General features: G+C 46.5%; 2 protein-coding genes across 6 annotated transcripts in view; both read right to left on the bottom strand.

Moving 5' to 3' along the window:
• Nucleotides 1-17,304: 17,304 nt before the first annotated feature.
• slc16a4 (solute carrier family 16 member 4) lies at nucleotides 17,305-117,439 on the bottom strand. 4 transcript variants are annotated; one of them, XM_078420526.1, is made up of 10 exons: nucleotides 117,376-117,439; nucleotides 77,266-77,417; nucleotides 74,242-74,392; nucleotides 61,953-62,085; nucleotides 56,840-56,983; nucleotides 54,791-54,952; nucleotides 52,213-52,824; nucleotides 34,699-34,910; nucleotides 31,723-31,816; nucleotides 17,305-22,958 (listed from the first exon to the last, which is right to left on the bottom strand). In XM_078420526.1, the coding sequence occupies exons 3-10, from the start codon at nucleotides 74,344-74,346 to the stop codon at nucleotides 22,705-22,707; spliced, it is 1,716 nt and encodes a 571-aa protein (XP_078276652.1). In that variant the 5' UTR covers nucleotides 74,347-74,392; nucleotides 77,266-77,417; nucleotides 117,376-117,439; the 3' UTR covers nucleotides 17,305-22,704. The 4 variants fall into 4 exon arrangements, with proteins under 4 accessions (XP_078276652.1, XP_078276650.1, XP_078276649.1 ...); XM_078420524.1 differs by lacking the exon at nucleotides 117,376-117,439 and adding an exon at nucleotides 106,577-106,728; XM_078420523.1 differs by lacking the exon at nucleotides 117,376-117,439 and adding an exon at nucleotides 106,369-106,716.
• Nucleotides 117,440-139,810: 22,371 nt separating this feature from the next.
• lamtor5 (late endosomal/lysosomal adaptor, MAPK and MTOR activator 5) overlaps nucleotides 139,811-144,179 on the bottom strand; it is an 8,511-nt gene continuing 4,142 nt past the window's right edge. For both annotated transcript variants that reach the window (XM_078420287.1, XM_078420288.1), the window contains exons 2-4: nucleotides 143,055-143,116; nucleotides 140,768-140,885; nucleotides 139,811-139,985 (exon numbers count right to left, since the gene is read on the bottom strand). In XM_078420287.1, coding sequence (XP_078276413.1) covers nucleotides 139,925-139,985; nucleotides 140,768-140,885; nucleotides 143,055-143,116 — 241 coding nt within the window. In that variant the 3' untranslated portion in view covers nucleotides 139,811-139,924. The remainder of the gene's footprint in view (nucleotides 139,986-140,767; nucleotides 140,886-143,054; nucleotides 143,117-144,179) is intronic.

Here is a 144,179-nt window from a genome sequence, read left to right on the forward strand (position 1 = left end):
GACAGGGTGTCGGCCACCCTGTTGTTTTTGCCCTCCACGAAACGAATTGAGGTGGTGTACTCAGACACATACGCCAATTGCCTTTGTTGCCGCGCAGACCACGGATCCGAAACCTTGGCGAACGCAAAGGTGAGTGGCTTGTGGTCTGTGAATGCGGTGAAGGGTCTCCCCTCCAGAAAGTACCGAAAGTGGCGTACCGCGAGGTAGAGGGCGAGGAGCTCATGGTCGAACGCGCTGTAACGCCGTGGGGCCCCGCTGAGGTGTTTACACAGCTGGCGGAGGTGGGTGCAGTGCTCCTGCATCAAGCGGCTGGCCACGAGTACGTCGTCCAAGTAAACAAAGACGAATTCTAGGCCACGGCACACACAGTCCATAAGCCGTTGGAAGGCCTGTGCGGCGTTCTTCAACCCGAACTGCATCCGTGGGGATGTCGTCGGGGTGGACCGGGATTTGATTATACCCACGCACCAGGTCCACCTTGGAGAACACGGATGTTCCGGCCAGGTGGGCATTAAAGTCCTGGATGTGCGGAACCGGGTACCTGTCGGGAACGGTCGCGTCATTCAAGCGCCGATAGTCCCCGCATGGTCGCCAGCCCCCGTCCACCTTAGGGACCAAGTGGAGTGGTGACGCCCACGGGCTATCGGAGGGGCGCACGATTCCCATTGACTCCATCCGATGAAACTCCTCTCGAGCTAGACAGAGCTTGTCTGGAGCGAGACGCCGTGCTCGGGCGTGCACGGGTGGCCCGGTGGTGGGGATGTGATGCTGCACCCCGTGCTTGGGAGCGGAGGAGCAGAAGTGAGTTTGAACAATGTCCGGGAAATCCGGCAGGATGCGCGCGTACGTCGCATCCACGGACGACGGGTCCGACGTTGGGGGAGACCGGCCTCAGCATGCTGGAGTGCACCAGGCGCTGCCGCCTGACATCCACGAGCATGGAATGCGCCCGCAGGAAGTCGGCGCCGGTGATAATAGCACCAGCCCCCTCTGCTGGTGTCCGGTGGTGGTGCAGACTGGGATGCCCACCAGCGACCTCCGTTGGCCTCCAGCGGTATTGGAGGTGGTGCTGCTTGGGCCGACCACCAGCGACCTCTGGTGGCGTCTGGCTGAACTGCCGGCGGGCCGTGCGAAAAGGACGTTGGAGGTCGCCGTGGAGGTCGCCCTGAAACAGGGTCGACGGCGGTCCCAGCTTGCTGTGCGCCTTCCGACGCCACGGAAAAGACGGCCAGCACTTCCAGGTCCTCCCGACGGGACATCCAGATCTGGTCAGCGCGCTCGCCCAGCCCCTGCGTGTCGGTGAAGGGGTCCCCAGCGAGCTGAGAGCGGAGGCCGACTGAGAGCTGCCGAAGGTAGGCTTGCTTAAATAGGAAACAGGGCGGGTGGTCGCCCATAAGGGCGAGCATGTCCTCCAGAAGGGCCGACAGCCGTCGGTCCCCGAGGCCCCCCTTGCTCATAATTCGAGTTGCCCTCTCGGCCTCGCTGAGGCCGAACCTCCTGATAAGGAGGTCTTTGAGGCCCGCATATTTGTTAGCCGCGGGGGGGTCGTTCAGGTAGGGCTTAATTCGCCTTGCTGTCTCCTGGTCCAGGGCGCCGACGACATAGAAATACTTTGTTAGGTCAACGGTCACCCCTCGCACAGCAAACTGTGCCTTTGCCTGCTGGAACCAGACCTCAGGCTCTTCGGTCCACAGGGTCGGGAGTTTGAGGGAGACGGCATCGAGGTCGGCAGGACCAGGTTGCGCATTACTGCGAGACATCACGATGCGTGATGTATGTCGAGGTCACCAGTGTAGTGGCGTGGCGGAGGCCAGAGAAAAGGCAAGACGCCAGGCAGTTTAAGGTAAGGTTCTTTATTAGGCTGTGAGATCCTGCTCACAGCGTAGTCCACCTAGGGATGAGCCAACGGGCTGGCTGTTAACCCCTTACGCCTGTCCGTCACGTAACGAGGGGGCTGACCCAAGGAGTGGCCTGATCCCCCGGGACCGCCACAAGAGTACCATTGAAATAAAAGACCCCAAAAGTTGTGATGTTTTGGACAAGTCCAAAAGTGGTGAGCGAGTGTGCCCTCAGCGGTCTTGCATCTATTACACAAAGGTGAGAGATCAGGAAAGATTTTATGCAGCTTAACCTTAGAGTAGTGTAATCTGTGTGTAACCTTGAATTGAATCAGTTGTAGCCTAGAATTAATAGAACAGGATGTCATACTTTTCAGTACTACCTTCCAGACATCGTCATCAACTTCAATGTTAAGGTCTTCTTCCCAGGTTTGTTTTATTTTTAAAGTAGATTTATCTAGTTTGTTTGAAAAGATACCTACAAAAGATGAGATTAGGTTCTTTGCTTCCGGGGGGCCCAGCAAAATTTTGGACAATGAGTCGTCTTTGGGCAGGGACTCAAAAGGCGAATTTTTTTGTCGAACATAATTTCTCAGCTGTAAGTACCTGAAGAATTGAGTTTTGGGCAATGAGAACTTGGCTGATCAAATGATGCAAAGTGTCTATTTATGTAAAGATCTTTTATTGTAACTATCCCTTTGCAGCTCCATTCTCTGAACGCTGTGTCTGTAAATGATGGGGCGAAAGCGTGGTTATGCCAGATTGGGGCGTGCATTGACGTATTCGGAAGCTCACAAGCTTTCCTAATTTGGTGCCATATTCTCTGAGCATTGGACAGAGTGAAGTGATCCTCTCTAAGAGAGGTGAGAGATCTGGGTAATGAAAAAAGGAGAGCAGGGAGAGAAGTTTTTGGGGTTAAGCTTTTTTCAATCGCCAGCCAGGGGGGCAAGTCATATCCAACTCCCCGTTCATATGCATACTGCCAGTATACCATGACTCTAACATTGGTCGCCCAATAGTAATATAAAAAGCACGGTAACCCCAGTCCCCCATGTTCCCTCGTCTTTTGAAGATAAGCTCCTGTGTGCTTCATATCTCCAAATAAATGGCATAATGATAGAATCGATTAACTTAAAGTAGGATTTGGGGATAAAAATAGGGACATTCTGAAATAAATACAGAAATCTTGGCAGGGAGACCATCTTTACTGCGTTCACACGGCCAATCAAGGAAATAGGCAACGTTCTCCATTTCTCTATGTTCTCCTTTAGCTTGTTCAACCTTTTGGTAAAGTTAATTTTAAAAAGGGTCTTGGGGTTTTTAGATATTTTAATGCTCAGATATTTTATACTGTCCGGATTTGTTTTAAACTGCATATTGGCTAAGAATACAGGGTCTAATTCTGCTGTTAACGATATAAGTTCACCCTTCTGTCAGTTTATAGTGTAACCTGAGACCTCGCCAAAGGAATTAATAAGCTGGAATAGGTAAGGGACAGAATGTTCAGGGTCAGATACAAAGATGGCAATATCATCCGCATAAAGCGAAATCTTATGTTCCACCCCACCCAGTATTATCGGTTTTATAAGCGCATGCCCTCTTATGCCGATTGCCAGCGGCTCAATGGCTAATGCAAAGAGGAGCGGCGAGAGGGGGCAGCCCTGTTGCGTACCCCTCTGAAGGGCAAAGGGGGGTGACCTATCCTGGTTTGTGAGTATGGAAGTGGTGGGATGAGCATATATAAGACGGACCCAGGAAATAAAAGAGGCCCCAAGACCAAACTCTTCCAGCACTCTGAGTAAATCATATCATATCATATCATATATATACAGCCGGAAACAGGCCTTTTCGGCCCTCCAAGTCCGTGCCGCCCAGTGATCCCCGTACATTAACACTATCCTACACCCACTAGGGACAATTTTTACATTTACCCAGCCAATTAACCTACATACCTGTACGTCTTTGGAGTGTGGGAGGAAACCGAAGATCTCGGAGAAAACCCACGCAGGTCACGGGGAGAACGTACAAACTCCTTACAGTGCAGCACCCGTAGTCAGGATCGAACCTGAGTCTCCGGCGCTGCATTCGCTGTAAAGCAGCAACTCTACCGCTGCGCTACCGTGCCGCCCAAAGTGAGGGTCCCGACCCGAAATGCTGCCGATGCATTCCCTCCACAGATGCTGCCTGGCCTGCTGAGCTACTCCAGCACTTTGTGTTTTTCTCAAGATTCCAGCATCTGCAGATCCTTGTGTCTCCGGGGTCTCAGATATTCTACATGTAAACCCTGTATTAAGAATAAAACTGTTACATATGGTCCAAATGACATCCCTTAATTGCAGCTTTTCAGTAAGGGTATAGTGCGTGACTAAGGCTGGACACCCACCTTCAAGTGGGAGAAGGTTGGTCGTGGAACTGCCTTTGAACTGATACCTTGTAAATTTTCACTAGAGTAGCACAAGGGGTAGTTCTAAGGAGGTGACCATAACACATCGGAACAGAATTAGGCCATTCAGCCCATCGAGTCTACTCTGTACACCACTGTAGGAGCTAACCCAAGAGGAGATTCACTGTGAATCTAAACATGCAGTATCCCATCGGAAAGGGTAGTGCTGAGGCTGTGAGTCAGTAGAGAATGCTTTCTTTTCATCATTAAAGTACTCCCTCCCAACAAAGAACATTTCTTTTCTAAAGCAAAGCTATTTTTCAATACTAGATTTATAATTTATTTTTCTAAAAATATTTGCAATCTTTCATTGTTGTGTATTTACTTTCACAGCTGGTTTCATGTTATGCTGATCCAAGGGAAATGCCTGGAGCAGGATTGTGAATTGGGGTTTCCATCCATTGGAGAGTCCAGCCTGAGATATGTAGTTGTCCTCTTTAAATTGTAGGCTATGATACCAATGCTTGTGGTAAGTGAAACTTGCATCTTTCATCCTTCCTCGGATGATCTCACCAACTCTTCAGGACTACCTGTAAGTAAGAAAAAGAAGCATTGAACATTTTCATCCTTTGTTCCATCCAGTTTCTTCGTTTAGTTTATTATTGCCGCATGTATCAAGGTGAAGTAAAAAGCTTTTTCTTTCGTTCTATCCTTTCAAGGAAAAGAATATACATGATACATGATCTCCAGAGATGCTGCCTGTCCCGCTGAGTTGCTCCAGCATTTTGCATCTATCTTCAGTTGAAAACAGCATCTGCACTTGCTTCCTACATATGATTATAATTAAGCCGTCCATATAATACAGATAAAGGAGAAAGGGCACTTTTAAACTTAAAAGGATTTTTAGCTTTGAATTGTTGGTTGGAATACAAGCTTGCAAACTCAACAGAAGATGTCCCACAGAGGAATGATTTAACAGAATTTGTCACTGGGCCAGAGTTCAATGGATTATTTAATTTGATCGAAATGGTGATCTTTTGGGAGGAAGTGGAGCTTATGGAGGCAATTCGAGGGCGAGAAATTCTGAGGATATTGGTGAAGGGGAATTGAAAGCAAAAGAGGAAGGAAGAGTTCGGAGAAGGTTGGGGGGAGGCAGCTGGGAAAAAGTTGACAAAGACAGTGTAGACAAAGGCAGTGAAGGGGTTTTGCAATATTAAGTTTAAATTGGGAGTGGGAATGTGAACCTGTCTGCTTGAATCATCATCCTGCATCTCTTTTAAATCAGTGATTTGTAGAATGGAATTTGTCCAATGTCTGTTAATTTGTAACCAACAGATCCTTTGGTTTTATTTTGATTACATTCAGATAACAGTTGCAGCAGAGTGTGTTTCCTGCTACATCCAGTCCCGTGATTCTACTTCCCCACTTGAAGCGCCTTCACTAATCATTGCATTTGTTTTCACAAACTAGCATTCTCGTGTTTTGTAGAGAGAGTTATACTGCAACCTGGAACATTGATTTTGTTTCTCTTCCCACAGATGCACGTGACCTGCTGAACATTGCCAATGTTCTTTTATTTTTTAGTATATTTTTATGCATCAACAAAACATATTTTTAAAAATCCATTCTTTGTTTACTCACTTCTGTATCCATTTTATTGTCGTTAAACCAATGCGCACATGTACTGATTGCTCTCCCTTAGCAACTGTACCCCAGGTGCTTTTGGCTCTGATTATTATTTTGCAGTGCTACATGTAGGATGAAATGTGACGAATTTGTAATGAAGGAGTCTCCAAGAGGCCTTGAAGGAAAGCCTGGATACTGTGGCTGGAGCCTGCATATCGTCAGCATGGAGAGCAGCAGTCTGCAGGCGGCTAACAGCATGGGCCATGAGCGCTAATGCAGGCATGATCTTCCATTTCCAAATCTATGCTGGTGCTCCATGTTTTTAAATATATATTGTTGGCACTGCAAGTGAAAATGGATGTGTTTTTTACTGCATTTACAGGGTGTCGGAAAGGAACAGAAGATTGGGGATCCCAAAGAAACTTGGATTGGGTTTTGCCCAACCATCTTTAGCTGCTTCTATAATAACACTTTGTTTACCATCTTAAGGTCAGAAGTGGGAATGTTTACTTATAATTGCACAGTGTTCAATTCCATTAACGGCCTTGGGAATGAGGCAAGATCTGGATAACGTTCAGTGATGGGCTGATAAGTATTGAGTAACATCTGCGCCACACAAATGCTGAGCATGATCTCTCCAGCACAGTCTGACTACTTACTTTGCATTCACTAACGTTATCGGCAATAGAGTAAATGGCGATGTGTAGAGTAAGTGAAATGTGAATAACTCAGGCATGGGTGTGCAAAGATAATTAAAGTATCCTGAACAGGCTGTAGAAAATATTCAAGGGTAGAATATTAGCTCCTCTAGAGAATGGGAAAACATTGAGGTGGAAGTTCCAAGTGTTACACCACAAGTGGAGGACCAAGAGCACATCTGTGAGGGTCCTTTGAGAGGAGTATAATTTTATCAGAATGACAATGCCAAGAGCTAAATGCCAATTGTACAAACTGAAGTTGTGTCCCCCAGAATGTGGAGATTTCATCATGTTTCAACATTTCATGGAGAATTAAGAAGCTACATAGAGCAGTGTCATTGCTTGGAGAATCTAGAATTGGAGAAGTGGAGAGAACTTGGTTTGTTTTAAAGAAAACTCTCTGCATTGATAAATACTGGAGGGTGATGGGTAAAGCTATAATTTTGTGCTCTTCTGCAAATTACACTTTGCAAAAGATTTACTTATTTGTTTAAAATCTGAAATTGATAGTTTTAATAACCAGGAGTATTAAGAGACTGAAACAAAATGGCTATGCCGAGTTAGGATAAGAAATTCAGCCGTAGCTTGTGACAGTTAGTGCAAAATCATTACCTGCAAGTCTCCTTAGTGCTGGCACTGTTGTCAACAGTGGAGCTGAGTGTGGAGAGATGAAAACAGGCAGGGGGCAATGCATGCATGTTTAGAATGAGAAGTCAGAAATTAATATCCTTCCCTAGCTATGATCTCACACAGTTGTGGGACAGATCCGAGCAGCTGGGTGAATGTTCCTGTCCCTGGGCTCATGTTTCCTTCCTTCAACAGCAGGAAAAACACTTGGACTGCTTCTTCATTCTCTGCATGATTATCTTAGAGAAACGTGAACTGGGTGTCACCAAATGACTCTTTACTTATCATGTTATTACACTGAACCATTCTCAGTGTTGTGCCAAGGTGTTAATATGAATGTTTTTTTATAATCCATGTAGTGATGCACTAGAAGGGAGTGATTGTGTTTATATTTTGGACTTGCATTATATTTTTCATTTTATTTTGTAAGTTCATTACTTTGAAGAAGTTGTAGTGTTTTTATAACCTCTCGAAGGTTAAGAAGTGTCCACAATAAAAATCTTTGATCTTGGTATGAATCAGAGTAAAAGAAGAGACACCTGTTGTTTATCTGATCACACCTATTGACATGTATAATGTGCTTAAAATGTGGAGTGAATTTCTTTTCCATGCATTTTCTGTTACATCCACAAAAAACGACAGCAATTTCACACCCATCAAGAATGAAGGGATATCTACTTCAAAGACGGCACAGAGAGAATAAGACATTACACTTTGGTTCCCTGATCTTAATTTGAATAGACAATAGACAATAAGTGCAGGAGTAGGCCATTCGGCCCTTCGAGCCAGCACCACCATTCAATGTGATCATGGCTGATCATTCTCAATCAGTACCCCGTTCCTGCCTTCTCCCCATACCCCTTGACTCCGCTATCCTTAAGAGCTCTATCTAGCTCTCTCTTGAATGCATTCAGAGACTTGGCCTCCACTGCCTTCTGAGGCAGTGAATTCCACAGATTTACAACTCAGACTGAAAAACTTTTTCCTCATCTCCGTTCTAAATGGCCTACCCCTTATTCTTAAACTGGCCCCTGGTTCTGGATTCTCCCAACAATGGGAACATGTTTCCTGTCTCTAACGTGTCCAACCCCTTAATAATCTTATATGTTTTGATAAGATCCCCTCTCAACCTTCTAAATTCCAGTGTACACAACCCTAGCCGTTCCAGTCTTTCAACATACCACAGTCCCGCCATTCCGGGAATTATCCTAGTAAACCTACGCTGCACGCCCTCAATAGCAAGAATATCCTCCCTCAAATTTGGAGACCAAAACTGCACACAGTACTCCAGGTGCGTTCTCACTAGGGGCCTATTCAACTGCAGAAGGACCTCTTTGCTCCTGTACTGAACTCCTCTTGTTATGAAGGCCAACATTCCATTGGCTTTCTTCACTGCCTGCTGTACCTGCATACTTCCTTTCAGTGACTGATGCACTAGGACACCAAGATCTCGTTGTACGTCCCCTTTTCCTAACTTGACACCATTCAGATAATAATCTGCCTTCTTATTCTTACCACCAAAGTGGATAACCTCACACTTATCCACATTAAACTGCATCTGCCATGCATCTGCCCACTCACACAACCTGTCCAAATCACCATGCAACCTCATAGCATCTTCCTCACAGCTCACACTACCACCCAGCTTTGTATCATCTGCAAATTTGTTAATGTTACTTTTAATCCCTTCATCCAAGTCATTAATGTATATTGTAAATAGCTGCGGTCCTAGCACCGAGCCTTGCGGTACCCCACTAGTCACTGCCTGCCATTCTGAAAGGGACGCATTTATCCCCACTCTTTGCTTTCTGTCTGTCAACCAATTTTCTATCCATGTCAGTACCCTACCTCCAATACCATGTGCTCTAATTTTGCCCACTAATCTCCTATGTGGGACCTTGTCGAAGGCTTTCCGAAAGTCGAGGTACACCACATCCACTGGCTCTCCATTGTCAATTTTCCTAGTTACATCCTCAAAAAATTCCAGAAGATTAGTCAAGCATGATTTCCCCTTCGTAAATCCATGCTGACTCGGAACGATCCTGTTACTGCTATCCAAATGCTCCGCAATTTTGTCTTTTATAATTGACTCCAGCATCTTCCCCAACACTGATGTCAGACTAACTGGTCTATAATTTCCCGTTTTCTATCTCCCTCCTTTCTTAAAAAGTGGGATAACATTAGCTACCCTCCAATCTACAGGAACTGATCCTGAATCTATAGAACATTGGAAAATGATCACCAATGTGTCCACAATTTCTAGAGCCACCTCCTTAAGTACCCTGGGATGCAGACCATCAGGGCCTGGGGATTTATCAGCCTTCAGTCCCATCAGTCTACCCAACACCATTTCCTGCCTAATGTGAATCTCCTTCAGTTCCTCCGTCACCCTCTGACCACTAGAACATCTGGGAGATTGTTTGTATCTTCCTTAGTGAAGACAGATCCAAAGTACCGGTTCAACTCATCTGCCATTTCCTTGTTCCCCATAATAAATTCCCCTGCTTCTGACTTCAAGGGACCCACATTTGCCTAGACTATTTTTTTCATCTTCACATACCTAAAAAATGTTAGATTTAAGATTTATAGTTCACCGAGTTAAACTATTGCTTTTAGAAATGAGCGATAATGTAAATAGGCATTGTTCCCAAGGTAGGAAAATGTCGCCTGGGGATGGAGTAAGTTTGGTATTGACATCTAATCCCTGAATTAGACTGGATACTGTGGCTATCAATCACTAAATTTAGGTGGAAGTGGACTACATCTACTACCACCCTATTTGTGTAAGGAGAACATCCCTTTCTCATGGTTTCTCTGTCTCCGCTCCATCTGCTCAAGATGAAACTTTCCACTCTAGGATATCTGAGATAACCACGTTTCCTGGGGAAATAGCACTTCTTTCCACAGTGGTTGGATCCTACACCCACGTCTCCTCCATTTCCTTGCAGTTCTCAAACCATACCAAACAGGGTTTTCTGCTCCTGCCTTTCACCTCACCAGCCTCCGAAAGAACACATCATTCTCCAACATTTTTGCCATCTTCAACATGATCCCATCATCAGTCACCTCTTCCCTTCCCCACCCCTTCTGCTTTCTGCAGAGACCACTCTCTCAGTGACTTCCTGTTTGCACATATCACCCTCTCCCTCACCACGCACTTTCCCCAGCAATTGCAGGAGGTTCAAGCCCTGTCTTCCTCCCTCACTGCTGTCCAGGGACCTAAACTACCTCCCAGGTGAAGCAGAGGTTTACATGCACCTCCACCAACCTCATTATTGCATTTGGTGCTCTCCATGTGGCCTCCGCTACATCGGTGAGACCAAGTGCAGTAGGAAAGCAAATTGCAGATGCTGGTTTAAATCGAAGGTAGACACAAAATGCTGGAGTAACTCAGCGGGTAAGGCAGCATCTCTGGAGAGAAGGAATGGGTGAAATTTCGGGTCGAGACCCTTCAGACTGAAGATCATCAGTGTGAAGAAGAGTCTCAATCCGAAACATCACCCATTCCTTCACTCCAGAGATGCTGCCTAACCCGCTGAGTTACTCAAGCATTTTGTGTCTACCTTCGAGACCAAGTGCGATCTAGGCAACTGTTCGCTGAACACTTGCACTCTATCCGCCAGGATCAGTGGGAGCTCCTGGTTACAGGTCACTTCATTTCACCTTCATATTTTACCCAGGTCCTCTCGCACACATCTTTCTTTCCTCTCTGCCATCTGTTTTTTCCCCCCCTCCTCCACCTCTACTCATCACCCATCCTTGTTTACCCACTATCACTCCCTCTGGTTCTACATTCCTTTCTTACCACACTCCACCATATGCAGCCCTGTTTGTTTTCTCCACATCACCTCCAGCCTTTGACTTTCTCCACCCTTTTCCCTCCCACTTACCTGGATGCACCCTCCACTTGCTGGCTGTTGCCCCCTCCCCTTCACCTCTTTCTAGTGGCTATCTCCCCTCCAGTTTTGAAGAAGGACCCTGATTTAAAACGTCATCTGTCCCTTTCCTCCTCGGATGCTGCCTAACCTGTTCCTCCATCACTCCTGTTTTTGTTTTTGCACTAGAATGAGTCATGGACCAGCTGTGGGCATTGGCAGAGTCCAGCCAGAAGTGCACATAAGAGCAAAAATAAATGAATGTCTTTGGTTTTTCAGACTTTGTGCGTGAAATTTAGACCAAGAGCTGTTGGGCAAATGGAAGGAACTGGAAGAGAGACCATTGAGCTCGGGTGCTGTCCATGTAGGTATGAGATGGAAAAGATATGTACATAAGAGTGTAAAGGTTTTTTTGTGTGGCTGTTGTAAACTGACAGCCTAATTGAAGTTGGATGAAGGGAGCATTACCTGATTTAAAAATATATATTTTGGCTGAATTTTTTTTCAGGCATTTCCTATCAGTGGCTTAAATTACATAGTTTGGAAAGCTAATTATCCAACAAGATTAAAATGAGTTTGTCACGAAAATCGCATCATTAATATTGCATAAATCCAAACCTGTGTGTTTACAAGGAGCCTGCTCTGTCTGGCTGGAGCTCATTGCTTTATTAAAATTCATAGCATAATACTCAGAGTTCTGGAACTTTTCCAATTTTAATGTAATTAATGTTTACTACTAATTTTCTATTCCGTGTTGATGGAATTAGGATGATGTAACTCAATAATTTGACTGCTTAATAAAGATTTTATTTTGCACTAGTGTTATTTCCATACTCCTGCTGTACTTGGATAGGAGGTCAGATTATATAAGAAAAACACGGGTTACTGGCTACGTTTGCATGAAGCAAATCTTTTATCAATTAGATGTTGTATAAATTGTTTCTTTTGACGGCTGATCTTTTGCTCTTGAGATAACGGCATAGCTGGCAAGCTTGTTACTGTCACATAGAACCCCACCGATAGAAGAGATTTGCAGGCTCTGCGGAATCTCTAAGTTTGCCTTCTTTGAAGAATTTCTCCTCCCTCCAGTGGGAGTTCTGCGTGACCCTCTCTCTCTGCTCTCCCTGCTGCTCTTTAACCATGGACCGACCCAGATTTACCCATTTGCCAATCAAGCCCTCCCTCACCTGTATCCACCTATCACTTGTGTAGGAAGGAACCGCAGATGCTGGTTTCAACCGAAGATAGACACACAAAGCTGGAGTAACTCAGCGGGCCAGGCAGCCTCTCGGGAGAGAAAGAATGGGTGACGTTTCGGGTCAAGACCCTTCTTTAGACTGGTTAGGGATAAGAGAAACGAGACATATAGACAGTGATGTGGAGAGATAAAGAACAATGAATAATAATAATAATAATAATATATTTATTTTATATAGCGCCTTAACACATACACAAAGCGCTTTACAAATACAATTAACATAGAAACAAACAGACAAACTATCCTGACGGAAAAGCGGCGAATACTCAACGCCAGCGTCCTCTCACGTCAGGGTCCGGCAGTAGACATTAAAGAACACAAGACACACAGATACAATTTTTTACACAAAACAGCCATCACAGTGATTGCTCTAGGCATACCCTCACTGTGATGGAAGGCAAAGTCTTATCTCCTCCTCGTTCTTCTCCCGTGGTGCCACGAGGCAGTCGAGGCTCCCAACCCCTTGAAGCCCCCACCTGGCGATGGAAAGTCCCAGGGTCGAGCCGAGCAGGCCGATGAAAGTCCTGAGCCCCCACCGGGCGATGGAAAATGCCGTGGCCGAGCCACGCAGGGCGATGAAAGTCCTGAGCCCCCACCGGGCGATGTAAAGTGCTGCGGCCGAGCCACACAGGGCGATGAAGGGCCTGCGGGCGGGTTGATCGTGCCTCGTGCTTCGGGGCGGTCGAAGCTGCTACGGCTGGAGCTCCCAAAAGCCGGTCGCCAGCCAGGGACCTGCGAGCTCCTGATGTTGCGGTCTGCAGGGCCCACGGCCGAAGCCTCCGAGATGGTAAGTCCAGGCCCTGCGACCGGAGTCTTCGAGGTCGATCCCAGCTGGAGGCCGCCGACTCCACGATGTTAGGCCGTTGCGCGAACGGAGATACGACACGGTAAAGGTCGCATCTCCGTTGAGGAGGAGATTTAAAAAAAGGTTTCCCCCAACCCCCCCACCACCCCCCTACATACACAGAATTAAAAATAAAACAAAACGTACATTTAACATCAACAATGACAACAATGAAAGATTACCCATTCTTTCTCTCCAGAGATGCTGCCTGTCCCGCTGAGTTACTCCAGCTTTTTGTAGGTTTGTGCATCCCCCCTGTTTTTTCCAGCTTTCTCCCCCCCCCACCCCACCCCACTCACTCCATCAGTCTGAAGAAGGATCCCGACTTGATGTTGTCTCTCCATTCCCTCCACAGATGCTACCTGACCCACTGAGTTCCACCAGCACCTTGTCCACTCAACGAGGTTTGAAGGGGCATTGGAGATCAGCCTGTGTAGATTTTTTTTTTCTTTAAAGTTGAAAACATTTTCAGATGTCAATTCCCCATTTGTCAGTTTTGATGAATTTATTTTCAGGACTTGGCTGGGTGAGGTTTGACCAATGTGTCGAGAAGTAGCATTGATTGATTGGTCCCTATCTGTAAAGCTGTTTGTTGGACAGTCAAGGAAATATCACAGCCAGCAAAATCTTAAATACACAGGTGTGACAGTCATGAAGAAGGGTCTAAACCTGAAACATCACCTCTCCATGTTTTCCAGATGTGTTGCCCTGATCTGCTGAGTTACTCCAGCACTTTGTCTTTGTCTTTTTTTTGCAAACCAGCATCTGCAGTTCCTTGTTTCTCTTTTCAGAATTTCAAGTTTGCCTCATGTCCACTTTTTTGACAGCATTGTAAAACCATTTCCACTGAAAGTAATTTACTGATTATTTGCAAATATTTCTGAGAAGTGATTTTATTTATAAAAGAAGATTTATTCAACCCTTTGAGGTTTGTGTTTTTAAACTTTACGATGTTTCTGGTCTCAGCCCTATTTAGACCAGAATTAAAAGTAGTTTTGTGACTATGAAGAGCTTGTTGTGTTCTCTGCACATTCAGCTTGACTGCAACACTGCGCTGGCAGAGAGAGGTACCATCCTGGTGCATTTCCTTGGGCATTGTAGCAGCAGATTAAATACAATCAATATTGATTACCTGAAGTATTTAAATGTGAATGAATACCTCGAGGGAATAAACATCTATTGTCAAAATACATCAATGTTCCGGCTAACGCCTGTCAGGTTACTAACTATGCACCAGACCATCTTCCCAACACGGTTTCACCAGGCACTGTCCCAACTCCCCGATGGAGAATAGTTAAACATAGGCTGTGTATAATACGTTTCCATCCTGTGGTCTAAGGATTTCCACACACAAACAGCTGTGCATTTGACTCAACCGTTCAGTTTGGACTTTAGACTTACAGTGTGGAAACAGGCCCTTTGTCCCTCCGAGTCTGCGCCGCCAATCGATCACCTGTTCACACTCGTTCAATGTTATTCCATTTTTGCCTTCTGCACACTCGGGGCAATTTACAGAGGCCAATTAACCTACAATCCTGCACGTCTTTGGAAGGTGGGAGAAAATTGGAGCATCCGGAGAAAACGCAGGCGGTCATAGGGAAGACGTGCAAACTCCAGAGACAGCAGCCCGGGTCAGGATTGAATCCAGGTCTCTGGGCTGTAAGGCAGCAATTTTACTGCTAGGTCACTGTACCGCCCTTTCTTACTTCATGCAACTTATCAAATATGTCTTTCAATATGTCAGTCACACAAATTTTTAAAGAAAACTAAATAATTTTACCTTATTTATGTACTGTAGTGGTGGTTTCCTTAAAGAATGGCATTCTAGTTTGAATAATTCTGATGTGCACTATTTATAGACTATTATCCATGATCACATTGAATGGCGGTGCTGGCTCGAAGGGCCAAATGGCCTACTCCTGCACCTATTGTCTATTATGATAGAGCCGCTAAAACTGTCCGGAAGGGAGCTTGGGACACATCTGTAAACTCGGTTATTAAATTCTGGTGCAGTTTTTTAAAACCCATCCAGCTAGAAGATGGAAAGCAAGTGAAAGTGTATTACCTCTCTGAGCCAATTAAATTTGGGCTACTATTCTACTGGCCACATGATCAAAGAGCATCGAACTTTTCAGCGCAATAGATCCCGCTGGCTTGAGAGCGCTGAGACTCTGTTATATATACCCCTTTCAATATTACTTTCCAGTAAAATTGGAGGTAAGACTTCTATTTATATATGTGTCTGTCACAGCCTCAGGAGCTACCAAAGTTGTTGGCTATCAGTGAAGTGTGGTCACCGTGCTTGGAAATTTGACAGGCAATATCCCCCCTTCCCATAAATAGCACCGTGAAAGTGGCAGCATAACCTATTAGGAGATTATTCTTGGTCGGGACACTGTGTACCCATTCTTCAAAATAATAGCATTAAATCTGAAATGATCATCTAATGGAACAGATTTTACATTTTCATCAAAAAGATAACCCACACCGTGGAATTCCTATGTGCTTAAGCTAGTATCTCCATGGGTTTTACCAAATCTCTGGAGTATGACACAAATGCATGTCTGATTTGGGGCCGGGTTATCATTGGTACAGCACAGCAAAAAACAGAGGCAAGTAGAAGGAGGTTTGTTCTACCTAATTCCCTGGATTTTCTTCTCCACAAACAGGAAGGATATGAAGGCTTGCAGAGGGTGTAGAAGAGGTCTACCTGGAATGCTGCCTGGATTGGAGGGTAGTTCAGTTTAGTTTATCGTCACGTGTACCGAGGTACAATGAAAGCCCTTTACAGTGAAAAGGATATCAGCTATAAAGAGAGGTTGGACAAGCTCTGGACTGTATAATTCTAAATACGTCCATCAGGACTCTTGAAGGGCGGCACGGTGGCACAGCGGTAGAGTTGCTGCCTTACAGCACTTGCAGCGCTGGAGACCTGGGTTCGATCCCAACTATGGCTGCTGTTTGTACGGAGTTTGTACGTTCTCCCCGTGACCCCGTGGGTTTTCTCTGAGATCTTCAGTTTCCTCCCACGCTCCAAAGAGGTACAGGTTTGTAGGTTAATTGGCTTGGTATGAGTGTAAATTGTCCCCAGTGTGTATAGGATAGTGTTAATATGTGGGGATCGCTAGTCGCGGCAGACTCAGTGGGTCAAAGGGCCTATTTCCACGCTGTATCTCTAAACTAAACTAGACTCAAGGGGAAGTATATAAAATTGTGAGAGGCATAGATAGGATAGACCAAAACCTTTTCACCCCATGGTGGAATTGGCAAAGACTAAGAGGGCACAGCCTTAAGCTGTGAAGGACAAAGTTTAAAGGAGATAGAGCACGTGGAATTGGGGGTAGGGTATTAGAGCACATGGTATTGGTAGGGTATTGACAATGGATAGAGAATTGGTTGGCAGACAGGAAGCAAAGAGTAGGAATAAACGGGTTCTTTTCAGAATGGCAGGCAGTGGCGAGTGGAGTGCCGCAAAGCTCGGTGCTGGGGCCGCAACTATTTACAATATATACTAATGATTTGAATGATGGAATTAGAAGTAACACTAGCAAGTTTGCAGATGACACAGCTGAGTGGCAGTGTGAACTGCGAAGAAGATGTTAGGAGGTTGCAGGGTGACTTGGACAGGTTGAGTGAGTGGGCAGATGCATGCCAGATGCAGTATAATGTAGATAAATGTGAGGTTACCCACTTTGGTGACAAAAACAAGGAGGCAGATTATTATCTCAATGGTGTAAGATTAGGTAAAGGTGAAGTGCAACGAGACCTGGGTGTCCTTGTACACCAATCACTGAAAGTATGCATGCAGGTACAGCAGGCAGTGAAGAAAGCTAATGGCATGTTGGCCTTCATAACGAGAGGAGTTTAGGAGCAAAGAGGTCCTTCTGCAGTTGTATAGGGCCCTGGTGAAACTACATCTGGAGTATTGTGTGCAGTTTTGGTCTAATTTGAGGAAGGACATCCTTGCTATTGTGGCAATGCATCGTAGGTTTATAAGGTTAATCCCTGGGATGGCGGGACTGTCATATGAGGAAAGATTGGAAAGACTGGGCTTGGAGTTCACTGGAGTTTAGAAGGATGAGAGAAGATGTTATAGTCAAGTCAAGTCAAGTCAATTCAATTTTATTTGTATAGCACATTTAAAAACAACCCACGTTGACCAAAGTGCTGTACATCTGATTAGGTTCCAATGGAAAAAAAAAGAAACATACAGTAGCACGCAAACAGTTCACAGCGCCTCCTCAATGAGCCTCAAACGCTAGGGAGTAGAAATAGGTTTTGAGCCTGGACTTAAAGGAGTCGATGGAGGGGGCAGTTCTGATGGGGAGAGGGATGCTGTTCCACAGTCTAGGAGCTGCAACCGCAAAAGCACGGTCACCCCTGAGCTTAAGCCTAGACCGCGGGATAGTGAGTAGCCCCAAGTCGGCCGACCTGAGGGACCTGGAGTTAGAGAGGGGGGTTAGAAGATTTTTGATGTAGGGGGGGAGTGTCCATTTAGGGCTTTATACGTGAATAGGAGGAGCTTGAAGTTGATTCTGTACCGTACAGGGAGCCAGTGGAGAGAGGCCAGAATCGGGGTGATGTGGTCCCTTTTACGGGTACCCGTCAGGAGTCTCGCTGCGGCGTTTTATAGAGACGTATAAAATTATAAAAGGGCTGGACAAGCTCGATGCAGGAAAAATATTCCCAATGTTGGGGGAGTCCAGAACCAGGGGCCACAATCTAAGAATAAAGGGGAGGCCATTTAAAACTGAGGCGAGAAGAAACTTTTTCACCCAGAGTTGTGAATTTGTGGAATTCTCTGCCACAGAGGGCAGTGGAGGCCAATTCACTGGGTGAATTTAAAAGAGAGTTAGGTAGAGCTCTAGTGGAATCAAGAGATATGGGGAGAAGGCAGGCACATGTTACTGATTGTGGATGATCAGCCATGATCACCATGAATGGTGGTGCTGGCACGAAGGGCCAAATGGCCTCCTGCACCTATTTTCTCTGTTTCCATGTTTCTATGCATAGATTGGATCGACCAAAACTTTTCTCCCCCCAGGGTGGAATTGGCAAAGACCAAGAGGGCACAGCCTTAAGCTGTGAAGGACAAAGTTTAAAGGAGATGACCGTGGATTTTTTTTTACACAGTGGTCGTTGCCTGTATTGTGCTGCCTGGGGTGGTGGTGGAGGCAGATACTACAGTGGCATTTAAAAGGCTTTTAGAATGGCACATGGATTTGCAGGGAATGGAGGGATATTAAGGCAAAGGAGATTAACCTGACATCATATTCTGCATGCACATTGTGGGCTGAAGGGTCTGTTCCTGTAGTATTCTATGTTTTAAAGTCAGCCTATGGTTTGTGACAAGTGTACAATGAACAATGTGGTCGGAAGAAAATTGGACTGAAGACGGGGTGATATTTTGCTGCACCTTGCGTCTCTCGACTGTTTCATTCAATATGTTGTTCCAGTGTACCAACAAATATATCAACTGCACAGATTCTGCCAAGGAATAATCAGACCATTTGTGGATCCGGGCTCTGACCAGGACACCCTCTGTGAGAAAGAGTACTTTGCAGAGAGCTGCAGTGCTTCAAGTATTTGCACAAATGGTGCCTCATGTCCAACATCAACAGAATAACTGAAGCCACAGCATTTTAACATGTTCTTGGGTCTGAGACATCCCAGGAAAAGAAGAAATTTATTATATTTGTTTTATATACAATAAAATCTAAAATCTTTTTTAACCACAGTTTAAAAAGTATAAATCCATTCAACAGAGAAAAGATGATTGTTCATTAATAAAGATTTTCTTGGAAAACGAATGTCTGTTCAACTCCAGAGAGTGTAAATAGACCTGACAGTTTGTGATGTATGTGATGGGCTGCTGTTCTATACATATCATTGGAATAGTACTGCTTGCAGAATTGGGTTTCATATGTTAGCGTGGTTCCCAGTGGAAAATAACTACATACGAAGTGTAGTAATTTGAGAAGTCGAACCAGGGCAGGACTTCTGCAGTTGTACAGGGCCCTAGTGAGACCGTACCTGGAGTGCTGTGTGCAGTTTTGGTCTCCCAATTTGAGGAAGGATATTCTTGCTATTGAGTAGGTTTACTAGGTTAATTCCCGGAATGGCGGGACTGTCCTATGTTGAAAGATTGGAGTGGCTAAGCTTGTATACACTGGAATTTAGAAGCATGAGAGGGGATCTTATCGAAACATATAAGATTATTAAGGGGTTAGAGGCAGGAAACTTGTTCCCAATGTTGGGGAGTCCAGAACCAGGGGCCACAGTTTAAGAGTAAGGGGTAGGCCATTTAGAACGGAGATGAGGAAAAACGTTTTCAGTCAGAGAGTTGTAAATCGGTGGAATTCTCTGCCTCAGAAGGCAGTGGAGGCCAATTCTCTGAATGTATTCAAGAGAGAGACTAGATAGAGCTCTTAAGGATCGCGGAGTCAGGGGGTATGGGGAGAAGGCAGGAACGGGGTACTGATTGAGAATGATCAGCCATGATCACATTGAATGGTGGTGCTGGCTCGAGGGGCCGAATGGTGTACTCCTATTGTCTATTGACTTTCACTGTAAATGGTAGGGCCCTGGGAAGTGTGGAGAAGAGGGAATATAGTTCCCTGAAAGTGGCGTCACAGGTAGAAAGGATGGCCAAGAAGGCGTTTGGTACATTGACCTGCATCAGTCAGGGTATGGAGCACAGAATAACATTATGTTACAGCTGTACAAGGTATTGTTGAGGCCACATTTGGTGTATTGGGTTCAATTTTGATTATCCTGCTATTGGAAGGATATTGTTAAGCTGGAAAGGGTGCAGAGAAAATTTATGAAGATGGTGTGAGGACTCAAGGGCCTGAGCTACATGGAAAGGTTGGGCAAGTAGGACTTTATTCATAGGGAGCAAAAGGCTGAGGGGTGATCTTATAAAGGTGTGTAAAATCATGAGGGGAATTGATCAGGTGAATGCACACAGTCTTTTCCCAGACAGGGGAATGAAGGAACCAGAGGATATAGGTTTATGGTGAGGGGGAAAGATTTAATCGGAACCTGAGATGCAATTTTTTTCACACAGGGTGGTGGGTATATGGAATGAGCTGCCAGAAGTAGTTGAAGCAGGTAGAATCATAGAGTTACACAGCATAGATACAGACCCTTTGGCACATCTTGCCCATGACAACATTAGTCCCACCTGTCTGCCCATATCCCACTAAACCTTTCCTATCCATGTACCTGTCCAAATGTCTTTTAAATGTTGTTATAGCACCTGCCTCAACTACCTCCTCTGGCTGCACGTACCATACACCCACCGATGCAATAACAACATTTAAAAGACAGGTTAATAGGTAAGGTTTAGAGGAATATGTGGGCAAATGGGACTAGCCCAGAAGTGGCACCTTGGTCAGCATAGGCGAGTTGGACCAAAGATCCAGCTTCTGTTCTGTATGACTACACAACCAAAGACGTGCTCAGGATTTAAAGTCTTCCAGTGCTGCAGCTCTAAAGAATACATGGCAAATCATTGTTGGTAATGTAGACGTCTAGCCACACTGATAAAGCCCATGTAGCCCCAGAAATCCACACTAAAGTAGTTGAGATGTTCAGCTAATGCAAGCGTGTAGCAGATCCATGCCCAGGCTGTCTAAAAAATATCTCAATAAGTAAAAGAAAAGGTGCAAAGGGCTGGAGTATCTCAGCGGGTCAGGCAGCATCTCAAGTGAGCATGGATAAGTGATGTTTCACCGAGTGCTGGAGTAACTCAGCGGGTCAGGCAGCATCTCAAGTGAGCATGGATAAGTGATGTTTCTCGTCAGGACCTTTCTTCACAGGTCTTGACCAGAAATGTCACCTATCCATGTTTTCTGCAGATGCTGCCTGACCAGCTGAGTTACTCCAGCACTTTGAGTCTTTTTTTTATAAACCAGCAGCTGCAGTTTCTTGTATCTATCCTAATAAGTTATTTACTAATTCTCGGCCTACATAAATTTCAAAAGTTGTTTAAAATCCTGTCATCCAAGTCTCTGACCTGCGTAACAATCAATGGTTCCCATTCCCCAATAAAACGAACACAAAATCTTTGTACCAGTATATGGATTTAGTCTTTGGAGATACAGCATGGAATCAGGCCCTTCGACTCACCGAGTCTGCACAGATCAGCGATCCCTGTACACTACACTCTAGGGACAACTTATAATTTTACCGAAGCCAATTAACCTACAACCCTGCACAACTTTGGAATGTGTGAGGAAACTGGTGCACTTGGGGAAAACCCACAGTCACAGGGAGAATGTACAAACTCCATACAGCCAGCACTTGTAGTCAGGATCGAACTCGGATCTCTGGCCCTGTAAGGCAACAACTCTACCATCATGCCACCTAAGGATCTACATTTTCTGCAGACTAAATGATACATGCCAATTGCAGTCCCTCCCACAGAATGACTTAATTGAAAATATGAACTTGTAAGTGAATAATTAGTTCAGGATAACTCTTTGGTACTGTGCATCCACTAACCTACCCCAGCATTACTATTCTTGTAGCCAGCCTATCTGGGAACTACCTAGATGGTGAAACTTGAGCAACAAAAGGAACTGTTGAGTGAAGGTAGTGACTAAAGTAGCATGTCATAACATTAACTCCCCCTGCACAATCTGCCCAGGGCCCCAGGTTAAGCCCCATGCATGATTTCTGTTGGGTTTTTTTACACAGAGAGTGGCAGGTGTCTGGAATCAGGGGTGGTAGTATTAGCAGATACGATAGAAGAGACTTTTGGGTAGGCAATGGATATGGAGGGATATGGATCACGCGCAGGCTGTTAAGAGTTGGTCTGGCATTGCGTTTGGCACAGTCATGGTGGGCCTTTGGGTCTGTGCTCTACTGTTCTATGCTCATATGTGAAGGAGTGGTGCTGAGTGGGATATGGGCAGTTTGTTGATCTTCTCTTGAGTTTGATAGGGCCTGGTACCCTCGTACCACATGTAGAGTTGGTGTGACTGATGGGGCGCTCATTTCACCTGCTGCAACTCTGAGATATGTTATGGAAGCAGAGTTATGTTTGGAGAGATGGCACGCTGGGTCTCTGTGCAAAATGGTTCATTTTGGTTCCTGCAGGTAGAACCAAAATACAAAAGTGACTTTAGTTTAACATAAAAGTTTTTTTTCTATCTGCTGCTGCCCTTTGATAACAAAGATGAGGAACGATGTGTGTTGCTGGCTCTGAGGAGGCTCTCTGTGTCAGGTGAAAGCCCATTGACTGTGTGAGTGTTTGCACGTGTCTCCTTGTTTCTTTTCCCAGAAACACCTTTATCTCACATCGAAGCTGTGCAAAAAATTGAAGAATTTTCTTGTTTTATCATACCTTGTGATGACCAAAACAATTCACAACAATTTCTTTTTCTGAAGAATTGCATCAAAAAAAAAAAAAAACATTTTTATTTTGATGCAAAATAACTGGCCCTCCACAATCTGCTCAGAACTCTGGCACTTGGATATCCATCAGACAAGATATCACTGTGGTGTTTTAAATAGTTTTAGATTCCTTGTTGGGTAAGACAGTCTTCTTTATATAGAGCTGATATGCTGCAACTTCTCAGACCTCACATCAGATGGAATAATAACTTGTCCATTTTGGCGTTCTGCTACACAGGCTACATTGGTGATAGTGTCCGTCTTCACTGTCTGAGTCTTGGCTAATTTCTTTGCCTTGTATCTGCGTGCTGTGGGCTCCAGGAAGAGAGGCACAGCGGACAGGATGTAGCAGATGCCAGCCAGATAAAAGGAACAGTCGTACGTCCGAGTGTAGTCATACAGCCAACCTGGAACAGTTAAGAGAGGCATACAGTTAGACAGATACACAATCGAGAAGGGATTGTAAATCCTTTGTGATTTCCTCCATGAAGACCATGGCTGCCTCGTCAAAATCCTCCTGCTGCTGAAGATCTTAATACTTATTGAAAACAGGATTATTTCTTTTAATAGAAAAATTCAGCAGGTCAGGCAGCATCTGTGGAGGGGATGGACAGACAACCTTTCTTTGGACTTGATGAATTAGGGAGGAGAAAGCTGGAAACGAGAGGACAATGCCTGGCAATTGAGATGTAGTGACAAAGGCAAGAGATGAAAAGGTTTCAGATAATCAGAAAGGAGGAGTGAAATGTTTCTTTCAATACCACTTTCATCATCCACCCAACAGAACATAAATGCACCCCATTGCTGGAAAAGCATTGAAACCCTGGAGAGATTAAATGCTGATTCATCAATTTAGAAAGCTATTGCAAACCAATTTATACACTAGAACATGACAACTGGGAAGGGTTTTGAACAGAAATAACCATTTTGTCTGCATAGGGACCATGAATTTAATGTTGCCACAAGGTGAGCAAGAATTTTGGGGAAAATTATTCAGGCAGATGGTTCTAGGAGCTAAGAAAGATAGGCAATGGGGAGTAGTTACAACAAAGCCTGGTTACATAAAGGATGATGAATGCAGGACGAGGAAGAGCCTGGTTACATAAAGGATGATGAATGCAGACAAAGAAGTTGAACACTGACTGGTCCCACCCACCATGGCACTTGTTTGGTGAGTATTTGAATGAATGATGGAAACTTGAACACTAGAGGGCAGATGTTATGAACAAACAATACTGTAGTGCTGGAGTAACTCAACAGCATCCTATGTCAAGCAGCATCCCTGAAGAACATGGATAGGTGATATTTTGGCTCTGGACTCTTCCTCAGTCACTATAACCACATGTTTGAATGCTCCTGACTTGTAATAACCCAATGAAAAATTATTCCTACGTACACTTTCATTAGACCCTCAATCAACTTTAATTTACTGTGGTGGTCTGCAATACAACCATTTTTAGAGATGCTTCTTTTAAATATTTATCAACAGCAAGAAAAAGATACCAATTGAAGCAGTGGGCTCATTTACTATCTGATCACTGCACAACATAAGATATGACACAAAGTGCTGGAGTAACTCAGCAGGTCAGGCAGCATTCTGGAGAACATGGATAGGTGACGTTGTGGGTTGGGACCTTTCTTCAGAGATGCTGCCTGACCCGCAGGAATACCTGGCTTTTGGCTTCTGCACTGTTCACATCTCTCTCCCATTTATGTTAGATAATTTTGTAATCACAATTATCTTTTGTCATTGTTTCTTTGGCTCTGCAACATTTTGATGAGTTGGAATCTCTGCAACTATATGGCCGTGTTTTTGACTGCACGCTTAGACTTGGAGAGGTGTAATAGTTACATGGTTTTGGATCCATTATTACTTAGTTTAATAAAAAGCTCCTTCATGATCTACTGGTGATGGTTTATTAGTGTCACGTATATGAGATACAGTGATAAGCTTTGCTGTCCAGGCAAATCATATACACAAGTATATCATGATGGGGCAGCACTGGTAGAGTTGCTGCCTTACAGCGCCGGAGACCCAGGTTTGATCCTGACTATGGGTGCTGTCTGTACGGAGTTTGTACGTTCTCACATGTGACTGCGTGGGTTTTCTCTGGGTGCTCTGGTTTCCTTCCACACTCCAAAACCGTACACGTTTGCAGGTTAATTAGCTTAGGTGAAATTGTTCCTAGTGTACAGGATAGTGCTAGTGGTTGCTGGTTGGCACGGACTTGGTGGGCTGAAGGGCCTGTTTCCACGCTATATCTCTAAAGTCTAAAGTAAACTTAGTTGGTTGGCAGACAGGAAGCAAAGAGTAGGAGTAAACGGGTCCTTTTCAGAATGGCAGGCAGTGGCGAGTGGAGTGCCGCAAGGCTCGGTGTTGGGGCCGCAACTGTTTACCATATATATTAATGATTTGGATGAAGGAATTAGAAGTAATACTAGCAAGTTTGTGGATGATACAAACCTGGGTGGCAGTGTGAACAGCGAAGAGGATGTTAGGAAGTTGCAGGGTGACCTGGACAGGTTGAGTGAGTGGGCAGATGCGTGGCAGATGCAGTATAATATAGATAAATGTGAGGTTATCCACTTTGGCAGCAAAAACAAGGAGGCAGATTATTATCTCAATGATGTCAGGTTAGGTTAGGGGGAAGTACAGCGAGACCTGGGTGTCCTTGTACACCAGTCACTGAAAGTTGGCATGCAGGTACAGCAGGCAGTGAAGAAAGCTAATGGAATGTTGGCCTTCATAACGAGAGGATTTCAGTATAGGAGTAAAGAGGTCCTTCTGCAGTTGTATAGGGCCCTGGTAAGACCACATCTGGAGTATTGTGTACAGTTTTGGTCTCCTAATTTGAGGAAGGACATCCTTGTAATTGAGGCAGTGCAGCATAGTTTCACGAGATTGATTCCAGGGATGGCGGGACTGTCATATGAGGAAAGATTGAAAAGACTTGGCTTATATTCACGGGAGTTTAGAAGGATGAGAGAGTATCTTATAGAGACATATAAAATTATAAAAGGACTGGACAAGCTAGATGCAGGAAAAATGTTCCCAATGTTGGGGGAGTCCAGAACCAGGGGGCACAGTCTTAAAATAAAGGGGAGGCCATTTAAAACTGAGGTGAGAAGGAACCTTTTTACACATAGAGTTGTGAATTTGTGAAATTCTCTGCCACAGAAGGTCACTGGATGGATTTAAGAGAGTTAGATAGAGCCTAGGGGCTAGTGGAACCGAGGTATATGGGGAGAAGGGAGGCACGGGTTATTGATTGTGGATGATCAGCCATGACCACAAGCTGGCTCGAAGGGCCGAATGGCCTCCTCCTGCACCTATTTTCTATGTTTCTATTAAAGGCTAAATCAGGCTGTGCAAAAGAGAAAAGGAAACAGGATGGAATATAGTATTACAGCTACAGAGAAAGTGCAGTTTCTATAAAGAAGTCCAGGGACTGCAATGATGTACATCGGTGGATTGGTTGTACATCCTGAGCTTATGAGAGGCATGTTTAAAAATCAGATGACAGCAGGGAAGAACCCGTTCCATCTGGTGGTACGTGTTTTCAAGCTTTTGTATCTTCTGCTCGACAGGAGAGGGTAGAAGAGGGAATTTCCTGGGTGTGAGTGTCATAGAGTTATGCAGTATTGAAATAGGTCATTCGGCCCAACTTGTCTGTGTCGCCCAGGCTTCCATTCTGAGCTAGTCCCGTTTGCTTGCATTTGACCCACATCCTTCTAAACCCTTCCAATCCATATATCTGCCCAAATGTCTTTTGGAAGTCATAATTGTATCCAGTTCTGCAGCTTCCTCTGGCAGCTTGTTCCAGATACGGATTACCCTTCGAGTAGAAAAAGGTGCTCCTCAGGTCCTGTTTACATCTCCCCTCTCCCAACTTAAGCCTATGCACTCTAGTTTTAGAATCCTCAACCCTGGGATAAGGACAGTGAGCATTTACATTATCCATCATTGCTGATGTGGGCTGCTTTCCTGTACAGTGTGAGTTGCAGATTAGAGTTGATGGGTAGAGGGGTTGTGGTGGGATGCATCCGATAATGGGCGGCATGGTGGCGCAGCGGTAGAGTTGCTGCCTTACAGTGAATGCAGCGCCGGAGACCCGGGTTCCATCCCGACTACGGGTGCTGTCAGTACGGAGTTTGTACATTCTCCCCGTGACCTGCGTGGGTTTTCTCCGAGATCTTCGGTTTCCTCCCACACTCCAAAGACATACAGGTTTGTACGTTACTTTGCTTGGTAAATGTAAAAATTGTCCCTAGTGGGTATAGGATAGTGTTAATGTGCGGGGATCACTGGTCGGCGTGGACCCGGTGGGCTGAAAGGGCCTGTTTCCGTGCTGTATCTCTAAACTAAAGATAATGACATAGAAATATAACTTAATCATGAAGCTGTTTCATCTCATGTTTCAGCACATCACTGTGAGTGGTAAATATTACTATTAAAGGTAACACGCTGCCTTTGGAATTACACATGCTGATGGAAGGCTGGGGAATTATTTTATAGAAGTTAACATCTATTTGCGTTTGGTGGATTACAAGGAAGGGGAAGTAAGGGCATTGGGGCTTCCATGAAACTTGGAGATTGTGCAGCCTGTTCCTTCAGGCCAGAGAGGCAGGGGAGGGAGGGAGGGAGGGGAGGGAGGGAGGGGAGGGAGGGAGGGAGGGAGGGAGGCAGGGGAGGGAGGGAGGGGAGGGAGGGAGGGAGGGAGGGAGGGAGGGAGGCAGGGGAGGGAGGGAGGGGAGGGAGGGAGGGAGGGAGGCAGGGGAGGGAGGGAGGGAGGGAGGGAGGCAGGGGAGGGAGGGAGGGGAGGGAGGGAGGGAGGGAGGGAGGGAGGGAGGGAGGGAGGGAGGGAGGGAGGGAGGGAGGGAGGGAGGGAGGGAGGGAGGGAGGGAGGGAGGGAGGGAGGGAGGGAGGGAGGGAGGGAGGGAGGGAGGCAGGGGAGGGAGGGAGGGAGGGAGTCTGCAAGAGGGGAAGGAATGAGACAGAACCTGTTTCTACATGTCATTTCACTCCTACAATTGGGAATAAGGTACAGGAGTCTGAAAACCATGACCTTCAGGTTCAAGAACAGCTTCTTCCCAACAACCATCAGGCTCTTGAACTCTTCAAGCACCAGCAAAACTATGAACTCCTGATTGCACCAAGGACACGGCTTTTGGTTTTGAATTTATTCATTTTCTTTGTGTACAGTATATACAGGCCTGTTATACTGCCGCAGGTAGAATTACATACTTCTGTTTTCGATACATATGATATTTAAACACTTTTGACTTGGCTGTCTTATAGCCTTGCCCTGACTCCACTGAGTGGAGAGAGATTAGATGTAGACGATGGAGGCAACTGCAGATGCTGGAACCTTGAACAAAACACAAAGTGTTGGAGCACTCAGCAGGCCATGCAGCAACTGTGGAGGGGATGGAGAGATGTGGTTTGGGTCAGGACCTTTCTTCAGACTGATTGCTTAACAGATTAACCAGAGTACCTGATTCCTGACCCCGAGTCCAAGAGTCTATTTCCCATCTCCAATATTTGTAATTACTAACAGAGTCAATGAAAACATTAATAATCTAAACTATAAGTGGAAATGCTCCACCCTTCTGCAGATGCAACACAGAAAGCAAACAGTCAGTTTGCATCACAACTTGGTTTGGAAACAGCTCTATCGAAGACCGCAAGGAAATGCAGAGTGTTGTGGATCACAGAGACCAGCCTCCCCACCATTGCCTCCATCTACACCATCTTCCCTTTAGTTCTACCTATGCACTTGGGTGTGATTGGGAATATATATGGATATTTGATCTGATAGCTTGGCATGCAAAGCAAAGCACAGTACCTCAGTACACTTGACAATAATAAACCTAAACGTGATCTTAACCTCAGAGTAATCTGTGCTTTGTAGGGCATTAGAAGCAGTGGTGAGTCGATGGAACAGGAAGAACTTCATCTGCGCTGATTATTGCAAATGGACCAAGTGGCACAGCAGGTAGTGCTGCTGCATCACAGACCAAGTACAATCCTGACCTCAGATGCTGTCTGTGTGGAGTTTGCACATTCTTGCTATGATTGCAGGGGCTTTCTCCTATGTGCCAGAGGTGTGCAGGTTGGTAAGTGGACTGGTAGAATCTCAAGGGAATCGAGGGAAATATGGTGGCAATAAAATGGGATTAATATGTTTAGTGAAAATGGGTGCTGATGGTTGGCATGATCTTGATGGGCTGAATGGTCTGTTTCCGTAGTGTATGATTTTAATTATCAACAGCACCATTTCATCAGTGTGATCTCCCTACTTGTCTCACTCTTATAATGACAGAATTGCATGTCACAAAGTGCTGGAGTAAATCAGTGGATCAAGCAGTATCCCTGGAGAACATGGATAGGTGACGTTTCGGGTCAGGACCCTCCTTCAGACAAGAATCACCTTCTAATTGGGGTGGCACTGTGGTGCAGCAGCAGAGTTCCTGCCTTACAGAGACCTGGGTTCGATCCTGACTATTGGTGCTGTGAGTGCAGAGTTTGTACATTTTCCCTGTAACTGCTGGGTTTCCTCTGGAATGTTGCTGGTTTCCTCCCACATTCCAAAGACGTGCAGGTTTGTAGATTAATTGGCTTCGGTAAAAATTCTAAATTGTTCTAGTGTGTAGGATACTGCTAGTGTACGGGTGATAGCTTGCAAAATGGCGGCACTGCCCTAGCAGCTGCCGCTCACCTGCGGTCCATTTGTCTTTGTGTTTTTGTTGGTTTTTTTTGGTCTTAATTGTAGTTGTGATGTGTTGTTTTTGTGTTCGTGTACTATGTGTGTATGTGGGGGGGAGGGGGAAACTGTAACACTGTAAATATGTGTCCCTTCAGAACGGAGACCCGACCTTTGTTTTCTGGGCCGTGTCTCCGTTCCTGCTGCGGCCTACCATCGGCCCAACTCCTGGAGCTGTCAGCCTCCATCGGACTTACCATCCAAGTCCGTGGATCGGACTTACCATCACCGGAGCCGGCCGTCTTCGGAGGCTGCGGGAGCGGCTGCGACTCGCCTTAGGCTCGGGCCGCGTGGATTCCGACATCGGGAGCTCCAGCAGCGGCAGCATGTTCGCCCGCCCCGGATCGCGGGGCATGGGGCGCGGACATTTCACCGTCCGGCGCGGCCTAGGATGGCCGCGGGATATTTCTCTGCTGGGCGGGGGTTTCAATGTCGGGAGCCACGACCGCCCCGACGTGCAACAACAGCGGCAGCGACAGCGTGTTCGCCCGCCCCGGATCGGACTTATCATCAGCGGAGCCGGCCGTTTTCGGAGGCTGCGGGAGCGGCTGCGACGCGACGCGCCTTGGGCTTGGCCCGCTGTGGACCGTCCGGTGCGGCCTGCAACCACAACAACCTGACTGCGGGCGAGGACAGCAGGAGAAGGGAAAGACATTGTGGCCTTCCATCACAGTGAGGAGAGGACTGGAGGAGACTCACTGTGATGGATGTTTCTTTGATGGATGTTTCTTTTTTGTGTGTTTTTGGGGTTGGGTGGTTTGAGTGCCTGTTTGATGCTTTTATTGTTGGACTGTGTTTTTGGGGGTTTTGGGGGGTGTGATTTGAATGCCTATTTAATGCTTCTATTGTTGGACTGTGTTTTGGGGGTTTTTTGGGGTTGGGTAATTTGGGTGCCTGTTTAGTGCTTTTATTGTTGGACTGTGGGTGATTGAATTAACATTTTGTTCAAGATGGCCGCGTCGTTGTGTTTGGCTGCCTGCCACTGTATGTTTCTTTTTTTTTTCCTAGTCAGATGTGCAGCACTTTGGTCAACGTGGGTTGTTTTTAAATGTGCTATACAAATAAATTGACTTGACTTGACTTGGTCAGCACGGACTCGGTGGGCTGAAGGACCTGTTTCCGTGCTGTATCTCTAAGCTGTATGTCGATTTGAGATCTTTGACTGCCCAATCCGTTATCTTTTCATTGTCTCCTCGTTCCAGCACTTTGCACAACAGTGTTACACCTAATCTGAGGAGTGTGTGAATTATCACACATCACCGTCTCACACGCACAGGGGAGCAGTCTTGGACACATAAACACAAACAAAACCCTGTGCCCTCTTTGCCATGTAGCCAGCACTGGGCCATGGAGGACAACACAACATTACCAGGAGTGAGAGAGGATATTTCCTGCTTTAAATACATTGGCTTTAAGACTGAGGTGACACAACATAATGACAAGAAAATCAAATGTCTAACTTCAAAAGAAAACCTGTTCAACCACCTAAACACCTCCTGTGTTTCCCTGTTCTTGCCTATCTGTCCCAATTGCTGCTGTCATCCACAGTGTTTCTCTTCTGCCTCCCTCAATGTCAAGTATATCCACATTATTTTTGTTGATCATTGTGTTCCCATGTTAATCGTGCACAATCACATGCAAGGTTAGTTTTTTCTCTGCAGTTCAGGTATAGACAGTAAGTGGCTCTCCACATCTACCAGTGAACTGCAGTTGCTGGAATCTTGAATAAAGCATAAAGTACTGGAGGAACTCAGCAGGTCAGGCAGCACCTGTGGAAGATTCCTATAAAGACCATCCCAACCCAAAATGTCATCTGCCCATTCCCTCCAAAGATGTTGCCTGATCCAATGAATAATGGCAGATTTATTGGTATTTTGAATATAATCAGGCACTGTATACGATAATGGTCAAAAGATGTAATGCTCTGGTGTGTAGGGGGGAAACTACAGATGCTTGTTTACACCGAAGATACTTGCAAAATGCTGGAGTAACTCAGCGGGTCAGGCAGCATCTGTGGAGAAAAGTCAGTCTGAAATAGGGTCTTGACTGGAAATGACACCTATTCCTTTCCTCCTGACCTGCTAAGTTACTCCAGCATTTTGTGTCTATCTCAAATAGCGAAGATTCATTGAAACGTCACGTCACCAGCAGTCCCGGTGATTTATTGTCCATCAGGAAGGCAGCAAAGGGGAACATTCTGCATTTGCTGATCACTTATCCCAGGAAACAAAGATGACACCACAACATTGTGGCACTTCAGATCCTGGTTACACAGGAAGATCTTGTACTTAAGAAACATAGACAGAGGAGAACAATGCACATTTGCCAAACTTTGAGTATAGGGGGCCATTGTGTGCTGAGGAACGCTGAACTAAGGAAGACCTAGGAACCATTGCCATGTCTTTACCTGCTGCTGGAGGTCCTGTAAGGCAACCAATCCCAGCGAAAAACATTGAAAAGCCCAGTGAGATTCTCACTTTTGTCACTCCGACCAGATCAACCTGTGAACACAAGGAAGGCAAAGATGAACATCAGTGCATTGGAATCCAATTCTGCATTAATATCATCACACCAAAATCTGACCCAGTATTTTGTGCAGTACACTCTCCCTTGGTACAATGTTCAGTCGAAGGTATCCAAACCTTCCTGTTACTAATATAACTAATTCATAAGACCAATAGGCATTGGAACAGAATTAGGCCATTTGGCCCATCGAGTCCACTGCGCCATTCGATCATGGCTGATCTATTTTTCCCTCTCAACCCCGTTCTCCTGTATTCTCCCAATAACCTTTGACACCCTTACTAATCAAGAACCTAATGATCTCAGCGTTAAAAATATCCAATGACTTAGCTTCAATCGCCATCTGTGGCAATCAATTCCACAGATTCATCAATCTCCAGCTAAAGAAATCCCTCCTCATCTCTCTTCAAAAGATGTATCCTTTTATTCTAAGGCAGCGTCCTCTGGTCCTAGACTCTCCCATTCAATTGAAAAAAATGTTAAAACGGTGGACCTCCTGAAAACTCTTTCCATACAGGGATAGTTTCCCCCGAGATTGGACTTACTGATTGCACTATAATGCTGAGAACTAAGAACTTCTGAAACTTTGTCGGCACCAAAAACATGGCGACTCTGTGTACTGCCTAGGTGTGGTCTGCTGCATGATTTTACTAGATTGTATGCAAAACAAACCCCCCCCCCCCCCCACCTGAGACCTCGGTACATGCGACAATAATTGAATCATTGAATCTTCCCCGTAGCTCTGTATCTTCCCCTTTGATCTGTCTATTTGTATTAAAGTTTGAAGTCATTGAATTTATGCAGAGTTGTATCTGATCTGTTTGGAGAGCATGCAAAACAAACCTTTTCACTATACTTAAGAGCTCTATCCAGCTCTCTCTTGAATGCATTCAGAGAATTGGCCTCCACTGCCTTCTGAGGCAGAGAATTCCACAAATGAACCTAAGCTTAAAACTAAATATGTAGGAAGGAACTGCAGATGCTGGTTTACACCAAAGATAGACAAAAGACAGTAGCTCAGCATGACAGGCAGCATCTCTGGAGAGAAGGAATGGGTGACATTTCGGGTAGAGATCCTTCTTCAGACCAAACTTAAACCTAAATATCACTAGCATGGCTGTGGCTTATAATCCTGCCCTCAATTTGTTGGCAATTGGATAACTTTGCATGACCTCTTGCACAAACTTGTTGTAGATTGTGACGTAAGGGGTTTTATGTTGCAGCTTCACCAGCTGGGACCTCACCTTCGGCCACTCCTGAATCAATGGTATCTCTGTGGCCAGGCTTAAGGTGAGAGTCAAACCAGAACGTGAGATTGTGGATTATGATGGAATAGAATTCTGCTGCTGTTGGTGACAAGCACATGAGCTTATGGTTTTATGGTGAGATACATATGTAGTAGGAATGTACAAGAGTAAGGTGTTCACCGCATAGTTCTCAGCGGGTCAGGCAGCATCTCTGGAGAAGAGTCCCGACACAAAACGTCACATATGATGCTGCCCCACCGGTTGTGTCACCCAGCAATTGGTGTCTATTTTTGGTATAAACGAGCATCTGCAACTCCTTGTTATTACAGTCTACACGTTGATTCTATTTCTTCAACTTTTCCAATACAGGTCACCAATAATTAAACCCATAAACCTGGAGAGACATCCATTCATAGAGTCACACAGCATGGAAACAGGCCCTTTGGCCCAACTGGTCTATGCTGGCCAAGATGCCCCATCTACACTAGTCCCATGTGCCCACATCCCACAAAACCTTTCCTATCCATGTATCTGTCCAAGTGTCTTCTAAATGTTATCATAGTACAATGCCTCAACTACCTCCTCTGGTATCCTCACTTCTTCAATCCCTTAATCTTCTTATGCCTTGAAATATTCCTTTGGTTCTTTACCTTACAGTGTGTGCTGATAGGTCTTCAATGCATCGTTCATGGGGCCCTTATTCACTGAAGCTTTTCAGACAAGTTGACAAGTTGATCCAGCCCTAATTTAATCCTAGTGTCAGCTTGGGACACTCTGTGATGGACATCACTGTCCAGAGACCCAAATACAAAAACCGCACCAGGCAATCCAGGGCAATCAGGGAGCACTGGGCTTCTACCCTGCACACCTGATGTCAATGTGATGTCCTCTATGCTTTCTTGTTTGGTTACAGAACACTCAATGAAAATCAGGGTGTCACTTCTGGTTGGGAGACATGGGTGCACAAATGGGTATCTTTGCTTTCTGCGCCCTGGGTGTCAAACGTACACCCATGTTGTAATGCCCTCTGACGCGGAAAACACTACACGAATGCAAGGCTCCCACTGGCCATGACTAAGGCTTTTCCAATGAGTCACGAGAAGAATTTATAAACAAGGAACTGCAGATGCCGGTTTACACAAAATGACACAAAGTGCTGGAGTAACTCAGTGGGTCAGGCAGCATCTGTGAAGAACATGGATAGGTGATATTTTGTGTCAGGATCCTTCAGAATGGGTGAGGTAGAGAGATTGTGAAGGAATCACAACAGGGAAATGTCTGATTTTATATCTCTTAAATATCCAGTCCTCAGTGAAATTGGTTCAGTAAAGGGGGCGGCCTCAAGGATGTGTCTCCACCACACTGTCCATCAACCCCAGAAATCGCCCTAAATCCTATCACTCCTGCAGTAAGACTTCAGACATACAGTTTGGAAACGGGCCCTTTGGTCCACGGAGTCCGGGCCGACCAGCGATCCCCACACACTAACACTGTCCTACACACTCGCAATCATTTATAAATTTACCAAGGTGTCTGGCGCTGTACCGTTGCGCCACCATGCTGTCCATTGAGGAGTAATGAGGAGAGTCAGTAAGGAGAAGGTGCTGATTTACCAGGACTGGGAGCAGCAGAGCCATGTATCCGCCACAGAACACGGCAAAGAACACCACATAGACCATCAGCTGGGCATAGGTGGTCGCCATTGGAGCCAGCAGGTTGGACAGGCCACACAGGAGAAGGTAGGCTTTGTGATAATGGAACTTGTTGGCGTAGTTTTGGTCAGCTATCCATCCTGAAGCCAGCTGGGCCACAGTCTCCGTTATACCTGCAACCACACAGACGCAGCAGCATTCTTACAACACTATCAACAGCTTGCATTTATACAGCACGGTGAATGCACTCAGTCACCCCAGGGCACTGTGTGCTTCCCTTAGTGCTCAGTGAGCCGACGGTTTCAACAGACAGAATAAGTAAGTAACATGGTCTAAGAATCAGCTTTAAGTTCCATCTTTCAGCAGAGAGGGATTTCGGAGGTTTGAAGGCATAATTGAGTTTGTTTTCTTCTTAACTGACCACCTCTGATGGTGTGACAGATTCTCACTGGGAAACAAGTTGCCTGCATTGTGGTACCTGGTCTGTCCCCTGGAGAGCACCTTTGTCTCGTTAAATCCACCCAGCAAGCTCCAGTCACAGGAAGGTTGTAAGGGTTGGATAAAGTAAGGGGCAGGAACATAGAGTGGGGAGTTCAGAAAGGATGAGGAACAATTTTTGGTGGCGGCACAGTGGTGCAGCGGTAGAGTTGCTGCCTTACAGCGCCAGAGACCCAGGTTCAGTCCTGACTAAAGGTGCTGTCTGTACAGAGTTTGCACGTTCTCCCTGTGACCAAGTGAGTTTTCTCCGGGTGCCCCTGTTTCTTCCCACACACCAAAGACGTACAGGTTTGTAGAATAATTAGCTTCATCAAAATTGGAAATTATCCAATGTTTGTAGGATAGTGTTAGTGTGCAGGGTGACCGCTGGTCGGCACGGACTGGGTGGGCCGAAGGGCCTGATTCCGGAAAGTATCTCTAAAGTCAAAAGAACGATTGTGTGCAGCTCTGGTCATGTCATTGCAGGAAGGATGTGGAGGCTTTGGAGAGGGTGCAGAGGAGGTTTACCAGAACGCTGCCTGGATTAAAGGGTGGGGGAGGAAGGGTGGGGGGAGACAAAGTGGGAAGTGATGAAGTGGGGGGGATGAAGAAGAGGAGAGGTGGGAGTAGGAGGGGAAAGTGCTTCAGAAGGGTGCAGCAGGGTGGTGGGCATGAGGGGGTGGGATCGGGCAAGATGGGTGGAGAGAGGAAGTGGAGTGGGGAACATAAGAGAGGGGGAGAATAAGCAAGTGTGAAGCAGGGTACGTGATTATGGTTACAAGTGCAGGAAAAGGCCTTTGAGCAAGCCAGTGCCTGTAAATTTGGCTACAGACCAAAGGTTAGTGGGTTCTTTTGGCTGGAGCAGGGAACATAAATCCATGTGCTAAGAATAGAAAGAATCTCAGCTATGAAACAAATTCTCAACAGCAATGCTGCTCGTAATGACTGAGTGTGTGAACCCTGAAAAAATACAAGGATGCAGGAAGAGTGGGTGACGTATGAGCTAGTGGATTCGCCTCTGGATCGCGATTGACCCAAGCATCAGCAGAGTGCTGGCGGAGACTGTACAATGTGTAGGAAGCGACTGCAAACGCGGGACAGGCAGCATCTCTGGATCTTCAGAAGGGTCTTGACCCGAAACGTCACCCATCCCTTCTCTCCAGAGATGCTGTCTGCCCGCAGAGCTACTCCAGATTTTTGTGTTACTGGGCGATGGGATGTCGGACTGGTACTCGTGTCGGGGAGTACTCTACCCCAGCTGCCTTAATATCAAAACCTCAAACAAATACTCTTTGACCTCCTAATTCCAGGCCATAAGCACCATCTTGTTCGCGGTCCCTTCGGCTTATTGTCCCTTGGTGTGAGGCATCATCTCTCCATAATCCTTCTTAAGACTTGGTCCCAAGGATCTGAGATGCAAGTAACAAACCCATGGAAAAGAAACGTTCAATTGAGGAAAATGGGTGAGAGGTTGAGCGAAGGATTTATAAGGTATTATATGTTGTAATGAGATTACCTCTCAGGCTTATATATTCCAGACAACATAGAATCATACAGCACAGAATCAGGCCCTTTCAGTCCAACTCGTCCATGCCAACCAAGGAGGCCCATTTACATTAGATGTTGGCCCCATATCCCTCTAAACCTTGCCTGTCCATGCAGCTGTCCAAATGTCTTTTAAATTTGTTTTAGTACCTGCCTCAACTACTTCCTATGGCACCACATTCCATACATCTACCACCCACTGTGAAAAGGTTGCCCCTCAGATTCCTATTAAATCTTTCAGGTGTCAGAGGTTGTGGGGAGAAGGCAGAAGAATGGGGTTAGGAGGGAGAGATAGATCAGCCATGATTGAATGGCGGAGTAGACTTGTTGGGCCGAATGGCCTAATTCTGCTCCTATCACTTCTGATATGATTTTATGATCTCTCACCTTAAACCTGTATCCTCTGGTTCTTGATTTGCCTGCCCTGGGTAAAAGACTGTGCATTCACTCTATCTACAATATTCCCCTCATGATTTTATACATCTCTGTAAGATCACCCCTCAGCTTCCTGGACTCTCAGGAGAACGGTCCCAGCCTGAAACATCATCTATCCAAGTTCTCTAGAGATGCTGTGAAACCCGCTGTGTTTAGCTTTTAGTTTAGAGATACAACATAGAAACATGCCCTTGGGCCCATCGAGTCCATGCCAATCAGCTGTCCCTAGCCCTATCCTGCACACCAGGGACAACTTACAATTTATTTTAACCGAAGCCAATTAACATTGGAGTATGGGAGGAATCGGGAGAACCCGGATAAAACCCACGCTGTCACGGGACAATGTACAAACTCTGTACAGATACCACCAGCAGTCAGGATCGAACCCAGGGTCTTGTGCTGTGAGATAGCTGCTCTACCACTACACTACTGTGAGTTACTCAGCATTTTGTGGCCTACCCAATCTCTCCCATATCTCACACCTGGCAACATCCTTGTAAATCTTCTCGACACTCTTTACAGCTTAACAACATCTGTCCTGTAGCAGGGTGACCAGAACTGAACGTAATACTCCAAGCGCAGCCGCACCAATGTCTTGTACGACTGTAACATAATGTCACAACTTTAACAAAACATCCCACTCTGCCCAACCTTTCCTGATGAGGCTGCAGCAGATCCTGGACACAAACCTGTGCTGTAGAGTATCCAGCTGCTCATGTCTGGATTCTGTAAACGGTGATATTCCAGAGAAGCCACTAAAACACAGAAATCGCTCTTCACACAAGTATTACCCCAAGGGGTGCCGTTTGTTCAGGACTCACCTCACGAGTTCAGCAGTGAATCCAGGTTGGACCTACGGCAGGAATACTGAGAAGCCACTGCACTGTGGAGAGAGTGGCACTGGGGAAGGGGTGAACTGCCCGCTGGATAATCCTTACGCACTGCTGCGCTAACAAAGCTGCCGTCTTTTGGACGAGGCATTAGAGCAAGGCCCTGTCAGCCTTCAGAGGTGCTGGCTTAACTTCCCATGGCACTATCCTGAAGATGAGAGGGGGATCTTTCTTCAGTATCCTGATTGAAACACCACCGCTAAAAACTGATGAACTGGTTGCTCATCTGCCTGTGGATCTTTCTGTGCACAGAAATCACTCTCTTTGTGCCTGGAAACGGAACTGTAGATGCTCGTTTACAGAAAAAAGACACAAAGTGCTGGAGTGTCAGGCAGCAGGTCAGGCAGCATCTCTGGAGAACGTGGGTGGATAGGTGACATTTCAGGTCTGAAGAAGGGTCCCGACCCGAAATGTCATCGATCCAATGTTCTCCAGAGATGCTGCCTGACCCGCTGAGTTACTGCAGCACTCTGAGTCTTTGTAGCTAGTGATTTGTTTCATGCCAAGCCCTCCCACAGGTGGCAGGCTTTCTTTCTTGGATAAGTAAAAAAAAATCTGCATTTCAAAAGTGTATTTCTGTGAATGAGCTGAGACGCTTTGCGACAATACTGACATATCTCTGCTTCTCGGGCATTTGGTCAAACACAGGGAAGGCTGCAAAATCAAGATGGAAACCTCAAGCTTGTTTGAACGCTGCTCTGTCGCGCTGGGATATATCGAACTGGTGGCCTTCCTGAGGACCAGGCAGAGAATTCCCGAGGGACATGTCCAGCGAATGATGTGGAGACAGGGCAATGACTGCTGCTCCTGTTTAATCACCGACCGTAGGAAGGGGAACAAGAGGCAGGAGACACCAGCAGATACATGTGATCAAACTGCACCACAAGTTGACAGGCCACTGTTACGTTTACCCCCCTGACCATCAGTCCTTCCTCAAATTCACTGCAGGCAAATGGGAGCAGCTCAATATGGACAAGGTGGGCTGAAGGGCCTGTCTCAGAGCTGTACAGCTCTGTGACTCTCTGTAAGGCTGCTGCATTCTGACATGGTCACCAGAGTGAAATCCAAATGTGGTGTCCTGGGTCTGTCTCAGTATAGAAAGTTCCAAAACAGGTGAATTAATTACATTTAAGTTGTTGATATTCAGGTTTCAAACCTTCTGCTGGGAATAGAAACTAAAGAACCAGGATTAGATTTCAGCAGTGGAGAAGATGGGAGAGGGATACGTAGTGAAGAGATGATAGATTGAGAATGACTTCGTTAAATCAGATCATGCATCGTGTCGATGCTGTGCTGCTAACGGCAGAAGTCTGGGTATAATAGAAAGAGAAAAATGTTGACTCTACTTCTCTATCCATGGATACTGTTTGACCAGCTAAGTATTAGAGTCATAGAGTCAGACAGCATGGAAACAGGCCGTTCGGCCCAACTCATCCATGCCAACCAAGATGCCCCATCTAAGCTGGTCCAATTTGCTTGCGTTTGGCCCATATCCCTCTAAACCTTTTCTTTCCATGTCTTTCCTGTGCAAGTGGCGATTGAGGAAGGACAACCTTGCTAGTGAGGCAGTGCAGTGTAGGTTCACGAGGTTAATTCCCGGAATGGCGGGACTGTCATACGAGGAAAGATTGGAAAGACTGGGCTTGTATTCACTGGAGTTTAGAAGGATGAGAGGGGATCTTATAGAGACGTATAAAATTATAAAAGGACTGGACAAGCTAGATGCAGGAAAAATGTTCCCAATGTTGGGGGAGTCCAGAACTAGGGGCCACAGTCTAAGAATAGAGGGGAGGCCATTTAAAACTGAGGTGAGAAGAAACCTTTTCACCCAGAGAGTTGTGAAATTGTGGAATTTTCTGCCACAGAAGGCAGTGGAGGCCAATTCACTGGATGAATTTAAAAGAGAGTTAGATAGAGCTCTAGGGACTAGTGAAATTGAGGGATATGGGGAGAAGGCAGGCACAGGTGATTGTAGATCACTGATTGTAGATCAGCCATGATCACAATGAATGGCGGTGCTGGCTCGAAGGGCCAAATGGCCTCCTCCTGCACCTATTTTCTATTTCTATTTCTAAATATTGTTATACTATCTGCCTCAACTACCTCCTCTGGCAGCTTGTTCCGTATACCCACCACCCTCTAAGTGAAAACGTTGCCCCTCAGGTTCTCATTAAATCTTTCCCCTCTCACCTTAATCCTCGAGTATTCCCAGTAGTTTTTTTAAATTGTGGATTTTCAGTATCTGCATGAGTTCATGTTCATTTGCTGTCTCAGTACAGTCTGTGTCAGTTCCATACTGGCCCAGGTTGGTCTCAACATGGTCTGGGATAGACACGCCAAGATCTAGGATGGTCTCACTATGGACTGGGACCTAGATACACTTTGGCCTGGGTTAGTCCCACTATGGCCTGAAATATTTACACCACTGTCCATGTTAGGTTCCCCTCCATCCCGTCCTGGGTTAGACACTCAATGGTCTGGGTTGCTTTAACCTTGACCTGGGTTGGTCTCAACATGGTCCATGTTAGACTCTCCATGGCATGATTTGGTCTCACCATGACCTGGGTTAGCTTCACCATGACCTGGGTTAGGTTCACCATGACCTGGGTTAGGTTCACCATGACCTGGGTTAGGTTCACCATGACCTGGGTTAGCTTCACCATGACCTGGGTTAGGTTCACCATGACCTGAGTTGGTCTCACCTTGACCTGGGTTAGGTTCACCATGACCTGGGTTGGTCTCACCTTGACCTGAGTTGGTCTCACCTTGACCTGGGTTAGGTTCACCATGACCTGGGTTAGGTTCACCTTGACCTGAGTTGATCTCACCTTAACCTGGGTTAGGTTCACCATGACCTGGGTTGGTCTCACCTTGACCTGAGTTGGTCTCACCTTGACCTGGGTTAGGTTCACCTTGGCCTGGGTTGGTCTCACCATGCCCTGGGTTAGCCTCACCTTGACCTGAGTCGGTCTCACCTTGGCCAGGGTTGGTCTCACCTTGACCTGGGTTGGCCTCACCTTGACCTGAGTTGGCCTCACCTTGACCTGGGTTAGATTCACCATTACGTGTGTTAGCTTAATCTTGACTTGGGTTAGTGGCACTGAGAACAGCAGGTTACCAGCATGCCCAGGCTGCTCCTACTGTGATCTAATTAGTCGGAGATCTCCAATACCTACCAGGTTAATCCCACATCCAATGCTTGGCCCAAGTTACTGTTGCCGTGCCCTGTCTAGCAACCTCTGTCCTGGACAGCAATGATTCACAGACTACGGTTGTTAAGAAAATGAAAATGTTTTACATTTTAGGAGCTTTGAATAGCCAAGCTGAATAATCAGAGAGTCTCCCATGTTGAAACGGATCCAAACGAATCCTGGAATGACCAAAAGATGAGGAGAACAAAAAAAGCAGAAATCAGCTGGGGAAAGTTTGCTGTTGCTGGGCAATGAGAGGAAGAGCAAGGCCAGAGAAATGAAAGGTTTCTTTTACGAAGAAGGGGTCTTAGACAAGCAGCATTAGCAGAGAGAGATTGCACACAGCTCTCTGAGAACATAAGGGCCATTGTGGAAGCATGACGAGGCTAATTCCAGGGCTGGCACTTTAGATTAAGCGTAAGACGGAATGATCTGCTTGGCTCACGCCTCTGCAGCCACGCAGTTGCCGAGCCGGGCTCGGTTGAGAAGCCGGCTGGTGTGAGGCTGCCATGTGAGGGCCACAGTTCCCCTGGTGATTCTCGCAGTGTCACCACTCTCCATGCAGCCCACCTCCTCGGCAATAAGGAACCGCAATGCTCCTTGGGACAAGAGCATCGACCTGCCCGGGAAAACATCCAATTAACCTGTTGTGTATGAGAACGATTTAATATGAAATGACTTGTACGATTGTACGCATGCACAGAGAGACTCAAGATGGCGATAACATGACCAAGGCATGTTTAAATACTTGTGTGTTCCGAGTTTTATTCATAGTCTGATTACAGCACAAAGACATAACAATTTGGTGACGAAGATGGGATTCCTCTAACAGGAACAGATTGCGGTCACTTTGAAGTTTTCGCACGATCGAACATGAAGTTAATGACACGGTATGTAATTGGAAAACATGGAACGCACGATCGCCAAGTGCTGTAGCTGTGCAGCGCAGCTCATAGAGGCAGCTATAGCCAGCAGAACATCGATCGTGTTCGCTTGCCAGTAATAGCTAAGCCACCAGACGTAGGTGTCGTGCAGCCCAAGGCCCCAGTCCAGCTGCCGCCATTTTGTCACCAGCAACTGCCACTGACGGCGAGTATCCGAGTATCCGAGAGCAGACCAGCGACGGTGATAACGTTTAAATAATGTTGTTGTGAAACCGAGTATTAATAGTGTAACCATGGCTAATCCAATCGTTGGGAATAGGCCCCAGTTAGAATCTGGTTATACTTTTGAAGAATGGACTGAAGTCTTAGAGGCTTGGTACACTTCAAACGATATCATGTCAGAAGAGAAGAAAAGAGCATTGTTCCTTACAGGTTTAGGAAGCAAGGGTTACCACACCCTACGGGCATTGCTGCAGCCAGCTAATGCCTGCAAGTTAAACGTTTCAGGAATGTAAGGATGCTTTGATTGCTAATTTCTCGCCAAAACCAACAGAAATAGTGCAAAGGTATCGATTCTATACCTGCACCCAAGCAAATGAAACAATCCCTCAGTTCCTAGCAAAGCTTCGACAGTTAAGTGAGGGGTGTAATTTCAAGGAACTGGAGAATATGCTGAGAGACAGATTGGTGGTAGGGTGTGCAGACGTGAACATCCAGCGGAAACTGGTGGGTACACTAAAATTAACCTTTGAGAACGCAGTCAATATGGTGACAGTGATGGAGGTGGCCAAACAAGATGTGGAGCAGATCCAGAAGATCGGAAGGCCTCCAGAGAATACTACCTCCGTCAATCAGCTTCAAAGGAAAGTGTCTGAACAGCAGAAGACAAGGAGTCAACCAAGGACAACCAAAGATGAGGGTCACTACTCTATGAAATGCTGGAGATGTGGTGGCAGCCACGAGCCAGCGAGGTGCAAATTTCGAGAGGGTAGATGCTTCAGGTGCTTGGGAATGGGCCGCACTAAGAGTCAGTTAGAGACGACCAGCGGAGGAGAGGACAATCTCAGAAAAAAGGAAACTACTTGGAGGAGGCAGCTTCAAATTCATCAGAGGAAACAATGAGCCACTTGGACGATGAATCGATCAACAAGATGACAAACTCTTACCCGTATACAGCCACTTTGATAGTGAACGGCAAGGAGGTACAACTAGAAGTTGACACTGGAAGTCCATGGACTATCGTACCAGAAGAAGTCGTCAGCAAACTCGGTAAAGACCCTAGACTTGATCCCAGTAGCATCAAGCTGAAATCCTACACTGGCGAGAAGATTGACATCTACAGACAAGCAGCGGTACAGGTACAGCTCGAACCTCACCGTAAGCCAGAAACGCTGACCCTAGTGGTAGTAAAGAAAGGTGCAAGCCTAATGGGAAGAGACTGGTTAAGGAAGTACCCTGGATTGTTGTCAAATCTAGCCAGCCAGAACACGCCAGATCAGAGATTAAGTCCACCGAGTAGTATGCACAGATTGCAAGGTGCCATGGACACAGTACTCAACAGACACGCCAAACTGTTTTATAACAGCAGCCATGGAATACTGAAGGTATACCAAGCCAAGGTATATCCACAAGACGAAAACAGGGAAGCACAGTTGTACAAGGCAGCTCCTGTTTCATACGCTGCTAGAAAGCAGATTGATGCCGCATTGGATAACTTGCTGCAGGATGGCTTTATCAAGCCTGTGAAGACAGCAGATTTCGCATGCCCGATCATAGCTGTTCCGAAACCAATTGGGAGAATAAGAGTCTGCAGCAACTACAAGCTCACAGCAAATAAGGTGCTGAAAGTTGAACAGAATTCCCTTCCAACTTTGGAGGATCTACTGCAGGAACTAGAAGGAGGAGAAAAGTTCTCTAAACTAGACCTCTCCTATGCCTATCATCAGATAGAGTTAGACCCTGGAGCTCAAAAGTTCACCACGATTAACACACATAAAGGTCTCTTTGAATATACCAGACTGCCCTTTGGGATATCCAGCGCACCAGCCATGTTCCAGAGAACCATGGAGAGTCTACTAGCCGATATTCCCATGTGCAAGCCATACCTTGATGAACATTGACTTCTCCAACTTTAGATAGTTCCTCTGTCCCTCTCTTCCCCTCCCCCTTCCCAGTTCTCCCTCTATCTTCCTGTCTCCACCTATATCCTTCCTTTGTCCCGCCCCCCTGACACCAGTCTGAAGAAGGGTCTCGACCCGAAACGTCACCCATTCCTTCTCTCCTGAGATGCTGCCTGACCTGCTGAGTTACTCCAGCATTTTGTGAATAAATACCTTGATGATATCATCATCAGTGGAAAGACTGACGAAGAGTACCTCAGGAACCTGGAAACGGTCCTGTCAAAACTAGAGACCAATGGGTTACGTTTGAAGAAGAAGTGTGCACTGATGCAAGAGTCAGTCGACTATCTCGGACATTGACTGAACAAGAATGGTCTTCGTCCTCTTTAAGACAAAGTTGCTGCGGTGCGGGAAGCAAAGCGGCCTGTGAACCAAAGCCAACTCCAGGCATACCTCGGCTTACTGGGGTCTTACAGGAAGTTTATACCCAACCTGTCACAGGAGATTCAGATGCTGAAGGCAGAGTACAGATCAGCAGATTCAAAGAGTGGGAGGAGAAGCAGCAAGCCTGATCCCAAGTTCAAATGGGGAAAGGAACAAGAGCCGGCATTCCAGAGATCCAAGCGTCTTCTTCAGAGTGACAGTGTGCTGACGCATTACGATCCAGCCAAACCCATCCTGCTCCAAACGGATGCAAGCCCCTATGGCTTAGGTGCTGTGATAAGCCATGTTGAATCAGATGGACAAGAACGCCCGATAGCTTTCGCTTCATGCACTCTCAAGCCCAGCGAAATGAACTACGCACAATATGAAAAGGAGGGTTTATCCATAATCTTCGGACTGAAGAAGTTCCACAAGCAGTTACATGGAAAGTCTTTCACCATTGTGACTGATCACAAGCCTCTGATGGGACTCTTTGGAGACCACAAGCCTGCCAGCCCAATGGCATCTGCTCGTGTAGCAAGATGATCCTGTCTGCCTACAGTTACCAGATAGTCCATCGAGAAGGCAAGAAACACCGGAATGCAGATGCGTTGTCGCACTTGCCGATCCACGAAGAGGGCTCTTTATGGAATCATCCGGAGCTCGCCGAGCTTGATGAAGCACGAGAGACACGCATCAACATGTTCACCGATCTGGACACACGTGCTGTTGATGCACAGGAAGTGAAGAGAGCCACCAGGAAGGACAGAGTTCTCTCCAAGGTGAAGAACCACATCATGGAAGGGTGGCCAAGTGCAAGGAATCTTCCAGAAGAAGTGAAGCCCTTTGCCAGCAAGAAAGAAGAGCTGTCAGTTGAGGATGACATAATCCTGTGGGGGCCACGAGTGGTTATCCCAGATAATCTGGAGATGAGGACTAGAATCCTTGAAAAACTTCATAGCACGCACCCTGGCATTGTGAAAATGAAGGCATTGGCAAGATCATACGTCTGATGGCCAGGAATCAACAACGAGTTGGAACAAGTGAGAAGTTGTGCAAGCTGTCAGCAGAGTCAGCATAGTCCTGTTGCAGCCCCAATCCATCCATGGGAGTTCCCTGAGAGACTGTGGAGTAGAATTCACTGTGCCAGCATCGACAAAGAGGAGGTGCTGATTGTGGTCGATGCTCACAGCAAATGGATTGAAGCCACGCGGGTGAAACACGCAACAGCAGCAACAACAGTGATTGCCCTGAGGCTGTTGTTTGCAACTCATGGGTTACCAGAAATGGTGGTCACAGACAACGGCACGCAGTTTGTGTCTGAAGAATTTGCCAAGTTCCCCAGCAGCAACAACATCTGCCACATTCAAACATCACCCAAGCACCCGTCCAGCAACGGGGACTAGCAGAAAGAGGGGTACAGACAGTGAAAGCAGGTGTGAAAATGATCAGACCTGGAACTAAAGATCCAGAAGTTCTTGCTGACGAACGGAGTCACACCTCAAGAAACGACTGGAAAGTCACCCAGTGAACTGATGTTCAGAAGAAAGATCCGCACTAAACTTGACAGTCTGCGACCCGATCTCAGCAAAACTGTTGGAAGGAAGCAAGCCTCAATGAAACAGGCAGCAGATCGAGGAAGCAAGAAGCCAGTCTTGAAAGTGAATGATCATGTCATGGTCATTGTATCCAAAATGGCGGCGCTGCCATAGCAGCTGCGGCTTACCTGCGGTCCATTTGTCTTTGTGTTTTTGTTGTTTTTTTGTCTTAATTGTAGTTGTGATGTCGTGTTTTTGTGTTTGTGTACTATGTGTGTGTGTGTGTGGGGGGGAGGGGGGGGACTGTAAAATTGTAAATAGGTGTCCCTTCCGAACGGAGACCCGACCTTTGTTTTCTGGGTCGTGTCTCCGTTCCTGCTGCGGCCTACCATCGGCCCAACTCCTGGAGCTGGCGGCCTCCAGGGCTCTGGTTCGTAGAGCCCGCGGATCGGATTTACCATCAGCGAAGCCGGCCATCTTCGGAGGCTGCGGGAGCGGCTGCGACTCGCCTTAGGCTCGGGCCGCGTGGATGCTGACATCGGGAGCTCCGGCAGCGGCAGCGGGTTTGCCCGCCCCGGATCGCGGGGCTTGGGCCGCGGACATTTCACCGTCCGGCGCGGCCTAAAATATGCCGCGGGATTTTTCTCTGCTGGGCGGGGGCTTCAATGTCGGGAGCCACGACCGCCCCGACGTGCAGCAACAGCGGCAGCAGCAGCGTGTTCGCCCGCCCCGGATCGGACTTATCATCGGCGGAGCCGGCCGTCTTCGGAGGCTGCGGGAGCGGCTGCGACTCGCCTTAGGCTCGGGCCGCTGCGGACCGTCCGGCGCGGCCTCCAACCACAACAACCTGGCCGCGGGAGAAGACGGCAGGAGAAGGGAAAGACATTGTGGCCTTCCATCACAGTGAGGAGAGGACTGGAGGAGACTCACTGTGATGGATGTTTCTTTAATGGATGTTTCTTTTTTTGTGTGTTTTGGGGTTGTGTGATTTTAATGCCTATTTAATGCTTTTATTGTTGGACTGTGGGTGACTGAATTTCGTCCAATATTGGATGACAAATAAAGCTATCTTGAATCTTGAATCTTGAAGAACTTTACATCAGGTCCCACTTGGCTTTACGGAATGATAGCAGAAGTCATCAGTGAAGTCCTGTACAATGTAAAGTTGAGTGAGGGAAGAGTCGTTCGTCGTCATGTCGATCAAACGAGAGCGTACTTGCCGCAAGGTGACGAACACACCCACTTCCAACAAAGAGAAGTGGTTCAACCAAACGAGGAGCCACTGATAGTTCTGCCAATTCCAACCGTAGGGTTAGATCCTGAAAGCACTTCAGAGAGTGACGAACATTTCATCCACAGTGATAACACAACATCACAACCACCAGAGCAGGATATTTCAGAACACATGAAAAATCCAACACAGACAGACGCATGTCTAATAGAACTACAACAACACCTAAAAGATTTGAGGATTTTGTTCTATACAAGTGAACTTACAGATATACTAGCAATGTGTTATGTATTTTGTTTGCCACACATTTTAGTTACGATATGCAAGTCTAGTGTTTGATATGATGTGACTTTAGACATGGGTATGTGTGTAGTTGATTTAAATTGTGCTATCTGCCTCCAAGTTAAAGGGGGAGGAGTGTTGTGTATGAGAACGATTTAATATGAAATGACTTGCGCGATTGTACGCATGCACAGAGAGACTCAAGATGGCGATAACATGACCAAGGCACGTTTAAATACGTGTGTGTTCTGAGTTTTATTCATAGTCCGATTACAGCACAAAGACATAACATAACCCTTCGTGTGCACTTAAAAATCTGAGCTGTGGAAGTTTTAGTTTAGTTTAGAGATACAGCATGGAAACAGGCCCTTCGGCCCACCGAGTCCATGCCGACTACTGATTATCGGCACCACCAGTTTAGTTTAATTTATTATTGTCACGTGTACCGAGCTACAGTGAAAAGCAATTTTGTTGTGTGTTATCCAGTCAGCGGAAAGCCTATACATGATTACAATCAAGCCTAGCACAGTGGACAGATACAGGACAAGGGAATATTGTTTAGTGTAAGATAAAGTCCAGTCAAGTCTGATAAAAGATAGTCCAAGAGCCTCCAATGAGGTAGATAGGAGGTTAGGACTGCTCTCTACTTAGTTATATAATGGTTCAGTTGCCTGATAACTGGGCAAAATATTGCTGGGGAAAAAAATTGTCCATGAATCTCCTAAATGATGCTGCTGGCCTTGCCGAGGCAGCACGAAGTGTACCTGGCCTCAATGTAAGGGAGGTTGGTTTGCGTGATGGTCTAGGCTACGTCCATAACTCTCTGCAATTTCAAGTGGATGAAGCTGTTTCCAAATCAAGCTGTGATGCATCCTGATAAAATGCTTTCCATGTGCATCTGCAGAAGCTGCTGAGAGTAGTTGGGGACATGCCAACTTCCTAAGCTTTCTAAGGAAGTTGGTGTGCTTTCTTAGCTATTGCTTTGATATGGTTGATCAAGGACATGTTGCTGATGATATTTACTGTAAAGGACCTGAAGCTTTCAACCATCTCTACTTCAGCACTGTCGATGTATACCTGGCTATGTGTGCCGCTCTGCTTCCTGAGGCCGATCACTACCTCCATTGTCTTGCTGACATTGAGGGAAAGGTTGTTGTCTGGGCACCAGGGCACCAGATTCTCAATCTCCTTCCTATACTCTCATCATTATTTGATATCCGGCCCACTATGGTGGTGTTGTCCGTGAATTTGTAAATTGACGTAGGCTTGCATTTGGCTGCACAGTGGTGGGTGTATAAGGAGTAAGGAAGGCATTGAGACTGCATCCTTGCAGGGCACTGCAGTGCTGAGGTTTACCACAGAGGATGATTTGTTACATCCTCAGATTATGGTCTGTTGGTCAGGAAGTCGAGGAACCAGTTCTAAGTTATCCCACTTTCTCATCCACTCCCGACACACTACGGGCAATTTACAGAGGGCCGATTAACCTGCAAACTTGTATGTCCGGGATGTGCCAGGTCAAGGGAGCACTTAGAGGAAACCCACACAGTCACAGGGAGAACATGCAAACTCCACACAGATCAGAATCGAACCAAAGTCTCTGATGCTGTGAGGCATTAGCTGTACCAGCTGTGTATGGAGTGGATGAAATATATCATAGAACTAGTGTGAATGTTGATCGATGGTCAGGATGGACTCGGTGGGCCGAAGCACCTGTTTCCATGTTATATCTCTAAACTTTAATCTCTGTTCCAGAGGGCAAGTGGAGATTGGAAATCATTTGAACTGTGCACAATTGATTGGAACAATGCATGTGCTCGCCATTATGTTCTGCTTGATATTCTGCACCCTTAGGATGCGCTGGTCTCACAAACAGTCAGGTCTTAATTCAGCAGATAAACAGAAGCTCAACGCAAAACTGTCAAGGCACCACAACGCCTGTAATCCAGAGCCTTCGTTCCTGTTCCTCTTTCCTCATGCACCATGGAGAGGCCAGTATCACCTGTCTGGAGTTGTTCTTGCCACAAGTGACTTGCTGGACCGTGTCACAGAGGCAGCAATGTTGGAACCCATCAGGGATGGTAGATTTCCTTCCCCAAGGACATTAAGGCACCAGACGGGTTTTCAGTTCGGGTTCACAATTGCGCCACCCATCACTGCACTTTAATTCCCCGGCTGCCAAGGCATTTGCCAACGGGCAGCAGCAATGGCAGCATGTCCGTGATGTGGTACGAGACAGGAGAGAGCCCTGCGGGCATGCCTGTGCAACAAGGCTGATGGCATTTGGACGACTACATTGGTCACAGCCTCTGCCACCCCATGGCCTTAAGGATAGCGGAGTCGGGGATATGGGGAGAAGGCAGGAACGGGGTACTGATTGAGATGATCCATGATCACATTGAATGGCGGTGCTGGCTCGAAGGGTCGAATGGCCTCCTCCTGCACCTCTTGTCTATTGGCCCACTGGGACTGACTTTCCTACTGTGGGTACAAGGAACTACAGATGGCACAATCTGCACAAATAAGGCACAAATTGCTGCAGTAACTCAGTGGGTCAGGCAGCGTCTCTGGGATCAAGACTTCCCGGGATCAAGCTTCGATCCACCTAACATCCAGACTGTACCATCCGTGCATGCACGCTGGCTTCCACGCCGGCCAGGAACGTCACGGGAAACACCGCCCAACAAGCGCATGGTGATTCTGGATGTGTGGCCACTCAGTCTGAAGTGCTGCAGCAATTTTATGTGAGTTACGTTGATCTGTTCAAAGTTAATTCATAAATTACTGTTAAATTACTTACTCCATTGAGGTTATTGATCCGGGCAATACAGAACACTTTAATAAAACAGTCATAGCAGTAATAAAGTCAGACACAGAGTGTTGGAGTAACTCAGGCAGCATCTCTGTAGAACATGGATAGGTGATGTTTCTGTCTAAGGGAGAGGATCCCGACCCAAAACGTCACCTATCCATGTTCTGCAAAGATGCTGTCCGAGTTACGCCAGCACTCTGTGTCTGACTTTATCACTGCCACGATTAAAGTGGTCTGGGTGTTAGCTGGATCAAAGACTGATGATCCACGGAATTCTCTCCCATTTCCAGTCATGGGCGTGCAGCGTAGGTTTACTAGGTTAATTCCCGGAATGGCGGGACTGTCATATGTTGAAAAACTGGAGCGACTAGGCTTGTATACACTGGAATTTAGAAGGATGAGGGGGGATCTTATCGAAATGTGTAAGATTATTAAGGGGTTGGACACGTTAGAGGCAGGAAACATGTTCCCAATGTTGGGGGAGTCCAGAACCAGGGGCCACAGTTTAAGAATAAGGGGTAGGCCATTTAGAACGAGGAAAAACTTTTTCAGTCAGAGAGTTGTGAATCAAGTTTAGTTTAGAGATACAAAGAAGAAACAGGCCCTTCAGCCCACTGGGTCCGTGCTGACCACAATCGGCAGTACATTAGTTCTAACCTACGCACTAGGGATAAATTACAGAAGCCAAATAGACTACAAACCCGCATGCCTTTGGAGTGTGGGGGTAAACCGGAGCACCAGGAGAAAGCCCACGCGGTCACAGGGAGAACGTACAATCTCTGTACAGACGGCACCCTTAGTCAGAATCGAACCCAGGTCTCTGACACTGTGAGGCAGCAACTCTACCGCTGCGCCTTGATTTCCGGGAACTTTTAACGTGCCTGACCAAAGAGGACTATGTTCCCCGGCCCAAAGCTGAAGGTGCAGGGGCTAATCCTAGGGACACAGACCCTACTGGGACTGCAGTCTGTTCAGTCATGAACAGACTGCAGTAATAAATGAGTCAACGCTGAGAACACATTCTCAGGTGGGAAACAGTCCACAGGGGACACACCTGAAGATGAGAGTATCGTGGGAAAACAGGTTCTGCATTACCGATTATCAATTACTGATGGGACATATAGGAATAACAGTGAAATGATGTGGAAATTTCAGATGGGTGATCTTTCTAGATGATCCAGCACTGTGGAAGAGTGTGGTCTCCAGGGTCAGGCTCCGTCTAAAGGCACAGCCCACCTCTCAGTGCTGTTGAACACTCTGCTGACACCAAGTGGAACACTCGTTAGGTTACCGTTAGGTTACGACGAGATTAGAATAGTGTCAATCACATTTCCAAGTTTTCCATCTGGGATTACAGATTGTTTTGGGCGGTGAAGAGAACACTGCATGCTTGTGTGAAGGGGTGTGTTGAGCAGCAGCAGAAAGGCAATGGAGACATAAGGAACTGCAGATGTTACTTTACAAACAAAGACACAAAGTGCTGGAGTAACTCAGCAGGTCAGGCAGCATCTCCGAAGATTGTGGATAGGTGACATTTCGGCTAAGGTCCCTTCTTCAGTCTGGAGAAGGATCCCGCTGAGTTACTCCAGCACTTTGTCTTTTGTTAGCAGAAATTCAATGAGACAACGGCTTTCACCCTGAGCTTACCTGCGACAGAAATGATGAAGGACGCATCCATTGCACTGATGTCCAGGGTTCTAGCCCTTGCCGATAGGTGGAAGTAGGGAATGAAGTATGCTAACTGGCTGAACATCACTGAGAAAGTGTAAATACAAAAGAAAGGATCCTTCAACAGCGAGAAGTCCAGGAGTTTCTCCTTTCGTTGGGGGCTTTGCAATCCGTTGTCCTTACCCGAGAACTCCACGCTTTCACTGTAAGATTTAGTGAACGTCACATTATCCAGAAAGGCTTTGCTCTCGTGGCCCACGCTAGCCTCCATCTCCCCATGTAACGGGTTGATGCTCAGACCATCCTCGGCCACAATGCAGCTGTCATGGTGCTTCAAGTCACCCAGGTGCCCAATGGCCAAATGGCTCACTGTGGGGTTGGCCGAGACAAGGCAACCTTCCGGATAGTTCTCAAAGATGCCCTTCTTGGTTGCTCCATTCTGAAACAGACTGTTCTGTGGGGTGATGAGCGTTTTCACATTGGGGGGCAATTCCAAGTGCTTGGGCTTGTTTTCATGGAGATATATTGGCCTCAATAACATGCTTGTAGCAATAAGATTCAGCATTATCCCTCCCAGAATAAGCAAAGCACCTGTAGAGACAAAACAAGTGGCCATCAACTGTCTATTCATTGCAGGTGCTGGATGTAATATTTTTTTTAAGTCTCAGTACTTTTTGCTATTTCAAGAGAGGAATATTCAGGGAACAATAAAAGGAAAAGTATTGATTGATTGTGAATGCTTTAATATTTGGAGGGTCTTGCAAGTTAGGTAATAATCAGAGGGAGTTTGACAGTCATGTTAATATTTACTGGGCCCACACAGTATGTCATTCACACAGAGCAATGCAGGTGTTTCATTATTTAGAGTCAGTCCTACAGGTGAGTTCAGGTATACAGATTCTCCCATGTTTATGTTCAATAACATTAGTGAACCATTGATGATGTCAAGTCAAGGCTACATTGAGAATAATTAAAGGTAGACACAAAATGCTGGAGTAACTCAGCTGGCCAGGGAGCAACTCGGGAGAGAAGGAATGGGTGACGTTTCGGGTCGAGATCCTTCTTCAGACTAATGTCAGGAGAGGGGGCGGGACAAAGAAAGAATGCAGTAGGAGACAGGAAGACTAGTGGGAGAACTGGGAAGGGGAGGGGATAGAGGGGGAAAGCAAGGACCATCTGAAGTTAGAGAAGTCAATGTTCATACCTCTGGGGTGTAAACTACCCAAACAAAATATGAGGTGTTGTTCCTTCAATTTGCCCAGGACAGAAAGGTCAGATTGGGAGTGGGAGGGTGAGTTGAAGTGCTGAGCCACCGGGAGATCAGGTTGGTTAAGGCGGACTGAGCGGAGGTGTTCAGCGAAACGATCACCGAGCCTGCGCTTGGTCTCGCCGATGTGGAGAAGTTGACACCTGGAACTGAGTTCCAGTTATTGAGAATAATTACCCTAGCTTCCCCACCTTCTATAATAACTTGATCAGAAACAGCAGATAACAGTCGTTACAGCTGACTACATTTCTTTAGAGTTTCAGCCAAATGTCCACAAAAACTGGTGGCAGATCAGAGGAACCTCATGAAGACTCTGGTAGATGTTGGCTGATTGTTCAACTGTGGGAGGCTGATCCATTTACAGGTGGGACATTCTGGACATTCCTGTTCCCTTTAATCTGACCCTGTGAAGCTAGCGGCCCCGTCGGACTATCACCTGCACACACTAGAGACTCCAGACACTGGGCCTGGGCCATAATGCACAGTGCTGTGGGAACTCAGTGGGCCAGGTGAGGGAATGTTTCAGGTCAGGACCCTTCTTCACGGCCCTTGTCCCTCATCGAGAGGTCTGCCTGGAGGTTAGAGATACTTCCAGACACATTGTCTCCTTTGGAATTGTTCATGGAAGATACGTAGAGTTGAAGCAAAAGATCTGGTCAGCCTTGATCTCATTAAATGGCATGTTATTAAATCGATGCTGTTAAGCTGGAAAGGGTACAGAAAAGATTTATGAGGATGTTGCCAGGCCTCGAGAGCCTGCGCCTGAGCTATAATGGAGCTACAGGCTGGGACTTTATTCCTTGGAGCGCAGGAGCATGAGGGGTGATCTTAGGTGCATACGATCATGAGAGGAATAGTTCGGATAAATGCACAGTCCATTACCCAGGGTAGGGGAGTCAAGAATCAGAGGACACTGGTTTAAAGTGAGGGGGGGAAAGATTTAAGAGGAACTTGAGGGGTAACTTTATTTGCACAAAGGGTGGTGGGTATATGGAACAAGCTGCCAGAGGAAGTAGTTGAGGCAGGGACTGTCCCAACGTTTAAGAAACACTTGGACAGGGACATGGATAGGGTAGGTTTGGAGGGATATTGTCCAAATACAGGCAGGTGGGACGAGTGTAGATGGGGCATGTTGGTCAGTGTGGCCAAGTTGGGTGGAAGGGCCTGTTTCCATACTGTACGACTCTGTGAGCTAATCTGAGGTACATGTTTGTTGATAACTGCCATGTCTTAGAACTCATGAGAGGTTAGTTTGGGCCAGTGAGGAGAAGGGAGACAGGTTTTGCTCACCTCGCCATTCGTACTCTGCCAGCAGTAACTGTGTGAAGGGGGCGAGAGCAAAGGTCAGGCCCATTCCTGACCTGGCGATGGCGTACGCGGTGGCCAGTCTCTTCCTGAAGTATTTAGCGTGCAGGACGGTTGCTGCTTGGTAGAGGAAAGCAAAGCCGATCCCTGCAACACACATTCACACTTCAGAAAAACACCGTGTGCTGAGGGAACTCAGCGGCTCAGCCAATGATTCCCACATGGTGAATACAAGTTCAACATCTACACATGTTCCACCAACTCTCTTCCTTCCTTTCAAGTAGGGGCGGCACATTGGAGCAGCGGTAGAGTTGCTGCCCCACAGCACCAGGCACCCGCGTTCAAACTTGACTGCAGATGCTGTCTGTACGGATGTTTGTACGTTCTCCCTGTGTCCACGTGGGTTTTTTCCGGTTGCTTCGGTTTCTTCCCACACTCCAAGGACATACAGGTTTGTAGGTTAATTGGCTTCCGTAAAATTGTAAATTGTCCCTAGTGTGTAGGATCGTGTTAGTGATAGTGAAGCGGAAGTGGCGGCACCTAACGGCTGCGGCTCGCTAGCAGTCTGTTCGTCTTTTTTCCTTTTTTTTTTAACAGTGCCCGGTGCGGCTCGGCCGTGGGGCCTTCCATCGCCCGGTGCGGCTCGGCCGCGGGGCCTAACATCGCTGGTGCGGCTCAGCCGCTGGACTTAACAGTACCCGGTGCGGCTCGGCCGCGGGGACTTCCATCCCCTTGCAGGGACTGTGCGGGTCGGTCGGGGTCGAGCTGTCTATCCGTGGGCGTGGGGAAGAGAGTGGAAGTTTTGTTGCCTCCATCACAGTGAGGGGGTGTTTGGAGTCACTGTGATGGACGTTTGTGTTGGGGTCATGTGTTTTGTGTTCTTTTTTGTGTGTGACTGCTATGTAGTTTCGTTCGGTACCTTGGTACCGAATGACAAATAAAGCTCTGTTGAACTGTTGAACACACTTGGGACAATATACAATTTTACGATGATCACTGGTTGGCATAGACTTGGTGGCTGAAGAGCCTGTTTCCACACTGTATCTTTAAACTAAACCTGTAAGTATTGCTCAGAAAACTCAAGTGGGTCCTTACTTTTCATGGACAATTGGAAATCCTTATTGCAGTGATGTAAAAGCAAATAGCGAAGGTTAAAAAACCCACTGTGCTGGAGTAACTCAGCGGGACAGGCATCTCTGGAAAACATGGACAGGCAATGTTTCGAGTTGGGACCCTTAGCTAGGTACAGAGGATGGGTACAGCACAAGATTCCCTCCTACATCCATCTTGCATGAAATGACATCCTGCTTCTCTGTCGCTCCCACCCTTCACTTCACCATCCGCTCATGGCCGATTGCAAAATTGTTGATCGTAGACCATAGAACAGTAACAGGCCCTCTAGCACACAATATCTCCACCTGCATGTTATCCATATTCCACCATTACCTTCCTATCCATGTGCCTATCCATGTACTGTACAAAAACCACTACCATGCCTGCCTTACCACAGCAGCATGCTCTAGATACCCACCACTCTCTGTCCAAAAAACCCTCTGCACATCTTTAAACTTTGCCTCCATCACCTTAAAGGTCTACCCTCTTGTCTGGTGACATTCCCACCCTGGGGAAAGGTTGGACGCTGTCTATGCCTCTCATAATCTTATATATTTCCACCAGGTCTCCCCTCAGCCTCCAACACCCCAAGTTTCATCCAGGATGAATTCCAGCCAGCTTGTGTTATGCAGAGAATGAATTTTTTTTAAAATCAGAAATTTAAAAAAAAACTTTGTTCACTAATTTAAATTTTATAAAAGAAAGTTGCTGGGTATTGACAAGGGAATAGTCACACATTATACATTAAACATTGATTTCACATAATAGTCCATAGTTTGTAATCAGTGTGTTTTGCATGGCACTCCACGAGCCATCTACATTGCAGCCCATGCAGCTTGAGATACTCTCTGGTTACAGAGAAAGCCCTGAACGTTAAGTCATCATATAGAAACCCGACTGAGCAGAATGCACATGTCTTACCCACGACGCCGCCAAGAGACACGTACAGGAAGACCACGTTGGTGGCCAGGATGCTAATGAGAAATCCAACGCTCACCAACACAGCCCCCAGAATGGAAGTCCATCGATCGCCCAGCTTCCCACAGGCCACTGAAGCAATCGGACCTGGACAGGGAAAGTCAAACATTCACTGTACACTCTCAACAATACATCCCTCATAGAAACAAGGAACCGTGGACGCTGGTCAATACACAAAGGGCTGGAGTAACTTAGTGAGTCACCGGCATCTCTGGGGAACATGGATAGTTGACATTTCAGGTCGGGACCCTTCTTTCCCAAGAAGAATGGGTCAGAAGAGTTGGTCTGATAGCTTGCCATGACTTGTCCTCTGTGTCCACCGACAACCAGTGGACAGTGAGGAAGCCAATACCTATTTTACTTATTAATCCCAATGTCCTCACAATGTCTAGGTGGAGTTTTCTTGTGGGGTGAATGTGTGGGAGGCAGACTGTGGTGGTGGGAGGAGGCCTACTAGTGAAGCCTCTGCTCAATAGACAAACAGGAAGGCGGTTTTGGTGAAAGCATTTCAGAGGACAGGGAAAGACTGGCGAGTCTTGTAGGTTTACAGATATGGACTTACTGTACGTGTTTGGATAAGGGTGGCATTGTGGTGTGTTACCATTTGTGGCCATATTAAATTACTCACATGCAAATTTACGAGGATGTTACCAGCACTCGAGGGCCTGAGCAATGGGGAGGGATTGGACAGAACTTTATTCCTTGGATCATGGGAGGCTGAGGGATGATCTTACAGAGGTGTATAAAATCCCGAGGGGCATAGCATGAATGCACAGAGTCTTTCACCCAGAGTAGGGGAATCAAAAAAACAGAGGACATAGGCTTAGGATGAGAGGTGAAAGATTTAATAGGAACCTGAGGGGCGACCTTTCCACACAGTGGGTGGGTGGCTATATGGAATGAGCTGCCAGAGGAGGTGGTTGAGGCTGGTACAATGACACTTGGACAGGAAAGGTTTAGCGAGATATTGGCCAAACACAGGCAAGTGAGTCTAGCTTAGTTGGGGCATCTTGGTCAGCATGGATGACTTGGGCTGAAGGGCCTGTTGTGTGACTCTACAAGTCTTTGAAGCACTGTGAGCAGCTGTGGGCAGCCAGAGGTCCCTCTCCCACAAGCTGGGGAACTCAACGCACACAGAATGTAAATAGTCAACCTTTGCAATTAAACAGTCATTACCTCGGAGTTTATTGTTGAATCCGAATATAGTTGTTAGGATGTGGGAGGGAGATTCAGAGTACAGGAGAGGAGGATTTGTGGAGAGTTTTTCAGAGAGTATGGAGAGGGCAACATGTGTGACCACTGCGATGGAGAAGAGAATGGGAGGAATCAAAAGTCGCAAGCAGGTGCAGACATTTCTGGAAACATCAGAGTGATGTTAGTGGTCCAGGAATCTATGTATGAATGTGTGAGCGATCAACTAGGTAAATCAAGTTGGAAAGGGAGTCAAAGTTAGATGAGATCATGAAAGAAGTGTTTGCTGCAACAAATTTGAAATTGGGAATGACATTCAGTAAGATGAAACATAGAAACATAGAAAATAGATGCAGGAGGAGGCCATTTGGCCCTTTGAGCCAGCACCATCATTCATTGTGGTCATGGCTGATCATCCACAATCAGTAACCCATGCCAGCCTTCTCCCCATATCCCTTGATTCCGCTAGCCCCCAGAGCTCTATCTAACTCTCTTTTAAATTTATCCAGTGAATTGGCCTCCTCTGCCCTCTGTGGCAGAGAATTCCACAAATTCACAACTCTCTGGGTGAAAAAGTTTTTTCTCATCTTGGTTTTAAATGGCCTCCCCTTTTTTTTCTTAGACTGTGGCCCCTGGTTCCTGACTCTCTCAACATTGGGAACATTTTTCCTGCATCTAGCTTGTCCAGTCCTTTTATAATTTTATCTGTTTCTATAAAATCCCCTCTCATCCTTGTAAACACCAGTGAATACAAGCCCAGTTTTTCCAATCTTTCCTCATATGACAGTCCCGCCATCCCAGGGATTAACCTCGTGAACCTACGCTGCACTGCCTTAATAGCAAGGATGTCCTTCTTTAAATTAGGAGACCAAAACTGCACACAATACTCCAGATGTGGTCTCACCAGGGCCCTGTACAACTACAGAAGGGTCTCTTTACTCCTATACTCAAATCCTCTTGTTATGAAGGCCAACATTCCATTAGCTTTCTTCACTGCCTGCTGTACCTGCATGTTTACTTTCAGTGACTGGTGTACAAGGACACCCAGGTCTTGTTGCACTTCCCTTTTTCCTCATCTGTCACCATTGAGGTAATAATCTGCCTCCTTGTTCTTGACTCCAAAGTGGATAACCTTACATTTATCTACATTATACTGCATCTGCCATGCATCTGTCCACTCACTCAACCTGTCCAAGTCACCCTGCAACCTCCTAGCATCCTCTTCGCAGTTCACACTATTAGCTTTGTGTCATCTGCAAATTTGCTTGTATTACTTTTAATTCCATCTTCTAAATCATTAATATATATTTTAAATAGTTGCGGCCCCAACACCGAGCCTTGTTGCACTCCACTCGCCACTGCCTGCCATTCTGACAGGGACCCGTTTATCCCCACTCTTTGTTTCCTGTCTGCCGACCAATTCTCTATCCATGTCAATACCCTACCCCCAATACCATGTGCTCTAATTTTGCCCACTAATCCCCTGTGTGGAACCTCATCAAAGGTTTTCTGAATGTCCAGATACACTACAGCCACTGGCTCTCCTTCATCATTTTACTTGTCACATCCTCAAAAAATTCCAGAAGATTAGTCAAGCAGGATTTCCCCTTCATAAATCCACGTTGACTTGGACCAATCCTTTTACTGCTATCCAACTGCAAATTTCTTTCAGTTCCTCTGTCTCCCTGGATCCTCTGTCCTCTAGTACATCTGGGAGATTGTTTGTGTCTTCCTTAGTGAAGACAGAACCAAAGTACCTGTTCAACTCTTCTGCCAATTCCGTGTTTCCCATAATAATTTCACCCATTTCTGCCTTCAAGGGACCCACATTTGTCTTTACTAATCTTTTTCTCTTAACATATCTAAAGGAGCTTTTACTGTCCTTTATATTCTTGGCCAGCTTACCCTCGTACTTCATCTTTTCACCCCGTATTCCCTTTTTGTTTTACCTTCATTTTGTCCGTTGAAAGTTACCCAATCCTCTGGCTTCCCGCTACTATTTGCTGTGTTATACACCTTTTCTTTTAGTTTTATTCCATCCCTAACTTCCCTTGTCAGCCACAGTTGTCTCTTACTGTCCCAAGACCATTTATCGGCAGATAAACCTAATATGCTCTTGCTGAATTTATGGTGCGATGCACATTACGAATTGTGTGAACCAATTATAACAGCTTTGGGTTTGCTTGAAAGCAATTAAGAAATGTTGGTCTTCCCAATGTCCAAAGACCATTCACAGAACATGGAATAATACAGCGCAGGATCAGGCCCATCAGTGCAGACATTCCGGGCCACACATTAATTCATCTCCTTTGCTTGCACGTGATCCATAAACCCTCCATATCCACGTGCCTATCCAAAACCGTCTTCAACACCACTATCGTATCTGCCTCCACCACCAGTGTGCTTCAGGAACTCTCTCTCTCCGTGTACAAAACGTGCCCGCACATATCCTTCCAACTTTGTCTCTCTCGCCTTAAAGCTATGCCCTCCAGTTTTACACATATGAACACTGGGAAAAGGTGTGACTGTCCGCCTATCAATGCCTCTCACAATTTTATATATTTCTCTCAGGTCTTCCCTCAACTTCCGATGCTCCAGGGAAAACAATCCCTGTTTGTCCATAGAGCAGATGAATGGTTGGAAAGGTGATGACAGCTGTGACAACTGAACAGTGTGGGACAGGAACAATGCCTAATGGTGAACAGGTAGAATCCTTCCTGACCTTTCACCATCACCTCCCACAAAGAATGGAATCAGGAAAAATCTGTCCTCAGCCAGGGAAATTTGGGAATCACTGGAATGTAGTGCAGGCTTCCCAGCCACAGGAAGGATGTCATTATGTTGGAAAGCAAACAGAGGAGATTCACCTGGACGGTACCTGGGCTTGTGTTATTGGGAGAGGTTGGATAGGCTGGGAGCGTAGGAAGCCAAGGGGGTGAGCCAATTGTGGTGTACAACATCATGAGGGCATGGGCAAAGTGGTGCTCAGTCTTTTTCCCAGAATAGAGGATTCTAAAACTAGAGGGCAAGAGGGTGAGAGGGGAGAGAATTAAGGACCTCAGGGGCAACTTTTTCACTCAAGAGGGTAGTCTATATCTGGAATGAGCTGCTGGAGGAAGCTATTGAAGCAGATACAATTATGATTTAAAAAAAATATTTAGGCAGATATACTGTGTGGACAGGAAGGTTTATGGGTCAAATGCGGGTAAATGGGACCAGCCCAGTATGCCAACTGGTCAGCATGGAGAAGTTGGGCAGAAGGGCTTGTTTCCGTGCAGCACAGCTCTATGACTCTGACTCTATACATGTCACACAAAGACAAACGCTATTCACACTTCACTGGTGGATATCCAGATTAGTATCACCCAGTGAGGCTGGGTCAAGGTACAACAGTATCCAGGCAATGCCCTGCTCCCGGTCCCTCCCTGACTCACGGGCACCTTCTCCTGATCACTCTGCCATCACCTACACCAGCTAGGCCTCGGCAGGTCTGAGAGACTGTGCCAACACAAGTTCATAGGTGATAGGAGCAGAATAAGGCCATACTGCCCATCAAGTCTACTTCACCATTCAATCATGGCTGATCTGTCTCTCCCTCTCAACCCCCTTCTCCTGCCTTCTCCCCAAACCACCACCACCCTTACTAATCAAGAATCTATCAACCACCTTAAAAAGGAATCAAGGGACATGGGGGAAAAAACAGGAACGGGGTACTGATTTTAGACGATCAGCCTATTTAGATGATCATCCTGCACCTATTTTTCTATGTTTCTATGTTTCTAATTACTGCAGGAGGGGACATCTGTCAAAAATAACCCCTCTCCTTGTTGAGACTGAGCACCGAGCTGCAGGGATGGATGGTTACCTGCAGAGAGCCGGAGGCTGGACATAATGGACCCAACCCAGCTGATCTGCTCGGAGGATGCTCCAAAGACATCCTGCAGCGTCACAAAGAAAATCCCAAAGGTTTTCAGCGTTCCCATCACCAGGACGTTCACCTGCAAAATCAAGATGGAGGAATGACACAATAAAACAATGTCCCAATGCAGCTCTAAATGTGACAGAGCTTCAAATGGCATCTCTTATACCAATGGCCAAGGAGAGCACAGTGACCGGCCTCAGTGCCTACTGTCTGACTGCACTCGCATCCACACCAACAAAGTGCTTTGAGAGCTTGGTTAAGGCTTGAATCATCTCCTGCTTCAGACATGACTCGGATCTGATTCAGGTCCACAGTAGACGTTGTCTCACTGGCTCTCCTCTCGGGTCTGCACCATCTGCATCACACATACTGCAGACTGGTGTTCATCAACTACAGCTCGCTGTTCAACCCTCACATCCCCTCCAAACTCATCAGCAAGCTCCAAGACCAGGGCCTCTGGACCTCCCTTTACAAGTGGATCCTTGGCTTCCTCAGTGCCGGACCTCAATCAGTGCGTATCAGTGCCAACATCTCCTCCTCACTGACCACCAACACAGGGGTAGCTCAGTCCTCTGATCTACTCTCTGCACCCACGACTGTGTGGCTGAGCACAGCTTCAATGCCAACTAGAAATTCACCAATAACACCGCTGGTATTGGCCGAATCACAGGTGGTGATAAGCTAACAGGTTCTTGAACCAACCTGCCATTTAACATGGACTATGGGTCTGTTAAGCTGCTGCAAGCAAGAGTTTCTTTGTTCTGTTAGAAGACAGAGTGCTGGAGTAACTCAGCTGATCAGGCAGCATCTCTGGAGACCATGGATAGACAACATTTCAGGCCAGGAACCTTCTTCAAACTGTTCTTCAGACTTTCAGAAGGGCCAACTAGAAATGTCTCCTATTCTCCTGGGAATGTGTCCTGACCCATTAAGTTACTCCAGCACCTTATGTCTTTTTCTGTAAACCAGCATCTGTGGTTTTGTGTCAGCGTTGTTGCATTGTCGGTACATATGATCATTAAAGGGTCTGTCCCACTTAGGCGATTTTAAGGCGACTGCCGGCGACTAGGCTGTCGCCGACAGTTCGCCGGGTGTCGCTGGCATGATCGTGAGGAGTCTTCCAAGAATCGTAGTGTATCTCGGCGTGTCGCTGAGAAATCATCCGGAGTGAAATTTCTCGGCGACAGCTGGCTTGTCGCCAGGTATCGTTGCTTATTGTGGGCGCTGTCGCATGCTGTCCCCAGGTTTGATTGGTTCTCTTAGATGCAATTAGAAGCACATAATATTAAAATAAGTAAAGGCATTTCAAAATACCATAAAATGCTTGTGTTTAACCAATTTATTTACCGTCAGAACATTTGACAGGTAGATTGGAGGCGACAGTTTGACGGTCAGGTAAGCGTGGGAATTTTTGCGATGTTTATGACCATCAGCCATTACATTTAAAGTGGGCTCCCAACCCAGATATGCAACCCAGAAACCAGATAAGCATCTCCCGTACATTTTCAAAAAATGCCCACACATGTTTCACAAAAATCCACTTAACCACTTTTTAAATTAATTTTTTTAATACAGCTATTAGTAAACTGGAAGTAAATCCAGTTTATGCCTTGTTACAGTGAAGCTTGGTTTTTAAGTAACCCATACAAGATGTTATAGTTCAAAACTCTCAAGTACTTACCGACTTGTCAGTGATTTCAGCGAAAATTAGGACGCTGGAGAAGCATTGACAGCGTGGGAATTTCGCGATGTTTCCGAAGACGGTGTAATCTCAACCTGACTCGGCATTGTCGTGGTCATTGTGGTCGGGTAAAAGACAATTTTGGCGATCTGCTATGACTTTGACAGTCGCCGGCAATCGCCAAAAAAATCGCCTAAGTGGGACAGGCCCTTAAACACTCTGGACTCTTCAAGATTCAAGAGTGTAGTGTTTAACAGAACATTGACATTCTTACCTGCAGCAGCTCAACAGGCCTGTAAACACACTACTCTTTGACATAATAGACCAAAACAATTAATTATTTCCCCCCCAGAGATGGTGCCTAAACTGCTGAGTAACTCCAGAACTTTGTGTCTATCTCAAATAAATGAATAGCCATATCTTGACGGGAAAGCCTGGGAGGATTTTATTCAGGGTGTAATATGGGGAACATCTCACACTTGCTCCAAACGACCTGATTTCAATTCTGCTGAGTCGTAACGCTGGCAAACTGTGGAGCTCGTTGGTGAAGGGGAAGAGAGTTAGAACACACACATGTCTTTGCACGCCGTGGCTCCGGCTAACGTTCTACACCAGCAGCTGGAATACGCTTGGAAACATGTGTCAGACTTAAAAGTCACATGCATCTCCGGAGTCCTTTGCCAGGCCATCAAACAGCTGGATGCAATTTATACCAGGCTGCTGGTTTTGCAGGCTCCAATGGTTTAGTGCGAGCCAGAGCAAGGATCACACAGCTCAGAGTCAACAGGAGATCTCAGCACTAAACCACTGATTGGCCCAGGATCGAGGCAGCCTCCTTCCCCCCTCAATACCTGAAATTCTTTCCTATCCCACATCTTAACGTTCCGCCTCTGTGGCAAAGTCACGAGCCACAGGAAGAAGTTTTATTATATTCCTGGCTGCACTAATCTGGCACGATCTGCATCTGTCAATTAACAGTGAGCCTTGTATTCACCCACAGTAGCTACTTTTTGAGGTCTTTGCTTATTCCAATGGAATATTGATGTTAAGGTCAAGTCACTGTGGAATGTGGCAAGCATGGCAGTATTGTTGTACACACTACTCACACAAACAGCAGGGTAATAATGATAGATTACGGATCATCTGTGTGTTTTTGTGGATAGATATAAGCAAGGTAACTTGGTGATTGGCTTCTGCTTTTCCTCAACTATTAGTGCTTTAATCCACAATGAAATCTATTATCTACTTGGTTGGTAACTCTATCTAAGTCTGTACTAGCAGACTTCACCTGTCAGAGAAAGGTGAAGCCTGTCCAGTTTTAAAAACATACGCGTCAGAGATTGTCTCTACGTTGTGCTGGTGTAAAGGGAGGAATTGGACATTAAACCAACGTAGAGATCAGGAGATAGGATTATACTGATTGGTCCAAGCAAAGTTTGTAAATATATCCAGATGTCAATCACTGATTCCAAGCTAGTCTTTGCCTGATGTGTTATCCTCTCTACATGGCGAGCTTTAGAGATTCAAAGATAAATTCTAGATTCATCAGGCCATTTTATTAAAAGCTTTGAAGCAGAGCCCTCTGCTCTCTGACGTGACAGTGCTGCCATAGACAGCTCTATGCTGTCAGAGAGTCACACAGCACAGAAACAGGCCCTTCAGCCCAACTGGCCCCATCTACACTAGCCCTACCTGCCTGCTCTAACATGACAGTGCTGCCATAGACAGCTCTATGCTGTCAGAGAGTCACACTGCACAGAAACAGGCCCTTCAGCCCAACTGGCCCCATCTACACTAGCCCTACCTGCCTGCTTTAACATGACAGTGCTGCCAACTACGATCAACGGTGGAGGTTCTACCCATGCTCACCCCCAAGATGAGAGGTACATGAGGGGTGAACCCACTGTTGATCACAGGTCAGCACCACTGTTACATCACATCAGATCTATCCACTGACTAAGGTAATAGACACAAGGTAATGGCGGAAAAGTTGGTGCAGTGTGTTTCCTGCAGGATGTGGGAAGACAGGGACGTCGCTGGAGCTTCTGGGAGCTATACCTGCAAGAACTGTGTCCAGGTGCAGCTCCTGAAGGGACGTGTGGTGGAGTTGGAGAGGCAGTTGGATGACCTCAGGGCCATCCGGGAATGCGAGAGTTTCCTCGACAGGATCTATTGTGAGGCTGTCACGCCAAGGGTCCAGGTCGAGCGAAGGTGGGAGACTGTTTCAGGGGGGAGTGGACGAGGACTACAGGAGACCCCAGTGGCTGTGCCTATTGCAAATAGGTATATCCTCTTGGGAACTGTCGGGGCAGGACGTTTCCAGTCCGAGTGGCGGACCTGTTGGCAAGGATACTCGACAGGGGAGACCGAAGTCAGGAAGAGCCGTAGTGGTCGGTGACTCCATCGTCCGAGGGACGGACAGAAGATTCTGTGGCAGCAGGAGGGACTTGAGGATGGTCTGTTGCCTCCCTGGTGCCAGGGTTCAACACATCACGGACCGGCTTCAGAAAATCCTAGTGAGGGAAGGCGATCAACCTGAAGTCGTTGTGCATGTGGGCACGAATGATGTCGGGCGGAAGAGGAAGGAGGTGCTACAGCGGGAGTTTAGAGAGTTGGGAAAAACACTGAGAAGTAGGACGTCGAAGGTGGTTATCTCTGGACTGCTACCGGTACCTCGTGCTGGTGAGGCCAGGAACAGAGAGATAGAGGGTATGAATTTATGGCTGAGGGACTGGTGCAGAGAGCAGGGATTTAGATTTCTGGACCACTGGGATCTCTTCTGGGCTAGGGGTGACTTGTACAAAAGGGACGGGTTACATCTTAACAGCAGGGGGACAAACATTCTGGCAGGAAGGTTTGCTAGTGTGACACCTGTGGCTTTAAACTAAGTAGTGGGGGGGAGGGGTTAACAAATTGTGAATATGAACATGAGGTAAAAAAAAGGGAATACAGGAGATATTGCAAAAGACTCTCGGAAGAATGGGAACAGAAGTTTTAGAGGGGAAAAGAAATTAAGGGCAGGGCCAATTGTGACCGATGTGAGAGGGGAGGTAAATACAGAAGTTAAAGTGTTGTACTTAAATGCGCATAGTATAAAAAATAAAGTGGATGAGCTTGAGGCTCAGTTAGTCATGGGCAAGTATGATGTTGTAGGGATCACTGAGACATGGCTACAAGAGGACCAGGGCTGGGAACTGAATATTCAGGGGTACACAACGTATAGAAAAGACAGACAGGTGGGCAGAGGGGGTGGGATTGCTCTGATGGTAAGGAATGATATTCATTCCCTTGCAAGGGGTGACATAGAATCAGGAGATGTTGAATCAGTATGGATAGAAATGAGAAATTGTAAGGGTAAAAAGACCCTAATGGGAGTTATCTATAGGCCCCCAAACAGTAGCCTTGACATAGGGTGCAAGTTGAATCAGGAGATCAAATTGGCGTGTCAAAAATGTAATCCAAGGTGGTTATGGGAGATTTCAACATGCAGGTAGACTGGGAAAATCAGGTTGGAAATGGACCCCAGGAAAGAGAGTTTGTAGAGTGCCTTCGAGATGGATTCTTAGAACAGCTTGTACTGGAGCCTACCAGGGAGAAGGCAATTCTGGATTTAGTGTTGTGTAATGATCCTGATCTGATAAGGGGACTAGAGGTAAAAGAGCCATTAGGAGGCAGTGATCACAACATGATAAGTTTTACTCTGCAAATGGAAAGGCAGAAGGGAAAATCGGAAGTGTCAGTATTACAGTATAGCAAAGGGGATTGCAGAGGCATGAGGCAGGAGCTGGCCAAAATTGACTGGAAGGAGGCCCTAGCAGGGAAGACGGTAGAACAGCAATGGCAGGTATTCCTGGGAATAATACAGAGGTTGCAGGATCAATTTATTCCAAAGAGGTGGAAAGACTCTAAGGGGAGTAAGAGACACCTGTGGCTGACAAGGGAAGTCAGGGACAGCATAAAAATTAAGGAGAGGAAGTATAACATAGCAAAGAAGAGTGGGAAGACAGAGGATTGGGACTCTTTTAAAGAGCAACAAAAGTTAACTAAAAAGGCAATACGGGGAGAAAAGATGAGGTACGAGGGTAAACTAGCCAATAATATAAAGGAGGATAGCAAAAGCTTTTTTAGGTACGTGAAGAGGAAAAAAATAGTCAAGGCAAATGTGGGTCCCTTGAAGACAGCAGCAGGGGAATTTATTATGGGGAACAAAGAAATGGCAGACGAGTTAAACCGTTACTTTGGATCTGTCTTCACTGAGGAAGATACACACAATCTCCCAAATGTTCTAGGGGCCGGAGAACCTAGGGTGATGGAGGAACTGAAGGAAATCCACATTAGGCAGGAAATGGTTTTGGGTAGACTGATGGGACTGAAGGCTGATAAATCCCCAGGGCCTGATGGTCTGCATCCCAGGGTACTTAAGGAGGTGGCTCTAGAAATAGTGGAAGCATTGGAGATCATTTTTCAATGTTCTATAGATTCAGGATCAGTTCCTGTGGATTGGAGGATAGCAAATGTTATCCCACTTTTTAAGAAAGGAGGGAGAGAGAAAATGGGTAATTATAGACCAGTTAGTCTGACATCAGTGGTGGGGAAGATGCTGGAGTCAATTATAAAAGACGAAATTGCTGAGCATTTGGATAGCGGTAACAGGATCATTCCGAGTCAGCATGGATTTACGAAGGGGAAATCATGCTTGACAAATCTACTGGAATTTTTTGAGGATGTAACTAGGAAAATTGACAGGGGAGAGTTAGTGGATGTGATGTACCTCGACTTTCAGAAAGCCTTCGACAAGGTCCCACATAGGAGATTAGTGGGCAAAATTAGGGCACATGGTATTGGGGGTAGGGTACTGACATGGATAGAAAATTGGTTGACAGACAGAAAGCAAAGAGTGGGGATAAATGGGTCCCTTTCTGAATGGGAGGCAGTGACCAGTGGGGTACCGCAAGGTTCGGTGCTGGGACCCCAGCTATTTACGATATACATTAATGACTTAGACGAAGGGATTAAAAGTACCATTAGCAAATTTGCAGATGATACTAAGCTGGGGGTAGTGTGAATTGTGAGGAAGATGCAATAAGGCTGCAGGGTGACTTGGACAGGTTGTGTGAGTGGGCGGATACATGGCAGATACAGTTTAATGTAGATAAGTGTGAGGTTATTCACTTTGGAAGTAAGAATAGAAAGGCAGATTATTATCTGAATGATGTCAAGTTAGGAGGAGGGGGAGTTCAACGAGATCTGGGTGTCCTAGTGCATCAGTCAATGAAAGGAAGCATGCAGGTACAGCAGGCAGTGAAGAAAGCCAATGGAATGTTGGCCTTCATAACAAGAGGAGTTGAGTATAGGAGCAAAGAGGTCCTTCTACAGTTGTACCGGGCCCTGGTGAGACCGCACCTGGAGTACTGTGTGCAGTTTTGGTCTCCAAATTTGAGGAAGGATATTCTTGCTATGGAGGGCGTGCAGCGTAGGTTCACTAGGTTAATTCCCGGAATGGCGGGATTGTCGTATGTTGAAAGGCTGGAGCGATTGGGCTTGTATACACTGGAATTTAGAAGGATGAGGGGGGATCTTATTGAAACATATAAGATAATTAGGGGATTGGACACATTAGAAGCAGGAAACATGTTCCCAATGTTGGGGGAGTCCAGAACAAGGGGCAACAGTTTAAGAATAAGGGGTAGGCCATTTAGAACGGAGATGAGGAAGAACTTTTTCAGTCAGAGAGTGGTGAAGGTGTGGATTTCTCTGCCTCAGAAGGCAGTGGAGACCAGTTCGTTGGATGCTTTCAAGAGAGAGCTGGATAGAGCTCTTAAGGATAGCGAAGTGAGGGGGTATGGGGAGAAGGCAGGAACGGGGTACTGATTGAGAGTGATCAGCCATGATCGCATTGAATGGCGGTGCTGGCTCGAAGGGCTGAATGGCCTACTCCTGCACCTATTGTCTATTGTCTATTGCCTATTGTCTAACAATGCAATGAACTCCTCAATCCAGAACAGGCAAAACAAAGAAGAACTTGCAGTTGAGAGAGGGTGTAAGAAACTACAGTGGCCCCAGCCTGCCAGCCTACTGTCTGAAGAAGTATCCCGACCCGAGTCATCATCTGTCCACTCCCTCCACAGATGCTGCTTGACCCATCGAGTTCTCCAGCACTCGGTGTTTGGCTCCAAAGCTTGCAGCTGAAGTCGTAGTATGTTACAAGTAGTGTCTCTGTAGTCATTATCAGAGAGTTTGATAGCAATCTGCAGTCAAACTGGGTGTGTGGATCGATGGTTTGCTGACGGCATTGGCAAAGAAAAGTGGCTTTTAGGAGCCCCTTAAAGAAGGAGAGAAGTAATGAGACGGAAGTGTTTGTGGAGGGAATTAAAGAGCTTAAGGCCTTAGCAACTGAAGGCACAATGGCCAGTGGTCAGGGATTAACGTCCAGCCACATGCGTGACTGGAGCGGGTCACAGCGAAGGGGAGGGCGAGCTCATGCAGGGACGTGGACACAAAGGGAACTTTATACTCACTGCACAAGAAGCAAGAGGACCAGCACACCCCAGATGGTGGATGTGTGGGATTTGGGGCAAATTAAGACAGCAACATTGTGTGATTTTATCGATATCTGAGGCTGGGAGTTAGTCAGAGAATGTCCAGTATAGATGTGATGGGAGACGTGCATAAGGATTCAGCAACAGATAAAGACAGAAGCCTCATTTTGACAAAGTGCCGTTCAAAGCTTCATGTCATCCCAAAGCATTTAGTCATAGAGTCACACAGCACAGAAACAAGCCCTTCAGCCCAACTGGGCCCCATCTACACTAGTCCTACCTGCCTGCATTTGGCCCATATCTCTGGGTCATGATGGCAATGTAGTAATCTGATGCTTTGTTGTTTTGGAGTTGATGTGAGGCTAATGTTTTGACGGTATCCTCTCTAACATCCACACTTGTCTCGCAGTTACACTTGTCATAGGTTGACGTTTTAGCAGTTCGCAGGTTTGTAAATAATTTGCAAGAAAACTTATTTTGCTCAAACAAAAAGCATCAGTTTCGCATTATTTGCCAATTACTACTAAGTATACACTATAACTATATATTGCTTCCAGAGCCTCTGAACTAAATGTGGACGTTTACTTTCCTTTGATGGGATACAAATTGGGTGGAAGTTCGGTCTGTTTTGCGGGGCTGTGGGGAATGGTCGTGACGTGGCAGTCTAGAGAGAGAGTCCTGCCCTGGACCCCCGTGTGAATGTTGCCCTCTGGTCTGCAGAGAATGGCCTGGCGCAGCTACACAAGTGGAGGGGAAGGAACCATGACAACAGCGCTGTACGGAGCTCACAATGGCTGCCAACTCACCCCAAGGGACGGTGGACTTGCCAAAGACGCTGCCATGGAGACTGTACCCTTTGAGTCAATACCTGGTGTTGCGTGGTGAATGAGAATGGGCCGGGACAGTGCTGTAGATTAATGTGCTGCTGCTTCCCTCCCACATTAAAACATCGCCTCAACTTTTCAATTAGAAGCACTTTAAACCATCCTGACATACTGTTACCAGTGCTTACAATGTGGCTCGAGTCAGAGCCTTTGGGCAACGTACCATTGTCTGGACAATTCTTTACCACACTTCAAAATACTTTGTAGAGTTTATAAAGAAGTAGCATTTGGCGTGGGGAAGTGTTACAGAGAGGGATGGTGTTGGCACAGGCAGAGTGGGGTGTGAGACGATGTTGGCATGGTGGCACAGTGAGAGGGTAGTCAAGCACGTGTGAGTAGAGTGTCGCAGTGTGAAGATGCAGACAGGGTGCTATGTTAGAGAGGATACAGACACAGACACATGATTAGAGAGTTGCAGTGTGAGGATGCAGTGCTGCCGGATCTCACTGGGCACCATCACCTCTGCAAAAAAAACAAAATAAACAGAGGGGAATTTTAACTAGCGGGGAATTTAACAGCTCCGGCCTCTCTGGCACCAGCGACAGCTCTGGCACCAGCGACAGCTCTGGCACCAGCGACAGCTCTGGCACCAGCGACAGCTCTGGCACCAGCGACAGCTCTGGCACCAGCGACAGCTCTGGCACCAGCGACAGCTCTGGCACCAGCGACAGCTCTGGCTCCTAAACATTAGCACTGTAACACTGGGTGCTGCTATGCTAGAGAGGATACAGACAGACAGGTGTAATCAGAATGTAACTGAGGGAGAATACAGAGTGCGGACAGAGTCACCTGTGAGAGGATGTGGACAGACAGGAGCAGAAGGTGTCAGTGAGAGAACACAGTAAGTGTGAGCAGAGTGTAATAGTGAGGGAGAAACCCAGGAGAGCTGGGTGTAAAGGAGGGATTGGTAGTGAGACGGAGTGGTGTACAAGGGAGATGTGATGAGGGCAGGTGTGAGTACAATGTCCCGCACTAAGGAGGGTGTGCACGAAGTGTACGTGTACGTGTACACGTGAGGGAGTGTGCGAGCAGACGCGCACGTGTACACGGGAGGGAGTGTGCGAGCAGACAGAGGCACGTGTACTCGTGAGGGAGTGTGCAAACAGACAGAGGCACGTGTACTCGTGAGGGAGTGTGCAAACAGACACACACGTGTACACGTGAGGGAGTGTGCGAGCAGACATGCAATTGTACTCGCGAGGGAGTGTGCGAGCAGACAGAGGCACGTGTACTCGTGAGGGAGTGTGCGAGCAGACAGAGGCACGTGTACTCGTGAGGGAGTGTGCGAACAGACGCGCACATGTACACGTGAGGGGTGTGCGAGCAGGCATGCGCGTGTACACGTGAGGGAGTGTGCGAGCAGACAGGCACGTGTACACGTGAGGGAGTGTGCGAGCAGACAGGAACGTGTACACGTGAGGGAGTGTGCAAACAGACAGAGGCACATGTACACGTGAGAGAGTGTGCGAACAGGCATGCGCGTGTACTCGTGAGGGAGTGTGTGAGCAGGCACAAGCGTGCCTGCCTTCTCCCCTTTGTCATGGGGAGAAGGCAGGCATGGGTTACTGATTGTGGATGACCAGCCATGATCACAATGAATGGCGGTGCTGGCTCGAAGGGCTGAATGGCCTCCTCCTGCACCTATTTTCTAGGTTTCTAGAAGCTGAAGTTTTCTATGTGTCTGAAGAAGGGTCTCGACCCGAAACGTCACCCATTCTTTCTCTCCTGAGATGCTGCCTGACCCGCTGAGTTACTCCAGCATTTTGTGATACCTTCTATGTTTCTATGTGTACTCGTGTGGGCGTTAGCGGAGAGTGTGAGGAGGGAGGGAGAGTGTACAAGAAGCTGAGAGTGGCTGACACACAGGTGTGGGAAGCTGGTGAAGAAGCACTCCTTGCTGTCTGCAGCAATCCAGCAGTTTACATTATACGCGGCACTCTGGCCCGACCAAGCTGCCCATTCCAGCGTCATGGCAGTGGGAGACACCTGGAAACTCACTGCCACCTAAATATGTATCCAATTAGCTTTGAGTACAAGTATTGTATCTGTTCACAACCCCAACAGGCAATGCATTCCAGTTCATACCAAATCACTTTATTTCTAATTATTTTGCCAATTTACCTTAAATATCTCTTTATTGAAAATGGATCTCTCTGTGGCTAGAATCAGCTGTTTATCTTTATTCTAAGTAAACACTGCATCATTTTGAACACTCCTATCCGCTCTCCCGTGTCTGAACACAATGGTAGTTTTTCCAGCTTCTACCATACAGTCACAGAGGAGAGTCACAGGCCACTCGGCTCAACACGTCCAAGATGTCCTATCTAGGTTGCACCTACCTGCCCACATTTGGCCCATATATCCCTCTAAACCTGAACTATCTATCATGTACCAAATGTCTTTTAAATGTTGTTATTGTACTTGCTTCAACATTTCCCTTTGACATTTACCTCCAATTCCTTGACAACCAATCTGAAATATACGTACAATTTGTTTCTGACCCAATTTGGCCTAAGTGGTGATTCAGAAACACTGAGGAATTTGATTTAGAGAAAGATAATCCCTTTTTGAGGTCATTTGACCAGTGAGTTAATGAAAATTCCTCTTCCTGTTCCCAGGAGGCCAAATCACTTGTGGCTCAGATTTGTAAATTCTCTGACACTAAACTAAAAGTCCTTTAAGCATAGCCCAAAACCAGATGGGATAAAACCACAAAGTGTGGCGAGAGGGGTGATTAGTCTTCCGAAGAAGGCCATATTTAACTTCAGCTTTGAGAAATTAGTGGGCTCTCCCACATGTGTGGGTTTGCAGGTGAATTGCCCCCAGTGTGTGGGGAGTGGATGAGAAAGTGGGATAACATGGAACTAGTGTGAACGGTGGTCGATGGTCAGCATGGACCTGGTGGGCTGAAGGGCCTGTTTCCACTCTGTATGAATAACCTAAATTAAATATCAGATCCTAAAACAATAAATCACTTCCTCCACGAAGGTCTGATTGTAATCACGTAAAGCCCTTTTGCTGATTGGATGGCATGCAAAGAAAAAGCTTTTCACTGTACCTTGGCACACATGACAGTAATAAACCCAACAATAACGGTGTTATAGAGTGGATGGAACGGCCTTCCTTACCAGAAAGAAGTGGGCTACAATCATCCAGCCCCAGCCTCCGTCCGGTGGGCTGACGTATCTCTTCCCCCTCTGACCCTGAGCCTTCGCCTCCCTTGCCTTGTCCATGTTCTCTCGACAGATGCCCAGAACAAACCGTAGCTTCTCCAGACCCCTGCAATTAATCAACAGAGGGCTTGTGATTCTATGCAAAGTAACACAAAGTATCAGGATTCAAACACACAAAAACAGCTTGCATGGGACCCGTCTCTCACCAAATTCATTGTTCGCTGGTGAGGTGAGGTGAGGTGAGGGGAGGTGAGGGGAGGTGAGGTGAGGTGAGGTGAGGTGAGGTGAGGTGAGGTGAGGTGAGGTGAGGTGAGGTGAGGTGAGGTGAGGGGAGGTGAGGGGAGTTGAGGGGAGGTGAGGGGAGGGGAGGGGAGGGGAGGTGAGGGAGGTGAGGGATGGGAGGGGAGGTGAGGGAGGGGAGGTGAGGGGAGGAGAGGGAGGGGAGGTGAGGGGGAGAGGTGAGGGAGGGGAGGTGAGGGGAGGGGAGGGGAGGGGAGGTGAGGTGAGGTGAGGTGAGGTGAGGTGAGGTGAGGTGAGGTGAGGTGAGGGAGGGGAGGTGAGGGGAGGAGAGGGAGGGGAGGTGAGGGGGAGAGGTGAGGGAGGGGAGGTGAGGGGAGGGGAGGTGAGGGGAGGGGAGGGGAGGTGAGGTGAGGTGAGGTGAGGTGAGGTGAGGTGAGGTGAGGTGAGGTGAGGTGAGGGGAGGGGAGGTGAGGTGAGGTGAGGTGAGGTGAGGTGAGGGAGGGGAGGTGAGGGAGGGGAGGTGAGGGAGGTGAGGGATGGGAGGGGAGGTGAGGGAGGGGAGGTGAGGGGAGGAGAGAGAGGGGAGGGGAGGTGAGGGGGAGAGGTGAGGGAGGGGAGGTGAGGGAGGTGAGGTGAGGGAGGGGTGGTGAGGGGGAGGTGGGGAGGGGAGGGGAGGGATGGGGAGGTGAGGTGAGGGGGGGAGGTGAGGGAGGGGAGGTGAGGGATGGGAGGGGAGGTGAGGGGGGGAGGTGAGGGAGGGGAGGTGAGGGATGGGAGGGGAGGTGAGGGAGGGGAGGTGAGGGATGGGAGGGGAGGTGATGGAGGGGAGGTGATGGAGGAGAGGGCAGGGGAGGGAGGAAGGGGGAGGGGAGGGGGAGGGAGAGGGGGGAGGGGGGAGGGGGGAGGGGGGAGGGGGGAGGGGAGGGGAGGAGAGGGATGGGGTGGGATGGATAAAGCAATACAATTAAATGGAAGGGTTTGGTTGAGGTTTGGGGAATAAATGATTTGGTGGTAACTGGGATGGACTCCAGATGACAGCAAGATTTCTAGACTTTTCTAACCCAGTAATATAAAATAATATTTTTATTTTGACCGAGTCCAATCAATGGAAGAAGTGAGTTAAACTGAGCCAGTCTTGCTCTACATGGGGAGCTGGGGAGCTGGTGTGCCACTCACAGTGGTACAGTAATCAACCCATGTTCCTGCATGCCAGTCGATACAACCCAGCGAGGGTGTTGCTCGTGGGTGGGCCACCCTGAATGTTAAAATCGATGTCGCTGACACAACAAACTCTGACGAGGCTGCCATTAAACCAGGCGATGCTGCAGATATTTGGCAGTTGTGTCAGTGTCCAGGACAGGGAACCTACGGGGAGATACTTCAGATGTGCCATGGAAAGGTAGACCCTTTTGCAAGAGTTTATCTGTGTCCCTCAGTCATTTTCAGATCTCCGGAGTTTAACTGAGTGATAGTTTTCAAGAGAGAGTTGGATTTAGCTCTTTGGGCTGACAGAATCAAGGGATTTAGGGATAAAGCAGGAACGGCATACTGATTTTAGATGATCAGCCATGATCATATTGAATGGTGGTGCTGGCTCGAAGGGCCGAGTGGCCTACTCCTGCTATATTTTTCTATGTTTCTATGCTTTGCTAAAAGGCGAGATCTCGTTGGTCGGATGCTCTCAGAGCCCTTGGCCAATTTGGAATTTACTGAAGGTTCGTGGCGATTATCCTGGTAGGGTCTTTGTTAGAAACATAGAAAATAGGTGCAGGAGGAGGCCATTCGGCCCTTCGAGCCAGCACCGTCATTCATTGTGATCATGGCTGATCATCCACCACCAGTAACCTGTGCCTGCCTTCTCCCCATATCCCTTGATTCCACTAGCCCCCAGAGTTCTATCTAACTCTCTCTTAAATCCATCCAGTGATTTGGCCTCCACTGCCCTCTGTGGCAGAGAATTCCACAAATTCACAACTCTCTGGGTGAAAAAGTTTCTTCTCACCTCAGTTTTAAATGGCCTCCCCTTTATTCTAAGACTGTGGCCCCTGGTTCTGGACTCCCCCAACATTGGGAACATTTTTCCTGCATCTAGCTTGTCCAGTCCTTTTATAATTTTATATGTCTCTATAAGATCCTCTCTCATCCTTCTAAACTCCAATGAATACATGCCTAGTCTTTTCAATCTTTCCTCATATGACAGTCCCGCCATCCCAGGGATCAATCTTGTGAACCTACCTCAATTACAAGGATGTCCTTCCTCAATTAGGAGACCAAAACTGTACACAATACTCCAGATGTGGTCTTACCAGGGCCTTATACAACTGCAGAAGAACCTCTTTGCTCCTATACTAAAATCCTCTTGTTATGAAGGCCAACATTCCATTAGCTTTCTTCACTGCCTGCTGTACCTGCACGCCAACTTTCAGTGACTGGTGTACAAGGACACCCAGGACTCGCTGCACCTCCCCCTTACCTAACCTGACACCATTGAGATAATATTCTGCCGCCAAAGTGGATAACTGCCCACTCACTCAACCTGCCCACTCACTCAACCTGTCCAGGTCACCCTGCAACCTCCTAACATCCTCTTCACAGTTTACACTGCCACCCAGCTTTGTGTCATCTGCAAACTTGCTAGTGTTGCTTCTAATTCGCTCTTCCAAATCATTAATTTATAATCATTAATATAACAGCAGTTTCCCTGCTGTAAGAGGCACAGTGCTTTTGGAATGGACTCACCTGTTGCTCTCCTGTCAAGGCTAGATATGTGAGGTGTTCAGTGAGGGAGGCTCGCTTCGCTGCACGTCTACTCATTATTTTTCATTACTCAGATAGTCCACTTCATCAGACTTCAGGCTGGGTGAGACATTCCATCTCTACACACGTCGAACCTACAGGGGAGGCAATGCAAAGTGCTTTAGTGCTTTGAAAATGAGGGACCGCTCTCAGTGGAGTCCACACTCATGAGACACGACAGAAAAAGGAGATAGTTTAACCTGAATGTAAAGTCTTGGGGTCATGAGAGTCCACACTGGCCTGCCAAGCCCAAACTGATCACCAAATATCCCTCTGCATTGATCCTGCATCCCTATCTAGAATGAAACACGACTCTCGACTCATCTGCACACTTGGGGCAACTTAGAGAAGTCTCGTCGGGGCAGCACAGTGGCACAGCAGTAGAGTTGCTGCCTTACAGCACCAGAGACCAGGTTTGATCCCGACTATACGTGCTGTCTGTATGGAGTTTGTTCGTTCTCCCAGTGACCGTTTTCTCCAAGTGCTCTGGTTTCCTCCCACACTCCAAAGATGTACAAGTTCGTAGGTGAATTGTCCCCAGTGTGTAGGATAGTGTGAGTGTATGGTTATTGCTGGTCAGCACAGAATCGGTGGGCCAAAGGGCCTGTTTCCGCGCTGTACCTCTAAACTAAACTCAAACTAAAGTCTATCAACCTGAGGACCCATGTGGCTTTGGGATTTGGGATGAAACTGGGGGAAAGACATGCAGTCAGACACTCCGCACAGACAGCTGCCAAGATCGAGATGGAACCTGCCATAGGTTGCGGCTGTGAAGGATAGACTCTGTTAGTTTTGTCACCCTACAAACTTTCAGCAATGGGTCAAATATTACTCCAACTACCCTGAGGAACTGTACATTCGTTTTTAATCTATTGGAAGATTTTTATGATATGCTTTGACAATTTATATTAAAACTGTTTGAACAAAAATAAGGAATAGTATTCAAGCCCTAATATTGGATCGATCACACACTGCAATGTTCATGTTGCAATATGTGAACTATTGTTTGGCCCATCTTGTAGATACGGGGTCTTTGAAAGTTCACACCAATTATTTCCAATCCTCCACTATTTTATTGTCTTTATTGTTAAGCTGTTCCTTTCGCAGAAACATTAAACAATTAAAATGGTGATCAAAGGCATTGTAGAGGGTTCTGAGAATCTTCCCAGTGATGTGAGGCAATGTGGTACAATGATCCAAGATGTCTCCTGAAGCATCTGAACAACACGTGCAGTCAATTACACTGTGGCTGTCAAACTCTTGCCTTTGAGTCAAACATTTCCTGCATAACTGGTGAGCAATCAGAGTCCTCCTCATGGAATACGTCTCCTTGGACACTTATTCCCAAATGGGCAACAGATGGCCTTATGGAATAGATTATACCAGAGGGCTTGGACCCACAGTGACCAAACGTACCCATGGTGCAAGCTGCCATCTTGTAAGTAAGTGCACATTGAATGTATCTGAGGCTTCATTGAACCTGGGCTTCTGCTCCCTCTCCTTTGTGGCAATATTGGCCAAACATTGTTTCTCTGTCAGAAGTTGTCTTTAGAAGGGTCCTGACCTGAAAACATCACCCATCCTTTATCTCTAGAGATACTGCATGACCTGCTGAGTTACTCCAGCAGTTTGTGCCTATCTTTGCTATAAAGCAGCACCAGCAATTCTTTGTTTTCACTCCCGCCTGCAGTTTCAAAGCATTATACCATCAAATGCAGAAAATGGGACTAGCCCAGCATGTCAACTTGGTGATAATAGACAAGAAGTGCTAAAGGGCCTGTTTCTGTGCCGTACAGCTCTATGATCCTATGAATCTACAATCATATTATACCAAAAACCCCTGGATACATCTCTCCCCACTACCAGACCATTTCCTGGAGTTTCTGCCATACCCCCTTAATGTTTTCGTTTTGAGTTTAGAGATGCAGCATGGAAACTACAACTCTGGTGCTGTACGGCAGCAACTCTACCTCTGCACTGTAGTGTCCCCCCATTCATTATTGTCACATGTACCATGTACAGTGAAATGCTTTGTTTTGCATGCTACCCAATCAGATCAGATATAATATACAGGGATACAATCAGTTCAAACTCATGTGCAACAGGTAGAGCAGAGAGGGAGATAGAGTGCAGAATCTAGTTCCCAGCAATGTAGTAGGTATATCTCAGCATCTGTTGGTGGGCGTATGGAATAACCTGCTGGAGGAAGAAGTTCAGCCAGGTACCATCGCAACATTTGAGAAACATTTAGACAGGTATGTGGATAAAATAGGTTTTGAGGGATATGGGCTAAACACTGGGCCTAGTGTAGATGGGACATGTTGGGCCAAAGGGCTTCCACGCTGCATGACATTATGGCTCTAAATCATCATTGCTACTTTTATAATCTTTTAACCATACAAGTGGCTCCCTGGTTGGTGTTCCATCCTTCTTCCTCCATGAATAATGTCGTTGCAAACTCCACTGATAGTATTTTAGCTGAGATAAAGTCTAATTGAACCACCAGTCAATGGTGTTTGTGATGTGGTGACTATCATGATCGGCGTGCTTTTGACACGATGATCTTCATCATTCATGGAATTGAGTAGTTAGGATGTTGTGTTATTGTTGTACAAGACCTAAGTGGGGCCCTATTGGAGGATTATATTCCGTTTTGATCACTCTAAATATGCCATTAAGTTGGAAAGAGTGCACAGAAGACTTAACAAGGATGTTGCCAGGACTCAAGAGCCTGAGCCACAGGGAGAGGTTGGGCAGGCTAGAACTTTATTCCTAAGTCGGTGTATTCATAAGTTGTAGGATCAGAATCAGGACAGTTCACCCAGTCTACTCTGCCATTCACCCATAGCTGATCTATCTTTCCCTCTCAACCCCATTCTCTTGCCTTCTCCCCATTACCCCTGACACCTTTACTAATCAAAAAATTATCAATCTCCAACTTAAAAATGTCCATTGGCTTGGCCTCCACAGCCTTTTGTGACAATGGATTCCGCAGATTTACCACCCTCTGAGTAAAGAAATTCCTCCTCATCTTCAATTTCAAAGTCAAATTTCAAAGTCAATTTATTGTCAATCCTCAGCCAGTTTACACAGACAGAAAATCGAAATACCGTTTCCCACAATCCCGAGGAACAAAGTGCATAAAACTAAGTTAAAATTAAAAAGGCACAGCAAACAACAATCAACATAAAATATAAAATATAGTCACTTCAAATGCGTTAAAAAAAAAATTAAAAAGTGTCTGGTGCTGGATGTGCATGTGTGTGGGGTGTTAAAGTCCAGGTCCAATAGCGGCAGGGGAGAGAGGAGGAAGGGAGGGGAGAGCGTTCAGCATCTTGACAGCCTGGTGGAAAAAACTGTTCTTTAGTCGGGTGGTGCTTGACCTCAGGCTGCGAAACGTTCTCCCTGAAGGCAGGAGGGTGAAGAGGCTGTTGGAGGGGTGGGAGGGGTCACCCACAATGCTCAATGCTTTGCGGGTGAGGCGGGTGGTGTAAAGGACCAGGAGTGTTGGGAGTGAGGCGCCAGTGATCCTCTCAGCAGTGTTCACTATGCGCTGCAGGGTCTTGCGGCTGGAGGCTGTGCAGCTGCCGAACCACACAGTGATGCAGCTGCTGAGGATGCTCTCGATGGCGCCTCGGTAAAAAGTGTACATGATGGGTGTGGGGGCTCCCGCTCTCTTCAGTTTGCGGAGGAAGTAGAGGCGCTGCTGGGCTTTCTTGGCGATGGACGTGATGTTGTTGCTCCAGGAGAGATCCTCGGTGATGTTCACCCCCAGGAATTTGGTGCTGCTCACCTGCTCCACAGCAGCACTATTGATGGTCAGTGGGTGGAGGTGTTGGGTGTGCGTTCTCCTGAAGTCGACAACAATCTCCTTTGTTTTCTCCACATTCAGGAAGAGATTGTTGTCTGTGCACCACGCGGCCAGCTGGTCCACCTCCTTCCTGTAGTGGGTCTCGTCGTTGTTGCTGATGAGACCCACCACTGTTGTGTCATCCGCAAACTTGACGAAGTGGTTGGAGCTGTAGGTGGGTGTGCAGTCGTGGGTCAGCAAGGTGAAGAGCAGGGGGCTTAGCACACATCCTTGTGGGGCACCCGTACTCAGCGTGATGGTGTCCGATGTGTTGCCTCCGACCCGTACGGACTGGGGTCTGGCAGTGAGGAAGTCCAGCAGCCAGTTGCAGAGAAGGGGGCTGAGGCCCAGATTTGTTAGTTTACAAACCAGCTGCTGGGGGATGATGGTGTTGAATGCTGAGCTAAAGTCTATGAACAGCATCCTAACATATGAGTTTTTAGTGTCCAAGTGGGTGAGGGCTGGGTGTAGAGCAGAGGAGATGGCATCCTCAGTGGACCGCTTAGCTCGATATGCAAACTGAAACGGGTCCAGGGAGGGGGGGAGGTTGGATCTGATCTGCTTCATGACCAGCCTCTCGAAGCACTTCATGATGGTTGAAGTCAGCGCTACAGGGCGGTAGTCGTTGAAGCAGGATGGAGAAGACTTCTTGGGCACAGGTATGATGGTGGTTTCTTTGAAGCACAAGGGAACAACAGCCTGGCTCAGGGAGATGTTGAAGATGTCTGTGAGGACATCTGTGAGCTCAGCTGCGCAGTCTTTTAGCACACGACCAGGAATGTTGTCAGGTCCAGAAGCTTTCCGGGTGTTAATCCTTAACAGTGTGCTCCTCACACTGCCTGGAGACAGACAAATAGCCTGGTCGTTGGGGGGGGAGTTGTTTTCTGCGCAGGTGTGTTGCTCTGTCCTTCAAAGCGTGCGAAGAAGCCGTTGAGGTCGTTCAAGAGAGAGGTGTCACTGTCACAGGTCTGTGGTAAGGGTTTGTAGTCTGTGATAGTCCTAATACCCTTCCACAGGCTCCGTGTGTCTCTGCTGTCACTGAAGTGGGCTGTGATGCGCCGGGTGTAGTGTTGTTTGGCTTTCCTGATGCCACTGGAAAGGTTGGCCCTGGCTGCTCTGAGACCGGCTGGATTGCCCTCTCTGAAGGCAGCGTTGCGGACCCTCTGCAGCCCATGGACCTCCCCTGACAGCCATGGCTTCTGGTTAGCCCGGATGGTGATGGCTCTGGTGTGGGTCACATCGTCAATGCATTTGGTGATGTAGCCAGTAACTGTCTCTGTGTATTCCTGAATGTTGGTTGTGTTGTTGTATGTTGCTGCCTTTCTAAAGGTACGTCCTTTTATTTTGAAGCTATGGGCTCTGGTCCTAGACTCTCCCACTAGTGGAAACTTCCTCTCCAAATCCACTCTATCTAGGCCTTTCACTATTCGGTGTATAAAGTCATGAGGGGAATAGAGAAGGTGAACACACAGAGGGTTTATCTCCAAAATAAAAGGACTAGAGAGAATAGCTTTAAGATGAAAGGGTAAGGATTTAATATGAACCTGTGGCTACTTTTTCACTCCGAGGCTGCCAGCAGTAGTTGAGGCAGGCATTATAATAACATTTAAAAGACAGTTGGACAGGTTCATGGATAAGAAAGGTTTACAGGGATATTGGACAAATGCAGGCAAATGGGACTGGGTTAGATGGAGCATCTTGTCGACACAAACGAATTGGGCCAAAGGGCCCGTTTCTATGCTGAATGACTGGATAACTCAATGACTCTTTGACTTTAAAATTCCAACCTATATTTTCACATCCAAGGAATCTTTCCTCCCCACCGTGATAACTCCCGAGCTCCACCTAACTCAATATTCCTTGACGATCTCAGGTTATTCCACTCTGCCCAGTCATGCAATCACCATTGATGCCTTCAGCTGCCTTCAGCTGCCTTGACAATGAGGTCTGCATTCCTCCATTAAGCCACACATTTGCTCACACGTAAACTTGAAACTTGGTCCCCCACCCTGTCCCAACCACACCTACAAAATGGCAAAGCACTTGTACATTTTCACAGATCACATAAATTTTCTCAGATCTATCCGATTTTATATTTGCAACAAACTATTCAAATTCTGGTAGGAAAATAACTGCAGATGCTGGTAGCATTAACCAAAGTATCCCTATCTGTAGACAACACAGCTTGGCCCTGACAGCATAGACGGATGCAGCCCAACACAAACTAACTCTGTTGTTCTGTCAGAATTTATACCTGACCCAAGCACAGCTCATCCACAGGGTCTTGTAAGGTTCAGACCAGGTAGCCAGGTTCCATCCACTCCAACGTCACTCTATTTAATGTGGTCCTTAGGATATCATCTTTATCCTAGCTGTTGTCACCGGGTCTAATACCATCACTGCTATTTATAGATGTTGTTATTGGAACATGGTCCGTTGTTTGTGATATCCACAATCTCGCTCAGCAGAAATTCACACCGCCTTGCCCCATCTCCTATATCTTCACATGGCTCTCTGGCTGGGACTATTTCTAGATGTACAGCACTTTGGTCAACGTGGGTTGTTTTTAAATGTGCTATACAAATAAAATTGACTTGACTTGACTTGACTAGATTCCTTTGCCCTGCTTGTCCACTTGCCCTGCCTAAAGATGCATGGATTGCCGCTGTATGTGAAGCAGAGGTTTTGGTTACTGACAATTTTCTACTCTTGACATTTAAAGAAACATCCTCTCTGCTTCCCATCCTGGATACAAGTGCAACATTAGAAAGTTCAATGTCAATCTTTGTAGTTGATTTCCTCGTTCCTTGTGAATCTAGGCTGAACTGCGCTCATTAATGTGGGGTTCCTCACGGGAATCAAACATCTTCACTTGATGATCTCCTCCCACAGAATTCTCACAGGATCAGCCCCAACAATACCACATCAAACGTAAAGTGGAGCTGTACAATTCCTAGACACCGCCTTACACAAAAAACAAACGCAACAAAAAGCAGAAAAATTGAATTAACGGCAGATCCATTAAAATAACATGAATGATTTTGCCTATTAATCTGTTGATCATTATTTAGTATTTAAGACATGGAATTGTCGGCATGGTTGACAATCTTTTTCAAAACGTGATTACCACAAGATAGTGATAAGGTTTTCCTCGAGTGTAGTAGGGCAGTGGGGTAGGTTCCTTCACCTTGCTCCTCGCCCATCATGCCTCTCATGGCCGCTGGCTCCATCATCCCGGTCGCTGGTCTTCTGGGAAGAGCTCAGTCGCTTCCCCACCACCGACCACGGCCCTCTGGGTCTTAGTGCCTCTGAGAGAGGGGGATGATCAGGGGCTGGCTCAGTGGCTTCCTGCCAACAGGTCACAGCCCACAACCCTTCTTCAGTCTGAAGAATGTTTCCAACCCAAAATGTCATCCATCCAGGTTTTCAGAGATGCAACCTGATCGCTGAGTTACTCTAGCACTTTGTGTCTTTTTGTGCAGACAAATGAGACGAGCTTAGATGGTGAATCTTAGGCCGCATGGCTAAGATGGGCCAAAGGGCCCGAATCTGTGATTATGCTATGACTCTGTGACTGACAAAGAGTAGGTTGAATCCAGGTTGTGCCTTGGCTTAATCCAGTTTCTGAAAGTTACTAAACATGAGAAGGATTAAAATGCTTTAATCACTACTTTGGTTACAGTATCATACTCTTCCTTTTGCTGAAGACACCTGGAAACAACCAAAATGGGACTTTCAGAAAGGTCTCAATGTGAAACATCGCCCATTCCTTCTCTCCCGAGATGCTGAGATACACCAGCATTTTGTGCCTATCTACGGGACTTTCAGTTTGATTTTGACAAAGTCTACAGAGAAGGGTCGGTTTATCCAGTCACGAAGCACCCACAACTACATAATGTCCATCACATATTCAAGCCCCTTCCATATGTTTCAGAAATAAAAAAACACTTATTTTATCCCCAGAAGCAAAGTCATAGTGAACTGGTACAGAGAACGATCCCGTTCCACCATTGATGTGAAATGAATAGATGGTTGGTGTTTGCGTTTTGTTTTATTTGCCTCCCATTAGATGCTCAACTACCACCCTGGACATTGAGGTGGGACCGGTCAAACATCACATCAACATGCATCAGGGCTTCAACAACTTCAGAACTTTTCAAAACACCTCAAGAGCTACTTGGTTTTCAATATTCCTTTCACGATTTATCGATTCTTATGATACAATAAATAATGATAAAAGCAATTATACGGAGGAAGTCATCCAGCCCATCGAGCCAATGCATGAACAATCCAGGCTGCAAGAGTAGACTTGAATTCTATCTCAAATCTTTCCTTGGGCAGTTCCTTCTCAGGTTATAAGAGAGTTCCACTGTCTTGAGGACTGTTCATAATCCTCAACAGTTTTCAATTCCAAATTACAGCGCTCTGGCAATATGTTTAATTAATATCATATTCCGCCCAAGGGCACTGTGTAGTCAGACCAAGGCATTTCACCCAACCATTGGTTTTGCTGTGAGATGCCATGAAGCAGGTTCTCACCAACAGAAGATGCTTGCAGCCTTGCAGTCGCTGGCAAATCCATCCGTCCATCTGCCAAACACTTGCTCCTATGTTGATAGCTTGGCCATTCGTAACCTGGGGAGGACCTGCTCACATTTATACTTCAACATTATCAGGTACTTATCTTCAATGTTCCCTGGGTGAGTTGGCCTCAATATACAGGATGGCACCGCTCTCCATCTCCAATAGAACATCCTGCTGGAGGAACCTCGTGGGTCAAGCAGCATCTGGAGAGGAAGCGGTAACTGTCCATTTCCCTCCACAGATGCTCTGGGCCCACTGACAACTCAACATGGCACAACACTAACCTCAGCAAGTATGATGAAAAACAGGTCAGGGCCAGCCTGAAACACATACCTTCATGTTGTGCAGAGGAGCAGCAGGTGAAGGAGTGAGTGTGGGGATTGGCTGAGGAATTTAATGAGCAAATCTGTAAGTTGGCGAATTATACAATTTATCAGATAATATAAACAAGGTTTGCTCTAGGGGAGGGACCTGTCGGGGAGCAGCCTTGTCGAGGGAAGTGCCTTGTGAGGAAAGTGAAAGTCTTTGGGTCGAGAGTCTTTGGTGAGGAGGCTGAGGGAGGAGACTACGCCAAACGTTGGAGAGGGTAAGACCCAGTGAAGAAATGACAAGTAAGCTGATTCAGTGTGATGGAGGTCAGGGACACCACTGATGTCTCTGGCTGCTACAACTGTGGTAAGTGTGGCCATGTTCAGCTCCTGAAGGACTTCGTTGGGGTACTAGAGAGGCAACTGGATGACCTCAGGATCATCTGGGAAAACGAGAGTTTCCAGGACAGGAACTACAGCGAGATCGTTACACCGAAGATACTGGAAGAGAAAAGGTGGGTGACGATGAGGAAGGGAAGGAAGCTTGGAGTAACAAAAGACCCCGGGGAATGTACCCCTTGAAAACAGGTTCACCCTCTTGGAGGCTGCCGGGACAGAAGACACTGCCAGTCTGAGCAGCGGACAGGTCTGCCAATCAAAATGTGGCGCTGAAGCAAAGCCGAAGAGACCGAAGTCAGGCAGAGCCATGGTAGTAGGGGACTCCATAGTGAGGGGTACAGACAGGGGTTTCCGCGGCAACAAGCGGGATTCAAGAATGGTGTGTTGCCTCCCTGGTGCCAGGATCCAGGACGTCATGAACCGAGTGCAGAGCATCATCAAGGGTGAAGAAATTTGCATTAGGTGCAAAATAGTATTGGGTAGACAGATGGGACTGAAGACTGATAAATCCCCAGGGCCTGATGGTCTGCATCCCAGGGTACTCAAGGAGGTGGCTCTGGAAATCGTGTATGCATTGGTCATCATTTTCCAATATTCATTAGATTCAGGATCAGTTCCTGTGGATTGGAGGATAGGTAATGTTATCCCACTTTTCTAGAAAGGAGTGAGAGAGAAAATGGGGAATTATAGACCATTAGCCTGACATCGGTGATGGGGAAGATGCTGGAGTCAATTATTAAAGAAGTAATAACACAAAATGCTGGAGTAAAAGGAAAGAAGTAATAACGGCACATTTGGATAGCAGTAAAAGGATTGGTCCAAGTCAGCATGGATTTATGAAGGGGAGATGCTGCTTGACTAATCTTCCAGAATTTTTTGAGGATGTGACAAGTAAAATAGATGAAGGAGAGCCAGTGGATGTAGTGTATCTAGACTTTCAGAAAACCTTTGATAAGGTCCCACACAGAAGATTAGTGGGCAAAATTAGAGCACATGGTAAGGTATTGACATGGGTAGAGAATTGGTTGGCAGACAGGAAGCAAAGAGTAGGAGTAAATGGGTCCTTTTCAGAATGGCAGGCAGTGGAGAGTGGAGTGCCGCAAGGCTCGGTGTTGGGGCCACAACTATTCACCATATATATTAATGATTTGGTGTGCGAAGAGGATGTTAGGAGGTTGCAGGGTGACTTGGACAGGTTGAGTGAGTGGGCAGATGCAGGGCAGATGCAGTATAATATAGATAAATGTGAGGTTATCCACTTTAGAGTCAAGAACAAGGAGGCAGGTTATTATCTCAGAAAAGGAAAAAGAGAAGTTTTTGCAGCATTTGGGAGCAATTAAATGGGAATACGGGTTGTCTTAATCCGCTGCTCTGGCCTTTAGTAACTGGCTGAGGGATTTAGATCGTGCTGCCACCTCTCTCAGTCAGTGTGCTGACCCCCAGCACTTGCCAAAGTAATGTCTGCACCAGCCAACATGGGACAAAGGAGAACTAGTCATTGAGAATCAATTTGCCTTCTCTTAGTAGTGAATTAATTGTGACAAATGTATAACAAAGAATTTTAAGGACTAAAGCAGGCAATGTCACACTCACAAGCTCTCTGAGTACCATGCCCCTGGCTTTTCCTAGAACACTACTCACCCATCTGTCTCAAATATTGTCCATTTCCTTTAACAATGCAGTTACATGTCCTATAATGTTGCAGAACAATGGTTTTATTCCATAAAATTTAGGATGAGATAAATTTAATATCTTGATCACCCATGTGATCAAGATATTAAATTTATGATTAGGATAAATATTCTCCCTTTCTCAAAATCAAAATTAAATGAGCATATAAGCCACTTGGACAGATACATGGATGGGAAAGGTTTGGAAAGATGTGGGCCAAATGCAGGCAAAAGGAACTACCTCCAATGGGGCATCTTTGTCAGTATGTTGGGCTGAAGGGCCTGTTTCTGTGATGTATGACTCTATGGGTCTATTATTTTAATTATGTTCATTCTGAAATGAAATCAGGAATCATGTCCTCGGACAACTGGACAGTGAAAAGGGTGAAGAGAGTTAAAGAATTGTGATTGGGAGAATGGGGGAAGGTGAACAAAGACTTTTCAAGAATGCGGCACAGTGGCGCAGCAGTAGAGTTGCTGCCTTACAGCGAATGCAGTGCCGAAGACCCAGGTTCGATCCTGACTACGGGTGCTATCTGTCCGGAGTTTGTACGTTCCTGTGACCTGCCTGTGGTTTCTCCGAGATCTTTGGTTTCCTCCCATACTCCAAAGAAGCACAGGTTTGTAGGTTAATTGGCTTGGTAAATGTAAAAATTGTCCCTGGTGGGTGTAGGATAGTGTTAATGTGCGGGGATCGCTGGTCGGCGCGGACCCGTTGGGCCGAAAGGGCCTGTTTCCGCGCTGTATCTCTCAAACTAAAAACTAAAACTAAAAAAGAGGAGGGAAGGGTTTTTGAGGGTTATAAAGAAAAGAATCCCAGAAGAAGAAAAAAGTGGATGTTGTATTGATGGACAATTTTAAATAACGACAAATTTCAAAGCCTCATTAGAACACAGAACAGTACAACACAGGAACAGGCACTTCAAGCCACAATATCTGTGCCAAATATGATGCTCAGAACTCTTAGCTGACTGCACATAATTCAGATCCATACATATCCATATGCCTATCCAACAGTCTCATATACTCCACTATCACATCTGCTTCCACCATCACCCCCGACAGCACGTTCCCTCTCTGTAAAAACCTTACCCCACATATCCATATGCCTATCCAACAGTCTCATATACTCCACTATCACATCTGCTTCCACCATCACCCCCGACAGCACGTTCCCTCTCTGTAAAAACCTTACCCCACATATCCATATGCCTATCCAACAGTCTCATATACTCCACTATCACATCTGCTTCCACCATCACCCCCGACAGCACGTTCCCTCTCTGTAAAAACCTTACCCCACATATCTCCCTTAAACTTTGCCCCCTCGCACCTTATAATGTGCCAGAAATATGCTTTGGTCTTAGAACATCACAAACAAGTGAGGAGACAAACTGCAGCTTAGTCTGCAAAACCTGTAGAACCAGCACACTCTACTACAATAAGATATCTTGGTGTGTGGGTGTGTTCAGGCTGAGCCTATATATCGTAGACATGTCTGTGCTGAAAAGTCTGTTCGATTGATTTGGCCATACTACCCATCATTGTCATATTTATTCCGTGACACGTGCCACATGCATATCACCTTGTAAGGAATTCAGCACTGGCAGGTTTCCGCATCCAAAATCAAATTTAAGATCTGCAACATCAAAAACTATGGACAACTGCAGCAGAGGCAAACCTTATGTCTCACAGCGGCGTTAGCCAGGGAACTCAGATGGTCAAGAACGCCATCACCCCCTTGTCAGCAAGGGAAGGCCAGAGAGCAGTGGTCCACCTTCTGGACAGTCACGCTGATGAGTTCATGTCCATTAGGCACAGGAGCAGAATTAGGCCATTCGGCCCATTGAGTCTACTCCACCATTGAATCATGGCTGATCTATCTTAACCTCTCAATCCCATTCTCCTGCCTTCTCCCCATAACCTTCGACACCCTTACTAATCAAGAACCTGTCAATCTCCTTTGGCCTGGCCTCCACAGCCATCTGTGGCAATGAAATCCACAGGAACACCATCTCTATCACACATGAACTAGACTGGGCATCTTAGTGAGTGCCCTGTGGTGCCACCTCCACACTCCATCGTGAAACCAGCAGCTGATTGTCATAGGTCCAGTGAGTTATTTCTACAACAATCCAGCAGATTGGATGCCACATTTTCAGGTGCTGAAGATGACCAAGTATCCTGTACTCAATGTCACTATTTCCCCTGCAGCATTCTAGCAGAGCAGCAACCAAGTTTTGATGTACCCATTTTTGCTTCATCTTGGCAAATAAGATGAATTTCCTCCATCCTTGAGCACACCCACTCTGACGACCAATAGGACATTAGTGCTTTCCCCACGATGATTCCAATACCAACGTTGGAAATGAATCAAACCTTTGGAAAGACGTGAGGAGCAGGGAAGGGGTTGGGAAATTTCACTTCAGTGGAGACCTCTACTTGATTCAATGCTCAGAATACTACCATTACCAATATCCTGCTTTGCCAACAAGAAAAACACAAGGTCTCCTGGCAACGCCTTCAAATTTAGAGATTTGTGCTCAGTTTTGGTCACCCTGTTATTGGAAAGATGTTTTCATGCTGGATAGAGTGAAGAGAAGGTTTACGAGGATGTTGCCAGGACTTGAGGGCCTGAGCTACATGGAGACTTTGAGCAGGCTAGGACTATATTCCTTGGAGCACAGGAAGATGAGGGGTGATCTTACAGAGGTGTACAAGATCATGAGAGGAATAGATCAGATAGGCTTAGGGGGATAAGCCTAGGCCAAGCACGGGCAGGTGGGATGAATGTAGATGGGGCAAGTAGGTTGGCATGGGCAAGTTGGGCTCAAGGGCCTGTTTCCATGCTGTAGATAGACACAAAATGCTGGAATAACTCAGCAGGACAGGCATTATTTCTAGAGAGAGGAAATGGGTAATGTTTCAAATTGAGACCCTTCTTCAGACCCGAACATGAATCTCGACCCGAAACCTCACCTATTCCTTCTCTCCAGAGATGGTGCCTGAGTTACTCCAGCATTTTGTGTCTATCTTCGGCGTAAGCCAGCATCTGCAATTCCTTACTGCACTGTTTCCATGCTGAATGACTATGACTCTAATCCAGATACCTGCCCATCCACATCATCAACCTGTCTGTCATCTTCTGCCACCACCCAATTAGTTTAGTATTCTTCACCTTAATTCCAAGTACTCACCCAACTGCCTCTCCCAGTTTCAGTGCCCCACATGTGGTATCGGCACACCCTATACCCTGTGGTATCGGTACACCCTGCACCCTGCCATGGGGGAAAGCGAGCATTCATTGCCCATGGTATGTGTTGTACATACCACACAGGATTTAATCTCAACAGAGGCACAGGACTGTAGTGCAAAATGGAACTTTCATTGACCAGGGAGAGGAAGAGACCGAGGATGTGTGTGGCAGACTCAGATTCAGGAGGGGAGACAGCGGGAGGAAAGTGGTAAACTCATCAAAGTTTCAAAATAATGTAAACAATGAAATAATCAGAAGCCATCTTACAGGGTAGCTCAATGGTATCAATTCAACATCCAGAAGAGTAGGAAAAAACAGCAGATGGTGGTTTAAATCGAAGGTAGTCACAAAATGCTGGAGTAACTCAGCGAGTCAGGCAGTATCTCGGGAGAGAAGGAATGGGTGACCCTCCCCTCCCCTGACATCAGTCTGAAGAAGGGTCTCGACCCGAAACGTCACCCATTCCTTCTCTCCCGAGATGCTGCCTGACCCGCTGAGTTACTCCAGCATTTTGTGAATAAATCCAGAATGTGACTGACCGACATAAAATGGCGAATGAGGAAATGCAAAGCTGGGATGTTTGGGCAAAGACAAAGATGTTCAGGTTTGGGGTTATTAATATTGTCATGTTTACTGAAGAACTGTCAAAAGCTTTATCCAATCAGATCAGATAATACTATACATACATACAATCGTCAAACTCCAGTACAATAGGTAGAGCAAAGGGGAAGTTACAGAGTGCGGAATATAGTTCTCAGCATAGTTGCGCATCAGTTCCATAGACAAAGTCTAATGTCCGCAATGGGTTGGAGGTGAATTGATCAGTACCCTAGCTCATGGGAAGGATGGTTCAGAAGCCTAATAACAGGGGAAGAAGCTGTTCCTAAGTGTGGTGGTATGCACTTTTAAGCTTCTGCATCTTCTGCCTAACGAGAGCAGAGGGAAGGAGGAATGACCAGGGTGGACAGATCGTTGACTGTTGGCAGCTTTCCTCAGGCAGCATGAGGTGTAGATGGAATCAATTCAATTACTGCTATGGCTAAAATCTATCCACTATGAGGGTCAAAGGAAATGAAATGAATTATTCAGGGAATAAGAACAGCCATGAACAGTCCACACCAGAGGAGATGGGCTTATAATTAAGATTTATTTAATTATTTGAATTAAAACATTTCCCAACTGTCATGAACAAATTCAAACTAATCTTGCTGGTTCAGTGGAATGGCTGTAAATTCTGTCGTTTTGTGTCGACAGGTGAGATGAGAGCCTGGGTATCCATCAGCAAACTGCTCTCCTTCTGACTTCCCAAACATATATACCACTAATTCTTCCTTCCAGAACAGAACAGTTTTATGAGAAATACAGTGCATTCATAAAGTATTCAGACCCCTTCACTTTTTCCACATTTTGCCACGTCACAGCTTTATTTTAAAATTGATTAGATTCTTTTTTTTATCATCAATCTACAGCCAATAAAAAAGTGAAAACAGGTGTTTAGAAATGTTTGCAAAGTAATTACAAATAAATAACTAAAATATCACATTTACATAAGTATTCAGACCCTTTACTCAGTACTTTGTTGAGGCACCTTTAGCAGCGATTACAGCCTCAAGTCTTCTTGGGTATGACACGACAAGCTTGGCACGCCTGTATTTGGGTAATTTCTCCCATTCTTCTCTGCAGATCCTCTCAAGCTCTGTCATGTTGGATGGGGAACGTCGATGCCCAGCTATTTTCAGGTCCCTCCAGAGATGTTCGATCGGGTTCAAGTCCGGGCTCTGGCTGGGCCACTCAAGGACATTCACAGACTTGTCATGAAGCCACTCCTTCATTGTCTTGGCTGTGTGCTTAGGGTCGTTGTCCTGTTGGAAGGTGAACCTCCGCCCCAGTCTGAGGCCCAGAACACTCTGGAGCAGGTTTTCATCAAGGATCTCTCTGTACTTTGTTCCGTTCATCTTTCCCTTGATCCTGACTAGTCTCCCACTTCCTGCTGCTAAAAAACATCCCCACAGCATGATGCTGCCACCACCATGCTTCACCATAGGTATGATATTGGCCAAGTGATGAGAGGTGCCGCTTGGCATTCAGGCCAAAGAGTTCAATCTTGGTTTCATCAGACCAGAGAATCTTGTTTCTCATGGTCTGAGAGTCCTTTAGGTGCCTTTTGGCAAACTCCAAGCGGGCTGTCATGTGCCTTTTACTGAGTAGTGGCTTCCGTCTGTCCACTCTACCATAAAGGCCTGGTTGGTGGAGTGTTGCAGATATAGTTGTCCTTCTGGAAGGTTCTCCCATCTTCACAGAGGAACTCTGGAGCTCTGTCAGAGTGATCATTGGGTTCTTGGTCACCTCCCTGACCAAGCCCTTCTCCCCCGATTGCTCAGTTTGGCCGGGTGGCCAGCTCCTTGAAGAGTTCTGGTGGTTCCAAAGTTCTTCCATTTAAGAATGACGGAGGCCACTGTGCTCTTCGGGACCTGCAATGCTGCAGAAATTGTTTTATACCCTTCCCCAGATCTGTGTCTCGACACAATCCTGTCTCGTAGGTCTGCGGACAATTCCTACATCTTCATGGCCTGGTTTTTGCTCTGACATGCACTGTCAACTGTGGGACCTTATAGACAGGTGTATGCCTTTCCAAATCATGTCCAATCAATTTAATTTACCACTGGGGAACTCCAATCAAGTTGTAGAAACATCTCAAGGATCATCAATGGAAACAGGATGAACAATCGCTGCTAAAGGTGCCTCAACAAGGTACTGAGTAAAGGGTCTGAATACTTATGTAAATGTAATATTTCAGTTATTTCTTCTCAATTACTTTGCAAAAATTTCTAAACACCTGTTTTCACTTTTTTATTATGGGGTATTGTGTGTGGATTGACGATGACAATATGAATTTAATCCATTTTAAAATAAGGCTGTAAGCTAGCAAAATGTGGAAAAAGTGAAGGGGTGTGAATACTTTCTGAATGCACTGTATTGTTGAGTGAGTCAAACTTACTGTTGGCACCAACGCAAGTACAGCACCAATTGAAGTACGACTGATATTGGATAGTGGAAGAGATTGCATGGTATATTCTGGGTACTTGTGTGTGCAGGTGTCAGCCTTTGGTTTGATGGGGCAGTGTTGAGGGAGCTCCTCTTTGTATCCAAACCATGCTCTATATGTCTTAGTCACTGCCTGGGATAATAGAAACATAGAAAATAGGTGCAGTCCTTCGAGCCAGCACCGCCATTCAATATGATCATAGCTGATCATCCAAAATCAGTACCCCGTTCCTGCTTTACCCCATATCCCTTAACTCCGTTAGCCGCAAGAGCAAATCTAACTCTCTCTTGAAAACATCCTTGATAGTAGCCTGGCGCTCATCTGTGGGGTGTGAAGAAGCGTCTTGACCCAAAACATCACCCATTCCTTGTCTCCAGAGATGCTGCCTGCCCGCTGAGTTATTCCAGCCTTGTGTCTATCTGAAGTCTTGATAGGATGTGTAAAGTCAACTAGGCTTAATTTTGATGCCATGAATTTGCATAGAGAGTATCTTGCTATCATTTTTTCCAAAGAATTGATGTTGAAACGACACAGCCATGCAAATTTAACTTCTTGATTTACTAATGTATGCTAATGTATTACATCAAAAGGGAGAATGTTCAAGCTAAGCATCACATCAGCTGTTAAAAAAAAGTCACTGCAATGAAAAAACATGGATTAACCCTTTAAGGCACTGAATGTCTTTTGGAAATTGAATGTATGTTGATTGCCAAAAAAATATTTGTTCTTTGATCTGGACAGAATGTCAGAAACATGGAGAATGTCAGGATTGTGTTGGAACCAGTGTCACAACCGACACATTGAAAAGATATATCTTTGGCTAAAGATGCTCATTAACTTAAATTGAAAGCATGTGACAATGAAACAAGGAAGTTGTGGTTAGACTTTGCCTATAGTGTAACGCATCGACTCATTCATATATTCCCTCAGGTTGCCAACATCTGATGCACAGATTTTCTCATGCAGTGTTTCACACTGACCATTGTGTAACAGACTGGTTTATCCCAGAGATAAGCTAAACTCTGATACACAGACCGGCTCACGCAACTCCTGAAGCTCGCTGTAGCGTAACACGCTGCCTTGCTCTTGCAATCCCTGACGCTGCTTGTAATGTTTCACTCAATCCCCATAATGGCCTGTGGCGTCCACAGGGATATGTCCCAAGCAATCCCTGATGTTATCTACAGTGGGACAGAATGACCATCTTCCCCAGCACTCCACAATGCACGACGGCCGGCTTACCCGGGCAGCAAGCCTGGCTCGCCCACTGTGGAACCGGGAAACCCGTCCAAAGATGGGAGGGAAGCGGCCGAGCTCAGCAATGCTCGTCCCTGAGGACCAGAGAACCGGAGAGGAGGGAGGAGGGTTGGCAATGACAGACACAAGGACAAAGGGCCGGTAAGAAGAAGGTCCATGCCCTCAGGTTCGGCTGCGGGAGCCCCCCCCAGAGCACAAAGGCTGAACGAGGGGAAGCCGGGCGAGGAGAGACATGGCGGTTCACTGGATGGCCAGATGGAGGCAATGGCTGCAACAGGCCTTTATGGACTTTGAAAATGGCACCAAAAACCTGGCAACTCTTGCTCATGGTCTCAGTGCACAGTGTCCATCAACTTTGCACTTGATCTAGGATTGTATTAATGTATGGTAATAATTTACTGAACTGTATGCAAAAAAAAAGAATTACACTGTACCTCAGTAATTACACTGTACCTCGGTAATTTCACTGTACCCTGGTAATCACTGTACCTTGGTAATCACACTGTACCTCGGTAATTACACTGTACCTCGGTAATTACACTGTACCTCGGTAATTACACTGTACCTCGGTAATTACACTGTACCTCGGTAATTACACTGTACCCCGTTAATTACTGTACCTTGGTAATCACACTGTACCTCAGTAATCACACTGTACCTCAGTAATCACACTGTACCTCGGTAATTACACTGTACCTCGGAAATTACACTGCACCTCAGTAATTACTGTACCTCGGTAATTTCACTGTACCTCGGTAATCACTGTACCTCGGTAATTACTGTACCTCGGTAATTACACTGTATCTCGGTAATTTCACTGTACCTCGGTAATTACACTGTACCTCGGTAATTACACTGTACCTCGGTAATTACACTGTACCTCGGTAATCACTGTACCTCGGTAATTACACTATACCTCAGTAATTACTGTACCTCGGTAATTACACTGTATCTCGGTAATCACACTGTATCTCGGTAATCACTGTACCTCGGTAATTACTGTACCTCGGTAATTACTGTACCCCGGTAATTACTGTACTTCGGTAATTACACTGTACCCCGGTAATCACTGTACCTCGGTAATTACACTGTATCTCGGTAATTACACTGTACCCCCGGTAATTACTGTTCCTCGGTAATTACACTGTACCCCGGTAATCACTGTACCTCGGTAATTACACTGTATCTCGGTAATTACACTGCACCCCGGTAATCACTGTACCTCGGTAATTACACTGTACCTCGGTAATTACACTATACCTCAGTAATCACTGTACCTCGGTAATTACACTGTACCTCGGTAATTACACTGTACCCCGGTAATTACTGTATCTCGGTAATTACACTGCACCTCAGTAATTACTGTACCTTGGTAATTACACTGTACCTCAGTAATTACTGTACCTTGGTAATTACACTGTACCTCAGTAATTACTGTACCTCGGTAATTACACTGTACCCCGGTAATCACTGTACCTCGGTAATTACTGTACCTCAGTAATTACTGTACCTCGGTAATTACACTGTACCTCGGTAATTACACTGTACCTCGGTAATTACACTGTACCTCGGTAATCACTGTACCTCGGTAATTACTGTACCTCGGTAATTACTGTACCTCGGTAATTACACTGTACCTCGGTAATTACTGTACCTCGGTAATTACACTGTACCTCGGTAATTACTGTACCTCGGTAATTACACTGTACCTCGGTAATCACTGTACCTCGGTACAAAGAAGCATTAAACTGATCCCCCGATGCCCAGAATGTAGCACACTGACGTTCACCGTCACAGATGGTGCCCATGGCTTGGTATTGACTGTGACTACTGTGCATTGCCTCCCGCAGACGTTCTGACACAGACATGGACTATATCACCAGTCTGGCCCTGACCTATTGCTCATTAACATGATAATATTGTTTTGCTTATCTTGTGGACTGAGCATATATTGTGTTAGGGATCAAACAGGGTCAATGTTCACCAGCCCTCTCATCTCCCAACTCATTGTCGTAAACAATATGTGCCAGTATGGAGTTTCGCAGATCTCTTAGTCTCTTTCCAATATACCAAAAATGGTCGATTATTTATATATTGGGATCTGGGCACTGCATGACTGACTTTGTTGCCCATTTGTGATTGTCCTAGTGAAAGTGAAGGTGAACCATTTTCTTCAACAACACTGCCGACCTTCTGGTGTAGGGACTCACACAATGCTGATGGCGAAGGTACTTTTAGCATTTCAACCAGGCAACAGTGAAGGAGCAACAATGTATTTCCAAGTGTGAATGGTGGGTGACCTGGAGGAGAAACTGCAGATGTGGTGGCCCTGCAGATGTGCTGGTCTTGCAGATGTGGCGGCCCGGCGTGCAGATGTGGCGGTCCAATGCAGCTGCTGCCCTTCTCTTTCTTGGTGGAATTGGGAAATTTGTCAGAGGGGTGCAGGGGAGAGACGCAGTAAACAGTGTGGCCACTGTATATCAGTGGAGTGGACAGCAAGGAGGAGCAAGTCTGAAGAAGGATCCAGACCCAAAACGTCACATCCATTTTCTCCAGAGATGCTGCCTGACCCATTGAGTTACATCGAAACATAGAAAATAGGTGCTGGGGTAGGCCATTCGGTCCATCGAGTTAGCACTGCCATTTAATATGATCATGGCTGAATCAGTACCCCGTTCCTGCTTTCTCCCCATATCCCTTGAGCCCAAAGAGCTAAATCTAACTCTCTCTTGAAAACATCCAGTGAATTGGCCTCCACTGCCTTCTGTGGCAGAGAAGACACTTTGTGTCTATCTTGAGAATGAAGAATGTTTGGGGTGATTGATAGAATGTAGGTCACACAGCAAATGAAGATCAAAAGACGGAAAATTTTGTTTCTCCTTCCACAGATACTGGGCCTGCTGAGTGATTCCAGAATCTGATGTTACATGTTAGTCAAGGTGGCTGAAGCACTGAGGAGATTCCTTCAACTGCACAGTGGTCAGACCAGGGCTGATCTGCAATGAGTGTTACATAAGGGGAGAGGAGTCAACCTGATGCCTCTGGCCATTTGGCTAATTTCTTGCGTCTCGAGCTCAACACCTGGCAGAGGAGGACCCCAAGGCTCTGTCCCTCCCTGGACCTTCATCCAGGTGCAGAGGGTGACAGAGCCTCAGCTGCCTGCTGCTGGAGTGGCCCCTTGAATAGAAGGGGTGCAGGGATCGGTGCTTCCATCCATCCACACACAAGCACAAGGTTTTGTGCTCGACAGACTGATCACAGATGATGCAGCAAATGACAATTGCTGCTGGAAGACCAGCAACTCACAATGAAGACTGTCATCTTCCTGACATTAATCTTTCAAAACATTGGTCAAATCGATTGTAAGTACGTTGTAATCACTTCTCGGTAATCTCCTCTGGCCTAACCCGCTTAGTTATCTACATAAGTCTAATGCTGGCCTTTTCAATCTTCCTAAATGTAATCACCCTTTGTTAGCTGTTCCTTCAGCTTCCAAAACCCAAAGCTCTGGAATTTCCTTTCTATATAAATCTGCCCGTATCCCTTTAGACTTTAGAGATGCAGCGTAGAAACAGGCCCATCAGCCCACTGAGTCCACGCCGACCAGCGATCACCCCATACACTAGCACTAGAACAATTTACAATTTTTACTGAAGCCAATTATCCTACAAACATGCACGTCTTTGGGATGTGGGAGGAAACCGGAGCACCCGGAGAAAACCCATGCAGTCACAGATGTACAAACTCCGCACAGGCACCATTCGTAGCCAGGATCGAACCCGGGTCTCTGGCGCTGCAAGGCAGCAACTCTACCACTACGCCACTGTGCCCCTCTCTCACTTTCCATCTTAAAAATCTCCTTAAAATATATGTCTTTAACAAAGTATGTGGGCATCTGCCCTAACCATTCCTTCAGTAGTTTGGCACCATTTTGGACACCTACATGTAATGCTTCTGTGAAGACCTCCAAGATATTTTTGTTATATACACTCACATATATATATATACCACATACACTCATGTTCCTGTCTTTGTCAGCCCATTTCTGGTTGCTGCCATTGTGTTCCTTTAGCAAGGACTAAATGATCTGTTTTCAATGAACTCAGTGACTGGTGTTTCTACAACCCTCTGGGGTAGAGAAATTCAAAAATTCACCACTCCGCAAATGAAGAGAATTCTCTTTATCTCAGTCCTCACTCAGACTCGAGCCTCCATTTGTGACTCCTTAGACAGGGAAATATTGTCCCTGTGTCCAGCTTTCAAGGTTTGTGTGTACATTTCAATGAGATCTCCTTTCATTACCACATAAGAACATGAAATATTGTAACACAGGAAAGGTCCTTCGGCCCATAATGTTCGTGCCAATGATGGCAAGTTAAACTCATCTCATCTGCCTGCACATGATCAATATTCATTCCCTGCATCTCCATGTGCCAAGATAAAAGCCTCTTAAATGCCAGGCAATGCATTCCAGGTGCCCACCATTCACTATGTAAAAACACCTGCCCCACACATCTCCACTAAACTGTCCCCCTCTCACCTTATAGCTGTGCCCTCTAGTACTGGACATTTCCACCCTGGGAATAAGGTGCTGACTGTCTACCCTATCTACGCCTCTCATAATTGTATATGCTTCTGTCAGGTCTCCCCTCAACCTCCAATGCTCTTCAACACTTTATGAAATCCAGACGCCATCCATCAATCTCTCCCGTTATGACAAGCATGGTATCTCTGGAAGTGGTCAGGTAAATCTGTGCTACATACCCACCTTGGCAAGTGTATGCTTTTTTAGACTAGGACACCAAGACCGCACACAATACTCCAGGTGCAGCCCCATATCATTTGCAGTAAGATATCTTTCCTGTTGGAAAGGGTAACATACCATTTGCCTTCCCAAATGTAGCAGCAGTTGTCTGTCAGATTTCAGTGACTTGTGCACTATTAAACATCAGATTTACCCAATCTCTCGCCATTTACAAAACACTCTGTTTTCCTGTTTGCGTGCACTCATGTGCAGGACTTCATGTTTTTCACAACACATTACATTTGTTGTGTTCGCCCTCTCTTTCAGTTCAGTTTAGTCTATTGTCACGTGTACCAAGGTACAATGAAAAGCTTTTGTTGCATGCTAACCAGTCAGCAGAAAGACAATACATGATTACAATTGAGCCATTTATAGTGTAAAGATACACGATAAGGGAATAACGTTTAGTGCAAGGTAAAGGCAGTAAAGTCCAATCAAGGATAGTCCAAGGGTGACCAATGACATAGATAGCAGTTGAGGCCTGCTCTCTAGTTGTGGTACGGAGCCCTTGTCTGTCAGACAATGTTCAGCTTGTCTGGATCTCCTTGAAACATCTTTACATTCTCCTCCTGTTGCTGAGAGATGATCACATTGCACTTGCAATCTATTTGATCAATGTGTTCAAAAGATTAGCCTCAGGAAGACTAGGCTTCTTTCAGAGTTGCTGGTGTTCCGGCAGATTAGTAAATTAGGCGAGGATGAAGATAAAAAGAGATTAGAAACAATAAGGACATAAGATCCAGGAGTACCTGTGAGCTACATTATGCTTCAGGTCTTTTGACCATTCGATCAGATCATGGCCAAATGTACACCACTTTTCCAAATAATCTCCAGAATCATTTAGAGAATAAAAATCTCTCCATCGCCATCCTGATTTTCTGCCACAACTGAGAACCCACCACCTTCTCAGGTAAAGATTGACTAATATCTATGTGAGGAATATTTCTTTTATCTCAGTCTTAAATGGCTGCCTCATTATCCTGACTCTATGCTTCCTGACTCCTGCAGTAGAAGACAACCTTGCAACACCTACCGGCACTAGGCCTCTTGGCCCGTCGAGCCATAGAATCATGGAACTGTACAACACGGAAACAGGCCCTCCAGTCCACCTTCTTCCTGATGACCAAATTGGCATATTATTCGAGACCATGATTTTCGCCCACATTCCTCTCAATCCTTCTTATCCATGTTTCTAAATGTCTTTTAATAGCCATGATTGTATCCACTGTTATAGTTTCCTCTGGCAGTTCATTCTAGATACTGACTACCCTCTGAGTGGAAAAGTTGCTCCTGAGGTCCCTGTTAAATCTCTCTCCTCTCACTATAAACCTTTACTCTCGAGATTCTAAATACTCTAACCTGGGAAAAAGACAGAAAGTTCATTTCACTCATATTGCTAATGACCTAAATTCCATTTGTCATGCCTTGCCCCACTTTCCCAACAGATCTAGATCTTTTTGTAAGCTTAGATATCCTTCGTCATTGTCCACTTTACCACCAATTTCAGTGTCATCTGCAGACTTACTAATAATGTTAAGTGCATTGCCATCCAAACCATTGATGTACACACCAAATAGTAGTTCATGTCCATAAGTCATAGGAGCAGAATTAGGCCATTCAGCAATCATGGCTGATCTATCTTTCCCTCTCAACACTGTTCTCCTGCCTTCTCCCCGTAACTTTTGACATCCTTACTAAATCAAGAATATGCCAATGTCCACTTTAAAAATACCCAATGATCTTATTTACAATGTTCACAGCACTGCTCTTGGTGACCTCTTCGAATGATTTATGGGACATGATTTCCAACACACAAAGCCATAATCGGACCAAGCATTTCCAAATCCTGGTAGATCCTGTCCCTCAGAATCCCCTCCAACAACTTGCCCACCTCCAATGTCAGACTCACTGGCATGTCGTTCCCTGAACCATTTAATAAAGTCACCGCTGATCTAATCAATTCCACCTTTCCACCAAAGGGTTTAACCTGTCAAACCCCTTGCTTATCAAGAATCTATCGAACTCGACCGTAAAAATACTCTGCCTCCACACCCTGTAAGAAACATCCAAAAGGTTCACCACCTTAGAGTAGAGATACAGCCAGAAACAGGCCCTTCAGCCCACCGAATCCGTGCTGAGCAGCGATCACCCCGTACACGAGCACTACCCTACACACCAGGGACAATTTATAATTTACTGAATTAACCTGTAAACTGGAGCACCCAGAGAAACTGGAGCACCCAGAGAAAACCCACGCAGTCACAGTACAAACTCTGTACAGATAGGATCTGTAGTCAGGATCGAACCCGGGTCTCTGGCGCTGCAAGGCAGCAACTCTACCACTGCACCACCCTTATCCCGGGACAAAACATGTTGCCTGATCTCTACCTAAAATAGGTGAGTCTGTCGTTTTAAACCGTGAGCCCTGGTTCGCCATTCTCCCACAGTAGTCAATGTGTTTCCCACAGACATCTATCACGATTCTTCCATTGGCTTTTTGAGTTCATCCTGAATAGATTGCATCTCATTGTTATAAATTCCACAGTCTCGGTAAATCTCAGCGTTCTCCCTCCTGTAAGAAACATCCAATCTCAACACCTCAGACTAAAATAACTCTGATGAATCTGCCATTTATCAGTTTCAAAACAGACATATCATTCTGCGAAATTGCATAGGTGTGGTCGCGACTCTCAACAGGTTTGACAATTAGGGTGAGGCAGTCAACTCTTGATCCATCTTCACTTAAAATCCATCTCAACTTTAGTTAGAGCCGCGGAGCTATATAGCACACAACCGGGCACATGCTACCTGACTCACGATACATAAAGTGCAGGAAGGAACTGCAGATGCTGATTTATCCAACGTCACCTATTCCAGTTCTCCAGAGACGCTGCCTGACCCACTGAGATACTCCAGCACTTTGTGTCGATCCAGGATACATGTCCACTTCTCCTTCCGAAATATCCCCCCCAGAGTGGTAGTATCATATCCTAGTGGCTTTCAGGTGAGAGGAGAAAGGTTTTAAGCGAGATGTACAGTCAGTGCCTGGGTCACGCTGCCTGGGGTGGTAGTGGAGGAGCCAGGTACCACAGTGTTGTTGAAGAAGCTTTTGGATAGGCACATGAAGATGGATCATCAGTGGAGATCAGTTTAACCTGTGCAAGGACATTGTGGGGAAAAGCGGCCGTCCTGTACTGTACGGTTATGTTTTTATATTTTTTAATAGCGAAGCCCTTTCAACAAGTTTGTCACAGGGACCTGTATTTCCAGCCTGAACATTTCAAATGAAGTGTTTTTTCAATCCGAAACTTTGCCGATCCATGTGTAGGAAAGAACTGCAGGTGCTGGTTTAAATCGAAGGTAGACACAACATGCTGGAGTAATACTCCAACATTTCCGTCACCTCCAACGGGATCCCACTACAGGTGACATCTTCCCATTTCTGCTTTCCGCAGAGACCGTTCCCTCCACAATTCCCTGGTCAACTCGTCCCTTCCCACCCAAACCACCCCCTCCCCAGGTACTTTCCCCTGCAACCGCAGGAGAAGCAACATCGGTCCCTTTACCTCCCCCCTCGACTCATAGAAACATAGAAAATAGGTGCAGGAGGAGGCCATTCAGCCCTTCGAGCCAGCACCGCCATTCATTGTGATCATGGCTGATCATCCACAATCAATAACTCATGCCTGCCTTCTCCCCATATCCCTTGATTCCACCAGCCCCTAGAGCTCTATCTAACTCTCTTTTAAATCCATCCAGTGATTTGGCTTCCACTGCCCTCTGTGGCAGAGAATTCCACAAATTCACAACTCTCTGGGTGAAAAAAGTTTCTTCTCACCTCAGTTTTAAATAGCCTTCCCTTTATTCTAAGACTGTGGCCCCTGGTTCTGGAGTCGCCCAACATTGAGAACATTGTTCCTGCATCTAGCTTGTCCAGTCATTTTATAATTTTATATGTCTCTATAAGGTCCCCTCTCATCCTTCTCAACTCCAGTGAATACAAGCCTAGTTTTTTCAATCTTTCCTCATATGACTCCATCCAAGGACCCCAACAATCTTCCCAGGTGAGGCAGGGGTTCACTTGCACCACCTCCAACCTCATCTACTGTAACCGCTGTTCCAGGTGTGAACTCCTGTATATCGGCGAGACCAAGCGCAGGCTCGGCGATCGTTTCACTGAACACCTCCGCTCAGCCCGCCTAAACCTACCTGATCTCCCGATTTCTCAATAATTTAACTCCCCCTCGCATTCTCACACTGACCTTTCTGTCCTGGGCTTCCTCCATTGTCAGAGTGAGGCCCAGCGCAAATTGGAGGAACAGCACCTCATATTTCACTTGGGCAGCGGTATGAACATTGACTTCTCTAACTTCAAGTAGCCCTTGCTTTCCCTCTCTCTCCATTCCTCCCCTTCCCGGTTCTCCCACCAGTCTTACTGTCTCCGACTACATGTTATCTCTGTACCTACCACTCCCCCGACATCAGTCCGAAGAAGGGTCTCGACCCGAAACGTCACCCAGTCCTTCTCTCCAGAGATGCTGCCTGACCCACTGAGTTACAACAGCATTTTGTGTCAATCTTTGATTTAAACCAGCAATTGCAGTTCATTCCTACAAATACTGGAGTAACTCAGCGGGACAGGCAGCATCTGTGGAGAGAAGGCATGGGTTGAGCCCCTTCCTCAGACAATCCGTGTTCCCCACAGATGCTGTCCGGCCCGCAGCACAAAGTTACTCCAGCACATTGTGTCTTTTTTGGCAAACTAGTATCTGCAGTTCCTTATATCTGTCGAGGGCTTTTTTTCTGTGATGGCTTTATTTATTAGTTGTCTTAAATTGTGAATGTGAACCCCACGGGTTGTGTGGTGACCCCTCTCCGGGAGGGGAGCGCAGTCTGACGGTCAGTGTGGCTGCAGCGACCGCCGCCTCCCCTCGCCTCGCCTCCCCTCCCTGCTCCGTCTGCCAGCGGCCGGGGAGAGAAGACAAGTGGCCACAGGGTGGATGGGGGGGTAGTGGTGGGCGATGGGCCGAGTGGCCGCAGGGTGGATGGGGTAGTGACGGGCGATGGGCCGAGTGGCCGCAGGGTGGATGGGGGGTAGTGACGGGCGCTGGGCCGAGTGGCCGCAGGGTGGATGGGGGGTAGTGACGGGCGCTGGGCCGAGTGGCCGCAGGGTGGATGAGTGGCCGCGGGAGAGGGGCAGTGGCGAGGGAGGGACTGAAGATTTGCTGCCGGTCGGGCCGGGGTTAGCGGACGTGTTGGCCGGTGTGTGTCGGGCGCTGTCATCCTCTCCGGAGAAGCCGAAGCAAGGCGATTCACCGAGCTTGTCCCCGACACCCCCTGCACTCCCACACCACCGGCTACAGCCCCCGACTGCAGGCACAAATGTCAAATGAAACAGCCTCAGTTTTGGTTCGTAAACCCGTGCTGGACGGGAGGTCCTGAAGACAGCAGAGAAGCATCGTCCGCTACCTGCTCACTGTGAAGACCGCGGCGTCTAGTGAAGACCGCGGCGTCTAGTGAAGACAGCGGCGTCTAGTGAAGACCGCGGCGTCTAGTGAAGACAGCGGCGTCTAGTGAAGACAGCGGCGTCTAGTGAAGACAGCGGCGTCTAGTGAAGACCGCGGCGTCTAGTGAAGACCGCGGCGTCTAGTGAAGACCGCGGCGTCTAGTGAAGACAGCAGAGAAGCAACGTCCGCTCCCTGCTCACTGTGAAGACAGTAGAGAAGCAGTGAAGACAATGAAGACAGCTGTCCGCTCCCTGCTCACAAGGTGCCGCATCTCCCGGACTCACTTCAACACACATTATTACAAGTGCTCCCGCGATTTGCGCGCTCGCCACCCCGCGCCCCGACACATCCCCGTACTCACACACCTCGCCAGCGCACCGCTTCACCCTGTCTGCCTGCATTCACTGTTCCCCAGTCACATCCGCTGGGCTCCGGGCCGGGTGTTGCTACACTACCCGTGTCCAGTGCCGCTGCTGGGTGGGTGGACGAGCGGCTCCGTTTAATCCGTCTCAAGCGCTGGGCTCCACAAGCACGGCTTTATAGGCAAGTGACCGGCGCTCTCCACAATCTCACCAGCTCATCTGCACTTGTGGCTGGCGGGAGAAGTCCGTGTCGCCGCCTCCTCTCACCCCGGACAGGTAGACCTCACCTGCTGCCCGCCTGGCCACGCACTATCCGGCCACCGATCACCGACCCACACTGCAACTTGCTGAAATTGGTGGAAGTTTTCATAAACCCAGCGCTGCCTCACCTTGCACAACTCCGCCCCTGCACCAGCTCGCCCTTCCCCTTTCCACGGCACCTCCCCCTCGTATTCTTCTCCTTCCCCTCCCCTCACTCTCTCAGTCCTCTCCCCTGTTCATCCCCTGAGTTACTCCAGCACTTTGTGCTTCTCTCAGTGAGGGGCCTGGTGCAAACGAGGGAAGCAGAGACAGGACAGGTGGTCATCAGGTCATAAGTGATAGGAGCAGAATTAGGCCATTCGGCCCATCAAGTCTACGCCATTCAATCATGGCTGATCTATCTCTCCCTCCAAACTGCGGGGTGGTTGTAGACACAGTCCCACCTCGGTCACTCCCTCTTCTCCCCTCTCCCATCAGGCAAGAGGACCAGAAGTGTGAAAACGCACACCTCCAGATTCAGGGACATTTTCTTCCCAGCTGTTATCAGGCAACTGAAGTGTTCTCTCACCAAATGGAGCACAGTCCTGAAATACCATCATTGAAGACTATCTTTAATCTGGATTTTATTTTGCACTAAACATTATTTCCTTTATCATGTATCTGTATACCATGGACAGTTCTACTGTAGTCATGTAGTCTTTCTGCTGACTGGTTAGCACGCAACAAAAGCTTTTCACTGTACCTCACTCAGTACACGTGACAGTAAACTAAACTACACTAAACTATATCTCCTGCCTGCTGCTGTATCTCAGTCCCATTTGTGAACCTCTCAACCATTAGCCTCTCTCCTCACTGCCCGCTCACACCTCCCCTGAATGCCCTGCTTCCTCAACCTACCCGATCAACACTTTAACTCCCCCTCCCATTCCTACACTGGTCGTTCTGTCTTGGGCCTCCTCCATTGTCAGAGTGAGGCCCAGTGCACATTGGAGGAACAGCACCTGATATTTCTCTTGGGCAGCTTACATCCCAGCGGTATGAACATTGACTTCTCTAACTTCAAGTAACCTTTGCTTTCCCTCTCTCCCTCCCTCGGCCGTCCTAGTTCTCCAACCAGGCTAACTGTTCCCCTGATTAAATATTATCTCTGTATGCTTCGTTGTCACCTTTTCCGAGCTAACAATGATCTATTCTACATTTTCCTTGAACTGCATCCCCTTTGATGTCTCATTTTACACCTTACAATTCCTTATCTCTGTGTCTCCCTCTCCCCTGACTCTAAGTCTGAAAAAGGACATCGACCCGAAACATCACGCATCCCATCTCTCCAGAGATGCTGCCTGTCCCGCTGAGTTACTCCAGCATTTTGTGTCCATCGTCGGTGTAAACCAGCATCTGCAGTTCCTTCCTACACATCTAGCTTCCAGGATAGGTTATGTAGCCTTTGCTTGGTCTATGTTAACCCATTGCATGGTTCCCCATTCTCATCGAAGTTGGAGTGTTGTTCCCCCGTGACAGTAACAACGCAAGTAACAACACATGCGTAACAACAGTAACAACACTAGTGGAAGCTTCTCACAGGTGACATGGACTGTGTTACTGCCGGAGACACCAGTACACACCCTGATGTTAGCCACACCAGCAGAATCACTGGGTTGCGACACAAGAAACTGCAGACGCTGAAACTCAGGTCAGGAAGTACCTGTGGCTGTGGTATCTCAGGTCAGGAAGCACCTGTGGCTGTGAAGGGACTCAACAGATGAGGTTTTGGGTCGGGACCTTTCTTCAGAACATTGGTTTCCTCTTGCACCCGAGCTGACTCGTTGTACTGTTCATACTGCAGCTCTGGCCCATTTAGACTTTAGAGATACAGCGAGGAAACAGGCCCTTCGACCCACTGAATCCGTGCTGACCCGCGATCATCCCATACACCAGCACTACCCTACACACTAGGGACAATTTACAATGTGTAGAAGCCAATTACCCTATGAATACACACGTCTTTGGGATGTGGGAGGAAACTGGAGCACTGGAGCAAACCCACATGGTCACAGGGAGAACGTGCAAACTCCGTACAGACAGCACCCGGGTGTCTGGCGCGGCCAGGCAGCAACTCTACTGCTGCGCCACTGTGCCGGCATGGACTCGGTGGGCTGAAGGACCTATTTCCATGTTGTATCTCGAAAGATAAACTAAATAAGAAAGACTGGCTTAGCCTGCTATGTCAATTAAAAATGTGTTAACCCTTTGGTGCCTTCACCAGCAGGAGCCTTGGCTGACTCCGTGCATATCACCCCCCCTCATCAATAAATGGCAGGTGGAAATGGTGGGGAAGGTGTGAAAGATTGAAAGATGCAGCATGGAAACAGGCCCTTCGACCCACCGTGTCCATACCATCCACACTGTTTCTGTGTTATTCCACTCCCTGCACACTATGGGAATTTGCAGAGTCCAATTAACCTGCAAACCTGCACGTCTTTGGGAGGAAACAGGAGCACCCAGAGGTGACCCAAGTGGTCACAGGGAGAACGTGCAAACTCCACAACAGACAGCGCCCGAGGTCAGGATCGTCCCCGGTGCTGTGAATCACCGGGCCACCCCAAAAAGGTTCTGAATGCTGGCAGACACGATAGGTCAAATGGTCTCCACATGGGAAATATCCTCTCAAACATGCCATCCACAAAATCTATCAGCACATTCACCCTCTAATTCACCCAGTCTAAAATATCTGATTGATCTCATATCTAGCTGGTCAATATCCAACTCCCCCATTCCAATATCCTGCACACCTGTCCGTGGGCGCGGGGGGAAGAGAGGGGAAGTTTTGTTGCCTCCATCACAGTGAGGGGGTTTGGAGTCACTGTGATGGATGTTTGTGTTGGGGTCGTGTGTCCTGTGTTCTTTTCTTTTTTGCTGTGTCTTGTGACTGCTGAAATTTCGTTCGGTATTTATACCGAATGACAATAAAGTTCTGTTATACTGTTATACTGTTATAAATCAAACGGAACCATTTCCAACATTACACAACCAACCTGTTTGTTAAACCCCCCTATGTCTCTGATTTACCTGTTTTTTCATTTACTTTCATTTTCCTTTGAACACAGAATCACGTCAGGTCCTTCTTCATTTGTTTTACACCAGCTTCGTTCTTCCTACCTGTCTTTGAATGAATATTAACATATAACATATATAACATATAACAACTACAGCATGGAAACAGGCCTGTCCGGCCCTACCAGTCCACGCCGACCATTCTCCCTGACCTAGTCTCATCTACCTGCACTCAGACCATAACCCTCCAATCCCCTCCTATCCATATACCTATCCAATTTACTCTTAAATAATAAAATCGAGCCAGCCTCCACCACTTCCACCAGAAGCCCATTCCATACAGCCACAACCCTCTGAGTAAAGAAGTTCCCCCTCATGTTACCCCTAAACCTTTGTCCCTCAATTCTGAAGCTATGTCCCCTTGTTGGAATCTTCCCCACTCTCAAAGGGAAAAGCCTACCCACGTCAACTCTGTCCGTCCCTCTCAAAATTTTAAAAACCTCTATCAAGTCCCCCCTCAACCTTCTACGCTCCAAAGAATAAAGACCCAACCTATTCAACCTCTCTCTGTAGCCTAAGTGCTGAAACCCAGGCAACATTCTAGTAAATCTCCTCTGTACCCTCTCCATTTTGTCGACATCCTTCCTATAATTTGGCGACCAGAACTGCACACCATACTCCAGATTCGGCCTCACCAATGCCCTGTACAATTTCAACATTACATCCCAACTTCTATACTCGATGCTCTGATTTATAAAGGCAAGCATACCAAACGCCTTCTTCACCACCCTATCCACATGAGATTCCACCTTCAGGGAACAAGGCACAGTTATTCCCAGATCCCTCTGTTCCACTGCATTCCTCAATTCCCTACCATTTACCCTGTACGTCCTATTTTGATTTGTCCTACCAAAATGCAGCACCTCACACTTATCAGCATTAAACTCCATCTGCCATCTTTCAGCCCACCCTTCCAAAAGGCCCAAGTCTCTCTGTAGACTTTGAAAATCTACCTCACTATCAACTACTCCACCTATCTTATTATCATCTGCATATTTACTAATCCAATTTGCCACACCATCATCCAGATCATTAATGTAAATGACAAACAACAGTGGACCCAACACAGATCCTTGGGGCACTCCACTAGACACTGGCCTCCAACCTGACATACAATTGTCAACCATTACCCTCTGGTATCTCCCATTCAGCCATTGTTGAATCCATCTTGCAACCTCACTATTAATACCCAACGATTTAACCTTCTTAATCAACCTTCCATGTGGAACCTTGTCAAATGCCTTACTGAAGTCCATATAGACAACATCCACATAGTATTCTAGGAACACTATTTATTTTAGTGCTTGAATTTTGGTTGTAAACAATAAAAGCCGCAAAGACTATGCAGAATCATGGGAATAAAGGTCTCGACCCGAAACGTCACCTGTCTGCTTTCTCCAGAGATGCTGCCTGACCCGCTGAGTTACTCCAGCACTCTGTGAAACGTCACCTATCTATGTTCTCCACAGATGCTGCCTGACCCGCTGAGTTACTCCAGCACTTTATTATTTGATGAATTATTCTTTCTTTACCAGGAAAACCTGATTACTGGAAATAAATGGAAAGCATGCCGGATTTATATTTTCATTGATTTTGTTTTATGAACTATGTGCATGGCTTTCAAAATCCTCATGTGGAGAAATTCCTTGTTTGGTGTAAACGCGGGATACCGGTGGTGTGTCTTTGTGGACAGCTGTAAATTTTATTGTTAATGTAACTTTGAAAAGACGTGTCATCAATACTAATTTCAATTTTGTTGCTCTTTAGAAAGCAAAGATTTGATGCATCTCTTAATTAAAGTTTCTCTTAAATGACATAAAAATCCCAGTTTTGCTGAATATTAATAAAACACACAAAAATACCCGCAAAAACGAACCAAATCTAAAAACTAAGTAGGTTCAAGCCTTATTTTGTATTACATGTCTGACTGAAGATATTCTGGATTCAAGAAATAAATGCTTTCCTCCCTACATTGTCTCTCCAATTTGTAGAGCTGAAGCAAGCAGGCACTTGGCATAACTTCTGCAGCACATTGAGTCTCCCGTTACTCCACTGGTCGACAGAATAAATCCCATCGCCTCGCAGTCACAAGGAGGACTAATTATGTATTCAAGTATGCATTCGGTTTGTGGTGCTTGTGATCTCTAATCCATTACTGTTTAATGGATGTAAAGTTGCAGAGGCCACAGACCTGAACGGTTCCCAGGTTTCTGGTTGTGCTCAGACTGCTTAAGCAAGTTCCCTCCGTAACTCCCTGGTCCACTCGTCAATCGTGGCGGCGCCTAACGGCAGCGGCTGACTAGCAGTCTGTCCGTCTTTTTTTGTTGTGTGTCGGTGTTGGGATGGTTTATATATATATTTTTTTGGTTGTGTATGTGTGGGAGGGGGTGGGTGTGGGGGGGACTTTTCTCTTCCTCACGGCGCGGGGTGCGGCTCGGCTGCGGGGCCTAACATCGACCGCTGCGGTTCGGCCGCTGGACTTTACATCACCCGGTGCGGCTTGGCCGCTGGACTTTACATCACCCGGTGCGGCTTGGCCGCTGGACTTTACATCCCGGTGCGGCTTGGCCGCTGGACTTTACATCCCGGTGCGGCTTGGCCGCTGGACTTTACATCCCGGTGCGGCTTGGCCGCTGGACTTTACATCCCGGTGCGGCTTGGCCGCTGGACTTTACATCCTGGTGCGGCTTGGCCGCTGGACTTAACATCGCCCGGTGCAGCTCGGCCGCGGGGCTTAACATCGCCCGGTGCGGCTCGGCTGCGGGGCTTAACATCGCCCGGTGCGGCTCGACCACGGGACTTAGCTGCGCAAGGCTTGGTCGCGGGCCTTTCATCGCCCGGTTCGGCCGCGAGACGTTTCAGCGCCCGGTGCGGGGACTGTGCGGGTCGGTCGGGGACGAGCTGTCTGTCCGTGGGCGTGGGGAAGAGAGTGGAAGTTTTGTTGCCTCCATCACAGTGAGGGGGTGTTTGGAGTCACTGTGATGGACGTTTGTGTTGGGGTTATGTGTCTTGTGTTCTTTTTTTTTTTTCTATGACTGCTATGTAGTTTCGTTCGGTACTTCGGTACCGAACGACAAATAAAGCTCTGTTATACCTGTTGTTATGTGCTTAACGATTCACAATTACCCATTACGCCCCAGATTTTGGATTCATTCTTCAACGTTGTGTTTGATGACATTTCTTCTCCTTATTGTCTTGCTCTTAAAGTGATGATTCTCCCCCATTCTCAGACCCTTTCAAAAGATAACTTTATTCCCTGGAGCACAGGAGGCTGAGGGGTGGTATTTTACAGGTGTTTAAAATTGTGAAGGGAATTGATAGGATGAATGCAGTCTTTTGCCAAGGGTAGGGGAATCAAGAACCCGAAGACATAGATTTATGGTGAAGCGAAAATTTTAATAGGAACCCGAGGGGCAGTTTTTTTCACTCAGAGGGTGGTGGGTGTATGGAACGAGCTGTATGGAAGGTAGTTCTATAACACCATTCTATAAGACACTTAGACAGGCACATGGATAGGAAAGGTTTCGAGGGATATGTCGACTATGTGCGTGTAAATAGGACTAGCTTGAATGGTACATGTTGGTCGGCACGGACAAGTTGGGCCGAGGGGCCTGTTTCCATGCTCCATGACACTCTACAACTTAAATCCCATCATTGAACATTTGCCTTGCTTGCACTTTCTCTTGAGATGCAACATTGGTATATTTGCTTGAATAGTATTCACAATCCAGTTTGTTTGCCAAGTTCATTCAGGATTGTCCTACACTTTGTTTCCCTATTCTGTCGCTTGATAAAATTAACTGGCTTAATTGTGTTTAGCATCTTGTTCTGTGAGGAAGATAAGATGCCTCCATCTCTGGCTTGCAGATCTTTCCATTGGCCTCAATGATTTGTCCTGAGAGGTGGAGGTCATTTGTAATCTGATAGAAAATTCTCCAATCACTTCACATAACGAAATGAGTGGATCAGGATTTAAAATCTCATTTGTTCCTTACTTAGTATCTGTCTTGTAATTCAGTACCTAATTCCAATAAAGGTAGTTTCTCCATGAGATATTCACTTTACAATCTTGCATCAATATTTGTTTTCCATCCAGAAAATGTCTGGCATGTCCTCTCCTGTGTTCAGAATTGACATCCTCAGCGATTATTGTTTCTGTTTCTGGAACATTCCGATTCCATTGAAATGTAACATTATTCTTGTTAGTTTTCTCCCTTTGTCTTTCTTGAAGGTTGTTGCTGCTCAGTGATCTCAGTTCTGTGCAGGTTAACCTTCATCAATTGGCAGGAAATTCAGCCTGAACTTGAGCCATCAAGGGTCACGAGTGTTTAATTGTCACATGTACTGACAACAGAACAATTAAATTCTTACTTGCTGCAGCTTAACAAACCCATTAACATAATAACACATGGATAAATATCTCACAGCCAGTCTTTTACCCAGAGTAGAGGAATCAAGAACCAAGTTTAAGGTGAGAGGGGAAAGATTTAATAGGAAGATGAGGAGCAACTTTTTCACAAAGAGGGTGGTGGTTATATGGAACCAGCTGTAAGAGATCGTTGAGGCAGGTACTATAAGAGGATTTAAAGGACACTTGGACAGGTACATGGATAGGAAAGGTTGAGAGGGATATGGTCCAAACACAGGCAGGTGGGACTAGTGCAGATGGGGCATCTTGGTTGACATGGGCAAATTAGGCCGAACGGCCTGTTTCCATGCTGTAGGACTCTGTGACTCTTAATATAATAAATTAATAACCATATGTGAACCATAATATGAATGTTGGGAGGCAACAGGATGATGGAGGATCAGCAAAATTGTTCAGGGATTCTGTTACCTGATGTCTATTTCTAAAGTTAACCATGGCCTGCGGATATTTAAGACATTGTCTGAATCTTGGTGAAACAATTCGTGACATGCCTTCCACAAGCTCCACAGTAAACATTTCTGCAAGAAATGCAACATAGGAAGGACTCACAAACCGCCTTAATTCCTAATTTGGTTGGTTATGTTGGTTGAATGATAAATATTGCCCGGTATGCCAGTAGAAATTCATTACTCATCTTTGTGCAACAATTTGTGAAGTGCCTGTAACAAGCTCAGAATCCTTTACAGTGAGCACTTTGTGGGAAAAGCAACATAAGGTCTCACAAACTGCCTTATTGTAGCCAAATAATTCAAAATTTGGTTAGTTATGTTAGTTGGATGATAAATGTTGTCCAGTGTGCCACCATGAATTCATTGCTCATCTCTGATGACCCATCATACCATTCATGTCTACTTGAATGCAGTAACTCTTGCGCTCCAAGGAATAAAGTCCTAGCCTGCTCAACCTCTCCCTACAGCTCAGGCCCTTGAGTCCAGGCAAGGTCCTCATAAATCTTCTCCACACTTTTTCCAGCTGAGTGGCATCTTTCCTACAGCAGGATGACCAAGACTGAACACAATACTACAAGTGCAGCCTCACCAACATCTTGTACACTGTAACATGACGTCCAAACTTCTATATCAAGTCCCTGACTGATGAAGGTCAGGATGCCAAAATTATTTTTCACCAGCCTGTCCACTTGCCAGGAACTATGTACCTCCACTCCTAGATCCCTCTACTCGACAACACTCTCTATCTACATGGGATGCTACTTTCAGGGAGCTATATAACTGTACTCCTAGATCCATCTGCTCTATCTATAACGCCACTTTCAGGGAACTATGTACCTCCACTCCTAGATCCCTCTACTCTACAACACTCTCTCTCCACGTGTGATGCTACTTTCAGGGAACTATGTACCTGTACTCCGAGACCTCTCTGCTCTATCTATGACTCCAATTTCAGGGAACTATGTACCTGTACTTCTGTGTTCTACAATGTTCCAGCACCTCTCCAATGTGACACATCAGAGTTATGAATAATATATTTGAGGGACAGAAGGTTAAATATCCAACTTTGTTGATGACAATATTATATTGTAAGCAGTTAGATGGAAACATTAAATAACAAAGTCCTATTAATAGATTAAGTGAGCAAAACCATGGAAGAATTGCAATAAAGGCAACTGTGTGTTCATCACTTCAAACATGAAGAGGATAGAAACAGTAATTTCTGAACACGGAAAAACTATCAGCTGTATTCTTCAAAAGAGAAAGCGAGATCTATATACAGAGATCATTTAAAAGCTCAAGGATAATTACAGAAAGCCATCAAGGAAGTTAATTTTAGAGATACAGCGTGGAAACGGCCTTTCGGCCCACCAAGTCTGCACTCATCAACAATCACACTGTACACTAGCACTATCCTGGACACTAGTAACAATTTACAAAAGCCAATTAACCTACAAACCTGCACATCTTTGAAATGTGGGAGGAAACCGGAGCACCCGGAGAAAACCCATGTGGTCACGGGGAGAAAGTACAAACTCCGTACAGACAGGACACATTGTCAAGATCGAACCTGGGTCTCTGGTATGGTGAGGCAGCAGCTCTACCACTGTGCTACTGCGGTTCCTGCAAGATTTGATTTTCACCAAGCACTTGCAAAAATGCTTTCAATTGTTGGCTGCAATCGTGGCCCTCATTTATCCGTCTGATCCACTCGGGTGAAGCAGCTTCTGTGAGGGAGAGACTATCAGTGATAACACATGACCTTTCTGTTGCTTTTGGAGAGTGCATAGATTAGTCGGGCCCTGCTGCATGCATTATGTTGCTGTAGAAAAGACCATTGACCTCAGTAGGATTCCAACACGATTCCTTGATCTACTCTGTATTGTGGAACAATATGTGACTCGCTGGCAGATGCACGCCCTTAAAACGTTTACCAGAGAGTGAAGATTTAAGTTCAGTTTAGAGACACAGCTTGGAAACAGGCCCATCAGCTCATGCTTACTAATATTGCGTGTAGGAAGGAACTGCAGATGCCGGTTTAAATCGAAGATCGACACAAAATGTTGGAGTGACTCAGCAGGTCAGGCAGCATCTCTGGAGAGAAGGAATGGGTGACGTTTCGGCTCGAGACCCTTCTTCAAACTGATGTCAGGGGCGTGGGCGGTACAGAGATAAAATGTAGTCGGAGACAGTAAGACTGGTGGGAGAACTGGGAAGGGGGAGGGGATGGAGAGAGAGGGAAAGCAAGGGTTACATGAAGTTAGAGAAGTCAATGTTCATACCGCTGGGGTGAAACTACACAAGCAAAATATGAGGTGCTGTCCCTCCAATTTGCCCTGGGCCTCACTCTGACAATGGAGGAGACCCTATTATTGTCTATTCACAACTATTATTGTGTTCTTCATTATGTGTGTAATAAAGCTGTATCTATTAAGCATTAATTCTGCAAATAGTTTTGTATCTCTTCTCAGATCTTCCTGTCAAAGGCAATTTCTCAGAAATGTTGCATAATTATTTAATTTCCATTATAGCTTTCAATATTCCACACCTACATACAGGATCTGACAAGTAAGGTATTTTCTCACTATCAGCCTAAGTTGAAATCAGGTGAGATATCAGGTGGGGTGAGAGAGAAAATGAAGAGCCGGCCAGTGATTAGTGGAGATGGGAGGGTGGTGCAAACCCTGTTCTTCAGCTGGCAGGTATCTGTGCACAGGATCAGGTGATGATGTTGGGGAGATGTGCTGTCCAGGTACTTACCTTTTCCTGAAGGCCTCATCACCTCCACCGCCACATTACAGGTCGAACGCTGGTCTCTCTGGGAGAACAAAGACTGGCAAGCTCTGTAAAATATTTCATTAGTCACCAGGCACGTGTTTTCTGCCTATCCCTTCCCTCACCCACTCCCGCTGAACCCACGTCTGGGCAGGTGGGGATTCCAATTTTTTTCCATTTATAAATAATTTTGCTCACTCCACAGCCGGTCAGTGGAGCATTTCCAGCATTGATCACTTTTATGATATATTCCCAAAGTCATAAAGAAAATTTTGCTTTGAGCTTTGAATAGTCTTTAATGGGTTGTGCACAGTTACTTCAGAGATCACAAGGGCTATTACCCTACCACAAAATTCCCAGAAAAGGAAAATTCACTCCCTTATGTTTCTCAGAAACCCCTTTATACAGTACAATTCATTATTTAGGAATTGTTTTAGAAAGATGTTGTTCCAGGGCCAGAACATTCCGTGTGCAATAAAATGCCCCAGGTAACATGGAGATGAATCTATGTGAATTATGGAGTTGTTTTCTCTTAGAAACAAATCCAAGATAGTGGTAGACACAAAATACTGGAGTAACTCAGCGGGTCAGGCAGCATCTCGAGAGAAGGAATGGGTGATGTTTCGGGTCTGACTGATAGTGGGGCTCCACAATATTTCTCCAATACTTATTCCACATTCTTCTGCAATCCTTGAGTTCTACAAGGACATCCGCGTCAGCCTTGCGCGCAACATATCCCTGATTGTCGCTGGACAGCAGGAGTGATGTGTGTACGGAGGAAACACAGGAGGATGCAGATGCTGAGATCTTGAACAGAAGTCTAACTGCTGAAGGAACTCAGTGGGTCAGGCTGAATCTAACAGACATGCAAGAAGGAACTGCAGATGCTGGTTTAAACCGAAGATAGACGCAAAAAGCTGCAGTAACTCAGTGGGACAGGCAGCATCTCTGGAGAGAAGGAATGGGTGACGTTTCGGGTTGAGTCCCCTCTTCAGACTCTGGACAGATGTAATGAGAGGGAGGTTTGGCAGCTTGTAGGACAAAAGCAGGTCAATGGAACCAGCCCAGTATGCCTGAAGGGCCTATTTTCGTGTGGGCAGCTCAATGTGATCTATGGCTCTATCAGTGTAGGGAATGGACAGGCGATGTTTCAGGTCGGGACCCTTCTTCAATCTGTCTGTTTTCTTCCACAGATGCTGCCTCACCCGCTGAGTTCCTCCAGCATGTTGTGTAGCATTGCACTGCAGATGCTGGTTTAAACCGAAGATAGACGCAAAAAGCCAGAGTAACTCAACGGGTCAGACAGCATCTCCGGAGAAAAGGAATAGGTGACGTTTCGGGTCTCAAGAAGGGTCTCGACCCAAAACGTCACCTATTCCTTTTCTCCAGAGATGCTGTCTGACCCGCTGAGTTACTCCAGCACACTGCCTCTATCTTCCAGCATATTGTTCTTTGCTCAGTGTACAGGGCAGTTTATTCTTTATTCCTCCACAGGATGTGAGTGTTGCTGCCAAGGCCAATACTTCTTGTCCATCTTTAAGGGACACGCTTAAGCTGACAGGCCTTGTTTGTGGTTTCAGTGGGATTTCAAACGTCAACCATGTTTGTGTGGGTCTGATCAAGTGCAGGCTCCATCAAGTGAGAAAGGGAGCTTTCCTTTCTCAACACGCATGAATGAACTAGTTGAGGTTTCACAGCAACCCGTTAACTGATCATGAAGATACAGCGGCCTGAGTGGCATCTCCCCAGATGGCTGGTCTCCTGTACATGTTCATAAGTTCTTGGAGCAGAATTATGCCATTCACCCCGTGAAGCCATGAGTACAATCTCCTAGACATTTGCAAGCAATGGCTTTCTATATCATGGAGGTCATGATAGGAGAACGAGTGGGGATAAATGTGGGTCAGTGTGATTAGTATAGATCAGTACAATGGGCAGCATGGACACGATGGGCCAAAGGGCCTATTTCTGTACTTTACGACTCTGTCATTATCATGCACTACAGGTGACAATTAAACACTCTTGACTCTTGATAATCCTTTGAGCTACTGAAGACATATTGGGTCCAGAGGGCTTCTTCTAAGTGGCAACATTCCAAGTTATCCTGAAAGCTTTCCTGATTTTGAAGATTTCTCCCAGATGGAGATGTGTGGCAATGCCTGAGTTCTAACCCTGCTCTGAAGTGGGGGATTTAGTATCATCAACCAGTCCTCCTTCACTGACTGCAATTGCATCTTGGTACCAGAGAATATCCGTGCAGCTCGAGGATGCAGCAGATTCAGAAACAGCCTTGGTGAGGATCTGTCATTATCCTTCATTTAACTGTGATTTGACTCCCAGGGTTTGGCATTTCATTGTTGATGTTCATTTAGATTTTAGTTTAGAGATACAGCGCGGAAACACACTCTGCGACCCACCGAGTCCGCACCAACCAGAGATCACCCTGTACACGAACACTATCCTACGCACACTCAGAACAAATTACAATTTGTACTGAAGCCAATTAACCAACAAACCTGTTTGCCTTTGGAGTGTGGGAGGAAACCGGAGCACCCGGAGAAAACGTACGTGGTCACAGAACGTACAAACTCCGTATAGACAGCACCGTTAGTCAGGATTGAACCCGGGTCTCTGGCGTGGTAAGGCAGCAACTCTACCGCTGCGCAACTGTGCCGCCCTCCTGCCTTCTGATTCTACAGTATTGGCTACCTCCTCATTCTCCACTTTTGGACTTCTCGACCATGTATTGCCATGACTTGCTCTTCAGAACTGTTATCTCTTGTGTCTTAGGTCAGGTCTTCAGTGAACGAGTGGCTGCAGGCAAGAAGAGGAGCTGATCAGCCATGATCGCATTGAATGGCGGTGCTGGCTCGAAGGGCTGAATGGCCTACTCCTGCACCTATTGTCTATTGTCTATTGATTGACCGGGAAAGAGAGAGAGCAATGGATGACCCTATGTGATCTCCATTAGGTTGTGACAGGATAGACAATAGACAATAGACAATAGGTGCAGGAGTAGGCCATTCAGCCCTTCGAGCCAGCACCGCCATTCAATGCGATCATGGCTGATCACTCAATCAGTACCCCGTTCCTGCCTTCTCCCCATACCCCCTCACTCCGCTATCCTCAAGAGCTCTATCCAGCTCTCTCTTGAAAGCATCCAACGAACTGGCCTCCACTGCCTTCTGAGGCAGAGAATTCCACACCTTCACCACCCTCTGACTGAAAAAGTTCTTCCTCATCTCCGTTCTAAATGGCCTACCCCTTATTCTCAAACTGTGGCCCCTTGTTCTGGACTCCCCTAACATTGGGAACATGTTATCTGCCTCTAATGTGTCCAATCCCCTAATTATCTTATATGTTTCAATAAGATCCCCCCTCATCCTTCTAAAGGATGTGTGCGATGTGATGATGGAACGCAACGGCCAAAGCAGACTGGGACCAGGAGGAGCTCAACTCTCCTGCGCTGGGCTGAAGAATAAGCTCTCGTGAAAACCTTTCCTGTCCCCATACAGGTGCCCTCAATTGCTGCATTATCCCTGATAGACACTAGACAATAGGTGCAGGAGGTCGTCATTCGGCCCTTCGAGCCAGCACCGCCATTCACCGTGATCATGGCTGATCATTCTCAATCAGTACCCCGTTCCTGCCTTCTCCCCATAGCCCCATGTCTCCGCTATCTTTAAGAGCTCTATCTAGCTCTCTCTTGGATGCATTCAGAGAATTGGCCTCCACTGTCTTCTGAGGCAGAGAATTCCACAGATTTATAACTCTGAAAAAGTTTTTCCTCATTTCCGTTCTAAATGGCCTACCCCTTATTCTTCAACTGTGGCCCATGGTTCTGGACTCCCCCAACATTGGGAACATGTTTACTGCCTCTAATGTGTCCAATCCCTTAATAATCTTATATGTTTCAATAAGATCCCCTCTCATCCTTCTAAATTCCAGCGTGTACAAGCCTAGTCGCTCCAGTCTTTCAACATACGACAGTCCAGCCATTCCGGGAATTAACCTCGTGAACCTAAGTTGAGGGCTGCACGCCCTCAAATAGCAAGAATATCCTTCCTCAAATTTGGAGACCAAAACTGCACACAGTACTCCAGGTGCGGTCTCACTAGGGCCCTGTACAACTGCAGGACCTCTTTGCTCCTATACTCAACTCCTCTTGTTATGAAGGCCAACATACCATTAGCTTTCTGCACTGCCTGCTGTACCTGCATGCTAACTTTAAGTGACTGATGAACTGGCGGAAGTGGCGGCGCTGCCCTGCAGCTGCGGCTCGCTCGCCGGCAGTCTGTTTGTCTTTCTTATTTCTTTGTCTATTTGTTAGTGTTAGATGTATGAAATAGCCTATCTTTAGCTGTGTATATGTGGGGGGTGGTGGGGAGGTGGGGGAAACCTTTAAAAAAATCTCTTCCTCAACGGAGATGCGACCCTTTCCGAGTTGTATCTCCATTTGCGCTAAAAAAAAAATTAAAACGCGGGGCCTTCCATCGCCCGGTGCGGCTCGGCCGCTGGACTTAACAGTACCTGGTGCGGCTCGGCCGCGGGGCCTTCCATCGCCCGGTGCGGCTCGGCCGCTGGACTTAACAGTGCCCGGTGCGGCTCGGCCGCGGGGCCTTCCATCGCCCGGTACGGCCGCGGGACGGTTTAGCGCCAGGTGCGGCTCGGCCGCGGGGCCTTCCATCGCCCGGCGCGGCTCGGCCGCGGGACTTTACATCACTGGTGCGGCTCAGCCGCGGGGCCTTCCATCGCCCGGCGCGGCTCGGCCGCGGGGCCTTCCATCGCCCGGCGCGACTCTGCCGCAGGACTTTACATCACTGGTGCGGCTCGGCCGCGGGGCCTTCCATCGGCCGGCGCGGCCGCGGGACCTAACATCGCCCGGCGCGGCTCGGCCGTGGGACTTTACATCGCTGGTGCGGCTTGGCCGCGGGACTTTACATCGCTGGTGCGGCTCGGCCGCGGAGCCTTCCATCGCTGGTGCGGCTCGGCCGCGGAGCCTTCCATCGCCCGGCGCGGCTCGGCCGTGGGACTTAGCTGCGCACGGTACGGCCGCAGGGCCTTCCATCGCCCGGCTCGGCCGCGGGATTTTTCAGCGCCCGGTGCGGCTCGGCCGCGGGGACTTGGGCGTGGAGAAGAGAGTGGAAGTTTTGTTGCCTCCATCACAGTGTTTGGAGTCACTGTGATGGATGTTTGTGTTGGGGTCGTGTGTCTTGTGTTTCTTTTTTTTGTGTGACTGCTGGTAACGTAATTTCGTTCGGTACCTCGGTACCGAATGACAAATAAAGCTCTGTATTCTGTATTCTGTAACAAGGACACCCAGATCTCTTTGTACTTCCCCTTTTCCTAACTTGACACCTTTCAGATAATAATCTGCCTTCCTGTTCTTTCCACCAAAGTGGATAACCTCACATTTATCCACATTATACTGCATCTGCCATGCATCTGCCCACTCACACAACCTGTCCAAGTCACCCTGCATCCTCATAGCATCCTCCTCACAGTTTACACTGCCACCCAGCTTTGTGTCCAGAACCAGGGATCACAGCTTAAGGATAAGGGGGAAGTCTTTTAGGACTGAGATGAGAAAACATTTCTTCACACAGAGAGTGGTGAGTCTGTGGAATTCTCTGCCACAGAAGGTAGTTGAGGCCAGTTCATTGGCTATATTTAAGAGGGAGTTAGATATGGCCCTTTTTGCTAAAGGGATCAGGGGGTATGGAGAGAAGGCAGGTACAGGCTACTGAGCTGGATGATCAGCCATGATCATATTGAATGGCGGTGCAGGCTTGAAGGGCCGAATGGCCTACTCCAGCACCTATTTTCTATGTTTCTATGTTTCTATGTGACATCCGCAAATTTGCTAATGTTACTTTTAATCCCTTCATCTAAGTCATTAATGTATATTGTAAATAGCTGCGGTTCCAGCACCGAGCCTTGCGGTACCCCACTAGTTACTGCCTGCCATTCTGAAAGGGACCTGTTAATCCCTACTCTTTGTTTCCTGCCTGCCAACCAATTTTCTATCCATGTCAGCACCCTACCCCCAATACCACGTGCTCTAATTTTGCCCACTAATCTCCTATGTGGGACATTTTCAAAGGCTTTCTGAAAGTCCAGGTACACTACATCCACTGGCTCTCCCTTGTCCATTTTCCTAGTTACATCCACAAAAAATTCCCGAAGATTAGTCAAGCATGATTTCCTCTTCGTAAATCCATGCTGACTCGGAACGATCCTGTTACTGCTATCCAAATGTTCTGCAATTTCTTCTTTAATAATTGACTCCAGCATCTTTCCCATCACTGATGTCAGGCTAACTGGTCTATAATGTCCCGTTTTCTCTCTCCCTCCTTTCTTAAAAAGTGGGATAACATTAGCTACCCTCCAATCCACAGGAACTGATCCTGAATCTATAGAACATTGGAAAATGATCACCAATGCGTCCACGATTTCTAGAGCCACTTCCTTAAGTACCCTGGGATGCAGACCATCAGGCCCTGGGGATGTATCAGCCTTCAGTCCCATCAGTCTACCCAACACCATTTCCTGCCTAATGTGAATTTCCTTCAGTTCCTCCGTCACCCTAGGACCTCTGTCCACTAGTACATCTGGGAGATTGTTGGTGTCTTCCTTAGTGAAGACAGATCCAAAGTACCTGTTCAACTCGTCTGACATTTCCTTGTTCCCCATAATAAATTCACCTGCTTCTGTCTGCAAGGGACCCACATTTGTCTTAACTATTTTTTTCCTCTTCACGTACCTAAAGAAGCTTTTACTATCCTCCTTTATATTCTTGGCTAGCTTACCTTCGAACCTCATCTTTTCTCCCAGTATTGCCTTTTTAGTTATCTTCTGTTGCTCTTTAAAAGAGTCCCAATCCTCTGGCTTCCCGCTCATCTTTGCTATGTTATACTTCTCCTTTATTTTTATACTGTCCTTGACTTCCCTTGTCAGTCACGGTTGCCTCTTACTCTCCTTAGAATCTTTCTTCCTCTTTGGAATGAACTGATCCTGCACCTTCTGTATTATTCCCAGAAATACCTGCTGTTGTTGTTCCACCGTCTTCCCTGCTAGGGTATCTTTCCAGTCAACTCTGGCCAGCTCCTCTCTCATGCCTCCATAGTCCTCCTTGCTCAACTGCAATACTGACACTTCCGATTTTCCCTTCTCCCTCTCAAATTGTAGATTAAAACTGATGATATTATGATCACTACCTCCTAATGGCTCTTTTACCGTGAGTTTCCTTATCAAATCCGGTTCATTACACAACACTAAATCCAGAATTGCCTTCTCCCTGGTAGGCTCCAGTACAAGCTGCTCTAAGAATCCATCTCGGAGGCACTCCACAAACTCCCTTTCCTGGGGTCCATTACAAAGCTAATTTTCCCAGTCTACCTGCATGTTGAAATCTCCCATAACCACCGTAGCATTACCTTTGCGACACGCCAATTTTAACTCTTGATTCAACTTGCACCCAATATCCAGGCTACTGTTTGGGGGCCTGTAGATAACTCCCATTAGGGTCTTTTTACCCTTACAATTCCTCAGTTCTTTCCAAACTGATTCTACATCTGCTGATTCTATGTCACCCCTTGCAAGGGACTGAATATCATTCCTTACCAACAGAGCAACCACAACCCCTCTGCCCACCTGTATGTCCTTCCGATAGGTCGTATACCCCTGAATATTCAGCTCCCAGCCCTGGTCCTCTTGCAGCCATGTCTCTGTAATTCCCACAACATCATACTTGCCAATATCTAACTGAGCCTCAAGCTCATCCACTTTATTTTTTATACTTTGCGCATTCAAATACAACACTTTCACCTCGGTATTCACCTCCCCTCTCACACCGGTCACTATTGGCCCTGACCTTATTCTCTTATCCCTTCTCAAACTTTCCTTCCCATTAATTCGGAAGTCTTATGCAACTTTTCCTGTAATTACTTCTCCTTTAACTCCATCTTTATATTCCCAATTTGTCAACCCCTCCCCCCCACTATTTGGTTTAAACACACACGTGTAGCACTAGCAAACCTACCTGCCAGAACGCTGGTCCCCCTCCAGTTATGGTGCAACCCGTCCCTTTTGTACAGGTCACCCCTACCCCAGAAGAGATCCCAATGGTCTATAAATCTAAATCCCTGCTCCCTGCACCAGCCTCTCAGCCATACATTCATATCCCCTATCTCCCTGTTCCTGCCCTCACCAGCACGAGGTACAGGAAGCAGTCCAGAAATAACCACCCTGGAAGTCCTGCTCTTCAGTCTTCTTCCTAACTCCTTAAACTCTCTCTCTCTCTGATATTCTGAAGTCAGACCGTGACATCTTTAACCCTGTACTTGTTATGAAGTACATAATAAAAAGAACGTGCACCCATTTCAACTATTCATGGCCTCAAGACTTCATAAAGCATTTAACTGCTATCCAGGTAGCTATGAAATGTCACCACTGTTGTAATGCAGTTGAATCTTCTGTGGACTCAGCTTCTACTAAACATCAACATGATGACCAGATGATTGTGTTGACTGAAATAAAATCACTCTCCCGCACATTGGGCATTTGGAAGCAGGATTTAATGCCCATTTGGCAGTGAATTATGCTGCTTTGTAGCGTAGTGATTTACCTTGGCACCGAGTATTTGCTGGTTGGGACAATTACATCGCTTCAAACAATTTTCTTTAGAACCATGAAATCACAACATGCAGGTAGACTGGGAAAATCAGGTGGGTAATGGACCCCAACAAAGGGAATTTGTAGAGTGCCTCCGAGATGGGTTCTTAGAGCAGCTTGTACTGGAGCCTACCAGGGAGAAGCCAATTCTGGATTTAGTGTTGTGTAATAAACCGGATTTGATTAGGTAACTCAAGGTAAAGCAACCACTAGGAGGTAGTGTCCAGAATATCATATCATATCATATCATATATATACAGCCGGAAACAGGCCTTTTCGGCCCACCAAGTCCGTGCCGCCCAGCGATCCCCGTACATTAACACTATCCTACACCCACTAGGGACAATTTTTACATTTACCCAGCCAATTAACATGCTAAATTTTAATCTGCAATTTGAGAGGGAGAAGGTAAAATCTGAAGCGTCACTATTGCAGTTGAACAAAGGGAACTATGTTGGCATGAAGGATGAGCTGGCTAAAGTTGACTGGAAAGGGACCCTAGCAGGGATGACGGTGGAACAGCAATGGTAGGTGTTTCTGGGAATAGTCCAGAAAATGAATGATCATTTCATTCCAAAGAGGAAGAAAAAATCTAAGGGAAGTAAGAGGCGACCGTGGCTGACAAAGGAAGTCAAGGACAGTATAAAAATAAAAGCGAAGACGTATAACATAGCAAAAATGAGCGGGAAGCCAGTGGATTGGAAACTTTTAAAGATCAACAGAAGGTAACTAAAAAGGCAATACGGGGAGAAAAGATAAAGTATGAAGGTAAGCTAACCAAGAATATAAAGGTAAAAGCTTCTTTAGATATGTGAAGAGAAGAAAATTAGTTATGACAAATCTGGGTCCCTTGAAGACAGAAACAGGTGAATTTATTATGGGGAACAAGGAAATGGCAGATGAGTTGAACAGGAGCAGCTTCACTGAGGAAGACGCCAACAATCTCCCAGATGTACTAGGGAACAGAGGACCTCAGGTGACGGAGGAACTGAAGGAAATTCACATTAGTCAGGAAATGGTGTTGGGTAGACTGATGGGACTGAAGGCTGATAAATCCCCAGGGCCAGGGCCTGATGGTCTGCATCCCAGGGTATTCAAGGAGGTGGCTCTAGAAATCGTGGACGCATTAGTGATCATTTTCCAATGTTCCATAGATTCAGGATCAGTTCCTGTGGATTGGAGGGTAGCTAATGTTATCCCACTTTTCAAGAAAGGAGCGAATTATAGACCAGTTAGCCTAACATGTGGTGGGGAAGATGCTGGAGTCAATTATCAAAGATGTAATAGTGGCGCATTTGGATAGCGGTAACAGGATTGGTCCAAGTCAGCATGGATTTATGAAGGGGAAATCACGCTTGACAAATCTTTTGGAGTTTTTTGTGGATGTAACAAGTGAAATGGACAAGGGAGAGCCAATGGATGCAGTGTGCGTGGACTTTCAGAAAGCCTTTGATAAGGTCCCACACAGGAGATTCGTGGGCAAAATTAGAGCACATGGACAGAAAATTGGTTGGCAGACAGGAAACAAAGAGTAGGGATTAACTGGTCCCTTTCAGAATGGCAGGCAGTGACTAGTGGGGTACCGCGAGGCTCGGTGCTGGGACCCCAGCTATTTACAATATATATTAATTATATAGATGAAGGAGTTAGAAGTAACATTAGCAAATTTACAGATGACACAAAGCTGGGTGGCAGTGTGAACTATGAGGATGCAATGAGGATGCAGGGTGACTTGGACAGGTTGGGCGAGTGGGCAGATGCATGGCAGATGCAGTATCATGTGGATAAATGTGAGGTTATCCACTTTGGAAGCCAGAATGGGAAGGCAGATTTTAATCTGAATGGAGGCCAAATCACTGGATGAATTTAAGAGAGAGTTAGATAGAGCTCTGGCGGCTCGTGGAATTAAGGGATATGGGGAGAAGTTGGGCACAGGTTACTGATTGTGGATGATCAGCCATGATCACAATGAATGGCGGTGCTGGAGTTTTGGAATCTTCACGTCCTCCAGCCACAGCAGCTCTCTGGAGAGCAGAGTTCCAGAGTTCCACTCCCGCTCACTCCCGATTTAATCATCAGGCTATCTTGTTCCGAGTTCCCTTGAGAGGAAACAGTGCCTATCACTCTATCAAACGTTTAACTTTCTTAAACACTTTGATTAGATCACTCCTTAATCTTGTGAATTGGGTACATTGTTCCCAGAAGTTAATCCTGTTGAATGAAGATCCTCAGGGGAGTAATTTCAATAATCTGGACACCCTATGAATTGTCATGAAGCATACAGGTAGGTACGAGGGTCTGAAGAAGGGTCCTGACCCAAAACATCGTCAGTCCATTCCCTCCACAAATACTGCCTGTCTAGCTGAGTTCCTCCAGCATTTTGTGTTTTGCTCAGGATTCCAGCATCGGCAGTTCCTTGTGTCTCCACTCCTGCACATATGTCAGAATCATGAAGTCTTCCCCCCAAAATGCTCGAGCAACTCAGGTCAGGCAGCATCTCCGGAGAAAAGGTATAGGTGATGCCTCGGGTTGAGTCCCTTCCTCAGACTGAGGGTGTATGGAACAAGCTGCCAGAGGAGGCAGGTGAGACAGGGACTATAGCAACATTTAAGAAACAATTAGACAGGTACATGGATAGGACAGGTTTGGAGGGATATGGGGCAAACGAAGGCAGGTGGGACTTGTATAGCAGGGACATGCTGGCCGGTGTGGGCAATTGGGCTGAAGGGCCTGTTTCCATACTGTCTCACTCTATGACTCTACGAGTCAGGGAAGAGGGAAACTTATCCTCTGGTGTTCTGGAGAGAACAATCTAGTCTATCCATCTTCTCCCTGTGGCTCATACCCCAAATCCAGACATCGTTCTGGTTTAATTCCCCCAAAGCCTCCACATCCTTCATGGTGCGGAAGCGTCTATCCATGTTTGCCATGGCTGCCGGAAGTGGAGCACCCGTTTGCAAACAAGAGGCCGATCCATCGACCGTGCTGCCGATGCCGTTTGCAGTTCCTTCCTACACAAGTGTTTGGCCCCACGTGTTTAGCTTCCAATTTGAGCTGCCTCGTGTCTGCAGCGATCCCGAGGTACAGATCGCAGACAAATGACCCTCGGAGCTCAGTGAGCGGCACAGAGTGAGTTAGGGATGGCCGTGTTTCCACAGCCACTGCAGAACAATGTGGTCAAGCTGGAAAGGGTACAGAGAAGATTTACGAGGATGTTGCCAGTATTCGAGGGTGCGAGCTTTCGGATGGGACTCTTATTCCTTGCAGCGCAGGAGGATGAGGGGTGATCTTACAGAGGGTTTTTAATTAATGTGAGGAATAGATTGGGTAGATGCACAGTGTCTTGCCCACAGTAGGGGAATCGAGGACCAGAGGACATAAGTTTAAGGTGAAGGGGAAAAGATTTAATAAGAAACTAGGGGTAACTTATTCTCACAAAATTTGGTGGGTGTATGGAATGAGCTACCAGAGGAGGTAATTGAGGCAGGGACTATGACAACATTTAAGAAACAGTTAGACAGGTACATGGATAGGACAGGTTTGGTGGGATATGGGCCAAATGCAGGCAGTGGGATTAGTGTAGCTGGGCAAGTTGGGCTGAAGAGCCTGTTTCCATGCTGTATCACTCTATGACCATAACTGTAATGGCAGTGCTGTGCGACTCTGTGTCTCTGTTATAGCACATGCCAGGGACTGAACCTGAGCTTTCTGCTACATAACTCGAAATACTATTTCTATAAAGTGATGGCAGCCAAATAAATAGCAAGCATGAACCCTTCAATAGGGCAGGAAATGGACAAGATAACCTTGCACACAATAACCGGGACACAGTGGAGAACTGCACAAGACATCTATCTGTTGGCCTTGCCTCATATCTAGCATTTCCTAAGGTCAGGAGTTACATTTTAACCCAAACCTCCATCCGATTAATATGGGATGTGGACGAGCTGAGGTTCAGATCATAGTCTTTGCAGAATACGTAAACTGGAAGGGCAACTCATATTCTGAGTCCCGTTTCCCTTTATCCCCTCTCTTTCCCAGTCACCCAAACCATTTCCACCCATGTCCCTCCCTCTAACTTCATATTTTATTGAGAGTCATTGAGCCATGAAAACAGGCCCTTCAGCCTAACTTGCCCATGCCAACCAATGTGCTTCATTCACAAAAGTCCCACCTGCCTGCATTTAGCCCTTACCCCTCTGAACCTATCTTATCCTAACCATGTACAGGCATGTAGTCCTTTTTTCTCCTTATCTGACACCCTTTCGTCTCCTTTACACCTCCAACCTGTCACTTACTCCACCCATCTGCCAACGCCTCCCACCCCCCTCACCTGTATCCACCTATCACTTGCCAGGCTTTGCCCACCACCACCACCTCTCTTTCTCAGCTTTTCCCCCTTTACCCCAGCACTCTGTATAAGGGTCCTGACCTGAAATGTTGTCTGTCCATTCCTTCCTCAGGCGCTGCCTGACCCGTTGAGTTCCTCCAGCACTTTGAGCACCAGCATTCCAGCACCAGCATTTTTGCTCAAAGTAAGCTAATATTAGCTAAAAGTTCAGCAGGGTCAGAGTATGAAATCATCTCAGAAATCCACAGGTGAATCTTCTGCAAAGAAAATGAATGAAGATCAGGGAATAAAAATCTGGGCTGCTTGTTACATGTGCTGCAGCCAGATAGCCTCTCAGATATGATTGTTCATCTCATCCTGGCTGGAAGGAGAGCAGAGACGATTTACAAGGATGTTGCCATGACTCAAGGGGCTGAGGGAGAGGTTGGGCAGGCTAGGACTTTATGCATTGGAGTGCAGGAGGAGTGTATAAAATCATGAGGGGGATAGGGGGGAATGCACCCTGGAGTCTTCTACGCCGAGTAGGGGAATCAAGAACTAGAGGGCACATGTTTAAGGTGAGAGGAGCAAAATATGAACTTGAGGGGCAACTTTTTCACATAAAGGATGGTGGGTAAATGGAATGAACTGCCAGAGGAGGTGGTTGAGGTAGGTATTATTAAAACATTTAAGTCATTTGGCTAGGCACATGGATAGGAAAGTTTTAGAGGGGTATGGTCCAAAGACAGGCAGGTGGGACTGGTGTAGATGGGACCCATCATGGCCAACTTGGCCAAAGGGTCCGTTTCTGTGTTTCGTGGCTCTATTTCAGCACAAACCAGGGTCTGAACCTGCTGGTTTGTGCCATTTGCAGCTCAGTGCAACGCTCTAGTCAGCTGAACTCATAGCTCTAGGCTAGAAGGGCAGAAGGAGTGTCCCACCACCACAACCTCTCTTTCCCAACTTTTCCCTCCTTACTCCAGCAGGCTGTACAAGGGTCCTGACCTGAAATGCTGGCTTGGGATGTGGCCTGGATGGAGTATTTCAGCGATGAGGAGAGACTGGACTGATGAGCTGTATTTCCCCTGAAAAATATATTTTCGATAATCTACATATTCACGCTGGCCATTCCATCTCCCGCCAGTCTGAAAATACAAAAGCTTGAAAGCACGTACCGCCAGATTCAGGAACAGCTTCTTACCCTCTGTTATCAGAGTATTGAATAATAATAATAATAATAATAATATTCCTTTATTCGTCCCACACCGGGGAAATGTACAGTGTTACAGCAGCAAAGTGGATAGCAAGAGAGCAAGAGATCATTCATTATAAATAAAAAATACATAAATTGTCATCAGTTTGTTGTGTGTTCTTAGCTGATATTGTTGACTCGTCCGCTGGGAGCAGTGCTGGTTGTGAAGTCTCTCAGCAGCGGGAAGGAAGGACCTTCTATATCTCTCCTTCACGCCTCCTGAATGGTCCTTCTGTAAGTCAGAGTCCCGATCTTCCAACCTATCTCACCACGGACATTGTACTTTGTACCTGAAACTGTAACACTATAACACTATTCTGCACTCTGGAATTTTCCTCTTTGCACTACCTGTAGTTGTATATGATTTGATTGTACTCATGTACAGTATGCTTTGATTTAACTGGATATCAGACTGTCTTTCACTGTATCTTGGTATGTGACATTAATAAACCAACACTAAAACATTTACATCTAATTCTCGTTAAGGTTGTTAGACGCTTTCTCAACATTTTGTTGGGGAGTGAAGTCCAGTGTTTCTCCCCATTTAACTTTTGTCCATCACCCTGATTCCCTTTGTAACTTGAAGCAGTTCCTTATCTTTACTTTACCCTGCTGTTATTTCTTAAAATGCCTATTCTTGCCCTGTGGACAGATCACATGCAGTGCCTAATCATTTAAAAAATAAACGAGGTCTCAATTTTAAGAAAAGGCTTTTCAAATAAAATAATCAGCCCCACTCCCCACAAGACTGATGGAAAAGGAAACGTACTGGTGAGATTTACGCAGAGGCATGAAAAGAATTGCTTATGACTTAATCCCTTTATTAAATCCCTCAGTGTTCTCTGCTGAAACATAGCTGTTCCAGGAACCATAACCCCTCAAGCCTGGAACCTTGCGATGTTATAAAAGCAATTCCATTGAGTAAGAGTGCTTATTGACTGCCGGAGGAACTCAGCGGGTCAGGCAGTATCACTGGAGTAAATGGACAAAGTTTCGGGATGGGACCTTCTTCAGACTCTCCACCTCTATAATTCCAATGCACACACAATTATATTTTTTAGCCCCTCACCTTACAAATTGAACATCTAAAATTAGATCAAAAGTCATAAAATCACAAATGATAGGAACAGAATTAGGCCTTTTCGGCCCATCATGTCTACTCCCACAATCAATTATGGCGGTTCGATCTCCTCCTAACCCCATTCTCCTGCCTTCCCCCCTTAACCTCTGACACCCATACTAATCTATCAATCTCTGCCTTAAATATATCCACTGACTTGGGCTCCATGGCCATCTGTGGCAAAGAATTCCACAGATTCACCACCTTCTGACTAAAGAAATTCCTCCTCATCTCCTTCCTAAAAGAACGTCCTTTAATTCTGAGGCTGACCTCTGGTCCTAGACTCTCCTACTATATATAGGAGAGTCTAGGACCAGAGGTCAGCCTCAGAATTAAAGGACGTTCTTTTAGGAAGGAGATGAGGAGGAATTTCTCCTCTCCACATCCACTCTATCCGAGCCTTTCACTATTCTGTACGTTTCAATGAGGTCCCCTCTCATTCGTCTAAACACCAGTGGGTACAGGCCCAGTGCCGTCAAATGCTCATCATATATATCCTCTTCTACCTGCCTGTAACCGCTTGTCTAAACATTTAATAGACAGCTGCCACTGATGCACGCCTTAACTCTTTGTCTCTCTCTGACTCTCTTGAACTTTTGTTGCATCTCCTTACTTATTTATGGCCACTGTTCATTTGAACGTTATTTTGTTGTTTCTCTTATAGACCCTCTCCCTCTTCTGTCTACCACTGGGGTGTTGAAATCCACACGCCATCTCCTCTAATTTATTCTCTGAGAGGCTTTGTCCCTGTGGAAATCTACACCATTATCCTTCCTTCCCTGTTAATCTTCAAGCCTTTAAATCTAAGCTTGGTCTACCTAGTTAACACTGCAGAACGAATGTTCATTTAGATATAAAGGATAGGTATTGGTATTGGTTTATTTTTGTCACGTGTACCGAGATAGAGTGAAACCTCTTTTTTGTGTGCTAACCAGTCAAATCAAACTATAAAAGGACACAATGTGCTGGAGTAACTCAGCGGGTCAGGCTGCATCTCTGGAGAACATGGATAGGCGATGTTTCAGGTCACTTGTCCATGTGCCTCGGGGATGGTGCTTGACCTGCTGTTACTCCAGCACTTTGTATCCTTTTGTGTAAACCAGCATCTGTGGTTCCGTGTTTCTAAGACATGAATGCAATCAAGCCATACAACAGGTAGTGCAAAGAGAAAACTACCAGAGTGTAGAATACGGTGTTACAGCATTGTGGCATTAGCTACAGAAAAAAGTACAAGGTCCGTAATGAGATAGGTTGGAAGGTCAGGACTGCATCCGTAGGTTTTGGGAGGATCGTTTAGTAGTCTGATTAACAGCAGAAAATAAGCTGTTCCTGAATCTGGCACTGTATGGCTTCAAGCCATGGAACATCAACTCTACCACTCCTCCAGAAGAACATAAGAATGTCCAGACCAGATATACAGGACAACTGTGCCTTGATAAAACTCCAGATCAAGCCGCCAGGGGAAGTGTGTAACATGGAGCCTTAGGATCTAAGACAAAGTTTGAAATGCCCAGATACCTTGGATTACTGATACTTATTGTTCTTGCAAACTGCGATGATTAGTCCTTTCCAAATCTAAGGCAAGAAAATTCAACCTAGAGAAATTGGGAAAACCAGGAAAAGGATTGGAAGATGTGCTCAGTTGCTAGCCCATGGGCACAGCGAATGTTACTCCCAGTCCGCGTGGGGTGTTTGCTCAAATACAATGAAAGATAGTACCCAGACTTTCCAAGTAACTTGTTAACTGTGCCTATCACTTGTTTTGCCGACCATTAGCCTTCACTGGGTATTTTTTATTTTGTTCTGAATGTTTTGAATTCCAGCACTCTTGCTAATTCTTTCATTTCTGGACGATTGTTTGTCATCTGCTCATTGGCAGTTAGATCAAAATCAGTGCATGATCTCTTTAGCAATGGACCCATCGCATAACGAGTTAATCTCCAGTGGTTAATCTCCAGTGAGGTTACATGATAATCAATGGGCAGTAAAATAGCTTTATCTGTGTAAATGAGAACCATGCTTACCTACTGACAAGGCCAGCCAGGGGCTGTAGACATAAGAGACTGAAGATGGAAATGTACTTCACATCTCTAAACTAAATCAACAATGCCTGATGCCGTTCCTGGCCACTGGTGTTTCCCTGTGTACAAACAGGAAAATACTGCAAACCTGAAATTAAATATCTTTCTGAATGGCAACCATAGTCTACATTGTGGAAACCAGGCCTTCGGCCCAACTTGCACAACGACCAACATGTCCCATCTACACTAGTCCCATCTACTTCCATTTGGCCCATATCCCTCTAAACCTATCCTATCCATGTACCTGTCTAAATGGTTCTTCAACATTGGAATAGACCCTGCCTCAACCAGCTCCTCCGGCAGCTCATTCCAAACACCCACCACACTTTGTGTGAAAAAGTTTACCCCTCAGATTCCCGTTAAATCTCCCCCCCCCTCCCCCACCTTAAACCAGTGTTCTCAGATTCTTGATTCCCCAAGATTCCGTGCATCTACCCGATCTATTCCTCTCATGATTTTGTACACCTCCATAAGATCATCCCTCATCCTCCTGGCAGGGGGGTAGCAAGTGGCAGGAACACGCTGCCGCATGCGGTGGTGAAGGAAGGTACGCAATAGCGGCATTTAAAGAGACATTTGGAGGCAATTACCCCCTTTGGCAGCATGCTCCATGTGTGAAAAAAAATGCCCCTCAGGCTCCTATTAAATCTTTCCCCCCTCATCTTTTTTTTTGTTCTCTCAAATGTATAATTCAACCAATTCTTTGGCCATCAACTGGTATTCACCAGAAATGTAACAGGCAGCAGGTAACATTCAAACTTCCTTCATGAGGTGAAAGGTGATCGCAGAATTAGACCATTCGGCCCATCAAGTCTGTTCCACCATGCCTTCTCCCCATTACCGCTGACACCCGTACTAATCAAGAATCTATTTATCTCTGCCTATCTCCCCATGTTTGTCTTGAGAAGTCATGTTTTATGGGGACAACAGTGAACATTGAGGAGTCCCTGGATTAGTCACCACTCCATCTACCCCATCTGAGCTCCCTCCAATCTGATAGTGGGCCCAAAAAGCACCAAAGGATGGGAATAGTGGTTTGAGGGGCAAATACTTAATGTTTGTTGCTTGACTAATATGAAAAATCTATCTTCTCATCAGTCTCAAGAAGGATCCCGATCCAAAACGTCACCTATCCACGTTCTCCAGCAATGCCACCTGACATGCTGAGATACTCCAGCACTTCAAGCTTTTTTTTGGTAAACCAGCATCTGCAATTCCTTCTAAATCTTGGAGCAAAAGCAACTGCTGGAGAAACTCAATGGGTAACCGAATTGCCCTTCCTTCTGCTATCTATAGAGCTCCTCCAGCAGGTTTTTAGCTCCAGATATGACAGCATCTGCAGTCCCATATTCGTTCCAACATTCTGAAGCACCTTCTCACAGCGGTTTAGTGAGAGAGTGACTGAAGAAATATGCAAGCTTGGTTAGGTAAGGAAACTAGGGCTCCTTCCCAAATAACAAGCATGAACTTGTTTATTTACTTTCACCATCAAGTATGTCATGTGCACAAGTCCAGTGAGGTACAGGTACAATGGATCCCAGGCACATAGACTCTGATAACACACAAAAACAACTCAAATTCTGCAGCATATAAAATGAAAGTGTGCAAAAGTAAATTAGAACAAAAAAGTCCACGGTGGTGCAAGAGGTGGTCCATCGAGCACCGTTGCTGAGGTGGGATTAGGGTTGTGTAGGTTGGTTTAAAAACTGATGGATGTAGGAAAGTAGCTGTTCCTGAACCTGGTGGTGTGGGACTTGAGGCTTCTGTACCTCCTGCCCGACAGTGACAGAGAGAAGAGAAGGTCTGGATGGTGAAGATCCTTGGTGTTAGACACTGCCTTCCTGAGGCAACACCTCATGTATATGCTTTCGATGACAGTGAGGGCTGTGCCTGTGATGCATCAGGGTGAGCCCACCCTCTCTGCAGCCTCTTTCATTTTTATATGTTGGATTTACTGGAGCAGGCCATGACTAAACCAGCATCATGGTCTGAAGAAGGGAGAAGACATTAACCAAGGCTGGTGGTGATAGCACTGGTTACAATCTCCACCCTTCTCTCCATCTGACATGTCACCCAAATTCACCTATTCCTTACCCCACCCCTTCCCTCCTCCATCAGTCTCCATCACTACTCCATCAGTCTGAAGGGTCATGACCCAAAGGACCAGAGAGCATAACATCAGAATAAAAAGACACACCTTTAGAAAGGAGCTGAGAAGAGATTTCTTTAGTCAGTGGGTGGTGACTCTGTGGAATTCATTATCACAGATGGTTTAAGGCCAAGTCATTGGGTATTTTTAAGGCAGAGATTGACAGATTCTTGATTAGTAAGGATGTCAAGGGTTATGGGGAGAAGGCAGAATGGGGTTGTGAGGGAAAGATAGATCACCCATGATTAATGGCGGAATACTCAGAGGGGCGAATGGCCTAGTTCCGCTCCTTAAGAAAACATCGTGTCTATTTTCTCCACAGATGCTGCCTGACCCGAGTTCCTCCAGCATTGTTTCCCATTCCACCTTAGCAAAATGGCGGCACTGCCCTAGCAGCTGCCGCTCACCTGCGGTCCATTTGTCTTTGTGTTTTTGTTGTTTTTTTTTTGGTCTTAATTGTAGTTGTGATGTGGTGTTTTTGTGTTCGTGTACTATGTGTGTATGTGGGGGGGAGGGGGAAACTAACACTGTAAATATGTGTCCCTTCAGAACGGAGACCCGACCTTTGTTTTCTGGGCCGTGTCTCCGTTCCTGCTGCGGCCTACCATCGGCCCAACTCCTGGAGCTGTCGGACTCCATCGGACTTACCATCCAAGTCCGTGGATCGGACTTACCACCACCGGAGCCGGCCGTCTTCGGAGGCTGCGGGTGCGGCTGCGACTCGCCTTAGGCTCGGGCCGCGTGGATGCCGACATCGGGAGCTCCGGCAGCGGCAGCGTGTTCGCCCGCCCCGGATCGCGGGGCTTGGGGCGCGGACATTTCACCGTCCGGCGCGGCCTAGGATGGCCGCGGGATATTTCTCTGCTGGGCGGGGGCTTCAATGTCGGGAGCCACGACCGCCCCGACGTGCAACAACAGCGGCAGCAGCGTGTTCGCCCGCCCCGGATCGGACTTATCATCAGCGGAGCCGGCCGTCTTCGGAGGCTGCGGGAGCGGCTGCGACGCGACGCGCCTTGGGCTTGGCCCGCTGTGGACCGTCCGGTGCGGCCTGCAACCACAACAACCTGACTGCGGGCGAGGACAGCAGGAGAAGGGAAAGACATTGTGGCCTTCCATCACAGTGAGGAGAGGACTGGAGGAGACTCACTGTGATGGATGTTTCTTTGATGGATGTTTCTTTTTTGTGTGTTTTTGGGGTTGGGTGGTTTGAGTGCCTGTTTGATGCTTTTATTGTTGGACTGTGTTTTTGGGGGTTTTTGGGGTGTGTGATTTGAATGCCTATTTAATGCTTCTATTGTTGGACTGTGTTTTGGGGTGTTTTTGGGGTTGGGTAATTTGGGTGCCTGTTTAGTGCTTTTATTGTTGGACTGTGGGTGATTGAATTAACATTTTGTTCAAGATGGCCGCGCCGTTGTGTTTGGCTGCCTGCCACTGTATGTTTCTTTTTTTCCTGGTCAGATGTGCAGCACTTTGGTCAACGTGGGTTGTTTTTAAATGTGCTATACAAATAAATTGACTTGACTTGACTTGACTATCAATGGTCTTCCAGATTTCTTTCCTGCCCCTCTCGCCCCTCCCACCCACCCCCCCCCCCCCCCCCCCCCCCGTCCTTACAATCAGTCTGAAGGGCCCCACCCCAAAACGTCACCTATCCTTGGTCTTCAGAGATGCTGCCCGACCCTCTAAGATCTTCCAACATTGTTTTTTGCTGAACAGCTTCATGGTTACCTTTACTGATACCAGGTTCTGATTGCAGATTTAAACATAATTCAAAAGCTCTAACAAACAGTGTGGATGTAAACCCCAGATTACTTCAAGCCCTAATGCTGCTTCAATTTCTGATGGATAATAACTAACTAAATCAGTGACAGTTCCACCCGAGAACATCCTGTTTAAAGGTGCTCGTCCAAATGTCTAATTCTGGACAGCCATTTCAGATTTGGAGAGCACGTTATATTGGAGACAATGACTTAGTCTTGCTTTGCCCTCTGGTGGTGGAAACATTCGTTTATTTTAGTTTAGAGATACAGCATGGAAATAGGCCTGCCCACGCTGACACTAGTTCTATGTTATCTCACTTTCTCATCCACTCCCTGTACACCAGAGACAATTAACAGTGGCCAATTTACCTACAAACCCATCACACCTTTGAACCCATTGAGTTGTTCCTGCACTTTGCGTTTTGAATAGAACATTACCATGGTTTCAGATTCTGAGCCTCAAGTGTTGTATATTTTTAAACAGTATCGTAAGAACATTTCAAACATTAATCTAATCATTTTGGATTACATAGAACACTACAGCACAGGAACAGGCCCTTCAGCCTCAATGTCTGTGCTGAACATGAATGCCAATTTAAACTAATTTCCTCTGCCTGCTATTGGATCACATGCAGGAGAGGGGATTAGTTTAACTTGACATCATGTTCAGCACAGACAATGTGGGCCGAAGGTCCTGTTCCTGACTTTACCTGCTCTATGTTTACAACCCAGGAAGCACCTACACTTGAATAAGAGATTAATAGAGGGATATAGGGAAATGGGCATAGCATGGATAGGCATCTCGGACAGCAGGGAAGAGTGGGGCCGAAGGGCCCTTTCTTTGCTATGCAGGACTAAACCCACCAAATCTAACACTAAACAAAGCAACTCCTTTTATGGGAAAAAAACCAGGGAAAATCCATGTTTCGTAGACTTTCCATCACCAGAACAGAATAATGAAAATTGCACACTTAAGCTTAGTTTGCATTTAATTCCTAACTCAAAGATCAGAAACAGTTTTCCTTTTCACTCCCCCCCCCCCCCCCCCCCCCCCCCCAGAGTACCAGTGTGCTGGTACACAATCTAGGTCACGAGCAGTGACACAAATCTGCACACAGCAGAGACCATGGGACAACATTCCATGCTTCAAATAATCAAATGTCACCTCTTCACACCGTCATCTTATGCACAGCAATGGTGATGCTTCCATGTTTCCGTATCATGATGTTCCTGGGGATGGAATCAATGAACGAATAAGCTTTCTGCAAACTCAGGCAAGTTATTTATTAGACATTGCAGATGGAAAATCTATCTAGTCACACCAGCCTCTCACATCAATTTATTCCTAGTTCAGTGACAACAAGAATGGCCAAGTCAGTGACTTGTGGGTTCAAGATTCACTCCAGAGATGCAAAAACACTGCCCCTGCTGTCAATTCCAGCACAGTGCTGTACTTCATCAACACTGCCTGGCACTCGAATCTCTTGTGTCCAGATGACAATTTGTGACACCAGTCAGAGTAGCTGGGCCTCTCCCCATAAGTCTAGCCAGTGTTTATCCCTCCCACAAGACCAGGCAGTTGACCTGCTCAATACCAATGCCTTGGGCCTTGCAAACTGAAGCACCTTTCATGGCCTTTGACATGCTCTGTGGCTTCCCAAACTCATGAAAAGCAAATAAATGTAACACCAGAATTATCCTTCAGCACTGGCAGGCAATTATTCCTCACTTCTACCCAATGTATTCCTCTTCCTTGTCACTGCCCCCAACTCTGCCGACGTGCCTCAAATGATCTTGGTTGATGAACCTCAACAGCAGCAATCGTTCCAAGATCTCAAGCTGTTCGCAACACACCGCAGCATTACACCCTGATTTATTTTCAAACGTTTCAATGAATGCTGACTAGAGTGGGGAGAAGCTGGCAGGGTGAAAGGAACCTTCCAGAACCCAGCAATATTAAAGACAAAGCCAACAAGAATCCAGTAATGTAATTGTCACCCATTAAAGCTCACCCATTATCTGACTCCAGGCAAATGACAGGCATATCAGTCGGGTCGGTGGTGAGCTTTGCTGCTTGCTGCGCAAGAACAGAGACTACACCCGCATGCTCATCAATCAGCGAGCCACGACCTGGGGACAGAACGAAACAAGTCAAATCTGACCAGGAGTTACACTGCCCATGACACCAAGCAATGGGACAATCAGGACTGTCGTGCCAATCGTTCTCAGGGGAGCATTTGACAAGGTTCCACATGGTAGGCTACTCACAAGGGAGCCAAGGAGATAGCTGAATGGATAGAAAATTGGCTTTATGGAAGGAAGCAGAGGGTGATGGTGGAAGGTTATTTTTCAGACTGGAGGCCTGTGACTATTGGTGTGGCTCAGAATTCGGTGCTAGGCCCATTGATGTTTGTCATCAATATCAATGATTTGGATGAGGACCTACAAGGCATGATTAGCAAGTTTGCAGATGTCACTAAAGTGGGTGGTATTGTAGATAGTGAAGGTGGTTGTCAAAATTTGCAGTAGGATCATGATCGGTTGAGCAGGTGGGCTGAAGGTTGATGGAATTTAATAAGATGGTCAAAAAGGCTTTTGGCATATTGACCTTCATCAGTCAGAGTATTGAGTATGGAAGTTGGGAGGTTATGTTACAGTTATATGAGACATTGGTGAAGCCACATTTAGAATATTGTATTCAGTTTCGGTCACCATGTTATGGGAAAGAAGTTGTCAAGTTGGAAAGGGTGCAGAGAAGATTTACGAGGATGTAAGATTTACAGGTCTTTTGCCCAGAGTAGGGTAAATGAGAACAAGAGGACATAGGTTTCAGGTGAGGGGGGCGGGGGGGGGGGAGGATTTAATAGGAACCTGAGGGGTGACTTTTTTTTACAGAAAAGGTGGGTGTATGGAATGGGCTGCCAGAGAAGGCAGGTACTTTTGCAACACTTAAGAAACATTTAGACAGGTACATGAATAGGAAAGGGTTAGTATATGGGCCAAACGCAGGCAGGTGGGACGAGTGTAGATGGGGTATGTTGGAAGGCAAGGGTAAGTTGGGCTGAAGGGTCCGTTTCCATGCTATATAGCTCAATGAGGGGCTGAATCACGACACTGCGACAGGTATTTTGTGCAGATGCAGGAATGCATAGAGCCATACAGCAGAGAAACAGGCCCTTCAGCCCACCTTGTCCATGCCCAACAAGTCGGCATCTCGGCTAGTCACATTTGCCTGCATTTTGCCAATAGCCCCCTAAAACGTTTTGAAGGGTCCAAACCTGAAACGTCACCTATCCATGTTCTCCAAGGATGCTGTGTTACTCCAGCACTTTGTCATTTTTGTAAACCAGCATCATCAGTTCCTTGTTTCACCCTCTAAATCCTTCCTATCCATTTATCTGTCCAAAGGTCTTAATTGTATCGATTTCGAAGGACAGATTAAAGAAAATCCTAAAGTGTACATACTTTAAAAATGAGGGAAACTAAGAAGGTAGGACTGCTCAAGGTTAAAGGAGGGAATTTATGCTTAGAGTCAGGATATAGGTGAGGTACTGAACTAGGAGGGGACATTGAGCTCAGAATGCAGTACACCGATGAGCTCAGACTGAGATCAAGAGAGTGGTGCTGTTGGTCTCTTGTAAAGCATTAAGGTAAACAAATGGGATCTATCCCACATTATCGAGGCAAGAGAGGAGATTGTGGGAGCCATGACAAAGATCTTTGCACTTTCCCTTGTCACAGGCGAGGTCTCAGAGGACTGAGAATAGCTAATGTTGTTCCTTTGTTTAGGAAGGGAAGTAGAGTTAATCTAGTGAATTATAGGCAGGTGACCCTCGGAGAGGATTCTTCGAGATAGGATTTACTCACATTTGGAAAAGAATGGTTCATTATGGAGAGTCAGCATGGCTTTGCCCACAGCAGGTCACGTCTTACTAAAGATAGACAGAAAAAGCTGGAGTAACTCAGCGGGTGAGGCATTTCTGGAGAAAAGGAATAGGTGGAGTTTTGGGTCAAGACCCTTCTTCTTACTAACGAGTCATTTTGAAGTGACGACGGTGACTGTTGAGGGTAGAGATGTGGATGTTATCTACCTGGATCTTAATAAGGCATTTCACAAAGTTCCCACATGGTAGACCGATCTAGAAAGATTAAGCTGCACAAGAACCAAAGTGACTTGGTATGTTGGATTTAAAACAGGCTCACAGAAGGTTGAGGTGGAAGGGCGCTATTTTAACAAGAGGTCTGTGACCCAGGGGATTTGTGACCTCTGGTTTGTGATCAATGCAGCCCAGTACTTACAGCCCAGGTTAAGGCCCTGTTCATCAGCACAGAGGACTCCGATAATGGCAGGGTTCTTCATCCTGTCAATCAGAAAAAAAATGTAAGAGCCTTCTCCAATATGGAGATCCGTAGGGAGCAATAGGTAGGGTTTTCACTGGTCACATCTCCAGCTCAACGCCATACTTCATGCTGTATCAGCCCATTGTTACATTAACTCTTAACTCCATTCCTCAGATCCATGCCATGGACTGGAATCATGAAATAATCCTGCACACTGTGACCATTTAACGCCTGGGCATCGGTGCCAGTTATTTCATTTAATTCTCAACAGCTCAAAGTTACTTTCACATACATTTCAAATGGGATTGACAATGATGGAGTTAAGGGAAAGAGAGTATAGGAATAATTAAGAAAAGCCCCATAATTAACGGGACAGAAAGCTCACAAAGCAATAGGAGAGAATGACCGTGTAATAGGAATCGATGTGTAAGCTGAGATGAGCAAAGGATTAAAAGTACTATATATGAATGCGCGAAGTATAAGAAGTAAAGTGGATGAACTTGAGGCTCAGTTAGAGATTGGTAGGTATGACATTGTGGGGATTACGGAGACGTGGCTGCAGAAGGATCAGGACTGGGAACTGAATATTCAAGGTTATACGTCCTATAGAAAGGACAGGCAGGTGGGCAGGGGAGGTGGGGTAGCTCTGTTGGTGAGGGATGGAATTCAGTCCCTTGCAAGGGGTGACATTGGGACTGACGATGTAGAGTTACTGTGGATAGAGTTGAGGAATTGTAACGGTAAGAAGACACTAATGGGAGTTATCTACAGACCCCCCAAACGGTAGCCTGGATGTAAGGTGTAAGTCGATTTATTCACAAAATGCTGGAGTAACTCAGCAGGTCAGGCAGCATATCTCGGGAGAGAAGGAATGGGTGACGTTTCGGGTCGAGACCCTTCTTCAGTCTGAAGAAGGGTCTCGACCCAAAACGTCACCCATTCCTTCTCTCCCGAGATACTGCCTGACCTGCTGAGTTACTCCAGCATTTTGTGAATAAATCGATTTGTACCAGCATCTGCAGTTATTTTCTTATATATATGTAAGGTGTAAGTTGCAGCAGGAGTTGAAATTGGCATGTAACA

This window comes from Rhinoraja longicauda, chromosome 24 (genome assembly GCF_053455715.1).
Source record: "Rhinoraja longicauda isolate Sanriku21f chromosome 24, sRhiLon1.1, whole genome shotgun sequence".
NCBI classification, from domain to species: Eukaryota; Metazoa; Chordata; class Chondrichthyes; order Rajiformes; family Arhynchobatidae; genus Rhinoraja; species Rhinoraja longicauda.

Excerpts from the sequence above, each read along its gene's own strand:
- slc16a4 (XM_078420526.1), bottom strand. The coding sequence starts at position 74,346 with ATGGACAAGGCAAGGGAGGCGAAGGCTCAGGGTCAGAGGGGGAAGAGA. Across the intron at positions 54,953-56,839 it reads GTCTCTTGGCGGCGTCGTGG|GGATCGGCTTTGCTTTCCTC; the intron begins GTAAGACATGTG and ends TGTGTGTTGCAG. Across the intron at positions 34,911-52,212 it reads CTTCATCATTTCTGTCGCAG|GTATAACGGAGACTGTGGCC; the intron begins GTAAGCTCAGGG and ends GTGTGGTTGCAG.